The 144,179-nt window shown below is 37.3% G+C and overlaps 11 protein-coding genes across 20 annotated transcripts in view; 5 read left to right on the plus strand and 6 right to left on the minus strand.

The window, feature by feature from the left end:
* Positions 1-1,262: 1,262 nt before the first annotated feature.
* Positions 1,263-13,123, minus strand: LOC306988660 (uncharacterized protein). Of its 7 annotated transcripts, none has more exons than XM_079593759.1 (6): positions 13,005-13,123; positions 12,259-12,348; positions 7,173-7,520; positions 6,508-6,615; positions 4,345-4,479; positions 1,263-2,070 (listed from the first exon to the last, which is right to left on the minus strand). In XM_079593759.1, the coding sequence occupies exons 1-6, from the start codon at positions 13,018-13,020 to the stop codon at positions 1,910-1,912; spliced, it is 858 nt and encodes a 285-aa protein (XP_079449885.1). In that variant the 5' UTR covers positions 13,021-13,123; the 3' UTR covers positions 1,263-1,909. The 7 variants fall into 7 exon arrangements, with proteins under 7 accessions (XP_079449885.1, XP_079449890.1, XP_079449886.1 ...); XM_079593764.1 differs by having other exon boundaries at positions 1,264-2,070; positions 12,259-12,308; positions 13,005-13,076; XM_079593760.1 differs by lacking the exon at positions 7,173-7,520 and adding an exon at positions 11,419-11,766 and having other exon boundaries at positions 1,323-2,070.
* Positions 13,124-16,228: 3,105 nt separating this feature from the next.
* p3h2 (prolyl 3-hydroxylase 2) lies at positions 16,229-64,213 on the minus strand. Its single transcript, XM_079594019.1, has 15 exons — positions 63,601-64,213; positions 33,390-33,542; positions 32,303-32,492; positions 29,658-29,789; positions 28,873-29,000; positions 24,705-24,794; positions 23,885-23,925; positions 23,710-23,801; positions 23,198-23,325; positions 22,948-23,043; positions 22,415-22,565; positions 22,008-22,125; positions 21,439-21,514; positions 21,220-21,360; positions 16,229-17,399 (listed from the first exon to the last, which is right to left on the minus strand). The coding sequence occupies exons 1-15, from the start codon at positions 64,006-64,008 to the stop codon at positions 17,307-17,309; spliced, it is 2,037 nt and encodes a 678-aa protein (XP_079450145.1). The 5' UTR covers positions 64,009-64,213; the 3' UTR covers positions 16,229-17,306.
* A 3,218-nt stretch (positions 64,214-67,431) lies between these two features.
* LOC306988607 (claudin-1) lies at positions 67,432-69,977 on the minus strand. The gene is made up of 4 exons (XM_079593699.1): positions 69,238-69,977; positions 68,988-69,152; positions 67,944-68,022; positions 67,432-67,822 (listed from the first exon to the last, which is right to left on the minus strand). Exons 1-4 carry the CDS (start codon positions 69,446-69,448, stop codon positions 67,663-67,665), a joined length of 615 nt encoding a protein of 204 aa, XP_079449825.1. The 5' UTR covers positions 69,449-69,977; the 3' UTR covers positions 67,432-67,662.
* A 6,314-nt stretch (positions 69,978-76,291) lies between these two features.
* Positions 76,292-106,395, minus strand: ccdc50a (coiled-coil domain containing 50a). 3 transcript variants are annotated; one of them, XM_079593767.1, is made up of 12 exons: positions 106,272-106,395; positions 90,840-90,902; positions 87,808-87,937; positions 85,845-85,935; positions 85,487-85,586; positions 82,530-83,390; positions 82,115-82,239; positions 81,990-82,034; positions 81,791-81,895; positions 79,465-79,559; positions 79,271-79,380; positions 76,292-79,181 (listed from the first exon to the last, which is right to left on the minus strand). In XM_079593767.1, the coding sequence occupies exons 1-12, from the start codon at positions 106,297-106,299 to the stop codon at positions 79,162-79,164; spliced, it is 1,773 nt and encodes a 590-aa protein (XP_079449893.1). In that variant the 5' UTR covers positions 106,300-106,395; the 3' UTR covers positions 76,292-79,161. The 3 variants fall into 3 exon arrangements, with proteins under 3 accessions (XP_079449893.1, XP_079449892.1, XP_079449894.1); XM_079593766.1 differs by lacking the exon at positions 106,272-106,395 and adding an exon at positions 99,668-100,095; XM_079593768.1 differs by lacking the exons at positions 82,530-83,390; positions 106,272-106,395 and adding an exon at positions 99,668-99,961.
* uts2d (urotensin 2 domain containing) lies at positions 102,140-103,282 on the plus strand (the record flags this gene model as incomplete). Its single annotated transcript, XM_079593055.1, has 5 exons — positions 102,140-102,263; positions 102,362-102,466; positions 102,573-102,610; positions 103,062-103,143; positions 103,257-103,282. Exons 1-5 carry the CDS (start codon positions 102,167-102,169, stop codon positions 103,280-103,282), a joined length of 348 nt encoding a protein of 115 aa, XP_079449181.1. The 5' UTR covers positions 102,140-102,166.
* On the plus strand, positions 104,186-106,963 carry LOC306988661 (uncharacterized protein). The gene is made up of 2 exons (XM_079593765.1): positions 104,186-104,223; positions 104,556-106,963. Exon 2 carries the CDS (start codon positions 104,565-104,567, stop codon positions 106,479-106,481), a length of 1,917 nt encoding a protein of 638 aa, XP_079449891.1. The 5' UTR covers positions 104,186-104,223; positions 104,556-104,564; the 3' UTR covers positions 106,482-106,963.
* A 1,036-nt stretch (positions 106,964-107,999) lies between these two features.
* Positions 108,000-114,730, plus strand: LOC306988628 (regulator of G-protein signaling 21). The gene is made up of 5 exons (XM_079593721.1): positions 108,000-108,200; positions 108,304-108,390; positions 108,788-108,837; positions 112,492-112,658; positions 113,032-114,730. The coding sequence occupies exons 1-5, from the start codon at positions 108,124-108,126 to the stop codon at positions 113,209-113,211; spliced, it is 561 nt and encodes a 186-aa protein (XP_079449847.1). The 5' UTR covers positions 108,000-108,123; the 3' UTR covers positions 113,212-114,730.
* A 2,802-nt stretch (positions 114,731-117,532) lies between these two features.
* On the plus strand, positions 117,533-120,520 carry rgs13b (regulator of G protein signaling 13b). 2 transcript variants are annotated; one of them, XM_079592750.1, is made up of 5 exons: positions 117,533-117,756; positions 117,893-117,952; positions 118,063-118,127; positions 118,275-118,441; positions 119,617-120,520. In XM_079592750.1, the coding sequence occupies exons 1-5, from the start codon at positions 117,680-117,682 to the stop codon at positions 119,803-119,805; spliced, it is 558 nt and encodes a 185-aa protein (XP_079448876.1). In that variant the 5' UTR covers positions 117,533-117,679; the 3' UTR covers positions 119,806-120,520. The 2 variants fall into 2 exon arrangements, with proteins under 2 accessions (XP_079448876.1, XP_079448875.1); XM_079592749.1 differs by having other exon boundaries at positions 117,559-117,756; positions 118,066-118,127.
* Positions 120,521-128,617: 8,097 nt separating this feature from the next.
* rgs2 (regulator of G protein signaling 2) lies at positions 128,618-131,085 on the plus strand. The gene is made up of 5 exons (XM_079593290.1): positions 128,618-128,755; positions 128,844-128,930; positions 129,114-129,175; positions 130,059-130,225; positions 130,314-131,085. The coding sequence occupies exons 1-5, from the start codon at positions 128,670-128,672 to the stop codon at positions 130,491-130,493; spliced, it is 582 nt and encodes a 193-aa protein (XP_079449416.1). The 5' UTR covers positions 128,618-128,669; the 3' UTR covers positions 130,494-131,085.
* Positions 131,086-133,819: 2,734 nt separating this feature from the next.
* uchl5 (ubiquitin carboxyl-terminal hydrolase L5) lies at positions 133,820-142,299 on the minus strand. Its single transcript, XM_079593516.1, has 11 exons — positions 142,027-142,299; positions 139,698-139,761; positions 139,502-139,607; positions 139,288-139,413; positions 139,148-139,209; positions 138,931-139,061; positions 138,791-138,854; positions 138,613-138,715; positions 138,423-138,536; positions 137,094-137,192; positions 133,820-134,788 (listed from the first exon to the last, which is right to left on the minus strand). Exons 1-11 carry the CDS (start codon positions 142,100-142,102, stop codon positions 134,744-134,746), a joined length of 990 nt encoding a protein of 329 aa, XP_079449642.1. The 5' UTR covers positions 142,103-142,299; the 3' UTR covers positions 133,820-134,743.
* Positions 142,300-142,568: 269 nt separating this feature from the next.
* glrx2 (glutaredoxin 2) overlaps positions 142,569-144,179 on the minus strand; it is a 2,995-nt gene continuing 1,384 nt past the window's right edge. Inside the window, exons 3-4 of the mRNA XM_079593517.1 lie at positions 143,087-143,263; positions 142,569-142,940 (exon numbers count right to left, since the gene is read on the minus strand). Of these exons, the coding sequence (XP_079449643.1) occupies positions 142,773-142,940; positions 143,087-143,263 (345 nt within the window). The 3' untranslated portion in view covers positions 142,569-142,772. The remainder of the gene's footprint in view (positions 142,941-143,086; positions 143,264-144,179) is intronic.

Below are 144,179 nucleotides of genomic sequence, written 5' to 3' on the forward strand. Positions count from 1 at the left end.
TACAATTGAAAATAACTACATTTTCAGAATCATTACTCCAGCCTTCAAAAAAGAACAGTAATTGACCGTTCGCAAAGACCCGCCCCCTTTAGTTACTGTTGCTATGTCCGACAAGCCAGGCCGCTCTCACGCCACACCATGTTCTCACGCAGTGAAAAATACATTGCGGTGCAGAGGACACTGACAATGCGCTGACAGACAGGACAGACCAGGTTACTTTTGATATGAAACAAAGTCTCAACTTTCAAATGTAGTCATTTTTTAAAGAAATTTAAACAATAAATACCGTTTTGTGGCTCTTTAATGTGTCTGACAGATCGTTGTAGAGCCTCAGTTAAAGCTGCTCGTGAACCGATCTCTTCTAGTTAATTTATAGCATCAAATAAACATGAATGAACATAAGAGGGAATGTTGTTTAAACTGCGGAAATACGTCAGTACACCGTTTTTCAAGTTCAAATCCTCCAACTTTAATCTACTAACTCCCCTGACTGACTGCATGTCGAAAACAAAAATGGCGGATAGCGGAGTATGATTGGTCAGATCGCCTGTCAATCAAACTCCCTGCGAAGGGTCAATTACTTTATATGTTGTCTCTTTTGATCAATTTAATGCATCCTTGCTGAATAACAATTAATAATATTTAAATAATTTAATTGATTATTAAAATAATTTTTAAAAACTCTACAATTTGTCTGTCCACACCAGACGAGACAAGGCTTCGAAACACGACATTAATTACAACCAATCAGAAGATTGTTTGGGCGGAGCTCTCCCTGTTCACTTCAACCATCTCGCGCACGAATCGAAGTGGGTAAGTAGCCCACATACATAATCAAAAAATGAATCCATTTTATGTTTATAAAACATAGATAGACGGTAGACCACTACAGTGACTGATACAATTCTTTGTCATGAAATACACTAGTTCACAGTTTGAACGTTCTTATTTCATTTCATTTCATTTAATTTATTGCCAATATCTGAGGTAACTTTGTCGCCCTGGTTATGGCTAAACGTAGGATGACTGGTTTGGGATAGGCTATATTTTATTTCATGTCGACTCGTGGTGGCGTCTAACAGGTTATGTGACAACAACGGATGTTTAAAGAAAGTTCTCAGTTCCTTTAGTGGTATAAGAATGAATGATTCATGAGTATGAAACAGCTCGATTCCTCATATTCTTCCCTCTTTTGGCCCATGTCACAATAGGCTATGTGGTTTGTTATATCTAATCACGGTCGACCGATCCTTTTGTGAGCTCTGAAATCATGTGCCGTCCAAATAGCCAATAATGTGCATTATTAATTGAGAGTGGAAAAAAGTGAATGATTTTCTATTTTTCACATTTATTTGTAACCAGTCCACGGAATGTTTCGCTATGATACAACCGAAAGTCATTCAACAACAAATTAGTTTTCTCATGAATTCTTTAAAGTTTACAATGACATTTATGAGTCATAAACATAAAAGACAATCAGCATTATATTTACAACTTACCATCTATTGAGAAATGCTACATTGTGCTTACAGTAAGATATTTAAAACATTGAATGTGTTTTTTATGAAAGTCCATTTCTGCTATACATAGTAAGGGGATTTTTTTTTTTGCAAATCATTATTATGACGACATAAAAAGTCAAAATATGACATAGTAAGTCACATCTATCAGATGAAACGTAGCAATTATGACATACCAAGTCAAAATGATGAGATCAAAGTGTAAATTATGACACACTAATGCGAAATTAGGTCTTTAAATTATGACATTTCAACTTAACATAATTTCGATTATTTCTGTCTTTTTTGTGTCTTTTAATGCCATAATCAAGATTTACCATAGCATGATTTATTTTCTTCTTTTGTGGTGGAAATGGGCTTCCATAGTTTTCAGAGGACAATTCTTATACTTAAGGCCTGCGGTTTCTGTTGCTTGAAAGAGTGTCATACTTCCTCAGAGGTTTAATGGTTTCAGTTTTTTTGGATGCAGCCAAGTTGGAGATCTCCATCTGATTCCGATTTCGCCTCCAGCAGCCCGATTCCACTGGTTTGGTGTTCTCATATATGTTCTCTAGAAACAAATAACATTACTGTTGTATAGTTACATCAAATGGTTAACAGTGCAAAGCACAGGCCACGCTGAGGGTCTGGACGAAAGCAGTTTTGCTGTGCATGCTTCTGCTGCTCGAGTTAACCACAGACAATGAGACGCAGTTTAAGCATCATATACTGGAGCTAACTAACTCTCACAAGCCTTAACCACATGCCACCCACTCATTCAGTGCTCAGTTTGCATTCAGGGAAACGTCTGACCTTGAACAAAGACTCCTGAAGATGTGTTGTTGTTTCTTAGTAGGGTTCGGTTTCTTAAGGACCCCGATCAAACGGTGTGACGTTTAAAAGAGTTCTGGCATGGCACGATTTTAAGTATAACAAGTAATCTTGATTCGTGCCTCAGTTTATAGCAAAAAATGACTTGTAACCATTCATAATCATAAAGCTTAAGTAGTATATGCCCTGTAAAAAAAAATATTGTTCCATTACTAAATATGGGAAAAACTGTAATAGATCTAACCTTATATTTCATATCATTTTACAGTACAATACTGTTAAAGGTACCGTGTTGGAAGTAAAAAACCCCCAATCATCTTATAATTTACAGTAAAAAGCCGTAACCTGACATTCGCAGAATTCCCTTTGTGAAACTTCACATTTAATGGTTATTTGTTTTAATAATAATGTTTATTCTTCTTTATGGTACATCTTATGTTGTTAAATTAAAAATTCAGCTGAAAAGGGCTGTTGGATTTACTGGAATTACGGTTTTAAATTGTAAAATGTACAGGTTGTTCTGAAAATACGTTTATATTTTTACTGTATTTTTAAACAAGTATTCTGCACAACTACCAGGGGGGTTTTTTGTCATGAGAGTATAAAAGTAAAGTTATATAAAATGTTCTAACTTCGTTATCATAGTGATGTTTTGTCATATTGCATTATGATGCTTACATTCTGATCAATATACAACATATAATATATTAATGTGGGACGGACTGCACGATTATGAAAAGAAAATCATAATTGCCGATTAATCCCTTGGAATTGTAATTGCGATTATTAATTACGATTATCACAATTTACATTATATACGCATATTATATAATACATGTTAACACAAAAATTAACACACACACACAAATACTGTCCCCCTTTACTTAACATACACATAAATTGTAAGAATATGACTAATAGTAAAGACTAGGCCTAATAAATAAACATTAGGCCAATGCTAAAGCTATTAAATAGCAGTCCCAAACTAGTTTTTGTTAATACATTGTTGGTATGAGCCACCACAGTAATTTAAAAATATTAAAAATACACCAAAGTGAAAATAAAGTGGCATTTTGGGTTATGGAAACGACAGTTACCATGGTGAATAATACACAATACTAACAACTGCTGCTGGTGACTGCTGCATGCAAATCCTTCTAAGCTAACACACGACGTACCAGTATCGTGATTTATTGGTATTTTACTTTTTATTTTGTGACATACTAATTTACAACGTAACGATGTTGTATGCCCGTAGTCTCCCCCCCCCCCTCTTATGTTTAATTAAGATAATTAATGAGAAAACATAACAAATTATTTTGTAATCGCGGCTTTGAACGATTACGTAATCGTGGCATCCATAATCGCGATTAGAAATTAGTTTAATTGTGCAGCCCTATCATATCGTTAAACTTAAAGGTAGGGTAGGTAGGATTTATATAAAAACTTTTTACCAAATTTGATTAAACTTTCTATATATATCAATGCATAATTAAAATGTAAGTACTCTGATAAAAAGAGTATAAAAATCGAGTGACTCTAGACCGTTTAATCTTCATTAAACACAGCTCATTATTTCCATTCGGGACGAATCACAGGATTGGCTTGCGCGACTGTCACTCTCCGTCGCCATGACTACCGCCGTTATTACTGGCTCTGCCCACGTGCGCGCAGGCGCACCCGTTTTTAGGTGGGAGTGAATGGAATTAATGAGCTGTGTTTATTGAAGATTAAATACACTAGAGTCACTCGGTTTTTTATACTCTCTATTTCAGAGTACTTGCATTTTAATTATGCATTGGTATATAAAGACAGTTTAAACAAATTTGAATAAAAGTTTTTTTTAGACAATTCTGACCTACCCTACCTTTAAGCATCTTAACTTTACTGTAGGTTTGGTCGAAGTTCAGTTAACATTAGCCTATATCTTTTAAATAAATTTGTTTAAGATTAAACAATATCTGGCAAATCAAAGATTTTATTTAAATGCAACATTGAGTCATTTTAGATGTACCTGTAGTTTTGCGAGTGAAGATGTATATGACAACAATTGACACAACTAGTACTACGCATCCGACTGCCAGCGCTAGCCATATCCACCAATGAATATGTCCCGGGGAATCTGACGACAATGGCAGGGTTGGTGTAGCTGTAAAAGACAAAAAGAAACAAAAATAGCATATTATTAGGTTATTCTTTCAGATGTGTGTCTCTTCCTGTGGTTACAGTACACAGTAAAAAGTGATCAGTTGACTTAACTTATAAAAAGTGAGGAAACACGTTTCCTTAAAAATTCAGTTATGTGAACTTGACAATTCCACAGAACTTATTTTTTTCAATTGCACATGAAGTTTATTTACTTAATCATTTTAAGGCAACGGTTTTCCTCACTTTTTTTAATATAAGTCAATTGATCACTTTTTACTGTGTATTAATGCTAGATGGATTTTCATAAAGAATGCATTCATAATTCTGATCAAAAATTATTTTTTTTTCCTTCAAAAAATTCCCTCAACCACTTAACGCTTTACAAACTATTAGTTGCTTTGCAGGTATTTCTTCACCATGATTTCAATGACAAAACTCCAAAAATATTATATCATACAATGCAAGTGGGATCCAAAAGGCTGAAAGCACATTGAAAATCTTAGATTCAAAAAGTAATTTAAATATGGACATAAGGTTTAGCATTTTAAAGAAATTTAAAACAAAAAATATAAAGAAAATAGAATTAGAAAGAAATATTTCAGACTCAGTTGTATTAGATAAGAAACAACCAAAACTGAAGCAGACTTCTGGACCCCACCATACCTGTCAACATTTGGGTACTAAATGGTTGGTTAGAAATATAAAAATGATGTGATTACTCACAATAAAAACCTTATGTTTTTAATATATTTTATAATGTCATAATTTCACATTTAATCTCCAAATTAATGTAGAAACAACAAAGACAGTATATTTTAAAAATTTGTCTAAAAGGTAGGAAATATACAGAAATTTAATAAAGTTATCAAACAGTTTGCACTGCATGAATGTTACATTATACATAGATTAATCCTTATTAAAGTTACAAATGTTCTTTTGTCAAGAGCAGTGAGTGTTTTTCTCTGTTCCCTTTGTTCTTTGATTAACTTTACTGACAGAAAGCTTTATTTGGCTACTGTCCATTTAAGAGCAGCCGCCGCTGACAGAGACGCGGATCTCACACGCGCCTCATTCTCTCACAACTCTTCTTTATGTTCATTTAACTGTATTCATTTAGCGGTTCATGACTTTATTTAACCCGTTTAAGAGTGCTCAGTCTGCTCTTATGAGGATACTCTACAAAACGGAAATTTTTGCAGAATTGCGTGTTAGTTCGGTCAACTTCAAGCCGAAAGAGAACTCGATTCTGGCGCTCAATTTGTCTTTGCGCGAATGGTTTAAAAGCATTTGCAAGAATAAAAGCGCATCATATATTGTAACGCCAGCCAAAGGATGACAGAAAAAACGGATGCTGTGTTAATTACGTGAAATATTTACCACAGAGTTTTCTTCTCCCATTTATACCAGTGTTCGCTTTATTCAATTTCCAACGTCGCTCTGCGTACGTCAACAGCGCTACTGAGTTGTAGGTTGCCAGGTTGAGCTCACAAATGGGTTGAAATGTGAATGTGTTGATTGTGCGAGTAGAATGGGTTTCATACAAGATCTGGCAACTGGGCAACCTTGGAATAATATATTGATGTGATTATTCATATAACGACGTTTGGGAATCCAAATTACGGGAGTTTCACGGGAGAAAGGACAAAACGGGAGGGGGGCGGGAGATGGGTGTGAAATACGGGAGACTCCCGGGGAAAACGGGAGTGTTGACAGGTATGGACCCCACTGTCCAATGTCAATTGAATGCCTGTAATTACTTCTGTAGGAATAGTACACTTTATTTCCTACTTGCATTTGAGAACAAGTTTACTGATATTTGAGAAAAAAATAGACTTGACCACTTGCAATTGTAGTAAAAGTAGAAGTAGGAGTTAATATTCAATAAATCCATTACTTCGTGACTACTTGAGGAGTTCGCATAGTTGACCAAAATGTACTACATGTAAATAGTTTACGTTTCTCAATTTAAAATGCAAAGTGTTAAATGCGGAGTAAAAGTGTAAAAAGCAAAATATTAAAGATTCTTCACCACTCGAGCAAGTTGTGGTTATATCTTCTGTAGTGGAATTTTGCGTTTGATTGTTCGTCGTGGATATTGTCCGTCCGTCCGTTCGATTTTCCTGGCTTCTGTTGGCATCTATAGAGAAAAGACAACAACAGTGAAATTTGTTAAAACTGTGAATCTCTTGTTACATTCAGCATCAGCGTCAGAAGCAGAAGACATTGGGGACTGAGCCCCCCTAATATTAAGACTTGCCCCTGGTGGTTAAAATGTCTTGGCGAAAGCTTACGGCAAAGGAAAGTGATAGAATACGATTAACTATAGTCAAATTGGATATTTGGCGATCGGTATTGGTATACACTGTCTTTATTTCCCCACAAACAATTTGAGTGAAAAGTTAAGTGAAAAATGTACATGCATTTCTTTGGTTTGGTTTGTCCTCTTCTGCTTTAATGACAGCAGCACTCGAGCTGCATGAACTCATTATTTTTATGTAAAACCTGATCATCATGTTCTCCAGCGTGATTGACAATCATCCAAACAGCATCTTGTGCTTCAATGGACAATATCTGACCATGTTGTTCACATGATCTAGTTAAAACAATTACGTATTTCATAAGTGACCTGAAATAATGCAGAACCTAAAAAATATCTTAATTTTACATTATAACATGATGAAACATTCTACTTACCGACCAGAACTTCTATTCCATCACTGCATTTCTCTTCGAGAACAGGAATATCTCTCGTAACCTTGCAGAAGTACCATCCGCTGTCATTGGTTTTGATGGAACTAATGTTGAATGTTGACCAAGTGTCATTATTTCCTGTATTAATATGCCGCTTTTCACTTGTTCTGACTGTTGGAGAGTTACAGTCTAAATCAGGTGTCAGGCTATAGTACAATTTAACTTTGTATTTTCCACCGGGCTGAAAAGTGCAGTTGATTGAGATTGATTCTCCTTCACAGACTTTAATGTACTTTGGTTCCAAATGGACATTCAGTCGTTCCACTTGAAGAGTATTACTGATCAAAACTCCTGTTGTAGTTAGGGAAAGAAAAGAAAAACAATAACTTATTGTCTGCCGCTATAACAGTATGGTTTGAACATTGACCCTGTTAAAATATATATATATATATATTTTACATTGGTTCATACTTGTTGGCTGACCTTTAAATGCAAAATAATGGCTTTAATTACTCTATACAACTCAGATAAGCGACTTTGGGTCAATCAACCACGTTTTTTTTTTACACGTGCTGTAGTTTGCCCATATACTTACGCATTATTTTAAATTATTCAAATTAATCAACACAATTTTAGCAGAAGATACTTAAAAATACTTAGTAAAATACTTAGACCAGGGCTAATTGTATTTTTTACAACAGTGATTATTAAACGGGGTCATATAACGACTTTAATTTTTGAAAGTCAGTTTCTTAGTCAAATATGATCTTAAGTCTTGACTACAAAAAAAAAAAAGTAAAAAGCTATTTATTGTCCAGGAAATAAGATAAAGTTAAAACTTTTTTTTTTGTTCCATAGTGGGACATGTTGTCACAATGGGAATCTACTATTAAATTGCATGTTATAAGCTATATAACAGCTTTTCTGCCAAATTTAAACAATAAAAAGCACAAAATGATTCATGTAAAAGACATTAAACCATTGCCAAAAAATATTGTAAATAATAAACTGCATAAATGGCATAAAGCACGGGACATAAATTTGTTTTTTGAAGGACTCAATTTACAAAATTATGCAAATGTTATGGTTTTTGAACTAGACAAACAAACAAATCCACTGCTAGAGAAACACATTTGCGTTATCAGACTTTGACACAAAATCTTAGGGTTGCTGAGATTAAGCTTTTGTGGCAACTATCCGTGGTCATATTTTGGTTACGAAGTGTCAAAAACGATACTTCCAATAATATTTGACTAATTCTATGCTGTAGATCAAATCAAACTAGGCTTTTAAAATAGCAGAAATTCCACTTACCAGTGACTAAAAGAAGAACGCTTCCAGCGCATAGTCGATCCATGCCTAAGTTGGGCACAGAGTGGGCCTTGAATAATAAACCCCCCTCAGAGTAAATGCAAAAGTATTCTGTACAGGAAGAAAAAGACTAATGAAATAATCCAACTTCTGCAAAAACAGCTCGTGGAGTCTTTAAATGCGAACGCATAAAGCTTCCTCGTTCACTGGTGGTGGTTAAAGACTCTTGAAGTCTGGCAGAACTATGCAGAGGGGTTCCTGTGTGGTCATATGTATATGAATAGGCATCTATCGATAGCTAAAAAGCATTGTGATGTCTTCCTGTAGAAGCTCAAGTCTACTTGACATTATTCAAATCAACAATGTTTATTACAAATGGATTTTTGCAAATAATTATACTTCAAATGCATTATATACAATGCATATTCAACATACCATATCTGCAACTGGAAAAATAATGGGTTTCAAAAAGCATAGAAACGGTACACTTACCGCTCTTAAAGTGGGTGAAAAATGTGAGTTACTTTGATGTAACGCGTCAGAGTATAGAAGCATGAAAGCAGGTCAGCCGCATGAACATGAAATGAGAAACAGCACCACAAAAAGCACGACTGACATCAGGCGTCCCAGGAACACACCAGAGACACTTCTGTTCACACGCAGAAACAGCATCGCTCAAAAGATACAGTAATGGCCTCCACATTTTCTTGACCATCTTTGGATCTTTAAGTCGCAGTTTTGAGCATTTAACTGCTTTAGATTGAGATTTAGCATCTGCATGAGCTTTTCTCAAAACTAATTTAACTTTTCTGAGCCGTTTTTTTTTTCAATGACATTTAATCAACTGACATTTTTAGTGAATATTTAAAGTCTGTCCTTTTTGATTATTATTTTGGTGACAAGTATTTTTGCAAAATATTTAACTTGAAATTTGTTTGTCCTATATTTAGTTATAGCCTAATAAATGATACTAATTTATATTTTGTCTAATATTTCTGATTCGATACGTCGAATGCAAGCCATTTAGACATTTTTTTAAGTGCGACTCAAGTTGCCAAATACTTTTTGGGATCCTGTACATTTAATAGAGTTTTGTTTTGACATCTCATACATGAAGTAGCACACAACTTGCTGAGAACTGTGACGAAGTTTGAATGTGGTTTCAATATTAAACCTAAAAGACTAAACCACTGTTTAAAGTCAAACGGAAACAGAAAGATCAAAAAATGTTCATGTTTGTACTGCATTATCTATCACAAAGAATGCAAGGACAGACAAGTATATCTCCATCTTTAATAAAATAAAATTGCAAACATAATTACATACTGTAAAAGCAGACTAAAATTTTCCTTCAATAGATTAACATGGTCAAAAAACACTTTAATTTCTTCATATTATACATTGTAGCATCACCTCTTTTCTCACATGGTGTCTGAAATAGTTTGATAAAGGATTTAGTCTCCTTTCCGTGAGCCTGCTCTGCTCTGATTGGTCAGATGGCTCAGTTTGCTGTGATTGGTCGATGCTTACAGTGCGTGTTGGAAACTAGATGGCCATACATATCTCCTTTTATCATGCAATTGATCTTTCAAACTTTGCAGACCTTTTGCATTCACAAACAGTTATATTACACACTACATGAAAGGTAATATCCAGGGAAAAAAACATAATGGGGCACTTTACATAATTTGGTATTGACATGAACTCTCTGCTTTCTCATCCCACCTTGTCTTTTGTGTTTATATGCAGGCCATGATCCTACATGTGCTGTTTACCAGAACTTGTATTCCATCACTGCATTTTTCTTCGAGAACAGGAATATCTCTCGTAACCTTGCAGAAGTACCATCCGCTGTCATCGGTCTTGATGGAACTAATGTTGAATGTTGACCAATTGTCATTATTTCCTGTATTAATACGCCACTTTTCACTTGTTCTGACTGTTGGAGAGTTACTGTCTAAATCAGGTCTCAGGCTATAGTACAATTTCACTTTATACTGTCCGCCGGGCTGAAAAGTGCAGTTGATTGAGACTGATTCTCCTTCACAGACTTTAATGTACTTTGGTTCCAAATGGACATTCAGTCGTTCTTCTTGGAGATTACCAAATACATTTGTGGGTAAATCTGCTGTAGTGAGATTTTGCGTTTGATTGTCCGGTCGATTGTCCGTCTGATTCAGATATTCCTGGATGCTGTTGGTATCTGTAGAGAAAAGACAACAACAGTGAAATTTGTTAAAACTGTGAAACTGTAGGCTAAATCTTGTTACATTAATTTCAATGTAGGATTATGACCTCAGGCGGTTAAAATGTCTCGATGAGTGCTAATGGCTATAGGGAAAGTGATAGAATACTACAATTGTTGTCAAATTGGAAATTTGGTCATTATATTGATTCACATTGTCTTTTCCCCAAAAACATCTGATCTGATCAAAGTGCAACATCATAAATAGTTTAGTTTGTAAAATTGTCACATAAGTTTATATACATAGATCAAGCTCTAATCAATTAGGTGATGGAACATAGGCTACCACTGGTGAAAATGTGTCTATTTTGCAATTTTAGTCGTTTGTAGGCCTATTTTATTTGAATACTTATGCATTTTTAATGAAATATTATATTATCAGCAGAACAATTTGAATGAAAAATGTGCATTAATTTTTATAGTAAGTCTTTGGTTTGTCCTCTTCTGCTTTAATGACAGCAGCACTCGAGCTGCCTGAACTCATTACGTTTATGTAAAACCTGATCATCATGTTCTCCAGCGTGATTGACAATCATCCAAACAGCATCTTGTGCTTCAATGGACAATATCTGACCATGTTATTCACATGATCTATGTAAAAAAAGTTACGTATTTCATAAATGACCTGAAATAATGCAGAATCTAAAAAATATCTTAATTTTACATTATAACATGATGAAACATTCTACTTACCGACCAGAACTTGTATTCCATCACTGCATTTTTCTTCGAGAACAGGAATATCTCTCGTAACCTTGCAGAAGTACCATCCGCTGTCATTGGTCTTGATGGAACTAATGTTGAATGTTGACCAATTGTCATTATTTCCTGTATTAATACGCCACTTTTTACTTGTTCTGACTGTTGGAGAGTTACAGCCTAAATCAGGTGTCAGGCTATAGTACAATTTCACGTTGTATCTTCCACCGGGCTGAAAAGTGCAGTTGATCGAGACTGATTCTCCTTCACAGACTTTAATGTACTTTGGTTCCAAATGGACATTCAGTGGTTCCTCTTTAAGAGTATTACTGATCAAAACTCCTGTTGTAGTTAGGGAAAGAAAAGGATAACAATAACTTACAAACAAAAAGCAATATAGTACAAACAATAATAACAATAATGTACAAACAAGATGATTGGAATATTGTTGATCTTGAGCTTGTTGTGAACATGATGGTTTCTTGTTTTTAAAACGAGTTTGCACTAGTTGGATTATAACTGTGAATAAAAAATATATAATGACGACTTAAATGCACAACTCCTCCACTATATAAGCTAATACACTGGGGTAAGTCGTCACGGTGAGAACATGGCATCTTTTTTGTTATTTCTGTCATTTTATGCAAATAAATAGTCTTAATGTGTTTGAAATTTGGAAGAAATGTTGTCAGTTTGCACATGTAATGTAAGTGCCCGGTGGAGCACATTTGTCATATTGTGGTCATTTTACAAAATATTTCACTTTCTGCAATAGATTGTGTCAAACAATTTTCTCAACAAAAACGCTTTTAAAATAGCACAAATCTTACTTACCTATAACTAAATGAAGAAAGATTGTACTGCAAAACCGATCCATGTTTACACTGGGAACAAATGGGTTCACAATAATAATTCGGCCTGAAACTAAATTAAAGTCAAACAAGAAGATAAAGATGAAGTTAAACGATTAATTCAAATTTATCAAACTGCACCAAACTGAAGCACCAGAAGCTTTCTCATTTTCTCAGGGTGGTTAAAGCTGTTAACAGTCTGGCAAAGATAAGGGTTCCTGTGTGGTCATGCACATGGTTATTTTAATAGCTTCTCATGCCATCTTCCTGTAGAACAGGGGTTCTCAACTGGTCCCACCCTGGGACCCACATTTTCCCATGGTCATTAAGTCGCGACCCACTTTTTTAGAGTTCAACCAACAAAATTTATTTTTCAAAAATAACTGTTGAAAACACTCATATATCATCTTTTAAAAAACATAACCCTACATACATGCATATATTATCCCGTACAACTAACATTTCAGAGCATATTAAAGGAGAACTCCAGCGCAAAGTGAACCTTTGGTCTAATTACACATTGTTACCTAGTCAATCGTTATCTGAGATTTGTTTTCATGATTATCGAATGTAAATAGTTTTATCTCTAAAAACAGTTTAGCCTATAACGCTAGTATAGCGCTAGTATATTGGGCATAGAGTAATGACAAATAAATATCGCTTGTTAATACCACTAACAAGGCTCAAAATAGCCCCACACTAACACGGTAGAATAATGAGGGTCCCTACCTTCAAACCGAAGCATTGAGGACTTTGACAGTGTCCAGACAGTTTAATAAGAAGATCTTTTATACATACAGTCAACTTCGTGTATACAGGCTAAACTGTTTTTAGAGATAAAACTATTTACATTCGATAATCATGAAAACAAATATCAGATAACGGTTGACTAGGTAACAATGTGTAATTAGACCAAAGGTTCATTTTGCGCTGGAGTTCTCCTTTAATAAGTAACTGGACCCTGACAACCGCATGTACAAAAGTTAATAAAATCAATGTCAAAATCACTCAAAATAAACAAGGCCACAAAACAAGATATTTTCACTGCATTATGAGCAAATTAATAAGAAACTAATGAGGACCATGACAACTGCATGTACAAAAGTGAATAAAATCAATGTCAAAATCACTCAAAATAAAGTTTTCACCTAACCAGGTCATTTGTGGAAGTGCTTTACTCTTGATAAGAGTTTCAAAGTCTGGGGTGACAGTAGCCAGAGCTACTCTCAGATCATGCTCAGTGTCCAACATATTTTTGACTTGAGCTGGACCAAGGTAGAGAAGCCACTTTCACACAAATAGGTTGTGCTGAATGGTAAGATCGTTTTGACTGCTAAAGTGGCGAGGGATGGATACTGAGTCATCACACTGCACCAGAAGTGGGAAAGGCTTACCTCACCAAATCTCTTTTTCAGCGTCAGGTCACATGACAGGTCCACCAGCTGATGCTCTTCGTTGCTTGGCAACGTGATGTTTTCCACATTGATACTGAAGGGGTCGCGTATCCAGTCCCCAGTTGTTTGTTTCTCTGGGAAGTAGTCGTCAAACCGAGCTTGAAGTTTAGTGAGATGCGCCCTTAAAGTTTGTTTCAAGTTATTTTTGGCCGCACTGTCCAGCTGCTGTGCTTCATGGCAAGAGTTGGGAAACATGTCCAGTCTGTCTTTGGATAAATGATTTAGCCACAGTGAGATCTTTTTCTTGAACGCAGCAATTTTGTCTGACTGTTCAAATATATTGTGTCCTCTTCCCTTGCATCGATACATTTAATGTGTTGAGGTGCTCAAAAATATCAGCAAGATATGCAACTCGTGTGAGCCACATTTCGTTTGTCAAACAGTTCCGCATACGGGGAGTTAGTCTCTGAGAGGAATGTGGCGATTTCTGTTTTAAGTTCATAAAAGCGTGACAACACCTTGCCCCTCGACAGCCAGCGGACTTCTGAGTGATACAGCACCTGCATGTGCTCAGAGCCCAGGTCTTTACACAGATGTGAAAAGCAACGGCTACTTTTTGCACTCCGTTTTATGTGGTTCACCACTTTGATGACATTTGTTAAAGCTTCATCAAGTAAAGGTACCATATTCTTAGCTTCACCACACCGGAATGTTTCCCGGTCATAGAGGCAGCTCCATCAGTGGTGATTCCCACACAATATTCCCAACTGAGGCCCAGTGAGCTCAAATACAAGTCCAGGGTGTTAAAAATGTCCTCTGCTGGTAGGGAGGTCTCTGCTGCAGAGAAATTGTTCTTGCAAATCACCGTCCCACACATGCCTCACATAAACCAATAAAATGGCATGGTTAGCGATATCTGTCGATTCGTCCATCTGTAAGGCATAGTAAGGGCTTGCCTGGATGCGGGCTGTTGTCTGTTGTTTTATGTTACCAGACATGTCTTCAATCCGCCGAGCTATGGTATCATTAGAAAGTGGTATGGTTTTCAGTTTGTCCACCGCTGACTGATCCAGCACCTCTCTTACCATATCCATTGCAGCAGGTAAAATGAGCTCTTCGGCTACTGTGTGGGGTTTCTTGGCCTTTGCAATGCGGTGAGCTACTAGGTAAGATGCCCGAAGAGCTTGTTCTTGTTTGGAGCAAGACGCTGTCAGACACTTTTGTGATGCCCTCAGCTCCTGGAGACGTCTTTGAAAAAACTCCACCGGCTTGTCTTTCGATGCGGGATGTTTGGTTTCTAAATGGCGCTTCAGTTTGGACGGTTTCATGCTCTCATTGGCAAGCACTTCACTACAAAGCACACACTGGGGTTTCTGTCCCTTTTTATCCTCAATGTACGAAAATCCATTCTCTTGGTCGGCGTTGCGTCACAAATCATGTGACTTGCATAGCAACAAGCCGCCGCCATGTTTGAAGGGTAAAACAAACCGAAGCCTAAGCCCGAGGTAAATCAAAAAGGTATCTATTCACAGAAGTTTTGCTGTGGATTATGTCAGTTATGGATACTAACGGAGTACTTTGTATTAATGATGAATGATATCTGTGTATGCGAATGTATGTCGGTGCTGAGAAGTGAATGTAATAAAGCGCTTTGTGACTAACTTAACGTAGCTAACGTTAACTTACATGTCTGTAAAAGGCGCCGGGGTCGGGAACCTTGTTGACCAAAGAGCCATTTTTTCATTTTTGGATAATGCATTTTTCCAAAAGAGCCACAGTAAAAAAAAAAAAGAAAAACGGCCTATAGACAACTAAAAACAAACAAATATTCAGCAAACAATAAATAAGTTGCAATATGGAATTAATTGTGCAGGGCTTTCACTGTGAGGTTGAGTTACCAAGTGATGAGCATACATCCTCTTTTGTGTGCGTGTGTGTGTGAGAGAGAGAGAGAGTGAATGCACACAGTACTTACATCTGCTGTGTTTACGTGAATACTCGACTTGGCATTTTGAAATATTTCTGTGTTTATTTGGCCGTTTAGGCGCGCAACCGAAGACAAAGGCTACTATGCTTGCTTGTCCATGTTGCGGTCGGAGCGCGCGCACAGCGTCCTGTCAGTAGAGTTCAGTTCTCTTTCGCAACTTATCGTGCTTTTAATATTTATTTTCAATATAAAGCACATCCTGTTCTTTTCTTTCTCATTAATTCATGTTTTGTTATTAATAACTTTAAACAGAATTGTCAACTGAAATCATGCCATCTTCCTGTAGAAGAGGCCTACCAAAAATGTTATAATATTTATGAAATTGTTTATGCTAATAATTCTAGTTCAAATGCATTATAGAACATAACAGATCGGTAACTAGTAAAATATTGGGATTACAAAGCATTTTTAAAAACTGTATGTGAAAAGATGAAACATAAAGGCAAGCAAAAACCTTAATGTCAAACCGAACGTCAAACTAAAACAGATTTTTTTAAATCTACAGATCCTATGTGTATGTGTTTGTTTGTACTGCATAATGTGTATGAAATTCAGTGGACGCAAGTCAAGGAGATAAATAAGTATACTTCAGTCTTTAATTTAAAATACATATTGCAAACATCATTGTGCAATACATAAAAGCAGACTTAAATACTCATGTAATTAAATATCAGTGAGAAAAAGTGACCATCGTCCTTGTTCAAATTCGACAGGAGTTCAAATTCGGCAAGTGTGCAAAGCACATTTCAACTATCCACAGAGAGATGAGTGACACGAGTCAATGAATTTGAAAGGAAAGGACCATTAATATGCCACGTTTAAGTTCAAATTCCTTGAAACAGGAACAAATAGCATCTTTTATTAAAAAGGTTCCTAATATACAATGCTGACGCTTGCTATCATAGCCATCTATGATCTAAATCATAGCTTGAGTCAGTGCATTTGTAAACAGTATAAATAACATTGTGGTGACACAATGTGAAAAATCACAGTGCACTATTAAAAAACTGACAGCTACTGCATGTTAATATCACAGAAGAGTGTACAGTAAGTAAATAACTGTGCAAATCCTTATTTTTCATAGTCTGTTTCGTTAGGTAACTTGGATTATGTCTAGTTAAATGATCTTGAATATAAAATTAATCTAAAACAGCTATTAATGTACGTATGCTGTTGTACAGTGTCAATTCACTCTTTGGTGGGATGAATGATGCATTTCTTTCAATACAATTTAAGTCTAACTATAGTTTCATTTATATAAATGAAATGTTCCCTGTATCTTTTAAAGTCAACACAAAAAGGTATTCATAACCCATTTTACTTCTGTAATATAATGATGCATTTCAGAAAGACAGAAAGAAAAAAAACAAAGAAAAACATTGGATCATGAAAAGTGTTCAATACCAGAATGGAAATAACATGGAATAACCTGCAACGAGTTGTTTTTGATTTCATGTTAACTAGAAAGTTATTAAATATGCAAACGTGAACTGAGGTTTTATATCCACACATATAATAATAATATTAATAATAAAATTCTCAGAAACAGTCAGAAACAAAATATCACAGTAAAAAAATAAAATCATTCTGATCATTAAATAAATAGGTATTGACGTGAACCCTGTGCTTTCTCTTCCATTGGCTGATGGACTATAACTCGTCTTTTGGGTTTATATGCAGGCCGTGATCCCGAATGTGCTGATTATCCAGGGTTTGAACCACCTCATCTGCTTGAAGTCTCTCCTGCAATTTGATTTAAAACAGATCATATTTTAGCATATCATACATTTCTTTAGTATTTTAATGTTAGAAAGTGTTTTGTGTCATAATTTACTCTGAACGTATAGGGGTATCAAATAAATATTAAATAGAAGAGGACCAAAAACAGAGCCTTGTGGGACACCTCAAGTAAATTATGAGTAATTTGTACATAAAATGGACCATATATACAAATATTCCATTAACATGTGTCCACCAAAGTGTTTTTAGACAGCTGAAAATGCCAGGCGATCTCCTGAAAAGGCCTAGCTGGGGTAAGTAAGTAAGTAAGTAAGTAAAATTTATTTATAGAGCACTTTTCACAGATAAAATCACAAAGTGCTGTACAATAGAATAGATAAAACAGATAATATAAAATATACAAATGTAAAATTAAAGTGACACTAGTGAAAACCCATTAACCAAAAGCCTTCATAAACAAACATGTTTTCAGATCCTTTTTAAAAGAGACAACAGAGTCTGCCAGACGCATGGACAAGGGCAGGGCGTTCCACAGTCTGGGAGCAACAGACTGAAAAGACAGATCCCCTCGGGTCTTATAACGAGTCTTAGGGACTGTAAGCAGGTTCTGGTCAGAGGACCGGAGACTGCGGCCGCAGGAATACGGCTTCAAAAGGTCCAGGATGTACTGTGGGGCCTGACCATTTAAGGCTCTGAAAGTGAGCACTAAAATTTTTAAATCAATCCTGAAGTTTACAGGGAGCCAATGGAGAGCCGACAAGACTGGAGTGATATGAGACCTTCGAGGGGCACCTGTTAAAAGTCTAGCAGCAGAATTCTGAACAATTTGCAATTTGTTCAGAGCAGACTTATTCATATAGGTGTAAACAGAGTTGCAGTAGTCGAGTCTTGTTGATATAAAAGCGTGAATTATCATTTCCAGATCCTTTTTTGACAACATTTTACGGATTTTAGAGATGTTCCTAAGATGATAAAAACAATTTTGGACGAGCTGTTTTGAGTGTGTCTCCAAAGACATGGCCTGGTCAAACACTACCCCCAGGTTTCTGATGCTGGATTTGACAGAGGAGCCCAGAGAGCCAAGATGCTGTTGGATCAACGGGATCTTATGATCTGGCGCAAAAATCAGCGTTTCAGTCTTGTTCGAATTTATCTGCAAGTAGTTAGTGGCCAGCCAATCTTTAATGGAGGACACACACTCTAGGAACAAAGATAAACGATGGAACTCAGCATCATTAAAAGAACAGTACAACTGGACATCGTCAGCATAGAAGTGATATGATACATCCTTGAAACAACCGATAATTTGACCTAGTGGCAAAATGTACAGTAAAACCAAAATAGGACCCAAAACAGACCCTTGTGCTACTCCGCAGGACAAATTAGACACATCATACTGTACATTGTTTACAGCAACTTTAAAGGTTCTGTCATGAATATAGGAAGAGAACCACTGAAGGACAGATCCTGATAATCCCATCTCATTATGAAGCCGATTTATCAGTATACTGTGATCCACGGTGTCAAAAGCAGAAGTCAAATCAAGAAGTACAAGTACAGTGTAGCGGCCAGAGTCTGCTGCCATCATCACATCACTAGAGACTCTAGAGGGTGCGCTTTGGAGGCGCAGCGTTTTTTTCGATTTGAAATTATTTGTTTTTTATGATACAGAATATCCTCAGAAGTAACGTGTTAAGGCCCCGATATATTCACAGCATCGTTTTTTTTTGTCCTTCATTTAGGAGTAAAGCGAAGTACGGAATACGTGAGCAGCGATATACTGTTATCGAACATATGACAACGCCAACACTGCTGAGAGCGACGTTTAGATGAATATGTACTGTACATACAGTATGTGCTGAGCGCTTTACTCATTAACAAAATAAACACACAACAAAATAAAGAAAATAAAGCATAAGAATAGCATCTGATCATAGCAATGTGGATATATTTGCAAAAGCTCTACGGTGCCCTAGGAAAGTCACGTCACATTTATTTAGATCACTTTATACAATAGCTAGCTTCAAATCAAGCAGCTTTACCGTATTGAACATGAAAAACAGTGTCCGTGCAGTGCAGCTTTCCAGCATGTTCAAGTTTTTACTCACGGACGTCTGACCTCAACGTACTCATGAGGAGAACTTTACTGGAAAAGATTTAGACTTGAAAGAAGGCGGAGCTTCAGCGCACACCTACCTATTATGTAATCGCCATGGACCAATGGTAGTACAAAGGTGTTTAGCAGACAGAGCTTTGGCAAGCTGTTTCGAACTCCAAACAAACTTCATTTCGGCCTGATTTAGTTTGAAATAAAGTCACAGCAGTTCGTTCTTCAATTTAGCTTGAAGTACATCAGGGCCTTTACTAGCATCTGATTTTGTAGATATTTGGTTTTATCAACAATTAGTGAATATAAAAGTGCAATATTAACTTCTCCTCCATTGTTGTTCAATCATTGTACAAGTATGCTATGATTGGATGGCTTTATCCCTCCCCCACCACTGTGATTGGATGGCTAAGTAAAAAGTGACCAGCATTGCGTTTTACCCAAAATTGAAAAATGGTCTCTTGTTGTGACAAGCACCCATCCACATCGTCCAAGCTTTAATAATGCCTGGAATACAAGCCGCTTTCTCGAGCCCTTCCACTGCGGTCAACAACCCTAATAGTTTAACCTTAAACGTCGCTCTCAGCAGTGTTGGCGTTGTCATATGTTCGATAACAGTATATCGCTGCTATCAAGCTATATGGGCAAACAAACTCATGAAATATTATTGTTACATAGTGTTATCAAAATGCAGTGTCATCAGTTTGCCTAAAAGGACACAAAACATTCAGATTTACACATGGTCGGGAGCAGGTGCAAATTTATTTCGAACCAACTAACATTTTGAAAATGCAAACACTTTCATGAATCTGAAAACGTTACTTCAGAACGGCTTTACAAACAATTTGCACAAAAATTTGCTCCGCTCGTGAAGCCCTGATTTCTTCAAAACAGGAGTAACAGCAGCCGTTTTTAGTGAGGTTTCAGTATATATATATATACTGAAACCTCACTAAAAACATCTTCACTATATATATATAAAAACATATATATATAGTGACATGACATGTCATCAAAAAATAATTCTACACTGAAATCTGCCACACACATTGTTAATAATCAGGGACCTAGTTAATAAACCTGAACTGCTCTTTCTGAATGCTTGGTTTCTTCAGAAGTATATGCAGAACTTGTTACTTCCTCATCCCATCACCACTGATGTTCAGGCATGTTTTTTTTTTTGTTTTTTTTTGGTTTTAAACATCAGAAGTCTTCCGTTTTTATAAATGTTCTCAGTTCACAGTTTTCATAGTACAATGCCCAGTTTTATTTGAAAAAATCCATGAAAATTAAAATTTCTTGTAATATGACCCCTATAATAGTGTATCATAGTCATATGAGGTACAATTCAGTTATTTATTCATTTAAAGTGGTCAGGGTTCACTGACGTGTAAAGAAATACTCCAGGCCAAAAGGCTTAGAAGCGCATGTATATGAACACAATGGGCATCATGTTTCTGTATTGTGAGAACAGGAAGTGGTTTGGTGGTTTGACAAGTTTCACAGGTGGCTATAACACTTCTGTATCGGTGGGCAACTGTGGCTCGGCACTTGTGCCTGATACAATGGAAAATTCCACTTACACATAATTTCCAACTACATAAAGATTTAGTGAGCTAAACAACAATATGCAACCATGTTCATGCCGTAAGCATTATTAAAAACAAAATTTTACAGTAAATGTAATCTCTATCACAAACGAACAAGGTTTCTCACCAGCTCCCTGTAGAGTGGGTCTAAAGTGAACCATAGTGCCACGGCACATCTCTGCCCCCTAGTGACCGCCCGCACACCGTGTGGATTCTCACCGCCAGATGAGAACCCGACCATCCGCCCGCATCGGGGCTTCACTGACGCCTGCGACAGGAAACAGCTTTTAAACACTAAACTCTACACGAGGTGACAAATGAGCAAAATGCTGTTATTTTTCCTTACTGTGACCGTTTTGGCATCCATTTCTGTAAAGATGAATTCTCCGCCATCAAAATCACCGTTCAGATACAGCAGGGCACTGAAGGATGGAAAAAAACAGGGGAAAGATAATTTAGTTTTTAATTTAAACTAAAACGAATTATTTAGTTTTAGTAATTTTTAACACGGAAGTAAGCAATTTGCTGTGAATGTGCTCATTACCTGCTAAGTAACTAGAATAATAACAAAAAGTGAAGTAAACTGTAAAACTATTTGCATGATAAACCAGTGATGATGATTACGATCATAAATTAAAATAATAGAAGAAATACCAGTTTTCAATATTAAGCAGCATAACGGGCTGTTTTTGTACAGCTAAAATAACTGAAGCGAATGAAACCGGAAGCCAGACACATCCAGGTTACAGTTGGACGCACTTGTTTTTATGTTAAAAATAAGATGGAAACTTTCTTTATGTAAAACTTTTAAAAATTACTACAAATACAATCAATCGGGCTCACAGTCGGCTTGTAGTACAACTACGTGTCATTTCGAGGGGTTTACAGCAGTTTTAACACTTGATTTCTTCTTACCTGTAGTCTCGGTAGGTGTAAGCGGGCGGCTCTTTCCAGCACTCATTCGCTTCTGGGTCCAGAAGACAGTTGTCAGCGTGTATTGGATGACTGAGGTCATTTCTGTAGTCCTGTTGACCTATTAAATTACAAATAAATAAATAAAACAATTGTGTATATTGATAATTGTATATATATATATATATAGAGAGAGAGAGAGAGAAAGAGAGAGAGAGAGAGTATGTATATATATATACACTCTCTCTCTCTCTCTCTCTCTCTCTCTCTCTCTCTCTCTCTATATATATATATATATATATATATATATATATAAACATAATTCATGATGCAATGTGTAGCATACTCTTACACAAGTGATCAAACTGTGGTTTAATCTGAGGTAGAAACTGAGAGCTGAGGTGACGTACCAGATATGGCAGTCCTACACACCAGATGTGTGTATGAGAAATGCAGAGTGGAGTTTAGCATGAAGTATGACTCAATTATCCGCCTGGCCTTCTCGCTGACATCATAAAAGAGGCGAGCACTTTTTAAAAGAACACGTCCCTCATAGCCAAACTGCAAAGTTAAATAATGAATAATGAATTATTGTTACACTCTGGACTGTTTTAATTATTCACGCCTGTCCAATCAAAACATACACAAGATGATTAAAGGCGACATGAAATCAAAATAATTAATTCTTATTTAAAAAAAAAAATTATGGAATACTGCAGTATTTATTTTAAATGATTTATCAACCTGTCACTCACATGAGATCACCCAATAGAAAATCACAACCATCCAACCAATTCCTGATGAACAAAATCAAGTCCCGCCCTACATTTTTTCTTGTTTTTTAGAAGCCGTTTATATACATCACTAGCGATCTAGCTAAAATGTGGCACGCTATTTATAAACACAAATATCCCTCAATGTTAAAAACTAAGGAAGGTCTTACCTTCAATGTTTTCAGTACTGTTGCCCCTTCAAATTTCTCATTGGGTGTGTGAGGAGACATTTTCCCCTTGTAACCGTCGCCAGCTGCAGTGACGCTCTGCCAAATAAAATATTCATATAATACTTCCAACTACAATTACAGCATTTAATTGTAAAGTCATATGACATAAAATACTACTATAAAGAAGTACAGTAATATATGGCACATGCTTATTAGGTGAAACAAGCACCGATAGTGGAAATACACTCACGTGCGCCAGATGTTTGAGCTCGGAGCACTGGTCCTCATTGATGACATCATCAAGAAGCACCCTTTGACTTCCATTCAAGGTGTGGGAGTTTTGTACAAGTCTTACGTTCTCATACAGCAATGGACCTCCTATACACAGATAGACACAAGATTACTTTTAATAACCAATAAAAATGGTAAAACATCTTGAAATAGTAACGGAAAAGTGCTGAACCAGTATATTGTAACCAGTATGCTGGTCCAATTTGTGTGGATCATTGAAAACAATCAACTTTTTTTATAATTTTTTTTAATGCTTTGAGGTCTCTATGATATTGTCACTTAAAACTGTCGTTGTGTGAAAAGAGCTTCATGAAGCAAATGATATTCATATTTGGATGAACTACTTACTTAATTCAAGACTATTTTTGGTCCCCTTTTTGCATTTTTTCTAAGTTATGTTTACGGTGTGCAGCTTTATCTCGCCTGTAACAATATTTTAGGTCCAGATCATTTCAAATCTGTAAACATTACCTTCCCGCAGCTCTTGTAACAAAGCCATTGTGACGTTTCTCTTTGCTGATATCGGGACATAGTCCATCCAGCCATCGGTACCAGAAGGAATCCTAAAGACACATGTTCAAAGACATACGCTCTGAGCGGGATGATTCTCATTATGATTTATTAGATCAGTAAGAAGAACGCCTACCTGTTAGCATCTTCTCTACCGCCTGAACTGCTCCAGTAGCTCTGAAGAGAAACATCAAAAAGCGTCCATTAAACACCTTCTGAATATGAAGAGCTATGGCTTCATGATGACAGATGGGCTTGTTCGATGATCCCACCACAAGGGGGCGATGTAGGCTGGTTTTTAATCTCAAATCTTACAGGTGCACCTGTTCCCTCTCACAGCTGTTACAAGATTGAAACGTCCTTGTTCACTGTTATGGCCCATTCCCTATGCCTGCATGGTACATTTGAACTATTTTATGATATGTTTTCAAACGAGCATCCTCGTTCTTCGATTGGTTGGACAAACAGATAGTCCAAACAGATGATGAAACAAACAGCATTGTTTTGAAAAAAAGTGAAACGACAGTGTTATTCATTTAAAGTGCATTTTTATATTGGTCAAATCATGGTTTAAAGCTGTTGGCTAAAGCAAATAACACTCCCAATAGAAACATTTACTGACTGAAGAAAGGCTTTATTAACATTATAAGTGAGCCTCAAGGAACATATTAATATAATAAATAGGGCCTAAATAAATAAAATGTCATGACCCCTTTAAGATTTGATCCTAGCCATAAATATAATTTGAGAAAAACAAATACATTTGGCTGTAGTATTTTTTTTAAGGAGGTAATTTATTTTTCAGTGTACAAAGCCACAATCTTTAGCCTACACTTGTTTTTTTTTTTTTTTGAGAAATCAACCTACAAATGACTTGCTTATATGTGTCTGCATATAAAACTGGCATAGAAGAAACGAATTTAAGAAACCATTTCTGGCTCATTCTGTGAACTTACCCCTTCAATATAGTCCACTCCAATGTTATTGCTGCCCATGAGGAGCAGGTCTGACTCCTGTTTGTGTCGCCTTAGGTACTGTTCAGCTTCCTGTGGCATAAAAAGCATAGCGAGACTGATTGCATTTCCTACATGGGGGAGGTTGAAGATTACGGCCCTCAGGCATCTTGTTTGGGACCCGATAAAATAAAAAGTGAAGTCAATGGGGGATGTACGGCATTTCTCAGTCTGAAATCAAGCCCGTTCCACAACTGGAGCGATTTCTCTTGGCATTCTCCAGGACTTTTTATTAGCAGTCACTGGCACTCATTTAAAGCAGCTTGATATAACTGGAGCAAAGTCTGCTGCTTCTAAGTGTAGTTGAGACCACATGAAATGGCAGCCTTGGTGCCCTTTTGGGGGAAGAGTCACATTGGTAGCATTTGCGGCTTCGTGTTCTCCGAATGCAAACAGCTCGCAAATTGTTTCAGGGAGCTCTGCGGTGTTTCGGTGAAACTTTTCTACCCTGTACGAAAAGACCATGCTGTCAGCACAGTATCTCGGCGGTGGGTTAACAAGGTCCCAGAGGGACTAGAAATCGGGCAATCAGACATGGCAGCAAGCCAGTTAGATGGAAACACTCTGGAAAAGAATGTACTCGATTATTATGAGCTATGAACTAAAGGATCGTGCATTGAAAGACACATTCAAGTCAAGTCAAGTCAAGTCAAGAATATTTGTATAGCGCTTTTCACAATACAGATTGTATCAAAGCAGCTTCACAGTATTAAAATAAAATAATAATAAAACGTCCATGTTTGGTAATGCTAATCAATAGTAATATTGATTGATTCATTAAATTGAATATCCCCAACTGAGCAAGCCAAAGGCAACAGTGGCAAGGAAACAAAAAACTCCATCAGGTGACCTAATGGTGACCTAAAACTCCATCAGGTGACCTAATGGTGACCTAAAACTCCATCAGGTGACCTAATGGTGACCTAAAACTCCATCAGGTGACCTAATGGTGACCTAAAACTCCATCAGGTGACCTAATGGTGACCTAAAACTCCATCAGGTGACCTAATGGTGACCTAAAACTCCATCAGGTGACCTAATGGTGACCTAAAACTCCATCAGGTGACCTAATGGAGAAAAAAAAAAAAAAACCTTGGGAGAACCCAGGCTCAGTCGGGGGCCAGTTCTCCTCTGGCGGTTATGAACTAGAGGCCGGATTTAACTGTAAGATTAAAACATTTATATGAATGCCTGGTTAAAGAGATGCGTCTTTAATCTAGTTTTGAACTGGGAGAGCGAGTCTGAGCAACAAACAGTATCAGGAAGGCTATTCAAGCCCTTTGGCTCTTGACTTAAACTTGTGTGCCTTTTACAGTGCTAATAGCTTTCAGGCTTTCCGAGGAAAAACTATTTTGGATGGTTCAAGTGTGCGTGCAGCCACTACTGTACATCTCGACTACCAAACTCACTTAAGGGACATGATTGTTCCAATGTGTTTATGCGCATATGGCCTCCTACCTCTGCAGTCTGCCCTTGGTGAACGAGTTTGCTCAAGTGATTTCATAATAGATCTAGGAAGATGATCTGGATCTTCAAATGCTGCAAATGGCGATCCAAGAACTATCACTGTTATAAACCCAAAATTGCTCAATGGGGGCTGTTGCTAGTGTATATAGGGGTAGGTTACTTCATAGACAAGCTAAACTAAAAGGAACATTTTTTAAATAAAATGTATTATCTAAGGAGACCCATAGGTGACAATAAATGTAAAGTTATTAGTCAGTAAACAGTAGTATCGTAACAGCCCATGTCAAATGGCATCAATGACAAACAGGAGTGTCCAAGAAAAAGAAAAGAAAAAATTTACTTAAAAAAAAAAAAAAGTGTCATGTTCTTAGAACTGATATCTTTGTATTCATATGGTTTTGAAAAAATGTTAAAGCCATTTTCAAAAAAGTTTTAATTTAAAGTTGCGATGTAACGGAAGCATGAGGGGGTGATTTTTATTTTATGGCATCTTTAATGACTTTAAAAATGTCATGTGGTGTGACCATCAAGTAAAAAAACCTTATATTTTTGTACCCAACAAACAAAAGTTTTATTCAAATTCTGAATTGATTTCATATCGCCTAGAAAGCACGACTAAAAAGCTGCTCATCACCGCGATAGCACAATCTCCCGAAATTCCGTTATAAATGAAGCGGTCCACACTGCACAATGAATCTCGTTTACGTAATGTCTACACTCTGGATTTGCGAGCGTGCAGAACCCGGCACTGGACAAAAACTCTGGCTTTGAGCGGTGAGTAAATTCCACCGCAAACACATCTCATTGGCTCACATGTCACATGTCTGTGATTGGCTACATTGCTCAACTATGCAAAAAACATGTTGTAAATAGAAACCTTTGAAGCTCTAGATACGCACGGGGCGTTTGTCAAATCGCTAATGTGCTATTATTATGGAGCTCTGCCTATGATTATTTATTTTTGTAAATTGATCTTATTCTGTTCATGTTATTTTATTTATGAATGGATTCCATTGTTTTCATAAAACTGTTGGCTGACAATAAATCACATTTAACTGATCTTAATTGTCTTCATTGTAAGATTGAGAGTAGGCATTGGTCCACCATATTTCACCAAGGTCCACTCACTATAACGGAAATAATAGAATATATATATAAATTAAAAAACTTAAACTCTTATTTCAGCTAGTTATCAAGGTAGCGTTTATCATTTTTTATTTATTTTAACTTTTTATTAAGATAGTATTAACTTATATAATTATAACTAAAACTGAAATAAAAAGTAATAAAAACTATATACTGTAGGCATTTAAAAAAACTAAAATAAATGACAAAAAACAAAAGAAAAATACAAAAACTTTCTAATTAAAATAGAAAATAAAACTAATTAAAAATGTTAATAAAAAATTCTAATAGTATTATATTAACAATACTAAAATAACATCGGTGAATGTACCAACTTTAAAGGGGTCATGACATGGGTTTTTTTATTTTATTATTATGTTCCCTTAGGTGCATATATAGTATTACTATAGTTTTTTTTACAAAAAACTTTTAAAATGTAGTGATTTGTGACCTTTTCCCACCCTGTTTCTCATCCTCTGATTCAAACAGTCTGTTTTGGGGGTGTTTCCCCCTTTAAGAGTTCAGTGTTAACGCCCACTGTTATGATTGGCTAACGTCAGTGCCTATGCATCAATTATTAACGCCCCCAGCCAGAACCTGTGCGGATTCAGCGTATTTAAAAAGTAGTTTAAAGTTTTAAATACATTACTTACAGTTTGCGTCGTCGTTGTTGAGCCCAGAATAGTCGGCACAGACTTATCTTTGAGCAACAGTTTTCTGGCAAAGCCAGCATCATTTTGGGATTTGTTCTCAAAACAGTCATCCTTCAAATGTATAGAACAAACGCTTAAACTAACACTGCCGTGACTGAGACGTCCGCAAAAAATAAAGTGCATCCATTTTTCCCTGACGTCTGGATCTTTCGCAGCGTATTCAAAGATGTTGTTTGTCCACAGCCAGGAACAGCACATCTGCGGCATCGTAATTTCCCTGTACACAGACCCACTCGCTGTCCGTCGACTGAACACTTGTGAGGCGCGCGGGCGCGACAACGATACGGAATGAGCGTAGTTGTCTTGCGCTTTAAGCGTAGTTGTCTTGTGCTGGAGGCGGTCATATGCAAACGCTGGTACGTCACTTCGTACCGTGACGTCACTTCTTACCATGGATCCAGAACGAGCTGTATTTAGAGCTTGATTAAATAAATGATTCTTTATAATGGGGAGGAAGTCTTAAGCTATGAAACTTGCTGGACGTTTTAATGGTACAAAGACCTCTTATATACTAAAAGATCAAGGCAAATTTGGTTTCTCATGTCATGACCCCTTTAATCCTTTTTTTTTTTTTTTTTCTTACAACTATCATGAATTGTCCTTAAAATATCTTTTTTTAAGTAGTCACACCACATGACATTTTACAACCTGAAATAACCTTGCCATGACATAAAAAGGTCAAATGAACTGATATTTAAGAGCCTTATTGAGTTTGACAGTCAATGAGGGTCTGCAGGGGTCCCCTCTGTTACATCATTTCCTATGTTACGTTTTTTTTTTCTGCATGTTGCACCGCTGCGTCTCACCTTACGAGGCTGGCCATCATGTCCCAGCACCTCCCTGTAATACTCCACATTCTCAGTCATGAACTCTTCGCCTTCGTGGAATAACAGGTAAGTCAATGCGCACTCCAGCGCCTCTTCATTCCTCCCAGCTGAACACACAGAAAACAGAAACAGTTATTAAGTGTTAATGAAGCCACCAGGGCTCTGTTTCTTGGCTCATCTGGGAGATTATTCATCCAGTGATTCTATGGAGTCATCTTTTCCCACAGTCACGTTTATTTCCTTTTGCAGACCTACGCGCTCGGAAACATTCGCATTCCAGGCCAGTGACCACAATGGAACAAACTCTACAGGGCTGAGCGAGTGGAAACACGGCTTTGAGGCACGCAACAGAGACGCCATTTGTACACACACCTGCAAAACTTACCATTTTATGAACAATAAGTGTCTGTAAAAGTAGAATTTCTCATATCAGAGCTCTTTTCCTTAAGGTAGGAGTGAAAAGTTCAGCTTTGACGTTTCCAAGAAGAAATCAATCAAGACTGAAGTATTTATGAGACTCTCCTTCTCCTTTAGAGTGAGTAATTTCATGATTAACGAGGTTTTGTCAATTCGAAATTATTTTCAAGGTGCTTTTAGTTGATTATAATAACCATTGACATTTTTATGGACTATTTGTACAATTTGACTGATGGAAGTCAGTAGTGTTGTTGCCAATATCTTCTATCCTGAGTACAAGAGAGAATTGGGGGTTAGGTACATATTTGGAATCATTCAAGCCAGTTTTGACATATATGGGTGTTTACCTTGGAAATAAGCAAACTGCAGGTAGTCGTAATGCAATGGCAGGTAGTTTTCCATGGGCGAAAGGCGACCGGGCCGGGTGGCCAAATCTCGGACACACTCGTGCTCGCAATGAAGAACCTGTGTGTAATGATCTGGAAGACAAAGTACAACATGATTTAGGGTCTAAAGTTCAAATTGGGGGCCACTAGCCAGTTTATATTCTCCATCTTGAACCAGTTTCAACACATAAAGATGCTGAATTTGAACTATATACTATTTCTTATGGAAAAAAACAAACAGGGCATTGCGGCGGGATTTAATGGCTTAATAACACACTGTAATCGTGGTTGATGTAGTTGAGGATGTGATCTTCTCCCAGAGTGTATGGAGTGAGATCATTTAACTGGGATCATATCAAAGATGTCGAACCGGTTGAGTTGAGGTGCTGGTGTACTTCATGTCGAAAAGGTTGAAGATTAAATTAAAGAGCTGAGAAGACTTTAAACTCACTTTAAAGGGTGAGTTGGTCTTTCATGATAGGGTGGTAGACAGATTGGTCCCACATGAAAGTGGGAACAGTTTCACAAATTAAAAAGATGAGTAAGAGCATCTATCAAAAACAGGTTTAACAGGCATATTATGGGATGGAGAGGCTTTTTGTCTGTCTATTCATGTATGCACAAAGGCATGTAACTAGCGCTTGACTTCTTTTGTAAATTTAACAATGATAACCTAAAAAAAAAAACATGAAAATGATGAAGAAGCCCAGCACATCTCCTTTAAAATACCTTTCGTTAATACGGCAGATAATGAGTCCTTCGTTGTTGCAGAGAGTCACATCATTGCTTACCGAATGATGTTCAAAACGCAATCCCAAAACACAGTGTCCTCAGGCTAGCAAAAAACATACAAACACATGCTCTCAAATGGGCATCATCACATACCCAATAAATCAGCGACCGAAAAGAACATGTCAGTGACATCATTCTGAAGATTCCTTGCTGAACTCTGAGACATGCCATCATGCGCAAAACCCCCCTGAAGCTAACGTCAAAAACACTGACAAATCCTGTGAAGAACAAGTCCTCTCACGACTGGCCAATTCTTCAATCTTTCTTAAAATGTTTTCCACATTTAGGCCATAAATCCATGTCAATCATGCTACAGTTTTTTACATCCTTCCTTACTCAACAGAATGCCATCAGCAATAGAACTGTTATGGGCAGCTTAAAGTCGGCATGAAATCAAAATGTACCCTATTTACTTTGTTAGCGCATATTACTAGTCTTGTGGTGAGCAATTAATCCATGCAAGTTAATAAAAAAGTTAATAAAAACGAAAAAAATTGTTTGCCGTGGTTATCTTTAATCAAAGTCTGGAAAGTTACTTCCGGTCTGGAATGGCGTTCCTTTTCTGATGACGTCGGTTTGACGGCTTGGGTTGAAAACGCTTAACCACTCCCCTCAAACCGTTAGTCTGCTATGAGCAGAGATGGAGAAGAGGAGCGCTGAAGTAAAACCCTGCCCTCTATTCAATATTCCCTTTCACTTGGAAATACGTCACAACACTGGAGAAAAGTCTTTTGCAACTTCCGGTTCACGCGGACTTTAATGCATTGTTTTATGAGCCAAATAAAGGGGGGATTTTACGATATAAGTGTTGCTGAATTATGACTCCCCGTTTGACGTTTATGGACACTGTCATTCACATGATTTAAAGATGTCCATTAGTTATATTGGTGCCCTTCACACTAATATTGCAGCAATTTTACTGAAATTGAAGAGTTACAAGCTGAACTGAAAGAAGCTAGAATTGGGAGTTCTGTCAATAACTGGGCGTATAAACATGATAAAATAAAATATATGATCAATGAAATACACTACTATTCAAAAGCTTTGAGGCCAGTAAGATTTTTTTTATTGTTTTTGAACAAGTCTCTCTGCTCAACAAGGCACATGATCCTTCAGAAATCAGTCCAATATGATGATTTGATGCTCAAGAAACATTTCTGATTATTGTCAATGCTAAAAACAAACACTGATGAACTAAACAGTAATTTAAACTTATACACATTAATATATAAAATCACTTTGATATTAACGTTAAATCTCAGCTGGACTGCTGAATTTCAAAACAGTAGTCTGGTTTTGAGCAAGAATGCAATGCAGACAAAACATGGCTTGTGTTTTGCATGTTTATCAGACATGTTTTCCCAGTGCAACTTCAAGAGCTAAAGTTGAAATGAGCTGGTTCAGTATTGATACATTATTTTTTTTAAATCAAACACTGGATTCATTCAAGCTTTTCAAGTTGCAAGATTTATGTGCAAAACATTTTATAAGGCAACTGTATGTCACTCTTTAAAGCTGCTCATTGTTGTACTATCATGAACTGCCTGTCAGACACAACAATAACAGATTGTACTGCAGAAAAAAAAAGGTCAGGCACTTGCCTACTAAGAAATGACTTACACGGAGGTCAGAGAACGGGAAGATCTCCATTTCTGGAAACACAAATAGCTCTGAAGACGTGATATCCACAATGGAAAGTCCCAAAGAACCACTTGAAAGCGGAAAAATTCCCAGACCCTTCTCAAGACCGCAGATGATAGCTTTACCACATTAAGCGGAAGCAGAAAAGCTTTTGAGTATAAAAGCATCTGTACCTGAGATTAGCTCGTAGAGGTTGTATTTGTACAAGACATGATCCTGCTCCTCGAAGTGCAACGGCCCTTCACAGAGAGCCCGACACTCCACATCTGCACGGTAATACTCAGTCAGAGCCTCTTCAAAGAGTGTCACAGACTCTTCGTAGTTGCCTTTGTCGTACAGCTTCACCCCAGCAAAAAAGGTTCTCTGTAAATACAAAGATGCACTTCATGATACCGAGCTTGGTGTTTCAGGCCTTGTAGTGTGTTTTTGCAGGTTCAAGAAACATCAAGCAGTGGCGTAATTGGTAACCATAATTTTAGTAACAATCATTTTGGTTTCAGCTGAAACACATTTGGAAGGTTAATTTGACGTTTTAATCAATCTTCATTTTGATGAACCGAAATCTTTTAGTCTATGCTGTGCACAGTTGATGCGTGGGAAAAACTTCACTAAACTTTAATGTAGCATGCCTGCCATCCAATAATCGGTTATTGTTGTTTATTTTTATATGAAAAAGTATCTGGTTTTAAATTCTGTCAATTCAAACAATAAATGTCACCATTTAACGTGGTGTAGCAGATCGCTGCAGCTGCTTGCACGTGAACCAATCATCTCTTCCTCTTTACTACAAGTTATAGCATGCCATTAACATGAATGAACATCAGAAGGTATGTTGGAAGATACAAAACAACTTACTGAAATGTATCACTTCTCACGTAATTACTCAATCAGTGTTTTAACCGCGGCAAGACGTCAGTAAATCAGCTAGTAAACAATGTCACGTAACGTTACAATTACCTCAGAAAAGCCATTCAACGTCAATAACTCTAGAGAGGAGAATTTTTATAAATATATGCACTTTATTCTAAACATCTGTCAAAAATACAAGTTTTTATTACAGCCACCATTTAAATATTAATATTTCAACAACAGATTAATATATTAATAATAAATTAATACATTTTGTATAAACTCAGTTTTTATTTGAGCATTGACTATGAAATAACATTTAATTCTGTTTTCGTATTTTGGGTAAAAGAAAACTTTGGAAAAAAATAGATTTCGGTGCATCACTAGTAACTGGTCTCGACAGTCACTCACCTGATGTGGGCGGGATTCCCGGTCAATGAAGTGTTCCTCTTTTACACCCTTCTGGGCTTTGTACTGCTCCAGGTCCTCGCCCATCTCCACATGCTCAGGGTTGGCCTGGAAATACGTATGAGCAGCAGACGCAGCTTTGTCCAGGTGACCAAGCTGTGTCAAACAAAGAGAACAGAAACGTTTTTTAAAAAAAATACTCTGGAGGCCCTTTCTTGTCGCAATTTCGAAATGTACTATTCAAATATTGAGAAATAACATTGCCAATATGTCAAATAAAGTTGTATTTGCAAGTTTTTTCCAAAATGCAATTACATGTAAGAAATGACCATATCATGGTCTTCCAGTAATAAAAAAGACAACTATGTACCACAACTAGTACACGACAAATCATTATCAGAGTTAATAGAAACCCTGTTAAACAACATAGAACAACATGGTATATAACCAATTCGGTCAAGCATAAAAATGTATTCTTGTCTGAACTGGTCCTTACAGACGTCATGCTCATCTTGGCCTCTGAAAGGGATTACGAATTAAAATAATTAAACCGGGGACTTTTTGATCAATAATTCCAATGAATTATGCTATATTACTGGAAGAAAGAAAATGTCAAAACAAGTTCACAGAAGCCGTCAGCTGTTATATTTCGGCTTTTATGAACTGCAGACCTCAAATCTGTTTGGCAGATCTTGGACTGTCATCTGTTTCTTTAATCCTTCATAGGGTCGATATGTTGTATGAAAAAAATTAAAACTTAATGACTCTTAATGATTACAAAACAATGACAAAGTTGATGATTTCACAGAAGAAGAAAAAAACCACAGTATTGCATGGATCTTCTGGAGTGTACTACAACAAATCACAAAATCAGGGTTGCCAACTCTCACGCATCTGGCATGACACTCACGCTTTCAGCATCGCTCTCACGCAAGAAATGTCACGCCAAAATCCACTTTTCTCTCCTCTTAATCCGTTAATTTTCTGTTGATGACTAGACTAGACCACAGCGTATTAATGACAGGAGAGGAGTTTAAGGCCCACAGCTGTAACATCTGCCTACAACGTTCTCACTGCAGTTTTCTCTGATCGAGTATTCGCTGAAAACCTTGCACCTGATACGTCGGTTTATAGTAAACAAGGACTGACATTTTTAAAATCCAAAAAATTATCCACGCGCGCACTGAAATTTTACAGAGTCTCACTCCAGCCAAAGTCCCAAAGTTGGCAACCCTGCAAAATACACCAGAAGGCTATCAACCTCCAGACACTTTTAGGCTCAATCAGATCTTGGTTTCACTTTTTGCATATCAAAGCTTTGCATATCTTTCAACAAAACATTCTAAAACAAATTGCATGGACCACATTATATGGTGTTTTATTATTCTTTATAAAGCATTATTTGGTCACTATTTCCTATTGTTGTGTGTAAAAGAGCAGCTTAGACATTTCTCAAAATATATCCTTTTGTGTTCCACCGAAGAAAGTAAGCCAGACAAGTTTGCAACGAAATGAGACAGTGATGACATAATTTTCATTTGTGTGAACTTTAAGAGACCATGGTGTGATCACATTTACCATTTCGTTCATTGAATCAAATCTTTTCAATAGAAATACACACAATCTGGAATTGGTCATGCAATTGAAAAGTTTTTTTTGCAAACAAAATTTTGCCGTAAGTTCTATAATGTGACTGCAACTTTAGTACAATGTTATGTAGCTTCCGATGTCTCCAGATACAACCATAGATGGAGCAATGCACAGTGGAAAGGATGATCCTGAATCAACCGCCTCTTTTTTTTCTTCTCTTTTGAGACTCAGCCAAGGTTTGGTCTTTTATCTGCTACGGAATGAGGCAGGGAGGCTAAAAGCTTAGGAGGATATGCTTGGTTACCTCTGAAAGGCCAAAGAGCAAGCTGGCGTCGACTGCATTCCTGTGTCTTCTTTCTACCACCCCCTCGTCCACACGCACTCTCGTGTCCCCGTTGCGAATGGATTGCAAAGACCCTGATTGGATATAGGGGGTATTTGTGTTGCCCATCCAAATGCTGACCTGTCTGGTTTTCTTCCTAAGCAGGTCAGATTCCAGGAGCCGAAGCCAAAAAGCGACTTGGCCCCTCAGATCCGACTGTGATGTTCAGTCACCTGGCCAGTTTAGCCCACATGCGGTACAGTAGCCTATCAAAAAAATCCTCATGCTCTGACAAATCCTGTAATCGTCACTGAACAGTTACCAAAGAGTTCACTAGAGGTGACTGGAAAATGGCCCAGTTAGTCACAAAAGCTCAAACACAGCTGGGAATTAGCCTGGCTCTGCACATTGCATGCTCACATTCTCATCTCGCGCAGCTGCATCTCAATTTTATTTACCAAAAACTTGCATTTCCGAGACTTCAAAGGTTTAAACCTCCAAATTTAGTTGTATTCATATGCGTTTGAAGTTTCTATATAAAATCGTTGCCTCACAAATACTAGTCATGTTTCACTCTGCCAAAACCTGGTAGACAAAGGGAAGTAGAAGCACATGACTCTTTTACAACCAGCATATTTTAAGTGAATGAATGTTGAAGAAGCTAATTTTCTTTGCAGTAAAAAAACCTCCTATGCATGGTCTTAACAGCTTTAAACAAGAACTGTTCCTTAAGGCCTTGTGAACATTCGAAATACTTTTCTGTCCTGAATGTTTTCTTGCACATTTTACACATCTAAATGCAGCTTGGGTGTGTATTACAAAGTCATTCCGCTATGCTATAATATTATGTTGGCATAAACTAACATTATACAACAAATTATAACCTCACATAGCTTAACATAACACAAACATAACATAAGCTAACCTAACATAACATGCAGGCAACATATAAGATAAACTAACCTAACACTAACATTACAACCTATAATGTAAGGTGTCCTAACATAAGATAAGATAACCAAAAACTATATCATACAACCTAACAAGATAACATAACTTAACATTACAAATAACATAACATATAACAAACAAACATAACATGTAACCTAACATAACCTATAACATATAAGCTACCCAGACATAACATAACATATAACATAAGCTAACCTAACACACAGCCTAACATAACATATAAGCTATAACCTAACATAACAAAGAACTTAACATAACATTCAATCTAACATAACAAACTATAGCATATATGCTAACATAACATACAACTGGACATTACATGCAACATAACTACAACATAACATATCATGCAACCTAACATAACATAACTACAACATACCATAACATGTAACCTAATATAACATATAAGCTACCCTAACATAACATAACTACAACATACCATAACATGTAACCTAATATAACATATAAGCTACCCTAACATAACATAACTACAACATACCATAACATGTAACCTAATATAACATATAAGCTACCCTAACATAACATAAGCTTATCCTAACCTAACATATCATAACAAATATTCTAACATAGGCCTAGCTATAACATACTGTATAAGCTAACCTGCTTATACAAAGAACTTATCATAATGTATAATATAAAAGCTAAAATAACATAACATAGAGCCTAACATGACGTATAACATATAAGCTAACCTAGCATTACATAGAACCTGACATAACAACCTATAACATATAAGCTAACATAACATGTAAATTAACATTACAAGCAACCTAAAATAACCAAACCTATAACATATAAGCTAACATAACAATCTACAACATTATAAGTTACCGTAAAATAGCATACTACTTAACCTAACCTATCAAAAATGGGGTCGTGCTGTTCGTTTTTGAGACATGAAATAGTGTCACATGTTTGTCTTTTAGTGTGCGCTAGGCTTAATTAGCTCGACTGAAAGAGGACTGGAATAACATCTAAACAAAGACCTGAGTCACTGAGCCTGTCGCTATAGCGAGTCCTCTGAAAACATATTTTAGCTCACTTCTAAATGACTTCAACAGGTGGTTCTACAGCTGTTCACTGTACACTTACACACAAATCCATTGTGCTGGTTTTACCAGATATTCTCAGTAAAACTGATCACATATAAACCTTTAGTGTGTGTAAAATAAAAAAAATCCCTTCATTTTATATCAAAGGGATACACCCCCATAGATAAACATAGTGCGCAAGATGTTGAAAAAAGTAAAAACCAAACAACATGAACCAGTAGTTTGTTCCTAATTGCATAAACAGATTTCAGCTAACATTTGAGAGTTTTGGGTAAATATTTTCCAGAGAGCACCTGTGGCCCTCGAAACTGCTCTTTAATATACACCACCGAAGCTTTTTTCCCTGCATCTCCAGCCAGAGTTTACAAACCATTTACTCACTGGCTGTAAAAAAAGAAAGAAATAAAAACATCATGTTTGATGTGGGATACAGTCGAAGCCAAGTCGAAGCATGCATGCTTTTTTTTTCAGATGAGGAATGTCAACACCATGTTAATAGGACTGCATATGCTTTTATGTACTGAGAAAAAATCAAGCTGTTTGGTGGAGATCAACTACAAACATTCAGAGCTTTAAGGAATGTTTTAGGAGTTAACAAGAAAAGAGAGCATCCATTAATGTGCTAAGTGAACTACTCTAAAGTCTATTAAATTACTTTATTAATTTAGCAATTTGTTGTTGGAGCTATTAGTATTCATAATACACAATGCTAATTTAACATAACAAATGAATTTGTCATAGAATATGTACATTACACCTTTACTTAGGTCTAGTTATAGGTACAAAGATAAAATTTCATTTTACTATATATATTATCATAGGGATTTTATTCTTGGGTTCGAGACTTAAACCTGATTTGTTTACAACTAAATATTCAATAATAAAAAAACTCAATTCTCTCTGTCTAATAGAAAATGAAAATATATAGTTTATAAGCTAATATTTAACATGTTTAAGCAGAACATATTGTCTGAACAGTGATATTGGCTTCAAACTGAAAACTGCCATTGGCCTGTTTTCACTAAACACTGCAGTAGAGAAACCACAAAAATCTGTTCAAATGCACCAACATCTCTATATTACATCCAATGTGTTTACAAGAGGGGTTGATTTAGTTGTGTCTATTTTTCTGACTTCACATTAAACCGTAATTCAATCACAAACATGTTTTAGAGTTTATAAAACTTAATCTAGCAATAATAACAAGGAATAGTGGGAGTTTTTATTACAGAAGTAGTCAGTTTTAAAATTATATATTATTTTCAGAAATATAAACAGCAGAATTTCTTGTATTTTCAAATTCAAATGTTCCTTGTCCATTTTAATAAAAAAGCTGCTGTCTTAAATTTTTAAGTACAATCAACTTGGATGTTTACGTCATTTCAACTTAAACTACATTAGACAGACTTAAAAAAAATAGTTGAATCTTGTATAACTTATATAAAAAAAAATTTAATTACTAAAATTATTTTGATTCGTTTTATTGTGCAATGCACTTATTCCATTTTATTTGGAAAACATCCACGGCAGTGATGTCATTGTTAAATTTGCATAGTAAATATTGATTGTTATTCCTTTTTGAATTAATTTTCTAGTAAATGTGACGTTTTTTGTCTTTTCTTGCATCTACAGCCATCCATCTGCTTTAAAATAAGAGGGTACCTATAACTTTAAAGCCAAAATATATCATTTCTGTTCCACTAAAATGACCAAACATAACTGATTTTTTTCTCTCTAAATACTACACTCGTCTTCAAACTGAACTGAGCTATTGTGACACAAAACATCAGCCTGCAACAGTCACTAATAGATCACTTTTCTTCCACAAAGTCAACCATGAGGACAAATCCACTTTCTCCACCCAATTATTATGTATCCCCGTATTTCTTCACCGCAGCTAAAACCTCAAAGTCAAACGGCTGTAGGGCACGTACGACACGTGCTGCAGAAAACAGCCCAGACTTGTGGGAATCCTGTGGATGATGTCATACGTCTGGACCTGGGCGTGGCCTCCTCACACCTCCATTAGTGCTGACACACACTAGCCCTTTTCTCTGTGCCTCGGGCCACACCCACTCCACACACATCTTGGTTTCATAAGGTAATGTCTGAGGAATGTCTTCAAAGCAGGATGGAACAGACAGCCTCTTTCATTAGAGCGAACACAAGAAGACATGGCATAGCTGGAAAAAGCAAAGAGTAAAAATAGGCCTACAATAATCTTGCTACTGTATGCTACCGCTCAATGGAAGTCTGTGAACGTGGGATCTGGTATTTAGATGGTTTCTTTGGTCGTTTCTTGCTTAAATGAGGCGTTTGTCTGTAGTTGATTTGTTTGTACATAATTAGAGGGAAGTTAGTTGATTGGAAGTTAGATTAAAGGTCAGGACGGACTTGTAAGCCTTTTTCTTTGGTAAACAGTACTTCTGTTGTGTCTGAAAGAAACCCTTCAGACAATAACATACTCCAGATGTTTACATTTTTTGTAACACTTTACAATGAATTAATTTGTTATCATTAGTTTATGTATTTGGTTTCATGACCTAACAATGAACAATACTTTTACAGCATTTATTAATAGTTATTTCCTACATACAGTCATGTGAAAAAGAAAGTACACCCTCTTTGAATTCTATGGTTTTACGTATCAGGACAAAATAAAAATAATCTGGTCCATGGCAGGTCTTAATTAGGTAGAAACAACCTCAGATGAGCAACAACACATGACATATTACACCGTGTAATTATTCATTTAACAAAAAATAAGTCAAAATGAAGAAGTCATGTGTGATAAACTAAGTGCACCCTTACTGCTTCCATAGGAATTAAGAAGGTAAGTAACTGTCAGGTGCCGCTGTAACAACTCCCAAATATTAGCAAGATTACACAAACACAAATAAATACGGCTCCCCCTTCATGTGCAAATTTTGTGTATTGTATCCACCAATCATAACATATAGTCACAAACCCCTTCACACAACACTGATAGATGCAGGATGAACAAAGTCTCAGTGTCTATATGATCCGATAGATATCCCAAAAAGATATTCCAACGCTCACAGTGATGGGAACAATTGTATATCCAAAAATCATGAAACACTCCAAAAAGCACAGATAAATTCAGCCAGAGAGGCATTGCAGCAAACTTGGAGATAAACCTGTGCTGCGTCTCAATTCGCCTACTTATACTACGCCCTAAAATATGTACTCTTTTTGCGAAGAAAAAGTAGATACTTTTAAGTGTGTAGCAAAAAGTAGACAAGCTAAGGGACATACTATTACGTCATACAATTGCGTCTTTAACGGTTGCTCTCCGTTGCATCCTGTCACAGTAAACTGGCCTGTCAATCTTCTTGTCACAGTTAAAATCCTCCACATTTCATTTCATTTAATTCCCTACCGTATTGGAGAGAAATGCAGAAGCATGTTGATCTGCAGTCGTGGGTCTTTCATGCGGAGACTCTCCTCATATTAATGCATAATGATGCATTTAAAAGTTAATGGCCAAACAGATCTTTATAAAAGTCCACATTGTTATTGCAGATTAAATAGAACACAGAAAACATTAAATAGATATAGTTTTGGCAGGTTAAACTTTGATTAGTCACTCAAACCTTTATCTAAACCTCTCACCGTCGGTCGCGCATATCTGCCATGTTTTGTAGTTTTTTTTTACTTTTTACTGAATGAAAAATGGCAGACAAGAGTCTTCCTCTGCTATTCACTGGGCTTAGCTAAATAAGTCACCAATACATGTAACAGTAGCATGTTTTTTGGATGTTTCTTGGATTAAATGTTTATTGGATTACATTTTCACACAAAACATTTGTCTTGGTGTGAACAGGCCTTCGGACTTCCAACTGAGGAGGTTCATAAAACCTGGAGAAAACTAACCATTAGCATTTCCATTCATCTCATAGCAGTTTTTCGGCTGATTGAGGGGATTTGTATCCCATTTGTATCCAAGCTCACCTTTCCAAAACCCATCCCACCATTTCCTTTCACTTTTCTCACTTCTACGAATCCCATTAAAGGCTTAAAAAGCCCATACAATAGTAATAGTTCTATAAATCATGGTAGGCAGCTTTCCTAAAATTTCCTGTTGCATTAGGGGAGACAAGTTTTGTGTTATGGATGGAGATCAAATTCTCTTGAAACATCATCCAGCTTTCACTCGATTATAAAAATCTACCAAAAAATTGATAAATGCACAGTTAATAGTCCTCAACATCTTTTGTTCCAGCACTTAATTTTTCATGTCACTCAGTAGGATCTCTTGGCCCGAAGCGGAGGGGTGAGTCAGAACTCCCTCCACATCCTCCAAATTCCTGCAGAGCCCTAGGCCTGAGAGAGGGCAGCCCCCTCGGATCAGCGCGCACGGACTCACGCTGACCTCCTAATGACCAGACTCCCCACTGGAGAGAGCAGGGAACATTCGATCAAAAAACAACCCAATTCATCTCTAGTTCAAATACGAGCCTGATGCGAACTTGCACTCACCCTCCGTCAGGCGTTTTTTTTACGAGCTGAATCCGTTTCAACTTGTGAAGCTTTATTCAATATACATCACAAAGCATTTTTTTTTTCCTTTACGAATGAGTTCCTCTAGAGGTCAAAAAAGCCTTTTACGGCCCTTGTTCCAGTGAGGCATATCAGTGCACCATTTAAACGCATGGATTGGAAACAGAGCGAGATGGGGAAGCTGTACTAAAGAGTTCAATCTAAAGCAGGCCTGGACTTTATTCACACACAAAACAGAGCTTTATAAAGGAGGCTGGCCTGTGACTTCACAAAGCTGCCTTTCATTCTCCCACGAAAGCACCAGCACCCTCCATTTTCCTCCCTGGAGGTCTGCGCGCTGTATTTTGTCATGTTGCGGATCCTGTCATCTTTAGCTCTGTGCAAGAAAACTGAGCAAAGACTACTGTATTGGCCTTGTCAGGTGTGAATGCTCCTAATCAACCCTTATAGAGGCCCCAAAGAATTCTGGGAACCCTGAGGTTCTGGGTGCCAAGTGATGAATGATTTGTCCACGGTGTTGTTGACAAGTTTTTAATGCAAAGCAAACTCAAAGGAAACCCCAGGTATGGCTCAGGTTTCTCTAAGTATATGGGATATTTTTCTTCTGTTTTATCATTCAACGGGAGAAAACCGTATACAGTTTTGGCAGTTGTCATTATTATTCTTTTTGTTTGCTTTGAAGACTTTATCACAAAGCAACATAAACATCCCGTCAGACAGAAAAGCCTAACAAGTCTGATTGATGTTAGTACAGTTAAGCCCGGATTCAACTTCCCACGCAACAAATATTGTGAGTGCGATGAGCACTGGCAAGTTTCCAGTGTCAAACGATTTGCCAGTCCACACTGAACGTGAAACTGCTGTGCGACGTGGCAACTTAACAGCCAATTAGAAAATATTTGATGTTTAATTGAGTGCATTAGTGCCCGGCCACTTTCAGATTTTTCCCATTCAATCACAGGTGAATCACAACATTACAAATTTCACATTTTCAAACCAAACAAAATGTTCAAGACTGTGTACATTCATTACTTTAATAAGGGAAAGAAGTACAATCCCATGAAGCACTGTAAATTATTGTAAAAATAATTAGGTAGAGTCAGATTTTTAAGGCCAATTACCCAATGGAGAAAATAAATTAGGTTTTTTGGCATAATGAGATTTCGCAGTGGTGGTGAAATAGAAACAAACGATTGCCAAAATATGCTGTTTCTCAAAGCATTCTCCACTTGCACTTGGTTACGACAAGGTGATTTCTTTTCAATTAAAATAGGAACATCTTAAAAGTTAAATAAGGGACCCACGCTTGGCGCATTATGGATACATTTGGAGTTGGCCTGTGCTAATATCGCCATAAACCAACAAACAAATAGGTTTGGCAAACCTCATAACATTAAACTTTTTAAAAACCTCATATATTATCCTGTTAAAGATACATAATGTGGAATGTTGTAATAGTTTTGCCTTGTAGATGGCTTTGTTTCAGTTGTTTAATTAGTAATGATCTACTAAAGCAGCTCAACTTGATTTAACAAACATTAACAGGCCTTTAAGGGATAGTTCACCTTAAAAATGAAAATTCCGTCATCATTTACTCACCCTTATGTTTTTCCAAACCTGTATATATTTATTTCTTCTGTTGAACTAAAAAGAAGATATTTTGAAGAATGTCAGCAATCAAACAGTTGACGACAGCCATTGACTTCCATATTAGGAAAAAAATACTATGGAAGTCAATGGCTGCCGTCAACTGTTTGATTGCCGACATTCTTCAAACTATCTTCTTTTGTGTTCAACAGAACAAAGAAACTCATACAGGTTTGAAACAACTTGAGGGTGAGTAAATGATGACAGAATTTTCATTTTTAAGGTGAACTATCCCTTTAAAGGCCTGTTAATGTTTGTTAATTCAAGTTGAGCTAATTTAGTAGATCATTACTAAACAACTGAAACAAAGCCATCTACATGGCAAAACTACTACAACATTAACAGGCTAAAATATGAGGTTTTTAAAAAGTTTAGTGTTATGAGGTTTGGCAAACCTATTCTTTTGTTGGTTTATGACAATGTTAGCACAGGCCAACTCCAAATGCATCCATAGTGCGCCAAGCGTGGTTCCTCGTCTCAGATCACAGCATGAGGCAGGTTATTTAACCCAGGGAGACCAGCGGAGGAGGTGCAGGGGCCTGTTATCTTTAGAGGAGTGGAGAGTTTGAGTTTTGACAGTAGCCTGGCTACTAAAACAGCTGGCAGACCCCTGCGATGAATGAGCCAAGAGAAAGCCCCCTTCAGCCCCGGAGCCGCCAAAAGCGTCTCCTCCAGAGATTCATCCCGGCCCCCCGCTGAAGAAAACACCCGCTGTACTCCGACAAATGGGAATAAATCGCTTTCTAGGAGGCGTTCAGGGAGGTAACCCCTTTCTGTGATGGGATGACTGTTTTATTAAACAGGATGACTGTTATTAATTTGTTTTTAAAATTATTTTAGGGAGGGATTTATTGTTGGAAAGAACATCTGTTTCTTGAGTTCTAGTTACTGTACAAAGTTTCTAACCAAGAAGAAGATCAAACAAATCAATGAATCATTTAAAGTTGTGAACACACAATAAAATTTCAGTAAAAACAGACCTCAACAACTAGCTTTTCTTCTGAGTGGTTGTTAGCACATTGTTATGCAGTGACTTGTGTGTTCTGGGTGGTTGTTAGAGCATTACTGATCAATATTTACATCTTGAATGTCAAAGGTTCAACGTAGCCACATTTCTAGCCTGCTTTCCCAACCACTCGGCAAACACACTGATTTATGACTGATGGTGAGTGGTTAATTTGGTAACACTTTGGCTGAAGAGTCATTTCCAAACCAAATCCAATGCACATAAATTACAGCTACAACTAGGAGCCAAACACTGAATATTGCAAGAAAAATACCTGATGTAAAGTACAGGTAGTGTTGTTTGATTTCTTATAGTGGAGCACTACCAAAAAACAAGCTCTGCGTAATATAGTGCCTCAACAAAAAGGCTTACGACGAATTAAAGGAAGGGTGATCTCTGATTCCATGTAGGACGGAAGCATCGTGAAAGTGTATTTGAGAATTGACTAACGCGGAAGAGCAAAGGATAAGTGTAAAACGAGAAGTTTCAAAGAAAAATGCTAAACCACATGACCGTCAAACGTCAGGTCAGAGATCAGTCTTCCGGTGTAACTCGACTCTCTCGTGAACGCGCGAACGGCCGTTACCGGAAGCCAGAGATTACAGTTTTTAAAGTTTTAAACATGGTTATTTTTGTTACAAAAACTCATTGCTTTGCTTCAGAAGGCATTTATTAACCCACTGGAGTCGTATGACAACTATAAACAGAAAAAACCCACTACATTATATTGTTTCATAGATGTTTGAACGCATATAAAATGGAAACGTTTACCCACAGTGCATGTAAATACAATCAGTGAAAGCAGGAGCAAAAATCCACATGAACTGTCGTGTTGTCCAACTAAGGCAACGGGATCAGCTTTGAGGGAGATGGGAAAATGAGCAGAAATAACAAAAACACAACTGCTCTGATGACCTCTACCCTGCCAGAAATGAGTCGGATCAAAGGGCGCAAGTTAAGTTTGGCTTGTCATATTTTTATAAGAGGCGAAGGACATGATAATGGAGGGTGAAAGGAGGCAGTGGAAACATAACAGGTCATCTCTGATTACACTGTGTGTCAATAGGTCAGGGGTCCTAAACCCGCTGTGTGATGACTTCACTGCCGGCCGGTGCCACGAGTCTAGAGCAGTCAAGAATCCAAGGACGTTTGATCTGGGATGGTTGCAAAAGGTCACGCCTGGCAGGATCTGACACACTCCTCTTGTAAAAACAAGCAGAAAGATAATTGCACTGACCAACCAGACTGTAGAAACAAGGGATCCTATACGGCTTATCTCCAAATAATTAAATACAATTCAAGTAGACATTTAACAGATACTTTCATCCAAATAGCATTACAACTATTACTCTCACTGATGTTTAAGTACAACTAACCTTTAATTTTACAATTGCAGCCAGTATTTTCTGTAAACATCCTGTAGTTTTATTCTTTATAACTTACAATTCAGTACTTATCCAATGTTACAATCTAGTAGCAAAATAGCAATGTGCTAGGTTTGTTTGTGGATAGGTTAGATGTATTAACATCGAGTTGGAGTTTGTGTAAATACAAATTCAACTTGCAAAAAAATATAAATTAAGCAAATACATATTTTTTTGTGTTTAAATAAACTGGTTTTATACAACATATTGTGTGTCCCAAGTCATTATTTGTCATGCTAAATAAATATGCTAATGATAATGCTAATGTATGCACAGAGCTCTCATTCAAACATAATTGTCACTGTTCAGAATCTCAAAATGGACACATTTTCTTGTCATCCACCAAAACCGACCTACTAACTGACAAATCTCAACACTTCATGGACAGAAAGCTGAATCCAGAATCCAGAGAATGACGAAGCCACATAAGGGATATATTCTCCGCCAATGCTTGATGTACAAAATATGATTGCAGTTATTTTATTTGGCTTTGTTTCACAAGTTAACAAATATGAAGCTTTTATGAAGTATATTTTGTACTAATGTAACTTAGTACCACCCACATTTCACAAGACCATTCGTCGCTGTAGCAATACCACACTGATCGCATCCATATGTTAATAATCATTCAAGGAAATGCAATGATCTTGCGCATCCCATGAGATCTCCATTTCTTTGGTTTAAGGATGTAACTTAAACGTTCTTACACATAAAATGCCTGTTTCTTATTATAGCTATACAATGACTTTGCAAATCTGACTTTTGCAAAAGCAAACACTTAAGCAGAAGTAAAATTATACATGTTTATGTATAGTACATTTGGTTTTCATTCTGTTGTTTATTAAAAGTAGACATGTTCCTTCATTAAAAGCATCATCTGCTCTAGTGGTAGAAACTATACTATGTATGTTGAGGATATAAATATAACTGATTTTAACGAGTTAGCTGAAAGTCATAAGGACTCAATTAAAAGATAAATTTGACTTCATCTTGAAAGAGGGGATGTCTTTCCTCTCAAAGAAAACGTTGCTCAGAAAACTGACTCAGTCTTGGTTGCATGATGATGCAAAGCATGTGATTTTTAACAGATGCTTAAGTAGATTGAGGCTGATATTCATTTGATAATAAAAACAGACATTATTAATTGTAGATGTAGTTACATTTTTAAACATGTTAATATAATGTTCATGAAGTGACAGAGAAAAACGAAGTTTGAGCTCAAAATGATCTCAAATGCAGATCTGTGGTTCAGAAGGAGGATAAATAAAGATATATAGGCTAAAAAAAGCTTCTTGCCTTAAATGTTGCTTCTTGCTGTTGCTCTCCCCAGAGTCTTGTAAACCAAAAGCTCGAAAGAGTGAAAATGTAATCTCCTTGTTTACCCAGACTCTGAAACAAGACCTCACTGTTTCAGTTTAATTGGCAGATTTGTTTAGCAAAGACAAATCTTCTTGAGTATACATATGTATACATAAGGGCTACATAAGGATCAACTTCATTATCTCAGCACTATAGAATTGGATGCTTCCAAGAGGGGGGAAGGGTTTACATTTCTTACAGCAAGACTTTGCATGGACAAATAAACATCCCACGGCATTCCTTAGCTACACAGCTATAAAGTGGCATGGCATTTGTGAGTTGAGGGTTTACAATTACGCAGCTGTTAAATGTAAGGCAGAGTTCCCTTTGTTCATGTTGAAATAAACTGCAGCACAAATGCTGTAACACATCTGTTCCGTTCGGAAAACTTTAATTATATAGTGGATAAACACCATTCCAGTGTGCAAAGCCCTTGATTATTAAAACACAGACATCAAAAGTGGGTTTATTCCAAGTCAGTAAACTAACAGTCCTCAAACTGTAAATAACTCTGGTTAAAAAACGGGGCGCTGAGCAGGTTTGCAGAAAACAATCTTGAGGTGTTGGCTTACGCCCCTGATGGTTTTAAACTATTTATAAAAGGTGTTCAGAGCTGGAGATTTTCCACTTGACTTTGACTATAAAATGCTAAATAGTTCTAATAAAAGCCTAAACACATATCTGCCCAAGTGAAAACATTGACAAGTGATGCCAGAGACTATTTATATTTCAATTTAAGAGCTTGTGGTTTTACCAGTGGCAAACGCCGATGAAAGAGTTCTTTCAACAAGCCCTGAGGAAAGTCACGACTCAAATCTTTGCTTGGCATATTTTTTTTTCATTTTCTAATGCTGCAATCTCCTCATATACTGAAACAAAATGGTAAAATAAACCAAATTTGGATTTCCTGAAGGAAATGACAGCACTTAAAAGGCAGCACAAAAGTTTTTGCTAAAATTATCCAAAAACGGAGAAGAAAGTTCTGTTCTAAAACCTAATTGGCTGCCAAATTAGTATTTTAAGGTGCCAGGCACACTCACAACACAAAGCTTGTATAGGAACGAACATTATTCTTCCTTTTAAGAGATTTAGACTAGATTCTTAAGCAGCAACTAGCTCTATGGCAGGAGTCAAGATATATTAGTTTAATTTCAAAACGGGTTTCAAAGTGCAAGTTTTTGAAAACGGTACAGTTATCAGTTCGGTGTAAACTACAAAAACGCGAATTTGTGAAACAGGTGAGGTCATGCGCATGTGTATGACACCCCACAGAGTGAAGTTGCGGGAAAGCTTCTTTCCCTCCTGTCCTTCCTTAACATTTGTTCCTTCTCCCCCCACTTCCTTCCCTTTACACATTCATCTCTTCACTCAGAAAGATTATGTTTAGTATCATTTAAAATGTCTCAGTGTGACTGGTACAATGGTCTCATCTCCACAGAAGTAAACCAAATGGTAATAAGGGTTTAGAGATACTTTGCTCACTGGGTGTGCACTTTTTCCCAGTGTCCTTCATCAAAAATACCTCCTGTTCCTCGACAAGGTGTGAACTCCCTGTGTCTATAACTTTAGTCAATGCAAATTCCTATTGTAAGTTAATTTCCCACATTGGGGGATGTTTTGGTCTCAGTACTTAAAGAAATTCTTCAAGAGGCCCTCTGCGATTTTGTAGCCAGATCAGCCAGTAATGCTGAATCTCCAGACACTCAGCACTATGTATTTTTCTAATGTCAGGTACATCTTTTACTCTTTATCTCTGAGAATTTGATGTTATTGTATTGATTATCTTTGAATTGGATAAGTAATTGGCATAATACACTTACCTGACTAATATTAAATTGTTCCATTTGGATATATTCGGACTAACTCTGAAATTATTAACTCAAGTAGATTAAGTTAAATCCATAACACCACAATTCTACGATCAGGTTAGTAAACGGACTGAAATCCAGCTTAGGTGGAGCAGAGAAGCACACCGACTAAAATTTCAGAGATCCGACTAACACATCGGCATTAGTTATGTATACTTCTAACTGTAGAAGCTAATAGTGAGTTTTCCGTTTAGAACAACAGTGTTGTTAGATCAATCTAAATAGGGTAAGCCTCAACCTCTAATTATTGTATAGTATTATTCCAAGTGTACGTGGGAAACCACTACATGATTATACAAAGTTACCATTAAGTTGGTCAGCTTGGTTCTATGGTAATGGTCGTGGCCTCTGGTTAGATATAATCTTACCTTAATTAAGTGTGTTCAGATCTATGGGGGACTAAATAATATATTCTATCAAAGTGCAGTACGGCCATCTAGGATATTAATCAATCACCTCTGTCTAATGACCGAGACTGACGAGCTTATGATTATGAGATCGAATACCCGGACGGTGCGAGACTCGAAGTGTTATAGGAATCCGGATGAACGGGGGTAATTTCAATAAAGAGTAAAGAGAATAATCAAAAATTCACCTAAATGTAATGATTAACAAACATCAATTAAACCTTTTTAATTTTTGGAGTCAGATGACAAATAAATGACTTTGCCACGCTGAAAAGACAGCGCTGAAAAGAGCAGTAATCCTACACCCACGTATCGGAAACTGACGTTTGACCGATTGGGCAGGCCTTACAACGTTATCGCGGATCCATGTTAACAGGGATAGTTTTGACAACATTGTTGTGTGTAAACAAATGAAAAAGTTTTCAGTTTTTAGTACATCGCGCTGTCGTGTAAACGTACCCTTAGACCAGAATGGGTGGACATAAACAGCCTAAACCTTGTTTCCAAGTTATAGGGACCTGCATGCTCAGACCAGCAAACCTCCATAGGCTTGTTTATTTTCTTGGTTTTCAATAGGGACCATGACAGGTGAACCCCACAAAAAAAGATGTCAAGAAAATGCTAACAATACTATTGTTTGTTCTAGAAACATTTAAGAGTGTGTCAAGCAAACATCGCAAATGAACCGTGACCACAAGCATGTGTTTAAAATAGTCTGGGGAGAAGTCTTATCTCTCTCAAATGCCTCTAAAACACTGCACCCCAAAACAGGTCTCCCATTAACTGCGTTCGTCTGTAACGACTCTACCAGACCTGCGTTCAGTCTACATTTAAGTGAGTGTGACAGTGGACCCAACACAAATGGTTTCCAGCTTCACGCACTTTAACTGAAAACACAATGCACGCTCTCAGCCATTTCTCAGAGACTCGTGATCAAACATTGGTCATGCGCAAGTCTGTTGGCAAACAATGCATGAACTGAGAGAGCACATGCTTGTGGTTGCAGAAACAGACTAGCAAGCGTTTACATCATCCGCCACCCAAATCTGACAGCAAGGTACGATCCAGACGAAAATGTGCTGGCGGTTCAGTGCTATTTCCTTTCTGGTCTGATATATAGGAAATACTTCAGTACAGCCTGGGCTTTTCACACAGGTGCAGCGATAAGTAAGCATGTTCCATCCTCAAATGCAGCGTAATAAATAAATTTAAACCGTGGCTTCATTCCATGCTAACTTTGGGGTCTTGTCTCAGGGGCTGTAAAACACGTAGCCGCCGGAGCCAATAATCTGTAGGTAATAATATAAAGCAGAAAAACATGCAATGTAACATCATGATTCAATATAGACGTCTCGGATGGGAGTAATGTACAGCGTTTCTAAAAGGTTCAGAGACTCACTGGAGCGTTTCCATTAGTGGACCGTGTAGGAACTACATAAACGTGACTGTGGGCATGATTTAGCCTCAGCGTTCATCTAGAGTTATCCCTTTACAATGATAACCATCTTTAAACATGGACTCTATTAGAAGGTATTGAAATAGAAAATGTCTGTAATCCTAAAATAAGAAAAATAATAGACTGCATTTGCAGTCCACAGAATGGAAGTACTGTACCGTTTCTGCTCCACCAGGCAAGCAAACCCGGTGTGACGCATAGCCAAATGGCATGTTAAATTGGCATAATTAGTATGATATATAGTATGCTATTATGACCTCAGCATTGAAGTGCCTCCTATAAGACGAAAATATCGAACCACAGCCACAAGCTACATTGTGGCTGCAGCGGATGATTGGTAAAATTAGTTGAAATGGTTAAACTTGAATGATGGTGTGGTTGAAGGAGGGTTACATTACAGTTATTTTTGGACTGTTAGATCACCCTTATAAACCTTGATGTAGTATCTAAATAGTTGGTCTATGCGGCTAATATGGGGGAAGAAAATCCACGTCATCCATATCTTTCTGGTTGCAAACTTTCAAAGTGTCCTCATCAAGCTCAAAGGACCTGGCCTAGACCTGGTCAGTTCATACAAACCACTCAACTGTATTACAAAGTTATAGGGATTTTGTCCAGGGAAAGGTTGTCTCACCCCATGCCACACATGTCCCAAAAGATTTAGATGCCATCAAATCCCAGTTACGATTATAAGTAAGAAGGTCTTAAGGAAGTTAGACTTTTTTTGTACATGGCTCGGCACGGAGAGGAGAAATTGTGCATCTAACCTTTTATGCAACACTGGTGTAATTAGGAATGTTGAGGCAAGTTGGATCTTAAAATCTGCATTAAAAAGTGGCGCTCCAGGACTGAGTTTGGACACCCCGGTCTCGACACATCGTCCCTACCCACTATGCCCACCCACCCCGAGATCCGGTTTCCATTGGTTGAACTTCAAATGATGTTGGAAAACTCTGCGTCATTATCGCGACGTGATCAGATTCAGGAAGTCTATAGGACTTGGTTTTAGCCAATAAGCATGTCACATCACTCCGCGACCTATGCATTGTCTTATGCTGCATTTGGGCTTGTTTGAGACCACCTGCTCTAAATAAAGATATGCAATCTACTATGGTTTACTAATGTTTCGCGAAGTTACAAACGAAACTGTGGTGCAAAAGCATCATTTGTATACTGTGGAACAACAATTGATTATGGGAGTTTACGTAAATTGATATCCCTGGTGATATTCAGATTGCGGTTCCCATGTTCCATGCTGACAAAAGGGCAAAGTTAACGACCATCCCGAATAGCTGAATGGAGCTCTGGGAATATAGGAAAATGGTGACAGGTAGCTTTAGGAATGAGATAATTGGCCTGTGGTTTTGGATTTGAGTGGAAACTAGATAGGACGCAAAGTAAATCTTAAAAAACTTCCCACAAAAGCATTAGTGAGGTAATGGCTGATGTTCCCACTAGGGCAATTGCAGCAGGGCGTTCTTAATTACAGCTCAGCTGAATGCTTGACTTTAAATGCTTCAACTTTCACTGGCAGTCCAAACAGTAAGTCAAAGTAAGCTATGGTTACAGGGTGACATAATATCTAGCTTCTGTGTAAAACCCAGGGGCAGTGGTAATTGTTTTCAAAGCAAATGTCCATGTTCTGCCCTGACAGTTCTTGGGTGAGGCGAACCATTGAAAATCTTCTTCCCTGTAGCTCTAAAATTTAATTTGGGAATATTAACATTTTGCACATTAAGTATCATTTGTGCCAAATTTTTGTGCCCTAATCATCAAACCGATGCAAATGAAATCCGAGAGCTTTAATGGACATCTTTTTAGACATGTTTGTTACACAAGACTTGAATATAGTGCATGGATATAGTTGATTGCAAAATATATTTTCAAGATCCAACAAAGACTGAAACTTTAGCCTGTACACAATCTGCAGGGCTTTGCAGGAGGGTATTACGGCTTTCTCAAACATGTCAAATCTCATTGAGACTCCAGAAGTCTAAGGCCACGAGAGCCTCGGTGAACTCAAGGTAAAGAAGTCTTAGATTATGGTGTGTGTTCACAACTGACAGTACAATGATTGAAAACACACTCAGGACACGGAATAACGATTTCAAGCACTTCTTTTGTACTAACATGGTGTGAGAATAAGCACTTATCTTGATGTGTAACCCTCTGTGGCTCTGTTACCAATAGGGATATTCGGGGGAAAAGGTCTTCTTAAGAAAAAAAAATTAATAATTCCTGCAGCATCAATGAGATCACAAATAATTTTATAATATCTTTCCAGCGGCAACCTGGGATAAAGATAGATCATGTCAACTCTGAGGTTTCCCATGACAGATCATCCAGACTCTTTCAGTCAAGGTCAAAAATATGATAGAAACACCTTCTGTTTTTTTGCTGTATTGCAAAAAGCATTTGACAAAGTACTTAATTTGCGTGTTTGAGCTAACGGCACCTCACTATGAACAGGTTCCCATAGGCAGGACAAATCACATAAATCTATAACATCAAGCATACTATTTATATGAAAGAACAAATTAGAAAGAATGTTCAAAATGCTAAAATGTTATGTTGTAAATACACACTGAGCCGACCGAGAGACTTAACTATTAAGAGATTGAAGAAAGATGAGACTACTTAATCTTCATAAAGCAAAACGGTCTCAAACTGGTAATTTCAGACTCACGCTCCAGCTCTTTAATCGATACCACATGCCAAACAACTCAATCAGCGGACACACATGAGGCACATGTAACCCGTGAACCAGCAACAGGCTCTGAGGATCACTATCAGCCTGACATCTGCTCTAAATGCCCACAGAAAGGAACAAATTTCATCATTGCCGCCTATAAAAATTCCTTCTTCGTGAAGATATCACCAGAGCCACCACGCAGAGCTCCCAACCACTCATTAAGATCTGTATTTGTATCACCGTTGGCCTAGTAACTGTTTGTAAGGTTGTCTTTGGAAGGATCTGGACCAAATATTCATAGGTATCAAGCCAAATATTCAGGTTCTTAAACCTTTAAATGAGTGGAAAGCCTTTATGAAGAGCAAAAATTAAATGCTTATTAAATATGCTCTGGTTTTGAGTCAAAATAACCCCTATCCTCACGTTAGCCGCAGCTGTCTAAAACACGTCCCAATGCATTGCCTGTAATAATTACATTGAAAGCACAAAGACCAATATTATTTATTAGTATTATTATAAAATTATGGTTAAGTCCAAAGTATACTTAATTTTGTTTTTATACGCTAGAGTATGCGTACAGTCGAAAGAGTAGCCTTCGTAGTAGTATATATAAGTATACTCCATTTGATAGCTGAGAACAGCAGGCAAAATGAAAGATTATCTCATTATTCTTTATTAATGCTTAAAATGGAAACAAATGGGCTTTATGCACAGCTGCACTACTTCCTGAACTTTAGCCAGCTCCTTTGTTTCCTGTCTGCCATTATTGGACAAACTGATTAATCCAGGTGTGCCTGACCAACAACAATAATCAGGCACACCTGGATTAATCAGTTTGTCCAATAATTGCAGACAGGAAACAAAGAAGCTGGCTAAAGTTCAGGAAGTAGTGCAGCTGTGCATAAAGCCCATTGGTTAGGGAAGTGAGGGAATGATTCATATTTTTAAAAAAATATGTTCCAGGTTCAAAACAAGTTCGACAGCATCTGCAACTGCATCTGTACATTAATTTTGACTAGTCCCTCCTGTGTTTAAACAAGCAAAGATTGTGTTTACAGTAATGTACTTGGATAACGAATGTTCAGAGGTCCTTGGCTGTCAGTGTTTTTCTACTGCTATGACTGCAAAAATAAAACTTTTACTTTAAATAGAACAAAAGCTGCTGGTTTAACCAGCATCTCAATTCTTTGCCTTGACAAAAAAAAAGACTCTCTAGAGTTTCTCTGTGTGAAAGTTTAACATCGTAAACCATTCAAGAGTAGCCAAAGTAATAATTACCAATTTTGTGTAAAAAAAAAAAAAAAAAAAAAAAAAAAACCTTTTCATGAGTGTATTGCACACAATTCGGGTTTGAACTAGTGACTTAAAAAGCCAATAGGTGTAGGAAACTCCCTCTCTGCAATTTACTAAAGTGATTTGAGAATTGCGGTGAGGAGGTGTGATCTCAATGCTTGGAAATGATTGGTGGAAATTCTTGGAAATTTCTGTTGAAAAAAACCCTTCATGTCAGAGTTGAGGAAAACAGTGATTAAAGTGATGTTGAGCACGCCAACATCAGGTTGAGCACACCCATGACAAGAACATACAAGAAAATTAACAAGATTCAAATACCAAAGTTACTTTTTCCACATACATTAAGGCCTTGAAAAGGAAATAACAGAATCCAAGTCTGTAGGGCAGTAAATAAGATAATATGGAACAGGACCTGAGCTTACAGAGTTCATGAATCACACCTACTTCAGTTTCCACAGTTTAGATGTCGACGTCACAGCATCTATGAATGGGAGCCCTGTTTCTTCGACTACTGGACCAGCAATGTGGCTTCCAGCGATTATACACATGAGTCACATCCTGAGTTTGAGTCTCCACATCATCCCAACTATTAGCCGACATCATCATCTAAGCAGACATGCTGAGACTACACACTGTCTGTGTTTAAAGTTGGTCTACCACAAGTGAAGGACTGTGTACTTTCATTTGTTAAATGATACCCAAACCCCTGATGTTTTTCACATGATGTGCTTACACTACACAAAGACAACCCCCCAAAAAATAGATGGGGTTATATAAAGTAGAATTTGTCAATGATCGTATAACATAAATCTTGACCCTGTAAAGCCTGACTTATGAAAAATAGTAAAAATAATAATAATAAAGAAAAAATGTATCAGTTTATTGGATATCTAGCTAAATACATATATTTATGTATAAGTTTTCATGAGGATTTCCAGTAAAGGGTTTGATCATGTTGATAATTTAGAGGACTTTTGGCATATCAAATATGATCCAGTAGGCTTTATAGGGATAAAATATGCTGTGCTAGATTTTTTGGGTCAATAAACAGAAACACTACAATAAAAAAATAAAAAAAAACTTTTTAGTACTTTTTGTATTAATGTTGGTTTGAAAAACTTATACCATTTTGAAAAAAGATTCAATTTAATGGCTCTAAAAAATGTCATGTAGTGCCAATTAAAAAGTAAAAATTATTCTCAAAATATTTTCAATAGAAAAAGTATATATAGAATATTATTAATTAAAACATTTTTTATACATTTTTATTACTAAGCAGTAAGTTTTGCTTCCTTTTAACTCGCACTATTTTAGAGATGCAGAGATAACGAAACATCACTCAGTGGTGGGGTGGGATGACAAACTTTCCAGGAAAGTACTCCGAAATGTTCCAACACAGGAGAGGCTAGGGAGGTTTATTTATGTAGCGAACCTGAGATCCCCTCAGCTTTTAGCGCAGGGCAAAGTGATTAGAGCGCCAATAATTTCTCCAGTGTAACCATCCGCCAACAATGGAGTAGTGTACTTTACCCCCTCACCATACAATTGACCTTCAGTAGGGATCTGAGAGTTGAGACTGAAATCGGGCCTCCCCGTTGGGCTGTCTAAAGATCTCGAAGAACTGAGTTCATACCGAGCAATTGTCTTAAATTTAGGCAATTTAAATAAAGGGGAAGGTCTGTCGGTTATGTATGTAAACCAACAGAAGAACTTAAACTTCAAAACTGGTTCCTAGTGAATAACTACATGAGTAAATATTTACATAAAATATATTTTTAATGTCAATAAAACCGAGCAAGGAAAGATTGTCTCATCTGCCAATAAGACTTGAATGGGATTATGTTTGTGTCCACAAAACAAAAAGGCTGATTGGTTTTCCATATTCAAATGTGCTCTCTCCTGACATACATCCTTCTTTCCAACAGTCCTCTACATCCCCGTACAGCAGCACACTAGCATTCCGCTCAGGTACTTGTTGACGCCAATGTGAGCAATAACTTACTGTGGAGGCGTCCTATTACAAACAGATGCGGTGGATGTAGTGGAGTCTGTTCTAGGTCAGTGCAGGGTCGTGGAAATAAAAGCCAACCTGCTCGCCATTTATGAAAGAGGTTCTGTGGATGGTGAGATAAGTGAGAGGATCTTAAAGGGATAGTTCACCCAAAAATGTTAATTCTATCATCATTTACTCTTTCTTTCTTAAACTTTCGTTTATCTTCGGAACTCAAATGAAGATATTTTTCAAATCTGAGCGACTTCTATCCCTTTTTTGACAGACTACGCAACTACCACTTTGACACTTCAAAAAGTTCATAAAGAGATCGTAAAACTTATCCATATGAATTGAGCGGTTTAGTCCAATTACACTGAAGAGATATGATCGCTTTATATGATGAACAGATTGAATTTAGGCCTTTATTTACATATAAACATTCATCAACTCACACATCAGTTGTGATTAACGGAAGCTCAATCATGTTCGCTTGACGTGTGAGAACCAATGAGGTTCATTGTCATGTGTTATGCAGCTCGTTTGAGCTTTAGCAAGAACCAATGAGGTTAATTCTTGTGTTACACAGCATCTTTGAGCTTCAGCAAGAACCAATGAGGTTAATTCTTGTGTTACACAGCATCTTTGAGCTTCAGCAAGAACCAATGAGGTTCATTCTTATGTTATGCAGCACATTTGAGCTTCTCCAAGAAACAATAAGGGTTAATTCTCATGTTATTCAGCACATTTGAGCTTCTGCAAGACCCAATGAGGATTGGTTGAGCTTCTGTTTATGTTCGCTGATCATCATCATATAAAGTGATCGAGTCTCTTTAGAAAATTTTGACTAAACAGCTCAATTCATATGGATTAGTTTTGCAATCTCTTTATGATCTTTTTGAAGCATCAAAGTGATAGTTGCGTAGCTATCAATGGAGGGACAGAAATCTCTCAAACTTCATCAAAAAGATCTTCATTTGTGTTCTGTAGATAAACAAAAGTATTAAGGGTTTGGAACAACATGAGTGTGAGAAATTGATGACAGAATTGTCATTTTTGGCTGAACAAACCCTTTAAGAGAGTAGTAGAGGATTATACGTTGAGGTTTTCGTTCATCTGTGGAACACGAGATGTTTTTCTGCATGTTCGTGCATCTCCTTTTCGACAACATCAGTATTCAGGGGCTGTCAAGCTTCAAAAATGACAACAACAAAAAAAGTTCACATGACTCATGTGCTATATATGCCAAGTCTTCTAAAGCCAAGATATAGCAAACCAAAACTAATTTGCGCTTTTGCATATTTTTGGCATATTAAGAAAATGGAACATCAATTATATGTCATACGACTACAGACTACTTATATATTGCACAAGTAATACAGACTTTTATCTATAATAACACACTTTTATAGTACCTTTTCTGTCTGTTTCGAAGCCTTGTGAAAATACGCTTTAGCACATACTTTAAAAAAGAATACTAATTACAAAATTGATATACTTTAAAAATATTAACTTTAAATGTTGTAATATCAAATAAGACCGGTACAATTAACCAAGTACTTTACATGTGCCTTAGCATGTTAGTCAACACATCAAGATGAGTGTACTTCTTTAAAGCTATGAAAAGAAGTATGATAACAAAGATCAAAGATCAAAATTAATTATTTAAAATGTTCTTTAAAGTAAAACTTCTAAAACAATACGTAAGTGTGTTAAGAAATATAGTAAAAGTAAATTTAATAGGCATTTATTTAATCAATATTATCTTATCTGCAAGATTAGAAGTAGTACACTACAAGTGCACATTCAATAGAATTAAGCGCACTTCTGTTTCACAAGCCCCTGGTGTCAGTATGTTGTAAGGAAAAGAGCAGCGTGAACATTCTGCAAAACATCTTTTAATGTCCGGGTTAACTATTCATTTAATTCGCTCGATCTGCTAGACAATACACTTTAACTACACATAAAGGGGACTTCCCCATGTCTCAGCTGTCCAAAATAGAAACAATTTCCTCTTCAATGACACACGAGCGACCCACGCAGAGCTATTGTTTTGATGGATTTCCTGCAACTTCTCTATGCAGGCAGAGGTGGACTGTAAAAGATCAAGTTTACAGCAAAGGCTACAAACATTATGTTTACTCCAATGAATAAATTTACTTTTTTCATATCCAATGAATACATTTATTTACTGACAGATAATGAAAACCCTGTGGGAACATTTACTTAATTAACTATGATGATTTTTTATGAAAGTCTAAAACATAATAGATAAATATTTGTAATGATAAACACTGTTCCTCGTAAGACTCATATTGATGGAAAGGAAACCATAATTTCATTCAAAATAAGTGCAAGAGAAGCCAAGAGTGATAGAGGAACATTGTTCCAGACTGCAGACAGCCGTTTGTCAGAGCAAGCAGATGTTGCTTTGGCCGCCGCATCCCACTTTCCACACTTTCTCAGGCTTTGCCAAAATTCCCCCAAGAGTCCTTTCATTCATCGGCTTTGCCCAACAGCTCTGGGTCTTTCCTGTGACCCCGCGGGACTCCTAAAACCAGAGCAACATGGGATTCCTATCTTTATGGAGTCGCATTATATCCGACACAGTTTTATGTGGGACTAAATCAAAGGAGATCCACCGATAAGGGACTAAAAGTCAAATATGCAATGTAAATTAAGATTTAACAAGAACGGACAGTCGAAGACTTGCATATCTGCGACCTGTTGTTCATCTCCACTGGCGCAAAACTTTGGCCCTGTGATGTGGAAAATACAACCCCCCATGAGATACACATCTGGCTCGATGAAGCAGCTCGCCTTTGGAGAATTTGCATTCTCTTGGAAGCACACGCAATTCAGTGGTTATGTTTTCTTCTTGGTAATCCGAGGCAGGGCCATTTATTTTGCAACGAAATAAGGCAACATGCCCGCACATTCCTGCCGTGCTGTTATCCGCTTAAGAGTTGGTCATCCAGAAAATGTTTGGCAGAGGAAGTGCCATGCCGTCTGGCTGAGCATGTCGATGGGCACGAACCGAACCCCACTGAGTGGCAGGGGAAACCTGACACACTCACACACACATACACTCTTTCCAGGCAATGCAGGTGCACCATATGCTTAGTAGGCTACACAAGCACTTGCTTAGCTAGAATGAAGCGCTTGGGTAGCCACATCGCTTATCTGGAAAATATATACGGCGGGTTCAATTATGTTATATTGGATTGTGCTGGGTTGATTACAAAGAAAATGGTAGAAAGACAATGCTGCCAAAGTGCAATTCACAAGGCGTTTCCATGATGTTATCTGTCCTAACATTGGTGGGACCACAATAGATATGGGTTGGGCTTTGAGAGTTTCTGAAAAGATTGAAAGGCAATAACAGTAACATTGAGGTCACACATAGGACAGTAAACTTGTGGGTATCAAAATAGGACATACTTTTGGAGACACAAAAACTGATAATAAATAACAAAACAGAATGTCCCTTTAATTATACAGGTGAACTGGTCTACTGATGAAAGCGGGAAATGGCATTCAAGTTAGATTTAACCCAAGATAAAGATTTAAATAATAATAATAAACGGAGCAATTCAAATAGGATCTTCACACTATCGGTGTTCGGCCCTAATAATAATGTTGTCATTATTATGATTAATAAACGTTTTTATTGTGGACTAAGGATTATGTCAGTTAGATATAGCCCAAAACATTTCAATAATAAAATTAATTTAAAGAATTACCATTTAAAACACTGTAGCAATATGATGGCTTACATATTATTATTATAATCATTAAATGTTTTTGTTGCATTGTTAAATGATTATTAAGTAGATAATGTGTTGGTTTAACAGTTAGATACAGCTCAAATAATAATAATAATACATGAATAAAACTGTATTATTATTATAAATAATTTGAATTAATTATAAATAAATATAAATAATACAGGTTTTTATTGGAGTGCTAATATGATTATTTAGTAAGTAGGCCCCTACTGTGTTGAAATACAATGATTTTAAATCTGTTATTGCATTAAAGTTATTTGACTTTAAAAAATCATAAAATTTGGTAAAAAAAAAAAAAAAATTGAAGACAGATATCACTGAAAACAATCATAAGTTTGGCAAGTAAGTCAGATGATTCACTAACCACTGTTACTGATTAAGTGGAGGATTCGTCAGGCAGATTCAAATTGGTAATTCCTAATTAGTGAGTCATTTTGAACAATTCAACTGACTCATAAGAGTCATTTGCGCTTGAATCGAACTACAGGCCGAGTGCTATTTGTTTTTACGTGAGCCTGCAAGCACAACTCAGTATAAAGATGTGCTTATACTTGATTGTTTTGCCGCACTTTTCTTTTCTTTTTCTGACAGGACTCGCTGAGCTTTGATCCTTCTGATTGGACTTGTTGATTAAAAACTAACTAACCAATGACAGAGCAACAGGGGTAACTGGCACAAAACTCCTCCATTCATAACCCAAAAACAAGCTGGTGCCTTTCCTTTCAGAACAGCAAACACACTTTAAGAAAAATATTTGCCTAGATAAATACTGATTGACCCAGGAAAACAAACACACAAGCATGTCAATGAAGTAACAGTTGGCGTCTGTGGCCCCTGCTTCCAGGCCGAAAAGCCTCTTTATGCCAGGATTATGATGGAAAAGAGGGCTGTGTGGTTAAAATTTCAAAGAGCGATGGAATGTTTCACAAATATCACCCCATACACATAGACACCTCTTTATGACATTCAACGACCTGGAGTGCTGACAGGAATGTGTCTGATCTTTCTCTCTGGTCCTCGTAGAACTGTGCTGACTTCATCTACAGAGTGCTAGCGCTTTTCTTTTTATTAATCACTTTCTGTCCCTGGGCAGAGGCTGATTTGGCTTGAATAGCCCGCTGCTCGCAGAATGTCACGCTCTGTTCCCATCTGTCTGGACTGCCAGCTAAAGGGCTGTTCTAAATATCTCAATTTTTTTAGGATTTTAAGGGGGAGATTTTAAGGGTTACAACATACAAAATGTTTTTTAAATGTTTGTCTATGGGGTCTTCTGTGTATTCCTGTCTTTATGTCAACCTATTCTGCCTTATTTTTATATTTAAAGGGTTAGTTCACCCAACAATGAAACTTTTCCCATAATTTACTCACCCTCAAGCCAGGTGTATTATGACTTTCTTCTTTCAGCCAAACACAATTGCAGTTATGTTTAAAAATATCCTGGCTCTTCCAAGCTTTATAGTGGAAGTGAATGGTAGGCTACTGTACATCATGCGTCGGGTCAGAAGTCCCTCTTCGGCCGGAACTCAACTCGCGTACGGCCGTTACCGGAACCCATGATTAGTTTATAAAGTTATAAATATGGTTATTTTTCTTACAAAAATTAATCACTCCGCTTCAGGAGGCCTTTATTAACCCCCTGGAGCCATATGGATTACTTTTATGATGGATGGATGTGCTTTTTTGAGCTTAGAACAAGGTACCATTCACTCCCATTGTCAAGCTTGGTAGAGCCAGGATGTTTTTTTAATATAACTCCAATTGTGTTTGGCTGAAATAAACTCAAATAATGCATCTATATTGGTTTGAGGATGAGTATATTATGGGATCATTTAAATGTTGGGGTAAACTAACCCTTTAATAAATTAAATGATCAAAGCTCTGGATTTATAATATGGTCATGTTTGAAAGACTTAAAGGTGTCAAATACCTCATAACATTTACTGCAGTTGTATTGACTTTTTTTTATTTTAATTTTTTTAGAAAAAACACATCTTACATTTTCTGATATACCACATGGAAGAAATTTGGAAATATAAATACCACAATTACAGCAATATATCAGTAAAATAGCAACTTCATGGATTTTTAAGAAGCTTCCAGAATGTTTCTGTTTTTTGTTTTTTTTTTGTATAAAATTTGTAGGCTACATATGAAATTACCTATTTATAACTGTAGCTACTTGTGGTATTTTGCAGAAAATGGCATGGCTGTAAGCGTGTTTGGCCTCAGTTGCAGTTCTGTAGCACTAAATTTACATAATGCACCACTTGTAGACACTTAAATCGGGTAAGACTAATATGCATATGAATTATTTGAAGTTAACAGACTTATATAGACAAGTTTTCTAGACTAGAGTGTTCCCCCTTCCCATCCCATCCCTGTAGGTGGCTCTCGGGATTGCGTAACAAACATGTCGTACTACAAATTACATTTTCATATTTGTATTTACGATCTTTCACCAATAGAAAACTAAGGCTGTGTATTAAAACTTTGTGAGCTGCCTACATAGACAACTGGTTAGAATAGACAACAGCGCTAAAAAAGGTTGATTCGAACCTTTCAAAAATATATATTTTCAATGTTCTAACTGAAATTTAATTGAAGAAAATTCTTGATTTAACGTTCGTGCAACGTTAGAATGATGCCCAACATGTAGGCTATCATTCAAACACACGTAAGATGCACAACAATGTTCCCTTCGAGCGTTCGAATGATGCTCAAAAGCGTTTCATTCGAACGTTCCTGATGTACGCACCTCACTGTTAAACAAGCCGTGGTCTGTCGCATCTATAAAACTTGTACCCACCTTTCTGTACGCAAGCTGCAGGTAGTTATAGGGAATTCTTCTACTGAAATCCTGAAAGACATCCTCACTAACTTTATGCATGGACTGAGCTCCAAGTTTTCCCTCAAAGCATTCGTTTAAACAGTGCGCCCTGTGAAGAATCGCTTGGAAAAACTGATCAGTCAGAAGGCTGTCAAAGCGATGCTGGTCTCTGCATTTCAGTCTGCATCTGATTTTGGTCTGGCGTACTTCAGAGAAACTGCTCAGCGCGCTCTCCATGTACCGCACCACACTGCCATAGTCTCCTTTATGAAAAGCCTCCAATCCGTTGTTGTAAAGAAGGTCAAACGGTTCCAGGGTGGCCGATGACAGTAAAAGTGTCTGGAGGATACAAGTCAAAAAGCCGTAGATTTTGGGGTTCACATCCATCTTCTCCGTAATATGGTGCGCAGAAAATGCGCTCCGAATGATGGATATACAATCCCGATAAGCCTGTGTGGGACAAGGAACAGTTACGGCAGAACTACCGTTCTAAGCTTCAAAGAAGTTTCGTTGTCACTCATAATGAATGACCAATTACTCGAGACATTTCAGCAATGACCCCCGTCCCTCCTATCCATTCTGAGCTGACTCCTCCCTCCCCTACAGCCCACACATGACGGAATTTACAATTGTTGACAACCCCCGCTGACTGACTTTTATTTCATTGAACAGCGACATATAATTAGAGCTTCTGAATTCTAGAACATTAAACAGTTTTTTAAAAGTAAAAGAGTCGTGTCTCTATTACACACTGATAATTCACAGACAGAACCATCCAGTGAGATCCTCACAAAGCCCTCAAAGCGAAGACCTCCTGTCGCCGTTTCAACGTCTCCCTCTAGAGTACATAAATCGTACTGCAGCTCTCCTGAAAATCTGATATTTCAATAGTCGTTTATAATCCATCTTATTCTATTATTCAGTTAAAAGTTGGATAATTTTTTTAAACGTTTAAACGTTGGCCTGTGTGTAAGGGATACACAATCATGCTCCACTTAGCAACAATGTAAACAGTTCTATTTTAAGTGTGAGCAAAGTTATTCTATAACTCATCACTCCAGCCCCATTTGGCTTTACAGTGGTAGTTTTTTCTGTCAAGCAAAAACAAACCAAGGAAGATCGGCCTCCCATTTCAAGAGCTTTGATTCTCTCGCTCCCTCCAGCGATGAAAAGATTTATGCTTCCCTACTATACGGTATGTGAAAAACAGTACGCCAAAAGAGTATATCTGAATACTCGAATAACAGTAGGTGAAATTCCTGGATGACCTACTACTTCCGCCTGGATTCTGAAGGCCATTTTTGTAATGGATGTCAATGGGGGAGAGGCTTCACTACATTTGACATGTTTCCTCTTAAACGTTCATTTTGGATTGATCTATTTTCCACCAAATAAGTGAAATCACGAACAATTGCGCTACAGGTATTAGTTTATGGCACTTCTCATTCATTTTTATGGTATCCGCAAACAGCGACTGACTGTCGCACAACTCTGAACGAAATTCGATGACGTCAACAAGGCTGTAATGTGATTGGTTATCCAAGCCGCGAAGTAAACTCAAATTCAAATATAGTACATACTCAGTACGTGATTTCAGATGTTAGTGTACATTATTATAGTGTACATTTCAGTGTTAGTGTACATTATTGATAGATGATAAATCAATGAAGACTTCGCACTCTCCGAATTCATGAAAACCGCCCCGTGTTCATATAATGCCTGAACATGCAAAGCGCCTCAAAAGCCTTCTGATTGGCTAAAAAAAGAATCCCCGCCATTTTGAAGTGCGTTCAACTTTGTCAAGTGGGCGAGGGACGTTTATTTGGACAGACCCTCGACTACTTGACCGCTTGATTTTGACAGAAGGAGCAAGTCAACTCAATGGCTGCATCTGAAATCGCATACTTTCCTACTGGTGAAAAGCAGTATGTGACAAAAGGAGTATGTCCGAATTCGCAGTAGGCCTACTCATAAAAGAGAAGGCAAAAAAGACCAGGATGAGTGTAGAAAGTCCCTCTAGAGGACTGAAATCATACTGCAGCTCTCCTGAAAATCCAATATTTCAATATTGTTGACAGATGAGATATCGTGAAGACATCGCAGCCTCCAATTGAATGAAAACCGGCCCATGTTCATATCACACCTAAACACGCAAAGTGCCTCCAAAGCCTTCTATTTTTTCCTTGTGAATTTGTTTTACGCACCATTCTATAGGTCTGTATGTAAGCTTGGGCTGTTGGGAAAAAATACTGTAAGCTTATATAGTTTATAGTTATAGTTTATTGTATTGTTATCATTTTGAGTGAACGAGATGGGCATTTCGACTTAAACGCATGCAGCCCTGGTATGTTGCTATGGACAATGGTTAAATATACAGTTCTCTGAAATGAATTGTAATTAGAATTAAGTAAATATGTGACCCCTTAATACCCCAATTAGAATCAGTTTCAGACAGACATGTAATAAGTATGAACATAACACGACTATTGAAACTTCCTTTTTATTGTATCTGTTTCGTAACTCACAAATGTGAATTGGTCTGGATTTTGATAATGTAAAAGTGCTAAAAACACTTAGCATTCCGCAGTTATAAGGAGGGATAAAAAAACGAGTGCATGTGGTGATAGCAAACCATTATTGTGTAATTCTGAAATAATTACTTTATATAAATACCCATTAATAACGTTTAAACATATTTAACTATAAAACAAAACGACAAACAATCATCAACTGCTGAAGCTTTCTAAATTGCATATTACAGTTTATATACGCCTAGAATCTTCCTCTTTAAAAAAAAAATCTTAAAATAGTAAAAGTTACTGTTACTGGGATATGACATCACTTCCTCTGTGGTCAACACTGAACTGTTAGTTAAAGGGTTAGTTCACCCAAAAATGAAAATAATGTCATTAATGACTCACCCTCATGTCGTTCTAAGCCCGTAAGACCTCCGTTCATCTTCGGAACACAGTTTAAGATATTTTAGATTTAGTCCGAGAGCTTTCTGTCCCTCCATTGAAACTGTATATACAGTATACTGGCCATGTCCATAAAGGTAATAAAAAGATCATCAAAGTAGTCCATGTGACATCAGTGGGTTAGTTAGAAGTTTTTGAAGCATCGAAAATACTTTTTGGTCCAAAAATAACACAAAATAAGACTTTATTCCGCATTGTATTCTCTCCCGGGTCTGTTGTCAATCCTTCACAGTTATGCTGATGGCGTAAGACGCTGATGACGTGTTATCTGGTGCGTCCGAGCTTCATTTATAGACTGAGGGAAACGCACGCTGTAAAAGTGTCTCATCCGCGACATGCACATTTACGCACCATTAAAAAAATGATATCCACGCAAACAATGTAGAATAGCTTGAATATAGCGTGCGTCTCCCTCAGACTGTAAACGAAGCTCGGGCGCACCAGATAACACGTCATCAGCGTCTTCCGTCAGCAGCGTCACTGCGGAGTCCTGAACGCAGATTCACAACAGACCCGGGAGAGAATACAATGCGGAATAAAGTCTTATTTTGTGTTATTTTTGGACCAAAAAGTATTTTCGATGCTTCAAAAACTTCTAACTAACCCACTGATGTCACATGGACTACTTTGATGATGTTTTTATTACCTTTATGGACATGGACAGTATACTGTATATACAGTTTCAATGGAGGGACAGAATGCTCTCGGACTAAATCTAAAATATCTTAAACTGTGTTCCGAAGATGAACGGAGGTCTTACGGGCTTAGAACGACATGAGGGTGAGTCATTAATGACATTATTTTCATTTTTGGGTGAACTAACCCTTTAAGCAATCACAGCCTTCTTGTTTTAGAGCTAACTGACTCAGAGGTCAAAGTTGAATGTGGAGACCCATCCCAAACATCTAAAAATACAGTAAAGCTATTAAAAAAATTATATTATCATGACATAAACCAAAAACGAAATGCAATGTATTTATACTTATCTATTAACACAATGTGTGCGCATACTGTACACAACAGTTCAGATTAAGTTCAGGTATTCAGATGGTTCTCGGGATTATTACACATAGTCTTTTCCAGGAATCTTGGAGACTGGACGCTTGCTGAGATTTGTGTTGGATCGTAGGTGCGTTAGACTGCAGGCGCATAAGAGCACGCCTCCGAATAAACAAAGCAAAGATGCAGCAAATGCACCAATCAGAGACCAGCCGATCACATACCTACAAAGACCCAGCACAGATGGTTAGTATTCATAATCAATACTTTAGACTCACAAAAAGACATGACAACATGAAGCTCCGATTGAAAACTAGGAACAATACGAAACAAAACAACTCCTACCTAGCCTTCTTGTCCTCCTGAAAGAAATCATCAACAATTCCATACATAATCCAGCTGGTTATGCCCAAAGCAAACAGACCTAAAGATAAGAAAATAATGCACATATTCATAAGGCTTAAGTTGAACTGTTAGGGACATCAGAGGCAATTGTAAAACGTTTCTTATTTCTCACAGAGATATAAATGTAGTATTTTTACTGTAAAATATAGATATAGTAAATATTTTAACAATTTAAAATAACGGTTTTCTATTTATGTTCAAATGTATTTATTCCTGTGATGCAAAGCTGAGCTTTCAGCATCATTACTCCAGTCGTCAGTCACATGATCCTTCACAATTCATTTAGTGCTCAAGAAACATTTATTTTCATTATCAATGTTGAAAACAGCTGCACTGTTTAATGTTTTTATGCAAATCATGACACTTTTTTCAGGATTTTTTGATCAATAGAAAGTATTTGAAATAAAGTATATTTTGTAACATTATAAATGTCTTTACTGTCACTTTTGATACATTTTCTGCATGGATCCTTCTTTAATTTCTTATTTTAAAAAAACTTTAAAAGTTAGTGTATTATGTAAAATTCATAGTTTTTTTTCCAGCAAGGTTGCATTTATTTGACCAAAAGTGACAGTAAAGACTTTTGCATTAGTACAAAAGATCTATATTTAAAATAAATGCTGTTCTTTTGAACGTTCTATTCTTAAAAGAATCTTAGTAAGAAAAAAGTATGTTAACAGTTTCCAAAAAAGTTTTAAGTAACAACCTAGAAATGCAACTTACTTATTACTATACTAGTTTCAATTTAAAGGAATTTCTTGATACTAAAAACAAAATTGGAAAAATATATTTAAAAATCCCTTTTATAGAAAAATAGCAGTGCTGTCAAATCGATTAATCGCGTTTAATCGCATAACATACAATTTTGTAAATGAATGGCTTAAAAACAGCCTGACTGGATATATGCGATTATTCACATACATAAATATATATTAGATTTCACTCCAGTTTCTTTATGATTTTTCAAGTCTGGGTTGAACTCACCACTGCACACAGAAAGGATTCCCCCTGCGAAGGCAGCTCTGTCCTTCGACTGCTTGTTCTTGTCTAGACATCTCGTGCACCCGAGGCCGAAAATGGCTACTATCGCGCCGAGGCTTGAAAAGACCATGCTGGTGATCATCATTACTCGGGCCAGCCGAATTTCAACTGCAACGCACAGCAACAATCAGAGCATATCTGTTTAAGAAGTCAAACAGCAGATGGATCTATAAGTCATTGGACAGATACTCACAAGCTTGATGAAGAAGAGTATTGAAACCTATGCATTGCACGAAAGACGAACTGGATATTGTGCACTTCATCCAAAGTCCTTCGTATTCATCCAAAAAGACAGTTTCGTCATTGTCGTGTCCAATGGTTTTCCATTCATTCGTAAATGTGGCCAAAATTAGGCCACATAGTCCAGTAATGGACATAATATAACCGAAGAGCTGAAGAGCCATTGATGAATTGAAAGACAACTGTACAAGTATTTATTTGAAGACAGTCAGTATACTCTGTGTCCACTGTCCTGCTACTGAAGCTCATTGCAAACTGAGTAATCTGGGCTGCTATTTATTATCGGGAGAATGGGTGTGAATCAATTGTCATGACATTCATGGACAGGACATTGGGTAAGATTTCTTTGAAAGTAGCAGTTTTATTCCGGAGAAAAATCTAGCTTGAACTCATCTAGTCATAGGTGTAGTGCATGGTTGAAGTTTTGGGTTGGAAAACTGGAGTTTGTTGGTTCAATCACCTATAAGTAGTCATTCTGGATAAAAGCATCCTTTAAAATAAACAGTTGCAGTTGTTTTTTTAGGTATTACCATCAAGGAGGAAGGAGATTGTGGCAAGCAAGCAGGACGAGAGAGGACCATGGCCTGGGACATTTATGTTGTATTTTTATGCGGCAGTCAACCGTGAGGGGCTGCCGCTTTACGTTCGTTTTGTGTTTATTTATTTTATGAGATTAAAGTTTCATTGAATGTTTCCCGCCTCCTCCTTCTCTGAACGTTAAACCTTGCTACAGAGATGGATAACGTTTCATTTGAAATGAGGTAAAAACTGTATAAATCAGCACATTCCATCTGATGATAAATGCCTCATGATCGTGATAAATCTTACAATTTGTTTCAAAGACACACCTGCTTATTCACAGATAAGTCCAAAAGATATATTTAGTGCTTCCACTCACAATCATGTGTTGTTTTCGGGTTGTGATTGTAACTGGAAACAAGTAGTTGAGTGGGAGGATGGTCACTAATATGTCGGGAAGACAAGTCATTCAAAAATAGTAACAGTGACTAATACTATTGCTGAAAAAAACGTTATTACTGTTTATTTGATTTCTTAAGCTGTTTCGTGATTCATGCATTCTCAGTGCTTCTGTCATTAATGTCAACAACTTTTAGCGGTTGTTTTTTAGATTCACATTTTCTTTCTTTTTGTTATGCGTGTTAAAGTGTTAAGGTCACTTTAAAATAGCCTGGGAAACGTTTTACAATACCTTTATCATATTATTTTTTTAAACACCTTTTTTAAATGTCCCTTTAAGTATTTTATTGTTGTAAAAAAATATATATATAGCCTATATATGTTTATGTTCAAACACAAAATTTGTGAAGTAAATACTTAAACAGAGAGAAAGAAAAAGTCCCAGCGACACCAGAGCAATGTATGCTTGGCTCTTGCACAAAAATGTATTCCAGGCCTCAAGCTGATGATGACTGAACAAAACACCTAGGGTACAACAGGGCTAAAGGCACACCCTAAGAAAAATGTGCTTTTCACTCCTCCCATAGTGTATGATTGCAGATTTAAAAAAAAAAAGATATGAATGTATGCGGTGACAAGGTGGGACTTTTACCCCACACACAGGTTAAACCAGCATGGGGCAAGAACAGCAAATTATTGATTCAAATAATAAATATGATATTTTATTAGGCTATATGATTAATATACTTTTTTTTTAACATGATGGTTTCATTATAAATATGGTGATTATCTCTAAGGTGGACACCAAACTTAAAGGGGTCATGCACTGCATTGTTTTATAATGTTTCCTAGGGTGCACTTATAATGTTAGTATGATTTTTACATAAAAATGGTCATAATTTAGAAATAATAGGCATTTTTCCAACCCTGGATTTAGCCCTCTGATTTGAATGCTGTTTTAAGGGGCGTGTCTGCTGTACGACTTCAGAGTAAACGGCCACTTCTGTGATTGGCTAACATCTTTGCATACTAAATAGCTAGTATTACATGTTTAACTCTCTCAAAAACTTTTAGCATTAGCACGCTTTTACTATTAAAGTTCTCAAGGTTAACTAATCATGAAAAGTGTTGATCATAGCATTATATGTAGATCTGTCTAACACTGTCCAGACACAAACTATCTTTTACACTAAAGTATGTTGGTTGTTTTTACATTAGAATAATAATGTTTCATATAATCTAGATATGGAATAAATAGCATTCAATACAAAATGAATATGTCTCATATTGAAATCAAGTTATGTGATAAAAGATTTGCTTTGTTGTACATTAGAACCACACCAGGCATTTAGTCATATTACAAAATAATTTATTGAGGCCAAACATAAAATAAGTTATTGAGGCCAAGCAAACATATCAAATAAGATATTGAGGCCAAGCAAACATAAAATAACATTAGAAACTGAAAACTGGGACTGCCCCCGTTTATCACGTCACTTCACCACGTGACAGCAGCAAACAGGCTTCTGATTGGTTAACGCGCCGCGAATTGACGCCAAAGTAAAACATTTTCAACACGGGCGTCAGACGCGAATTCACCTCAAACGTGTGAATGCATAAAAAGCACCAAATAAAATCACTCGCGAGTAATGCGCGTTTCACGCGAATGAGGCGGATTGAACGTCTTTGCGTCCACCGCGCCGTGCTAAACGCCTCATTCGTGCCACAGGACTTTCAGAAGCGAGTAAACGCATCTTTACATTGACTTAACATGGAAATCACTCGCTATATTCGTGTTTGGTGTGAACGTCGCAACGAGGTTGGAACAACATTGGGGTGAGTAATTACTGACATCATTTTTCATTTTTGGGTGAACTAACCCTTTAAATGGTAACTAAACCCTAAAACATTTTTTTTAGTTAATGATCTGTAAGACAGGAATGCTGTTCATTGATTCAAGTAATTTTTTTGACATTTGGGTATAAAGTGTTTTAATTCCACAATATATGGTGTAAAAAAGTCTGAGTGCTGCCCTCTTCAGGTTGAACGGTGGCAACTGCAGTTGAATTTTCCTATTGGAAGTTGTGGGGCCCTGTGACATAAGAGGGTACCAGCTCACCATGCCTTGCCTACAGAGACAAGTGTCTCAGGTCAGCGTCACCGCTCCCACCAGCGCATCACGCGCTGTGCGTAGGGCACCAAGTCCTGAGGGGGCACCAACAAAATAGCCTTTTAAAATCTAAAATTAGTTAAAATCTCCCGGAATCTAGGGCGAGCGAGTGAGCACGCCTGCGAGACAGAGACTGTGCTTCAAACAAACCGCGTAGCGCGTGCACGGCAGAGAGGGAGAGAGAGCAAGAGACCGCGAGCGTGAGCATCATGAAGCGCATGTTAGACAAGACACCCCCCCTCCACTGGGCTCTGCCCATAGACTGTAAAAAAATATGGACGTCACGTCACCCGTAGGTTTCTGAAGAGCATTTTTGAAGCCTAAAGTGGGCGGAGCCGGCCGTAGCCATATTGGCCTCGCGTCAACGCTCGTCCACACCAGATAACAGAATATGGGCAAAGAGGCGGAGCTGAGGAGCCTGGCTATCTGAAACCACGCCCACTTAGTTGCCGCTTGGGTCTGCCCACTATTCCAGCATTTTTCAAATATTGCCAGTGGGTGGAGTCAGGCTCTGACCAGGGGTTCAGTTACCCTTTACGAAAAGTGCTGAGCTTACTTTTTGTGCCGTCTAGTGGTTGAAAAGGGAATACAATTCTTTTATCTGCCTTTTACCCCCATTGAACCTTACCGTTTTGTTTCATCACAGGAGTCATGTATTGCTGTAATACTATATTATTTCATTTTGTTGAAAAGTAATAGCACACATGACATCTCCACAAGTCTCATTCATGTCTGAGGCACAAATGGACAAGTTAGCGTCAAAGTTTAATAGGGTTTTTTTCTTCAAAAAGAATATACTGCCAACTTGTGGTCCTTCCGTAATAAATGAATAAATTGATTGTATCAACTCATTATACCAACCTATCAAGCATGTTTCTTACGGACTTATTTTTGAAAGTTACTTAAGATGTTAAGTGTAACCGGCTATACCCAAACATCGGTTACAAGTTCATGTCAAAACTCCCAGCATGTGCCCTAGGACTGCCGCTCTGAAACCTGTCAGATGTCATTCCAAAGAAGACAGCCTGAGGCCCAACGACACAGTACTATGGGAATGTCTGTGGCTTTCTCTCTTTTTATATCATACACTCAACACTATTCAAATGTGGAGCGTATACAAGGGCTTTTATTATTAAAGGGAGTTCTCAGGAATACATACTTCATCACATAGGCCTACTTGTCGACTTTACTATAAGCTTTGCGGAACAAGAGCGCCACAAATGTTATACTTTTCTGGAAAATAAAAATTCGGTCATAAAGTAGGCCTCATCCTCATGTAAAAGACTTTCTTTCATCTTCAGAAATAAATGAAGATATTTTTAATGAAATCTTAGAGATTTCTGACCTTCCATTGAAAGTCTAATCACACAAAACTCTGACACAGCAAAACATTCATAAAGTGAGGAGGTTGGAACATATGGAGCAACGAAAGGGACATGAGGAGGAAAAATGAGAAGAAAAATATATGTCAATACTTTTGAGTTTCCTCGCAAAGTTGTTCCGTTCCCCCAAAGAAACTTTGCGTTCGCTTGCGAAGAATACAAAACGTTTTGCGAGCAAACACAAAAGTTTTTTCGTCTGCAAAAATCAAAACTAACAACATGGTGGACTTATTTTCAAGTAGGCTAGTCTGAAATGTATTTGTTTTATTCAGCAGAATAAGTTTTTACACGCATATCCAACCTGTTTGAGTTTAATAAGCACTGACTCGACACACCCTCATGTGACCACCTGTACCGGTTTTTCCTGAAGATGTGCCGCAGGCTTATCGGCCTGAGAAGAGTAAATGACGAGAATTAGGAAAGCCAATAGAGCTACATTCACACCTGCGAGCAGACACACCTAAAAGCTTCCACATTTCACTCACCGAGGAGAAAGTGTTGAGGTGAACACTTGAAAACTGTCTGGAGGTTGTCACTGCTGAGTATTGGGTGTGTAAATATCGATGTTTCAGCACGAGACTCGCGTTTGGACCGCCGTTGCTGCGTTTCTCTCAGGTAAGTTAAGCAACTGTCATTCTGAGGGGCACGGTTTACGTAACTGACAGCCAGTTTAATTGACATAGTTGAATCAATGTGATATTAAATACGATACAAAAAAAACTTAGTTTAATACACAGAGCCTAGGTGTTCACGCATGGCGCGTTCTTGTTGTTTTTAAACACATACGCGCGCGTCTCAGACTGGCGGTTGGGTAGTTGCGTCGCGTCTCAGTGCGTTGCGTTTTAAGAATAGCGCGCCAAGTTCAAAGAAAACGGTTTGTTCTCAATCTAAGTGGGTTTCTTTTATATGAAAAAAATACATGGATTGTGGCTTTCACTTTAATGGTCTCGACGGAAGGAAAAACAAGTTTTAGTGACACAGTTTTTTTTCACTGCTAAATCAGATAAGAAAAGAAAAAGATCAACTTTCACAAAAAATAATAATAGCCTACAACAAACTGTAAGGGAGGCAAAAAAACTTACCTCGCGATTCATGGCTCTGTAATAGGAATTTATCTTATGTTCAAATGACAAATTTGATTCTAAATGCATTTAATATCGAAAATGTAGGCCATGGGCCTATGTTCTAGGCCTATAAATGTGTGTAAATTAGTCACAGCATATTTATCAATCATTTTAATTTGATCAGTTCAGTTATCTTTGTTGTATTTCACTGAATTTGTCATAAATCACGTTTAAAAGTACAAATATTCCATATAACCCCCCAGATAGAGGTCATAAAAACGGCATAGGCCTATTATTATATTTTATAGAATTTTTTTAACCACGTTGGTTTAAAAATAAATAAAAAATTGAAACCCAGTGGTTGGTTTAAATTATATATATATATATATATATATATATATATATATATATATATATATATATATATATATATATATATTATTTATTTTTTTCAAAACCCAACAGTTGGGTTTGTCCATGTTTTACCCAAACACGGGTCGAAACAACCCAGATTTTTTTATAGCGTTGCCAAGCCCCGCTATATTGGACATGTGGATGAAATGCATAAATGTCTAAAAGTCATAAATGTGTTTTCTTCTTTTTTTCAGATGTTGCATAACACCAGATTACTTGGAGTTTTTGACCTGCAGTGCACATTGCTAGGAATCATGGCTGAGATGGAGACCAGGATTTCAGTCATTGTTTCTAGTAGTGGGCGCTGCAGATATTCAGCTTTTGCCATAAATATCTGGAGTCATATCTACAATCCTAATGAGAACCAGGTCTAATATAATACACGCATGGCACATAAATGGATGTGTACAAGAAACACCTTGTGTTGCCGCTGGATGGCAGTAGACCGCAAGGAAAGTGACAACGGACAACTAGGATTTGCATTTTCAACATGCATGTACTGTAACTGTGAACATCTTTGGCATGTTGGTGAACCTGCCCTGGAGAGGCACTTAGACTTCCTCATTCATTTGCAATTGAGGCCTTAATGAAGAAAATAACCACACCAGAGTTTGATCATGCATTTGATTATTTATAGCGATTTGTTTTAAAGCTTTTCGTAATTTTCCTGTTAGGGTTAGTTGTTTGTTAAGGGTCAGTGACAAATAAAAATGATGAATGTTTATGATTGTTTCAAACTTATTTTTCCACCAAGTTTTAATTTAATGAAAGTGTTGTATCCACAAAGTAACATTTCCTTACAATGAATTACATAAATAAATGTTAAAAAAATATTCACAAACTGTAGGCCTGTCAAGGCCCCTCTATATCATTTCCTGTATTATTATTTTTGCCACATGACAACAAAATGGCTTCTTGGCTATTGATTATATTGTATTTTCTTAATATATATATATTTTTAAACAATTGTAGAAGACCTTCTGTCAGGTTATATCCAGGAGATTGCTGTTTATTTAAATCCGATATGGTGAATTTCAAATATTTCATGGACACAAACATACCCTTTAAAAGTAATTTATTTGGTATTTACAGTTGGCCAGTGGAAGCTATGAGAATGTGCAAGATACAAACACTTTCGCCGGTCACAAAACGTTTCCAGCAACAGCTGATTGTAAAAGAAACTGGCATGAAAGTCGTCTCCATACATTGATTGAAAACTTCTAAAGCCTGTCACTCAGTCACACACATACACGGACATTTACAGTGGCATATCAGGTGCGAAAAGTTTCAGTTTGCAAAACTTTTGTAAACCAGAAGTTTTTTTTTTCTCCAAGAACAAACCGATCACATGACCATCGGATATTGTCAGTTTTACAGCAATACTTTTTTTTTTTTAAATCCCTGAATGTTAAACATTTGGCACAGACCAATCCAGCCAATTATTATGATAATTGTAACATACAATTTTCTTTTCAAATACTACAGCGCACCATGATATGCGCTAGATTGACACAGCACTGAAAGAGAGATATATATGCACATTCATCACTAAAACACACACATAAAGTGATTCAAAACTGATTCAGTAATACAATTTACAGAAAATGTTCTTAATCACCTTGTAAGCCTATAGCATGGCAACAGAAGATATTTCCCCTAAAAGTTTGGCCATGCCTTTCATTGGAATGCACCAACACAAATGAACATTGTCGTTTTCAAGAGCGCAATATGAGAGCGTTCAGCACTAGCGATCGAACACTGGTCTTATATAGGCACTAATGCGATACAAAAGTAGCTGCTGTCTTAAGTTGTCTCTGTACAGGATGCTACATGTAACCCGCACAAACATATTCCCATTCCCAAAAGCGAAGCGGAGTGTAATCCCTTTTGAACAAAGTTTTGACAGGAATATGGAATGTAAGCAATAATTGATCAGTAAGGGGAAAAATGCCCTGATAAAGTGATGTGCATTCAGCAGTTTCCATGAATAGGGTACAAAATGGGTATTTTTCTCTGAAATAAAATGCACACATCCCATGTTCTTAACAGAGAACTATTAGATTTGCTAGATAAATAATTTTAATATTGTTTTGTATATCACACAACAGCAACATAATAGTGTTAAACCTATTTGAATAACAAAAAAAAAATGCAACATTTGGTCTCAGACTAGCCAGCTCTGAATGATAGATCAATTTAGGCTAAATTTGCAAGTTATTGAGTTTTTTTTTTTTTTTTGATAGAAATAAACAATTGCACAAAAAAATATTATAATATATTTAGGCTAGTCATAAACTGTGATGATGTTTGTTTAAACTGTTAAACTCAAACAAAACAAAAAGTAAAGAAAAACAAAGAAAAACTTTCCTGGAGGTTCATTTTTTCATTGATCACTTTCTGAACAAAACAAAAAACCAAACCAAACTTTTTTGAAGGTTCATCTTTTCATTGATTATTTGTTGGAAAAAAAACAAACAAAAAAGCAAAACAAAACTTCTGAAGGAGGTTAATCGTTTCATTGATTCTTTGCTAAAAAAAAGATAAAACAATTTTTCTGAAGGTTCATCTTTTCATTGATAATTTGTTGGAAAACAAAAAACAAAACAAAAAGCAAAGCAAAGGAAAACAAAACTTCTGAAGATTCATCTTTTCATTGATCAAAACAAACATTTTTCTTTCAAGAGTTTCAAGCCCTATTGTGTACGCTATTTGTGGAAAGTGCCAGATAAACGCTGCTTTGATCTGTTCGCTGGTCAGTTTTAAAGTCCCTGCTTAAAGTAAGTTTGCCACCAAATGCAAAGCACTGTAAAGTTGAACACTGAGATAGCATGAATTGCATATGATGATGCAAGCAAGAAAACTGTTTACATCTGTGCCAATAGCAATGCTACTACATGCCGTAAAACTTGTATTTTGGACTTTTATTGAATTATAAATAAAAATACATATATATATATATATACCGGTATATAAAAAAAATTGAGAAGTAGAGATGTGTTTTTGGCCATTTTGTTTTGTTTCCGGACGACAAGATTCATATAGACCCCACAGAGTTCACATTCAGCCAGCATGCATTTGAACACTGGAGCATATTAGCAGGTCCTGAAGACCTATGAAGTAGATGAGATGATCGCTACGGACTGCAGGAAATATCAGAATAACAAAAGGCACCCAAAAGGGCTGAGCGTCTCGAACCCGAGCAGAACGTGAGCCCACAGTGAGCATGACGAGTCTCTCACAAATGATATGGAGGGCAAATGAAGAAGCATTGACGACCTCACCTTGATATTTGATCGGTTTGAAGACTGAACCTGCTTATCAAGATGTGTTCGAGCAGGGCTCGAATTTTGCATTAAAAAGTTCTCCAGAAATTGTATCACTTCGGTTTATGCCAGTCTCTTGGGATAGATCAGTTGAAAGGGTAAAACAATATAATACGGATTAAAAAATAAACTATATCATCTCAAAATAAATCAATAAATATAGAGCACAATTCAAGCACGTTTTCCATTAAATTAAAAAAACAAAAAATTCTCTTTATCCTGCAATGCAACAAGACCAGGCTTGAATATAGATGCTGAGAGGGATGAAAAGAAAAAAGGGATATTTAAAAGAACTGTGCAGTAGATCCCTTCCTGTCCAGTCATCCACAATAAGACAAGGACATGAGAAGCGAACAGGAACCGTCCCTGTCGCCCAGTAGTTGATAACTCCAGGGTAAAAGACTCATTCACAACACGAAGAGACGACAACGGCTCATCTGATGCGATGAGCCGAGAAACTTGGAGGAAAAATCGAATTAAAGTGTCAGTAGCTTCCGCCGAAAGCCTCATGAACTCAAAGTAGTTTCTGAATTACTTCCTTCTCTATTGATTCACAAAGTAAAGGGCCGAACGGACTCGCGATTGGGCAGCAGTGGAGGCTTATGGTCACTGTCTGTAGTAGGCACCTAAAAGAGAAGGAGATAAAAAAGCACATTAAAAAAGAAAATCTATCGGATTTGAAGCGATACCTCAGGTGCATTGATGCAGTGTGAACCTTTGTACGCCGCCTCTGGTCTTGCTGGTGGAGGGCGAGGGGTGTACGGGCTCTCCACATAAGCATAGCTCGGGTTTATGTTCTCATAGTGCTGTGTAGGAGGAGGCGGCCTGGAACAAAGAACCGAGAGGAACATGAGACTCCTGTAGGACTCCTGATAGCGTATGGGTGTTAATGAGTCAGAGGTGTAGTACCTGACAGGTTTGTGGTTCCGCGCTCTCTGGTACTCGTCCTCTCTGCTACGCACCTCTTCTCGCATGCGTGGCCGTACTACTTCTTCTTGCCCTGGCTAATATGACAGAGCAGAAGAGAGCATGTCAGTGGTGTGGACAGGGTCCACGTCACCAGGCCCACATGGAATATTGTGATTTTCAGCAGCATCAGTATTTACTATAATGCCCTTTTAACCCTAAAAATTATTTTGACTTAATTTTTCCTCGGCTAAACCCCATTCCACAGCCATTCCGGTTACACACACAATTTAAAGGATAATTCCGGTATTTAACACCTTGAGTCTATATTGTAGTTTGTTTTGGATGAACAAGAGTGGTGGACAACATTTTTTTGACAATGGTTCCTCTCTCGAGTTTTTGACTATAAAAGAATTGGCCATGGACCCATTTAACATTGGAGTCAATGGTCATGTCCGAAAATGTCATTAAAACAGCCAATAATGTTCGTTTACAAAATTGTTAAACTCACAGAGTGGTTAGTGGTGTTCGTTGATGATTATAAACAATATATCGTCGCAATATATGATTCCAATCCGTTTATTTTGCTATAGTGGAACTATTTTTTCACAACCGTGTAACTTCCGCTCAATATTTGAATCTGAAGCGTTAGCACACTCCCGACCACTTGATGGCGAAAACCGATGTTTATGTCTCGCGGGACACTCACGGTCACAGTCAAGTTCAACTTCATATTCAACTTCATATAGAAGGTTTTGTTTGTTTATTTCGCTTACTCTCCCGGAGCACAGTTGCTCTGCTCGCTAGCCTTATGAGAAACGGAAGCGAGCAAAAAGACTACATCGACCAAATGTAAACAGCCCCCTTTCCGTTTCCGGTAGCGCATTTATATTAACGAGCACTCAGTCCTTCAACAGAAGTCAATGGGATTTTACAAAATGACGAATAAAACACGACAGAAACTGTATTTCGCAACACTTTTTGTTTCTGGAACATCAACTAACATCACTAATCACTCGGTGAGTTGCACAGTTTTGAAAACTAATGTTAAAGGTTGTTTTAATGACATTTTCGGACATGCCCATTGACTCCAATGTTAAATGGGTCCATGGCTAATTCTTTTATAGTCAAAAACTCGAGAGAGGAACCAGTCAAAAAAATGTTGTCCACCACTCTTGTTCATCCAAAACAAACTACAATATAGACTCAAGGTGTTAAATACCAGAATTATCCTTTAAGAGCAGTTTTTTTCTTCTTGTAATTAGGAGTATAGCAAGTACATGCTTTAGCTACACAAATGAAATACTCAAAGCCGGGACTCAACATTAAGCTTTTTCATGTGCTTTTTCTTCTCTTGTCCGAGTAAAAAAGTTCCTTGTACGAATAAAATAAATAAATAAATAATGTGTTGTAAATATAATTTATTCTGAAGCAATATTCCCATCAGTGTTCAATCAGCATTGACATATTTAAATCTGCATATTTTCATATGTGCACCTTTAAAAGGGCTTCCCCTCCCCCTAATCTTATTAAATTAAATCTTTCATTTTAAATTCCTAAATTTGATCACTAATAAGACACTATAGGGATGTTACCCTAGGTAGGGCTGATCAAATTAAATCATTTACATTGAAAAAGTATAATGATATGAGATTGTTTTAAATATTTTTGAATATACAAATAAAAAAATTGAAAAGAATGATACTTTTAAACATAACACTAAACCGCCAGTAGGTGGCGGCAGGTGGCCGTCTTAATGAGCGAGTTTTTGAGTCATTCATTCAAACGATTTGTTCAAACGTTGTTCAAATTTATTCAAGAATGAGGCAAAGGCTGTGTCTCAATTCACCTACTTATACTACGGCCTAAAAGTATGTACTCTTTTTGTAAAGAAAAAGTACATACTTTTGAGTGGGTAGCAGAAGAGTAAGCTTTGGGATATACTATCGTCATAAAATAGGTTGCACTCTGTTGCTTAGTTACACGGACCCTGTCACGTAAACAGACCTGTCAATCATCTGGTCAAAGATAAAATCCTCCACATTTATTTTCCTTTCATTTCCTACTGTCCCAGAGAGAAATGCAGAAGCACTTTGATCTAGAGTCGCAGGTCTTTCATGCAGAGACTCTCCTCATATTCATGAAAATCTTTTTTAAAAATGTGTCTAAAGCTTCAATAGACCATATAATTTAAAAAAAGGCATTTTAATGTTTAAACCGGATGTCATAGACCGGGAAGATTATAAAATGAGCGGTTCATTCATAAATCCGTAAGATTACCTTTATGCTGTGAAAAAAAAAACAGAAGACAGAACACAATGATGCTTACCTTGTATTCTACCTCGGGTCGTCTTCTATCTATCACTTGCTTCTTCTCCTCTTTCGATCTCTTATACTCCCTTTTCTCTTCCTCCAAAAGCAGTCGGGCTAATTCCTTAAAATACATTGCAAAAAGCACACCATAATTAGGTTTGAAGGTAACAACAACCTCAAATTTGTGTGTGTGTGTGTGGGGGGGGATGCTGTACCTCATCTTTAGCAACTTGAGCGGCTCGTTTGTCAATTTGACTAGCCTGTAAAAAAGATATGCAGTTACTTTTCTGGATTTCAAATCACCAATAATTAAAAGCACAGAGAAAGATTCACTCAATACCTTAATTTCTTCTTCTTGTAGTCTGCGTGCCACCTCCATGTCTTTGAGCTCCTGGTCCTGTAGGTCTAAGTTGGCCAATCCATGTGTTGCTTCCTTCATGCCATACTCTCCTCTAACCTTTCGGCCTGCAGGGGGCAGTAGAGGATATCAGCCCAAAGAAAACACTACACAACTACACTTCAGCCTCATCATTTATTCACACAGCAGTCCAAGAAGCCATTTTTATTTTGGGATTGAAAAGGAATGATCAAAAATGCAAGTTTGTAGCCAACGTCAAGATTTAGTGCACAAGATTCCCACAAACACCAATGCATAGGAAGAAGGAAATCAGAGTATGCCTTGACAGCATCCCACCACCAGATGGCACAGCAAAGTCCAAGAAGGTTCAATCAAACATGTGGACCCAGGTCAATACCTCTCTCTCTGGAGGAAGGGCCAGGGGACGGGCCCTCGTTTGAAAGGCCTCTGGGAGTGGGCTCCTCAAACACCTCATTAGGGCCTGACGGGGGCCTCGGCCTGCTCTTGAGATCCTCACACTCCAAGCTGTCTGTCAATCTGTCGGGTAATTCTGACAATCCTCTAGTTGGGGTGAGACTGTACTCGTCCAGTTCTTGCTCTCTGCTTTTGTGCCGCTCTCTATTCCCATCTCTGCCTCGTTCTCTTTGTCTGTCTCTGCTAGCATGTCCGTAGCCATTCCTGTCCATCTCCCTGTCCACGTTTCTACCCCTGTCCATCTGCTTGACATCTCCGCTAAACAGTCGGTCTTGACTTCTTGTCCGGTTTCGATCTCTTGGCCTGTCCTTGGATCTCTGTCCATCCCTTTCTCGTTCTCGATCCCTGTTCCTCTCCTTGTCCCAAACCCTATCCTGGCCGGCAGAGTAATCCTTGGGAGGTTTCTCCTTCTGCCGCACCGCAGGCTCCAGGTTGTCCCATTGATCTGGCTTCTTTCTTCTACGAGGTTCTTTGTAATCGAGATCGAGAGGTTGGTTTCGCTCTTTCGAGTAATCTTCCGGGTATTTCGGTCGTCGCTCAGGTGAGTAGGACTCTGGGATCCTTTCCTTGCTTGGAATCTCTGGATGCCTAGTTCGGACGTGTTCAACCGGCTCATATTCTGGATAACGACTACGGGGATTTATTTTTCTGTCTGGCACGGGAGAGTTGTACGGGGAAAGAATTTGATTGTGGTTGTGATGCTTCTCTTTTCTGTAACCTGGAGAAGTGGAAATGGGATTCGGCTCTTTCAAGTCTGGTGAAATGTGCGGGAGACTCCTGACGGCTGCGTGAAAGTGAGTAAGGGCAAAGGTGGAAATAAAACTTAACCTGGTTAGTACACAAGGGTTAGTTCACTCTGGATAATGCAGGATGTAAAATGTTAAATAAAGCTATTGCTGACAAGTAGTACAAAGCCCTTCAAATGAAGAGGTTACAGCCAGGGTCCAAAATTAACTATGCCACACAGGCCATAGTCAAGTGACTGGAGAAAGCTAAAAATTAATTTTGCTAAACATTTTATTTATATATATATATATCTAAAGTGCATTTGACACTAGCAGGGTGTTAATTTTGGAACCTGTTTATAGCAACTCCAGTTGAGCATGTTAATTCAATTCAATTAAATGTATTAATGGATAGCCCCTAGAATTTATTAGAAAAGTCTGTTAGGTTATTTTACAAAACAAAAAACAAATCAACAGGGTGTGTGTGTGTGTGTGTGTGTGCATACGGTAGGTGTTTATAATAAGGTCCATGTGCATTTTCGTTCAGATTAATGGCAACAGACCAGCACTATGACTTTTTAGACTGCAAATTTCTTGTTAACCCTCCTAAAACAATTTCTTTAATCACATATTGACAGGTCGAGGGTTCAGATAAACATGTCTGATATCCTCCTCACGCATTACTGCAGAAATGCAACACAGGCCTAATTGTTTGCATCCTGGTGTGAGAACAGAGCTTAGCTATGGTGTCACGGTTCGATAGGGAACGAGAGAGAGAGAGAGCTAAAGATACTCCTGCGCAAAGATGCTGAATCTTTTATGTTGTGCCCTGTAGGCGGGTGCTAATCTGTGCTTATCATAGCAGGGTTCTTATGAACAGAATATCAACAACACGAAGAAATGCATCGCGTGCTGAAGTTTCACCTCTAGGGTTAGGGAGTTTTGGTGAAACGCACTCTTCATTAAGCACCAATGAATGAAAGGTTTGAATGAGTGTTTAACGAGGCGAACAGACCCTACGGGTACGATACTGGCTGACCAGCAGGAGGCCCTAAACACATCCAAATGATTGGATGAGAGAATGATTACATAACACGTGAAAGCAAACAGTTTGAATGCAAACACTGGCACGCAAGGGCAGCCATGCAGGGCGGGTTGAGTTAACAGATGCAGTGTTGACATGAACAACTTGCATGTCCAGTTTTGTAGCATTAGTCACTACATGGTTGCCCATTACGAATGCAACACGGTCTGCTGGTGCCGTTTTAGATCCGAGGCAAGAAAACCTTCCCACAGATCCCTTATGTTTACTAAACAAAATAAGTTGCACACTAACATGCGGTCAAGTTATTTGACATTTTGTTTAACTTCTCAACAATCAGATGCAAGTATCTGGAGTGCTTGGGGCTTGAAATGCATGAAATGTGCTCATTACTGTAATTGCTTCCTAAAGCATAAGTACCTCCGAACCAACTGTAACAGGAAGGCATGTCAAAATTTGCGCAGGAATGTCAAAACTTCAATGTCCTATTTTTGGACATAATTGGTCTTAACTACATACAAGAATTGGTCTTACATACAATTGGTCTTAACTACAAGATATACAAAACTATATCTTTTTTTCAAACTTTTTGTTGTTAGTATTTTTAGCATTTTACTATTTTGTTACATGCATAAATTATCCAACATATTAGAACCATTTTATATGAATGGTTTTAATTTATTTTTATTTCAGTTTATTTATTGTTCGTTCACGTTTTCATCTAATATCTAGATTTAATTATTTCAGCTTTATTTCAATAAACAAATGTTTTTAATAGTTTTAGCTAATAACAGCTTGTGAGTCTTGTCTGATTCATTGCGAGAAAGAGTTATGTTGCACTGGTTGTGTTGCATGTTTGCTTTTGTCTGCAACTAATAAAAACATGTTGTCTGTTTTTTGTTTATTGAATTTACTGGCTACCATGAAAAGGCACAGATTTCAAACTCCGTAATGAGGTCAAATATTTGATGCGGAGATGTAGATTGGGCGAAAACCCTACAACTGCAGATTTTCCAGCAGTCGAATGCGTTTACAGATCCAAACACATTTTCTGTTCTCCGAACCTCATCTTTGCCTGACTGCACACCTTCCACCAGGGGGCGCTCTACACACCTTTGTCTTCGTAGTACTCCTCTTCAAAGTTTTCTTCCATCTGCTTTTGCCGTTTTCTCTCCTCTTTCATCTCTCGCTCCTGCAGTTTCCGGGCTATGGCCTAGTTGAACACATAAACAAATTCAAAAGAATGAGTGGAGGTAAACGAGAATAGCAATGATGTAACAGACATGGGTGTGGTTACGTCTGCCTTACTGATGAATAACACACAGAGAATGCGAGTTCTGAAGTGTTGCAAACACAATCACGATGAAGTAACGTGACTGCTGTGGGCGTGGCTAAACCAATGCCGTACCGATGACCAACACAACCCGAGTGTGTGAAAGCTGTGAATGGCTGGAAAGCGGCCTGCTCTCACCTCATCTTTCTCTTCCTGCTGCCTCAGTTGTTCAGCCTGCCGGACTAGTTGTTCTTGAATCTCCTGAGCCATTTCATTGTCGATGCGTTCCCTGACAGGACAGAGGGAAAGAAAACACTTGAGTTTTCACACGGTGAGCTTCTCAAATCAGCCACCATGGCTTTCAATTCCTGTCTGAGAAGAAATTGTTCTTGGAAGACCAGTCTCCAGCATTGAGTGCCATTGCACAAAGAAAGATCATTATTCATCATTACAAAGAAACATGTTACTACTATCTAGAGCTGTCATCGTAATACATTTTTAATTTATAATTGGCCTTTTTTCGTGTGCGGAACTTTTTTGTGCTATTCACAATAAACTTGGAATCATACAATACAACCAGTATTTTTTTAGTATTATTTATAAACTATTATAATATTTATTAATGTTGAATTAGCTTTTAGTTTTCATTTTAAATTTTAATTGAGTAATTTTGTTTGTAATGTTTATTAGTTGTTGTTTTTTAAATACATCTAAATTATCATTTTTTGTTTAAGCAATTTTAGTACTTAAACTTGAATGAAAATATACTATCTGAAGTTGAAGTTTTTCATCTAATATTAATATATTAATAAAATGTCAGCTTTATTACAATTAGCGGAATTTCTTTATTAATAGTTTTAGTTAACAATAACAACACTGAATAACATATACATTTGCTTTAAAGTTTTGTAAATACTGGTGTCTAACTTTTAGAGTTTTTGGGAGATTAATTCCCAAGTAATCAGTAATGCGATTACCGTTCAGAGAGTAATTAGTAAAGCAATCCCATTACAACCTAGTTAATGTAATTAGTTTGACTCAGACACATTTAGGAGGAAACAACATTCACAACACTAACAATGTTTTTAAAAGAAGTATCTTATGTTAACCAAGGCTTCATTTATTGGATTAAAAATACAATAAAAACAGTAATATTTTGAAATATTATTACTATTTAAAAGAACATTTTTCTACTGGACTATATTGTAAAATGTAATTTATTCCTGTGATTCAAAGCTGTATTTTCAGCATCATTACTCCAGTCTTCAGTGTCACATGATTCTTCAGAAATCAGTCTAATATGCTGATTTGATGCTCAAGAAAGATTTCTGATTATTATAAATATTAATAGTTGTGCTGCTAAATGTTTTTATGGAAACCTTGATAGTTTTTTTCAGGATTTTTGATGAATAGAAAGTTCAAAAGAACAGCATTTTTTTGAAATAACAAATGTTTTTACTGTCACTGTTGATCAATTTGATGTCTCTGCTGAATAAAAGTATTAATTTCTTAAAAACTAAAATCTTTCGCAGGTAGTGTGTATTTGTACCAAACTGATGGACGACTAAAATTTGTAACAATATCTTCTACTGCAATGTCTGAGCTGTGGAATGAGTCTCCCCTCAGGCTCATCTCTCTCTCTCTCTCTCTCTCAAACTCTGATGATACCATCAGCTCAGAGGCCTTGAGATGTCGCCCAGCAGGAAGGAACACTTTATCCGCATGTGACATGAGCACAAGTCAAAACATTTCACTACGACAGCATACTACGAGACGACAAGGTCTTCGTGTGCAGACGCAAGCTCAAAGCGCAGCAGGAGACTAACTAAACTCCACATGTTATGTGTATAAAGTGAAGACACAACTTTAAACAACATTATCAAGGACTGATAGCACAAGTGCACAAGTTTATGCCCATGTCATCCACTCCTACTTATCTTACCAGACAGCAAAAACAATCTGACACCAGACATCTGCTGCCGAGAGTTTGGGAAGGTCTGAGAAAAGAACGACCTCTCCACATTCTTTCACAAACAGACACAGTACAGTCTGACCTTTAAGCTCTACATGATCCGCATCTTTCTGGTCTCATATAGCTTTATGTCTCACACAGGACCAAGAGGATTAAGTAAGCAAGTATAGTGTTTTAAAGTTCACTCACAGGCGGCGATGTTGTCTCTTGCTCTCGACTTTGGCCCGCAGGTCCTCTTCCTCCTGCAGACGCTTGGCCACCTGCAGGTCCTGCTGCACCAGACGGCTCTTGTGGACGTTAGAGGCCAGATGGCTCTCGACTGGAAGAGTAAAACAGGAGAAACCTTGGTTACACTTTATTTTTATAGTCCACTTTAGACATTCAACTAACTTTTCAACTACATGTCAACTAACTGTAAATAGAGTATTATTAGGCTGTAGTAGACTGTTAGGTTAGGGTTCAGGTTAGGAGAATAAGTTGACTTGTAGTTGCCAAATTAGTTATAGTCAGTAGAATGTCTAAAGACTGTCAAAATAAAGTGTTACCGAAACCTTTTAGATCATCTAGATGTAACAGACACTAGAGAAGACTCACTTCACACCATGTCTAATGCAAATTAATTACACAAAAGTTTAAGATTTTTTGTGAGATGTGAAGGCCAAGTATAGTAACCCATATGCGGAATTTGTCTTCTGCATTTATCCCATCCAAGTAAGAGCACACACATTAGGAGTTGTGAACACGAACACACACACACACACACGCACGCACGCACACACACCCACAAGCACGCATGTGCGTAATTTAATAATAATGTAATTACTATAATAACAGTGATTTAGTAATTTAATAAAATCATTATTATTATTACTGTTTTTATTATTTTAATTATTATCATCATTATGACTTAACAGCATATTAAGTCAAAATAATTCAGATTTATTATTATTCAATGAATTATATATTTTTATATCAATAATTAAAACAAAAGCATTTTCACTCAAGTCAAATAATAAATAAATGACTGTTTACTCAATATTCTTTCTGTGTTTAGTCATTATAATGATAATTCAAAAAAAGTATAGCAATAACAATAATGAATAATTATAATTAAACAATATTAAAATGTAATTGTAATTCAGTGGGGATGCGAAAAAATGTATAATAATAAAATAAATTTGTTTTTGTTTTTAAACAATCAACTAATTCAGTGAAAACAACTAATGCAAATAATAATAATAAAAACAAATATTAAATTACAGGTTGTTTTTTTCTAAAGTTGATCAAATACATGACTGTGTACTGAAAATTAAAAAGACGAAACTTTTAGTGACCATGTTACATGATATATAATAATGTGTCATTGCATATTATATATCTTAACTGAGAGCACATGCTCTGAAATGGCAATTTGAGGGGTAAAATCAAACCAGTTGCCGTTTCAAGGCCGAGTCAATGTGCTGCATCGACACGGCAGTAAATCCAAGACATTGACGCAATTCTAGCCGACACAATGCATCATCTTCCCAAAGTCTGAACACTTTTTATTGATCCTGTGACTGTGAGCACACGTTATATTTGAGAACGTGTACCAGAAAAAGAAAAAAACATAAATTGAAACATTTATGTGATAGATGTAGCTTCAAGTCAGTCAAGCCAGCGAACTTTTTTTCTCGAGGAGCCATTTGAACATTACATTACGAGTCCTTCTGGCTTTCATTCACTGATATTCTTTCAGCTGAGACGGTTTAGCACCATCTGACAGTGCGCCTAAACAAAGTTGATGTGTGACACACAAGCTGATGAAAGGTCAGGCCTGTTGATTTAACACTCCACTACAGTGTTGTTATTGCTAACAAATTATTACAACCGTTCATTCAAATGGTGACACTTTACAATAAGGTGAATTTAATAAACATTAGTTAATGTATTAACTAACATGAACTGACCATGAGCAATACATTTGTTACCATTTTTGTTAATCTTTGTTAACATTAGATAATAAAAATACAGCTGTTCATTGTTTGTTCAAGTTAGTTCACAGTGCATTAACTAATGTTGACAAGATTTTAAAGTATTAGTACATTTAGAAATGAACATTAACAAAGATTGACAAATGCTGTATAAGTCCAGTTAAATATTAGTTAATGTTAACTAATGTATTTAACTAATGAACCTTATTGTAAAGTGTTACCATTCAAATAATATAAATATTAGATTTAAAAAAACAAAAACAAAAACTTTAACTTAATTAGAAATCTTGCCTTGGCAACTAACTGAAATCATTTAAAATAAAGCTGAAATAAAATAAATAGCCTATTATATGAAAATATTAAACAAACAATTTTTTTTTTTGCTTTAATAACAACTGAAAAATAGATTGAAGTACTAAGATTACTAAAACTTAAAATGAAACCAGAACATATTAAAATAAAGTCTAATACAAAATGTGAAGAAATACTATATAAATAATACTAAAATAACTGCTCTACTGTAGAGGACATAAAGTCTCATGGTCAGTTTAAGGACCTCTCATGGGTTCATTTATTGTATTGACACAGCAGATCACAGTTTTGAGATAACACAGAAATATGAATTTGCCAGGAGACTTTTTTAAATGATTGAATTCCCCAAGAGAGAACTTGTGTCTCAAACACCGGCCCACATAAAGAGGGACTTTTCAGATCTTTCCACAACCATACAGTTGAAAGAATCTGCAAACAGCATTTTTTTGTTTGTTTTTTTTGCGGCTACAAACTTTTACGATTTTTTTGGCATGACACAGATACCTGTGGGGAAGATACCTTCCTGGAAGGGGAACTTCCTTTTGATTTGAGTGTCCTTGCAATGTTACAGCCTGGACTGTGAAGCACAGCTGGAGGATGTCGAATCAGCCATCCACATTTCGTCTAGGGCCTTCATTGTGTCCTCAAGAGCTCAGCTCATCGTTCTCACACACGAGTGCTAATAAAATACATGTGACGGATGTGCTCTGTGGTGAAGGTGTGAAACCTCACATTTCAGAAAAAGGGGAAGATCATTTTTGGACTTTTCGTTCCACTGTGGTTAATTTTGCACTATCTCTCAAAAGGACGTGAAAAACCCGTAAAGGCTTTAAATGACTCATTTAGTGTCAACAAACAGCTTCAGGATCACAGGTCATAAGATTCCATGCAATAACATCACTTATGTTAAAAAAGTACAGGTTATGAAGAACTTACTTTCCTGTTCCTGAAGGTTGTGGGCCAGACAGTGGTCTTCCAGCACGGCAAAGTCCCGGCACACTGCAGACGGACAGAAAGAGATAGAAATCGGATTATCTACGGTTAACAAAGAGTTACGTCACAGTTTCATGCAGGAACTCCACAATGCAAACCTCAAGATAACAGGTTTAGGTAAACATAGTCTGATACTCAGATTCTCGATAACCGATCATTCTGACCGATATCTGCTGATGGTTAGATTTTCTTAAAGGAAAGAAACTCTCCCAAACCTCTTATTGGTGCATTACTATGATATTAGAGGTTAGAATTAACAACAGAGGCCAAACTATTATATTTAACTGCTATTTATATAATAATCACACTCAAATAAAAAAGGAAAGGTTTAAATAAAACTAAGTTGCACATTTCGTGTGTATCTGTGTAAGCGTTTGTTAAAGACAACATGTTTTTGAAGGGTCGATCATTTTAGCCAATCACAGATATATCTGTTGAACCTGTAAACACAATGGCCAATCAGAGGCGTTTAAGAGTCCGTTCAACAGCGCTCAAAATACTAGGGGGGAATTCTGGTATCATCACATTTTTTAAATTTCAGTACCGAAGTCTGTACTTTTGACAATAGTTTATGCCCAAAGATGAAAGAGGCATGAGTAGCCTTCTATCTGTCCAGGAAGTTTGGAGAAGACAGGAAAGCTCTGACCCAGAGAGTAAAGGAGCACATCAGTGTTGATGCGCATCAAGGGCAGTGTGTTTAGTGCAGAGACAGAAAGAGAAATCTCAGGTTATCTTCAGGGATTTTACAGATCTGTTTTTTTTATATCTGGTGCTTGACTCCGTACCTTCAAATAAAACATTTTTCAATTATTCTTTAAAAAGGTTTAAAATATTTTAGTACTGTTTATTTTAGTAAAATATTTATTTTAAAGGGCACCTATTATGGAATTTTGAAATTTACCTTTCATGTAGTTTGTAACATAGATCTAAGTGAACAAAAACATCCTGCAAAGTTTGAAATATGAAAGTCCACCGTATATAAAGTTATTGTCTTTCAAAAGTATGAGTCGACTCTGAATCATTTTTATGAATCGTTAGAAGACCGAAGCTTTTTCTCTGACTAGATGACGTCAACTTGTCAAGTTATTTGAATACGATACGCCCACTTATTGCGCTCCAAGGCCAGGGAAAATATCATGGCGACCAGACGCTGTGTTCTGAAGTGCGACTCCCAAAAGTCTGCCCAAGGAGGAGCATTTGAAGACTAAGTGGCTACAATTCATATATACAACTATACCACAGAAGTATAGTCCGAGCCTTGTGCTTTGTTCGTGCCATTTTGAAGACGATTGCTTTACTAACTTAAAGCTGGCTGATATTGAAGGAAGGTTCAGTTCCAAGTGTATTTGCATCAGCTTCCTCCTCCGTATCACAACCTGTAAGTGTTATTAATAATTGTTGCTTTTATGTTTTATGTAGCATGCTTAATAATTATTTTGATTGTTGTGTAAGCACCGTTTAGCTTCTAGGTCTTCAATGGCAATTGTATTGAGATATGTGAAGTGTTTGTCGTTGTTTTCGGAGTTGTCTAAAGAATAGAGTAATACCTCGTAATAAAGTAAGTTCTGCGTTTTTTTTTTTCTTTTTTGTAAAAACGTTATGTTTATGCATCGGGCTAACGCAAACAAAGACTGATTGTGCTTTTACAATATGAACTCTGGGCTATGCTCGCTAACATAACATTAAATTCTTTATCTTATTTTTAATTTTTTACTACAAACTACAAAGCAGTGGACTATAATCATTATTATAACACAATTTAATGGATAAAAGCATCATTGTACTCCGTGTTAAACAATATATATACCAATCACAACTGACTGGGTCATCTGACCAATCAACGCAGATTAGCGTCGCGCAAAGGAGGGGTTTGGAAAAACGAGTCGTTGAACGAAGATCGGTGAGCAAATCAGGTAAAAAATAAATGCATATTATACGACAACAAAAGTGTTTTTTGTCATTGCATGCACGTAAAACTGTTGTTGGGGACTCCCTAAACAACATTAGGAACATTTTAAATGTCATAATAGGTGCCCTTTAAATGTTTAAAATAAACTAGAATTTTTAATAAAACAAGTTGATTAAGCTGAGAAATATCAAGTTGAGCTTATTGGCAATGTTGCTTAAAGGATACAAAAACGTACCCATTAAGCACAGCCAGACTTGTTGCATTTCATGATGTACATTTTAACTGAAATGCTGTGTAAAGAGATTAATATTTTATTTTAACATAACTTGTAATGAAACCAATATCTTGTGCACTAAAAATGTCTCAATGTAGATTTTGGTGAGCTTAATAGATACGTTTACCTATAGAATCATGTTTAGTGTAATATATTATTGTATTATTTGAGGGGTCTGTGTTGGTAAAAAACAACAACTGCAGGGCAACACACCATTATGACCTCAGTTATAAATATCTTGCGAAACTGAAAACACATCTTCCACATCAGCCCTTTAACATGCTCGTATCTGCCTTTTTATGGCTTATCCAGGTCCGATTCTGCACCTGGCAGCCTCACGGCTACTGAGACACGTTACATAACACAGGTGGAGCAGCGATGAAATCATGTACTTAATTTGTGACTGACAAAAAATGAAGAAAAAAACCTCCCTCAAGCCTCTGATACACACTCTGATAACCCGAATCAGATCAAAGCAACTTTTGCATTTCAGTCTGCAAGAAAAACTGCATCACTGTTTCAGGGAATTGAGCGTAATTAATATAAGCAAACACACGCAACCAGTTTCACACCATAATCAGACTGTGTGCTACAGTTGTGAGTGAATTAAGCGACAGCTTTAATATTGATGTGAAAAACTATTTGCACAATACTAATTTACCTAGCAATTTTCACATCAGTCTGTGTTTGTACGCTTAGCTTGGGCGAGACATGTAAAGAATAGAGGATAAGATTAAGCCATCGCTGGATATTTGTGATTAAAGACGTCGTCCATCTGCTGCCGATTAACAACCTCAGTGGCATCCTGGATTTAAAAAAAGCTGCGAAACTGAGACTATAGATGATATTCATAGCGCTAAATGAGGAACCAATACCAAAATGAACATTTCACAAACTATCCTTTTGTTACTCTACTGGTTGGTGAAGCACTATTATGGCATCTTAATGCCCTATAACGGCTGAGAAACATTTGGCAGAAGGAACCAAGAAAGTTCTAGTGACAACAAGCGTCTTGGTGCTGACGGTGCATCTACTATGGGCTTCATCTCCATATGCATGGAGACTATTTAAAGGTTTTTATCCTGTCATCATTAGTTAAAAGTACTGACTTCGGTACCAAGTCGGACCGGTCCACTGATAGACGCCTGCTTTCAAATGCGGCCCGTCTGTATCTGTGCAAGCGCTCGGTGAAGAGAGTCATTGATGTATATTTTACAACATGTTTTTGAAGCGTTGATCATTGTAGCCAATCACAGACATATCCGATGAGCGAAGTGAGTACAACGGGCAATCAGAGGCGTTTACGATTCCATTCAACAGCGCTCAAAGAGTCACATTTTTTTAATTTCAGTACCGAAGTGGGTTCTTTTTGACAACTCTAATCATCATTTAATCACCCTCATGTCGTTCCAAACCCGTAAGACCTGCGTTTATCTTTGAAACACAAATGAAGATATTTTAAATGAAATCTCAAGAGATTTCTGTCCCTCCATTGGGCAGTCCACACAAGTCAACTACCACTTTGACGCTTCAAAAAGTTCATAAAGAGGTCATACAACTAATCCATATGATTCAAGTGGTTTAGTCCAATTATACTGAAGAGACGTGATTGCTTAATATGATCTGATGATGAGGCTTTTTTCACATTTAAACATTCATCAACACATCAGCTGTGGTTAACGGAAGCTCAAGCAAGTTCGCTTGATGTGTGAGAACCAATGAGATTCATTCTCATGTTACACAGCACGTTTGAGCATCTGCAAGAACCAATGAGATTCATTCTCATGTTACACAGCACGTTTGAGCTTCCGCAAAAAAAAACAATGAGGTTCATTCTCGAAATTCTTCCAGACTTATTGCGCTTGATGCTTAAACAAAAAGGACTTAAAAGCACATGCAAGTGTTAAACGTTAACTATGATGTTAATCTTTGCAATTAATCCGCGAATCACATGCGTTCCGATCCGGGGAGCAGCTGACCTGTATGGATCACGGATCAACTAAGACCCCTATACTTGACATCACACATCCTGCGATGTGACTATAGTAATATCTCGTAGCCTTACAATAGCCTCGCTTCCACTGTCAAGCCACTGCGAGCCATGGCTTACGGGCCGTAGCACCGAGCCCAAAACACACTGCGTTTCCACTGTCGGCTCAGAAGCTCCACACAGCGCTTCACTAAAACACGACTCTCTGAAACAACATCACACAAAGCTATTTCACCAACAAATGGAAGTTTTATCAGAAAACTAATCAGAAAGAAATCACTGGAAACAGCGTGATCGCAAAACAAATATGATAAAAGCGACCGTTTGCTGGCATTTTTGTTGTTTACTTGAATATTTAAATCCTAAGAATCGATGTTTTAGCCTACCACAGGTTTATAATAAAAAGTGATACATTGATCATAATTAATTCATTTGTGTCAAAATTGCACATTAGTCAAGCAGAAATAAAGTGGTTTACCGTTAGGTCTATTTCAAAAATGAAAGAGGACAGACTTACTTCAGTCGCGTCCGTTTTGGTTTATTTAGTAGTTACTGGACATATTTACATCACATTAAGAAAGAATAATAATTTCTACAAATATGCCACCAAAAATACAACCTGATGAGTTTTGGCACTCTCTCCCAGTAGGCTATACAGTTATATTTTCAGTCAGAGAAACAGAAGAAGCTCCCGAAAAAAAAGTGGCTTTATTTTATGATAGTCCGGTATAAAGAGACGAGACGTAGGCTACTGACAGATAAAATAAAAACATGATTGTGATAGCCTTTATGATTTGTCTGATTTCTTCAAGCGTTCATATTTTCTATGTTTACAATGGTTAGCATAGTCTTTTGCATCCGTATAAATATTTCTACCTTATGCGGTGATCAGAATCCACATCGGATCACAATCAGAAGGCATTAAAACATGAGAGTGAGTTTTGATGTTATGATCGGCACACACGCGCAGGTCGTACTTGTCAATGACGGGCACTACAATCTGCAGAAATCTGCGGAGGTTTCTGCGTAAGTCTGCGGGTGCATACTAGAATAACTGGGAACATAATAAAGACACCTGGACTCGGTCGAGACCAAAAGCCATATTTGGCAAGACCAGTGGCTGAGACCAAGACAAATCCGAGTCCGAAAACCAGCGAGTCCGAGACCATAGATAAACGTTCTCGAGTCCGGACTCCTGCAGCCCTGAACAAAGGTCTTACAGGTTTGGAACGACACAAGGGTGAGTAATTAATGACAATTTGTTTAATTTAAAGAGTTTCAATGGCCAATTTGCTGAATCTGTGCCTTCACTGGAATCTTTATCAGGTTATACGTGGCTTACCGTTATGAGAAAACTGGAGCAGTTGATGCAGTTAAAAACTACTGGGTAAACCCAATATATATGGGCCAAGTTGATTAATCAGACAATTTTTAGACAATGAGGTAAACTGAGATAAAAAAAAAAAAGCTTTTGCTTTCAATATTTTCACTGACCAACTGAATGAATGTGTACTTACATTTTAAATAATAAATATATACACTAACTAGCCTACCGTTCAAAGGTTTGTGAAATGTGTTTCTTATGTTCATCAAGGCTGCATTTATTTGATCAAAAATACAGTAAAAACAGTAATATCGTAAAAATAACTGTTTTCAATTTGAATACATTTACAATTATTATAATTTATTCCTGGGATCAAAGCTGTATTTTCAGCATCAATACTCCAGTCTTCATTGACACATGATCCTTCAGAAATCAGTCTACTTTAATATGCTGATTTGATGCTCAAGAAAGATTTCTTATTAATAACAATTTAGAAAACCTGTTTTGCTTAATATTTTGTGAACACTGTGATACAAAGATTCTTTGATGTGTAGAAAGGTCAAAAGAAAATGATTTATTTTGAATAGAAATCTTGATATATTATAAATGTTTTTACCATCACTTTTGATCAATTTATCACATCCTTGCTGAATTAAAGTATCAATTTCTATCCACCCCAAAAAAATCTGTCTCTTATCAAAAAACCTACCTTCCACTTCAAAATAAACTGTGCTTTAATAGTTTAATAAATGTGAGCATGTGACACCTTACTAGAGCATAGCCTATAATACAGCCTAAAGCGACACAAACAATATAACATCAATTAAAATGTCTGATTAAGAATGATGATGCTCAAGGCACTATAAGCCCCACCCGAGCAGCGACTGGCAAACACGAAACAGCAACACAAGGAAAAGCTGAAAGCTATCAAAGCAAACATGAGACCAACCACTGAACGCATCCCACGAGATCTTAGCGAGGCAGCAAAACCAGCACAATTTTTAAGCCTGCAAGTTTTCCAGGCAAACATCCCCAACATTGCCTCCATGAGCAAAAAGCAGCTGCAACACAACAAAATGCTGAATCCACACGCACGGGACGACTGAAAACAGAAAGCCACAAGGACATTCTTCAAGGAAAAACAAACAGAAACCCATGAGTGAGAAATGTCTCGTTCGTCTTCAAAATATCAACGACTTTTGCATAAACATGCACACACTTTCATGCAGCTCGAGCAGTACTAAATACTATGACATTGTGAAACTAAATTTCACAGTTGAACAAGATAATCTGATACAATAAATCGAAACAAATGAGAAAACACATTTTCACTAGTCTTTCAATAGACTTTTGGGGTTCTAGGTGAAGCCTATAAATAGGCTCAATGATTCACAACACTGCCACATCTTGTGACCATGGATTTCATACATATGCAAATGGCCTAATGGCCACTTTCCACGAATACAGGACACTTTGGTGTCTAATGGCCTTTTTTTAGAGTAGGCTATTTTGTTCTACTATTCAGCGGTCTCTGACTGGAAATAATTGAAATTAGTAAACAACTAGAAACCAACATTTGGTCCTTAATTAACTAGATTAATTGATTTTTGAAATCCAGCTTCATACCAATAACTAATTCTGAATGAAAAGTGGTTTGTTTTAATAACATCAAATGTCGGAAAATGGTGAATTTGGCATGTCCCACCTGAAGGCAGTCACATTAGTGAAACATTTGTGGGAATAGGAGGTCCATTGTCTATTATCCACAACATAACAAGAATAAAGAACCGCTTACTCAGAGGTCACTTCCAGACTAAGCAGCTTTATACTGGCCAACATGACAATTTTGAGTTCAAAGTAGGTATGTGGCGCGCTGATACCACTTTTTCCAGAACGAGTCTGATACTGACCGATACAGAGTACCGATAGCCTACCTGTATTTCCATTGCATAATAATGAACCCACCATTCAACCAATTGCCAGGCCCAAATTGCCGCTGATCCGCACGGCCGTTCATAAGCAATTTAAAAGTGAGGTGGAAAAGGGGAAAACTATTTAATGAGTACGAGTACACAAGCGCAGTATTGGGCCTGATACCGATACTGGTATCGGTGCATCCCTAGTTAAAAGTTTAACAAACTAGACTGACTAGACAACAAACTAGACTAAACTTAAACTGTGACAATACAAAATCAACACAGGGAAATTATTTGTCTCATGCAAATTTCTAAATTGTACGTATTTCTATTGAATAAATGTGAACGCAACTTTAACCTCTTTGAATGCATTTAGGTTAAAATAATTTATTTCACATGAAATTAATAACTAGAAACCAACATTTGGTCCCAAATTGCTTACAAATACTAATATTTGGATTTCGGTTTCAGAGCAATAACTGAATCTGAATGAAAATGTGTCCGTTATAAATTGTGAATTTGGCCTGTCCCTTAACCTTCTCGGCCATATTTCCGTTGAAATCAATTATTTTATATGAAACAAATAAAATGAAAGTTTAGAAAAAAAACATTTTGTCCACAATTACTATAATTTGCTTATTTAACTTTTTAGACCAATAACTGACTCTGAACCTCAGATAATAAACTATCAAGCACAGGATTTGGGGGCAGAAATTAAAAGGTCTGCAAATACTGCCACATTAATCCTCCCTAAGCATCAAATGAGGTTAAAATTAGTGGGTTGAAATCCTGCAAAGCAAGCTTTTCCTTTAATAAGATGATCAGCCACCAACAGCTTGTGTTGCACCAGTCATCTTCAGTATGCAGAAGATTTCATGCTGAATCTAAACACATGTGCCAGAATTCACACTGCTAACCGCCAATACACACCAACTAATGCTAATGTTAGCCATTCTACGCCGTCTAAAATATGATATTTACGGCAAAACAGGCCAGAAATCAGTCGCTTTCTCTTTCTATATTACGTTAGATATTGTAATATTACAGCGTTTTTCACCGCTGACGACTCAGTACAGCTAACGTTAGTATTCAATGGCTCTGTTGACGGAAATATTTCCGTACATGTTATAAAAGATTACCAATTTACTGAGCTATTCATAATTCAACACAATGTAATCATATTTAACGTTTTGAATCATCTGACAGGACTCAACGACCATCAATGAATGAAGCTCGTGTCGTGCGTTTAAATGCGTTTCTCTCTGCGCGAGACAAGCGCGTGCCATTCGCCTGTTTATTTTAACGCAAACACACAATGTCTCGGCACGCGCACCATCATCTTCTTCATCTTCACTCACCCTCTTTTACGCCAGGCAGGTTGTTCTTATCAATACTAAAATCAGCCATGTCGTCGGCGCTTAATGTTTCTCTGGGTTTCTGAAGGTTATTGTTTGACAGACTGATGGCGGTTTCCGTCAGATGGATAAATAAATCCGATCAATGTCTTCGGTAATGTGTCGCTCTGATTGGTTTATGTCGCCAAGCGATGTTTCTTGTCCGTCCCTCCCTCTGTACCCCACAGCAGATGAGCTCACACGCGCACACACACGAAACTGAGGAAAAGCTGAGCGGTGTGTTGTGTTTGCTACGGATAGCAGGGCGGGACATGCCACGCAAGCACGCGCTCACATTCTGACACGCAGGGAAGCGCGGGCGCGCGCGTACGCGAGCAAACAAACCCAAACACACCCACTGAACCTGCGCAGTGCTTGAATTCGTTCAGTTCTCAAGTCAGATGAACTACATGAATTTATTGTTTAAAAAAAAAAAAACTTTAATATTGGTTTAATAACGGTAAATGTCATATTTCACATTTCAACTATAAAAATCTTAATCCATAGGGTTTAATATGGAGTTGGCCGTCATACTTCCCAGAAGGGTTTAGTAGTGTGATTATGGGAATTTTTGACCATTCTTCTAGAAGTGCATTTGTGAGGTCAGGCACTGATGTTGGACGAGAAGGCCTGGCTCGCAGTCTCCGCTCTAATTCATCCCAAAGGTGCTCAATCGGTTTGAGGTCAGGACTCTGTGCAGGCCAGTCAAGTTCCTCCACACCAAACTCATCCATGTCTTTATGGTCCTTGCTTTGTGCACTGTGCAGTCATGTTGGAACATGAAGGGGCCATCCCCAAACTGTTCCCACAAAGTTGGGAGCATGAAATTGTCCAAAATGTATTGGTATGCTGAAGCATTAAGAGTTCCTTACACTGGAACTAAGGGGCCAAGCCCAACCCCAACCCCTGAAAAACAACCCCACGCCATAATCCCCCCTCCACCCAACTTTTGGTTGGATGGCAAGTACCATTCTCCTGTCAACCCCCAAACCCAGACTCGTCCATCGGATTGCCAGACAGGGAAGCGTGATTCGTCACTCCAGAACCACTGCGCCGACGCAGTCCGGTGGCGTCTGCTTTACACCACTGCATCCAACACTTTGCATTGCACTTGGTGATGTAAGGCTTGGATGCAGCTGCTCGGCCATGGAAACCCATGAAGCTCTCTACGCACTGTTCTTGAGGTAATCTGAAGGCCACATGAAGTTTGGAGGTCTGTAGCTGAAGTTGGCGACTTCTGCGCACTGTGCGCCTCAGCATTCGCTGAGCTGACCCCGCTCCGTGATTTTACGTGGCCTACCACTTCGTGGCTGAGTTGCTGTTGTTCCCAATTGCTTCCACTTTGTTATAATACCACTAACAGTTATATTTAGTAGTGAGGAAATTTCACGAATGGACTTATTGCACAGGTGGCAACCTATCACAGTATGCTACTACACTTGAATTCACTGAGCTCCTGAGAGCGACCCATTCTTTAACAAATGTTTGTAGAAGCATCTGCATGCCTTTATTTTATACAACTGTGGCCACGGAAATAGTAATTGGAAAACCCGAATTAAATTATTTGGAGGAGTGTCCTAATAATTTTGGCAATATAGTGTTAACTGTATGTATATATATATATACACACACACACACACACACACATGTTTGTGCACCCACACACATACACATATCATATATAAATATAATAATAGATACACAGACACACATGTTATAAAAACAAACTTTTATGTTAGAATCGATTAATCGACAGCACTAATATATATCATGAAAAATTACTTAAAAATGGTCTTTTATGGTAAATATAGAGTAACTCATAGAGTATATTAACTGATGAAATATTATTTATGATTCATTTTTAAGAAATATAATTATTTTTAAATTACTGTTGTCATTGATGTTATGGAAATTGTTAAAAGGCTCAAATATTTAACACAATAGGTCTGTTAATTATGAATTGGATGTTTATGGATGTTTATGTTTGAAGTCTTAGTGCAATTCAAATTTCTATAACATAGGAAAAGCCACCAAATCTGAAGAAAGACGCGTTATATCATACATATTATACTGTATCCATCATTACACTGTTTTTCTTATTCTAGTCACTGACTCACACTTACTTTTAGTAAAATTAAAAGAAGAATGCCAAGAAGATTTGACCATCCACAGATGAATGATCCCCAGTAGTGCTGGTGATTTACTCTTGTCCTCACTCCGCCTCTGATTGATTGCTAGTCGTTGGCCCTGAGACCACATCCGAACATCAGTCCCAGCTGTCACGGACCCTCTTTAGATATAGCCCCTGACACACCGTACGCCCTTACACCTTTGATTTACAGCGATGACACATTCGCACGTCTTCACGCCTGATTAAAAGCATCCCATCTGATGAGCCTCCAGCAGTCGAGCGTCCGGTCAGGTATAGGAGCAAATACGCACCAGGAGCTTTTACTCAGTGCCATGGACAGAAAACCCTCAGGAAGTCTTCTTCCACGTCTTGCTTTTTTACTTCTGATTGGTGCTCTCAACGTTCACACAAGAAGCCTCGCAAGTCCAGGTGAGTACATTGTTATTGCTATTTTAAACTATGACAGATTTAAATGAAGTTATTGGTTGGCTGATTGTAAGCTAAACTGCATATGTCCAATTTCACAGATAACCAGGTTTTCCATTCAAAGGACGATTCTGACATCCAGAATCAGATTTTGGCATTTTTACTACGGAAAAACATCATGCCCGTCCAAGAAAACGATGTACTAGGTAAATTAACAGGATTATGTGAACATGTAGACAAATTGAAAATTAATTTTAAGTATCTTATAATATACAAACCGGCACTTACGTACATGTTCTTGATGAATAACAGGACTCGAGCTGGCCAGAAAAATCACGGAGCTGCAGGAGGTATGTTTCATTTTGCTCATGTGCAATTAATGGAAAAAAGTTTATTTTAAAGGGATAGTTCACCTAAAAATTTAAATTTTGTCATCATGTACTCACCCGTATGTTGTTCCAAACCTAAGCAATTTTTTTTAAACCCAGTAAATTATAAAAGAAGTTTCATTTGTGGGTGAACTATCTCTTTAATATACAAATGCATTGTTATATCACTATATTAAAAAAAATATTCTATTCAAATCTATGTAAGATCAAAAGTAATCTAAAAGTAGTATGATTATATTACCTAAAATGTGTAATGTAATAGATTATGTTACTAAATAACATTTTCAACATGTAATTTGTATTCATGAATGGACTACAATTTGTAAGTAATCTACAGAGCACGGCAAATTTATGAATAAAACTAATTATTATGAAAGCTAATTGTCAGAAATCCTCGTTTCAGCTCGCAGTCCTTCAAGAGGAGCTAAATCTAGAAAGAAAATTGGTGTCAAATGCATTTGAAAAAGAGAGATCTACCAGCAAAAGAGATGATGGTGAGTGTTAATTTTTTATGAACACAAAAAAATATATATTTTCAATGCAGTGGATAAAAGTGTCTGTCAAATGCATAAATGCAAATGCTTAATTTTTTTCTTTTATTTTAAAGCCTGTTTCTGGAAATACTGTGTTTGAGGATCTTAAAGTGAAGAACCAGAAGCAAGAAAATCTGCAAAATAATCTAAAGCCTTAAATGATGTATCAAATGAGTAGAAATTTTTTAGATATGGAATTATATATGTATTCATAATGTGTCATGATGACTCATGACTGCACTCTTAAAACAAAAATGTATTTTATTTAAATGCTATATCAATAAAAAATCAAGTGAAATTGATTGATGTCACTCTTCATCTTATTCTTTAGGGATCTCGAGTTCATTAAACGCATGAGTGAATATTTTTACTGGAATCATTTCAAAATAAATGTAGAACTGATTGTCTTCTGCTTTGAATGATATGAGCTCTTGCCTCCCTCTAGTGTTGAGACTTTGTTGAACATCCCAAATGTGACGCATATTTTCCCTTACCAACACATTATGAACATATGAAGAGAGAGGATTAGTGACATCAAAAAATGTCCACAAATAATTGAATTAGAAAACCTCTTTAAGGAAATTCTGAATTAAACTAACTTGAAAATTGCCAAACAAGAATTAGGTGAAACATTTTTTTTTTTTTTTGGATACTTTCTTTTTAACAACAACAAAAAAAAGGAAAAGAAAAAGGTACTGTTTTAATTTTCAATAGGGACACATATTGTCCCGAATTGCATTATTAAATATTTCTTAAAAAACAAAACAAAAAACAAACATATACATTGGAAGACAAAGTCCTCTACAAGTGCACATGATGAAACGCTGCACATTAATATGAGTTCTAAAACTATTTTACTGGCACTCAACTGGCAAATCTGATAAAAAAAAAAAAAAACTCATCAGGACGGATGCAGTCTTCCATGTGGGCTGCACTGCAGAGCAAGATATGTGTAGAAAGGGAAGAGCTATTTCCAAATTATGGTTATTAAAAGCATGAACGCATCCATTTCATCCAGACAGTCTTCAATACTTGCGAGAGGTAAGTTCAACATGGCTAATTCATTTGTTTTGGTAACAAAGAATAGTTCACCTAAAATAATATGTCCTGTCATTCCAAACTTGTAAGAATTTCTTTCTTCAGTTCCAAAGTTGTTTTGGACCCCATTGACTTCCATTATTTGGATAAGATTTAAATTTTTGGGTGAACTATACCTGGGGGGGGAATATCAAAATAACCTTTTTAATCACAAGTGAAGTATATGCTGCAATTTATTTTTCCGTAAAATAATTATTGGTCAATTGTTTAATGAAGACACGTGCTTTGCAAATATGTGATTCTTATACTAACATGTACCTATATTTGTTCCCTAGTTTGAGAGTATGTGGTTCACGTTTATTCTGCTTCTGCCTCAGCTCACCCTCGGCGCTCACTGTCCCAGTGGTTGCTTCTGTAATGATAAGGGTGACGCAAAATGCATTGGAGACATCAGCGACATCCCCCCTCTCGACCCGAAAACAACCTTTCGGCTCTTGCTAAAAGACACAAACATAAAGGTCCTCAAAGACAGAAGTTTTCAGTCGTTCTCTCTTCTGCTACGGGTAATGATCACGCATAGCGCTATTGACACAATTCAACCAGAAGCCTTTCATGGTGCTCCACAGTTTCGGTCTATCAAATTGTCATCAAACAAACTCTTGGTCTTCCCACCCAAGGTGTTTAGTGAGCAGAGCAACTTGGAGCAACTGCAGCTAGATGATAACCAAATAGTTTCCATTAGTTCAGAACACTTCGAGGGGTTGGTCAACCTAATAGAGCTGGATTTGAGCAAGAACCGCATCTCTCAGCTGGACGCTGACGTCTTCCAGAACTTGACGGAGCTGATTTACCTAAACATAGCTGGTAACCAACTGAGGAACCTCTCAAAGACACTTTTTCACAACCTGCGTCAACTCGAATCTCTGGTACTCTCGTCCAACCAGTTGGTGTCTCTGGAAAGTGGTTCCTTTGACCATCTAAGCAAGCTGTGTTTTTTATCGCTTCATAAGAACCAGATCCGAGAGATTCCTCCGCGTCTTTTCTGGAACTTGCAATCCCTGCTCAACCTTTCAATGTCGGGCAACCAACTCAAGTATATTCCAGCCGAGAGTTTCTACTACTTACCCAACCTGACCATGCTCACCCTCTTCAAGAACCCCTTGATCTCCTTACCTGACCAGCTGATGGGGAACATGCCGGGGCTCCAAGAATTATACCTTTACAATACTAGTCTAGTCACTGTCCCTTGGAACCTTTTTGCTAACATGACAAACCTACGGTTTCTCAATTTACACTTGAACGACAAGTTGAACTACCTACCAAAGGACCTCTTCTGTTGCCTGCCCAACCTGAATAAACTGTCCCTGAAACACAACAACCTTCGGGCGCTGGAGCCGGACCTCTTCTCGAATTTGACTAGTCTTCAAATTCTAATGCTTAATGATAACAAGCTTGAGTCTCTCCCGGCAACAATCTTTTGCAATACCTCAAGACTAGAAATACTGGACCTGAGCCGCAACCATCTAAAGTATCTCCCCGGAGATGTTTTCACACACACAGGGGCGCTGAATGCTCTCTCTCTTAGCGGCAACACATGGAAGTGTGATTGTAGCATTATGGGTATTGCAGAATGGATTCGCGACAACCCAAGGCTAATCAATGACTTGAACAAAGGAGTAGCATGCTATGAACCGTACCACTTACAAAGCCATTCGCTGCAAACATTGACCCATGCAGAGCTCAAATGTGGTGAGGTTGTTTCCCAGACGATGATTATGACTACAAGCATCCTTCCCACACAGGTTCCTGCAACATCAACCCCACAATCATCTATAGCTTCAAGCACAAAAGCAAGAACTACAGAGACTTCAACTGCATCTTCAATTACAAGCACTTTTGCAACAACAGACTCTCGCTTTTCTCCTACTTCTGATCATATTTACATAAAACCAGGCAACGTCTACAACAATGATCTGGCGTTCTACGAAAAAATAGTTTTGGATAACGGACCTGAAATTGTTCACAACAATCATTACGATGGTTGGGTGTACCTGTGGACTGTCCCGTCGACCGGTCCATTCAGCGGCTTCATGACGGCTTTGTACATTGTTCTCTTGGTCACAGGTGTAGTCCTGATTGTGGCCACCTGGTATGCTTTGTATCGGCTTCATGAGGTGCTGTGGATGTTACAGAAAGTCACTATGGGAGACAATCAGAGAATAATGGCTAGAAGAGTACGAAGCTTCAAAGTCAAACTCTAGAGGAAGCTTAAAGTTAAGTTGTGTTTTCACATTATTATTCATACTAATTCCTCTCTACACAAATTTATGAGGAATACAAAAGTCTATCAAGCTTGTATCTTGCATTTTTCAAAATTTATACAAGTTTCATTGCAATTTAATGTGAAAACTGAAAAGCTGAATGAATTTCTTGTTTCCAGGTTTCAATGAAAATTAATCTCATGGTTTTCAATATGGTCTCAGAATTATGTATGTGTACACCGATATATAATGAGACTTCATTTTATGACATACTAAAAGCCAAGCATGACCATACATCCGTAAGCATTTTTGTAAGCATTCATGTATGCAGCCATTTACAATGAATCAATTGTTTATTTTTAAGTTTTCCTTTCTGCAATCTTTACATTCCAATGCTTTACATTCACAAAACTGATGTGAACACACCGTAGGTGTTTGGAAAATGTTATCTGTAAGACCAAATAAAATCTTTCTGTGCCTTGAGAGTGTTTTCTTTGCCATGTATGCCACCTGGTGGTTAAACAACAGAGCAGAAGTTATAGGGCAAATTTATAGTCTAACATATAGCAGCCTAACAACAACAATTATATAACCGCCTTCCCTCAAACAAATAAATTAGTTATTTGAATTAGTTATAATTATTATGTTGAATTTTTTTAGATGAGGATAGATATCACACTGCAAATAATTTGCAAATATGCACACAATCAACTTTACACACTGTAAAAAAAAGGTGCGGCTTTATTTTTTAAGTACAATCAACTTGGATGTTTAAGTCATTTCAACTTAAATTTAATTAAACTGACTTAAAAAAATTAAAAGTTGAAAATTGCTTAACTTATTTCGATGAGTTAAAGCATTGTAAAAACATTTGTTGTCGTAACTTATTGATCTTATAATTTTTTACAGTGGCCTTTTTTATTATTTATTTGTTTGTTTGTTTAATGTTCTGGGGGAAAGCGTGACTTAAAGTGAAGTGTGTATTTTGTAGCTACTGAAACATAGTTTAGCTTACCCAGCAATCATGTTCCAAGCACTGTCATCACATTCTTACCACCCCCAAATGACAAATGATACGCCTCAATGAGCCCAACATTGATGTTTGATGTGATTATGAAACTCAAAGATAGTGTTTGTTGATTTGGTGTACACCAATGAATCGCAAACCCACGAAGATATGTATTACAACATTAGCAGGATGTGACCCGGTTCAGATGTTTGACTCTCCTACATTAACCACCAGATATTTTACACATGTGTCAACTTTTAGTCAGAAGTACCTTCGTTTGTCTAAAAAACAGACAACAGCTTCTCAACTGTTCCGCTGTGCGACCTTATCACGCTATTTTTATAGGGCTACATAATCTTTAAATGTCGTGCTGTCATAGAAACAAGAAACTTATCATAATGTGTTTCCAATTCAAGAGTAGACATGAAAACAGACCTAATATTGTGATATTTATGAGTCATGGATACCCGGCGGAAGATTCGTAGTGTTAATGGCATCCAGAGATTTGTGTGAACATGTCCAGGTATGAAAACATCCCACTCTATCTGCCTGGCGACCGTATATAGATGGGAAAAGTCTGTCAAAAACATGAAACACAGATCATTCTGAATAAATATTTACCGCCACCTCACAATGCCTAAACTGCTTTTCTCGAAGATTCGGATCTACGAGTTCAAGGATCTCATTCGGAATAAGAAACAACCAATGACGTAAATAATTTTACTTTTCTCTCCGCATAGCCTACATATAAACTTCTTAAATCAACTGATATGCTTGATGGATACAAAAGTGCTTATTTTTTTCATCCCATAGACTGGACGTCCTGTTGAGCAGAAAAAAGCAGAAAAACAATATCAGATGTGTTTTGGTTCAGAAAAAGACTGAAGTCTCTCATTATCAGTAAGTTTATTGTTATATGCCTGTGTGTATAGATCAATTAAATCTGAAATCATCAGTTTTTGGGTACTTGATGCATAAGTAGAAAATGTTTAGGTCAAACCTTATATGAATGTAAACTATAGGAGAAAGTGTTGTTGCCTTTATAGATCATTTGATCATTGGTGTGAACATTTTATTTCTTTATTTTGCAGAAATTTTAGTTCAAACAGTACAAATGTCTATGTAGTCTTCATAAAATAAGAACAATTTGGGTTAAAAAAAAAGTAGCTATAGCATGTCGCACCACAGGTCATTTAAATGAAAAAAAAAATTTGTCAAATATATTTAAAAGTGTTTTATATCACAATGGATGGCAGAAATATTTTATTTTAGGCACTAATTTCTTCCTCTTTTTAAGACAGGACCGTTTACATGAGCCAAAGCTAGCTGATCTGCTAGAAAATAGAGGTTAGTTCAACACACTCTTCAACACACAGTTCTTTATTGATGGTTCCATGAAGAATCTTTGCCTGAACTTTTGCATTACACTAAAGGTTCTTTATAGTGGGAAAAAGTTTTTTAGGGTGTTTTCGGTCTACTGTGGTTTGCTTCTCTTGGGTCTTTTGGTCCAGACCAAAAAGAAAAAAGTCCTGCGCATAGTGTTCACACAGTCATTTTAAGACTGAATCTAAAGATACAAAAACAACAACAACGGCTTTAAGTGACATCTTGTGACATCACTTCCTGTTTTTGTTTAGTTTAGATGTCTTAGGTCCACCTTTTCAGCTTTCTTGGTCTGCTTGTTTGGTGCACACCAAGGTTTGGACGGCAGCGTTCACACTTATTCAGATGAACCCCACTAAAGGTGTGTTCACACTTGGCAGGTTTGGTTTCTATTAAAATTAACTCTGGTGCGATTGCTCTGTTAGTGCAGTTCATTTGAATAAGTGTGAGCGCTGCCATCTGAACCCTGGTGCGCACCAAACAAGTGGACTGAGACTGCTGAAAAGATTGGTCTCAGTCCTCTTTCAAATTAACTCTGGAGTAGTTAGACTGAAATGTGAACACAATCCCGACCATAAACAAACCAAAAACAGGATGTGATGTCACAAGATGGGACCCTAAAAAGGTTCATGCTCAAGCACAGGGCCGTTCTCAGAGGCTGCAATGGCCCCGCGCTTGATCATTTAACCTGACACGACCTGACCATTGTGGTTATATTTTAAGCCCGAACCCGACCCAAACAGTAAATACCTTTTTTTGTTGCAATATGCTTATGATTGCTTGCAACAATAATTAAACAAATACATGTACAAACAACGTTTCACAGAGGCACAGCAGCTCCCTCATTAGTCAGCACACGAGAAAAAAAAGAGAAAAAGCAAGAACTTACTAATTACGTACTTTTGTAAAAGGATATATGATAAAATAAAAATGATTCATATATCATTTTACAAAACTGTTTTGTGCATGACAGTCTGAACATTAAGCGAACCAGGACTAAATGTATAATTTTCTTTTTTGATCTGGACCAAAAGAACCAAGAGAAACGAAATACAAAATACAGCACCCTAACAGAGCAATCACATCAAAGTTTGTTTTATTAACTGAACCTGCCAAGTGTGAACAAACCCTTATATTATTAAAATGTTCTTTACTCTAAGAATAAATGGTTCCCTTTCGAACGGTCACTTTGTATTGCATAGCTATACGCAGTGGGGAAGCTCATTTCCTCAGATTTCGTGTCTGGGGCCTACCCATGCTGAAGCTGCGCTCTCTGCTGGCGGCTGCTCTCTCTGCGAGAGCATGCCTGTGTCGGTGCTGCGGTCGTGGCTAGCTCTCGTGAAAGATGGCGACGCCGCACCCCCCCCACTCTTACATTTCCCGCGCTGCTTCTGTCGAGGAAGAAGAAGCGCCGCAACCAGCAACAGCCCGAGAGCATGGAGATTAGCCCGAGAGCTTTCTCTGGCCCTTTCTCACAGACGGACCAGCGTCCCCCCACCCACGTGGCGGGCCTGGTTTCGTTTGGTGCGTCAGTCGACGAACACGATGACAGCCTCTAATCCGGTCTCTACTCTAGCTCCGGTCTTTTCGGCCCGGCGGTCTGAGAGGTTCACCAAAGCCAAGAAGTCGTCTCAGGCCATGAAACACTTCCTGCCGAAGCGCTCCAGCTCCGCGTCCAGTAGGCCCAAAGCTGCGGCCTCGTCTCTGCCAAAGAAGCCAGCGAAGCAGGTCCCTCAGCCCCGCCCTGAGCTGATACCCAACGCCACTCGCGGCCAGCTAAGCGTTACCCACAGCCTCAGCGCCAGGGCTCCCGATCCACCAGTGCGTCGGGCCCTAGACCGCCAAAATCCTCCTAGTATCGGGGGTGAAAAGACAGGGTGCGTGTCTCGCTCTAGCTGGACCACCCTCAAAGAAAACCACCATTCTCGCAGCTCCCTGTTTAGCTCAGGCGGCTGGAGAATTTTATATTGCAGCAAACAGGCCCGCTGCACTGCGCGCACCCCATCACACAAACGCTGTTTTCACGGCGACCCAAATAAAGCACAAAAAGAGTATGTTTCAAGCACACAACACACGGGTTCCCGGTCCCCCTACACTAGGTGGCCCTCTCCCAGTTGTATCTATGACTTTGCCCGAGGCGCAAGCCTTCTCAGTCAAACAAATACTCAGTATGTGCACAAATCACAACATAAAGGTGTCCGGTCCCCCTGTGTTAGGCGGCCCATCCCTAAACAAGTGTCAAACCCTAGCCACAAAGGCCCTGGCCTGGCAAGCCATTCCCGGTGTGTCGAGTTGGGTTATAAACACTATAAAGTGAGGCTACTCGCTCCAGATTTTCTAGTCCCAAAGAAAGACGGCGGCATCAGACCCATACTAGATTTGAGACATTTGAACAAAGCTCTCATGAGACGGCCGTTCAAAATGTTAACTATAAAACAAATCCTTGCGCAGGTTCGCCCAGGGGATTGGTTTTTCACTGTGGATCTGAAAGACGCATACTTTCATATTCAGATAGCCCATCATCACAGCCCATTCTTGAGATTCGCCTTCGGGCTTATCAATACACAGTCCTGCCGTTCGGCCTGTCTTTAACAGCCTCCTTCAAAAGGAGCACGCACTCCCCTCAGAGAGTTTCAGAAACTTCTCGGTCTCATGGCAGCCGCATCGCCAGTACTCCAGATGGGACTGGCACGTGCCAGCCCGTGCTTGGCGGTCAGGCAGCATGCGCGTTGCGGTGAATCACAGCTGTTTGCGTACTCTGATTCCATGGCGGGATCAAAGCTGGTACCAAGAGGGTGTGACCATTGGAGTGGCCTCCAGATAGAAAGTGGTCTTCACAGATGCCTCCAACCAAGGTTGTGGTGCTTTGCACGAGGGCAAGCCCGCCTCCGTTCTCTGGTCGAGCACGGAGCGGAGCTTACACATCAACTGCCTGGAAATGGCAGCAGTTTGTTTGGCCCTGAAAGCATTTCTGTCGGAGCTCAAGGGACACCACGTCTTAGTCCGCACGGACAACCACGCAATACGAAGTGACCGTTCGAAAGGGAATTACTCGGTTACTAACGTAACCTTAGTTCCCTGAGATAGGGAACGAGAATTGCGTAGCCTGCTGCACTATAGTAACATTGCAAGTTTGTCGCTTCAGTCGATTTAAACCTGCTATAATGGAGAATTCGGGCTCATTTTATAGGCTCTGCCACGCCCTGATGGCGGGCTCGTATGCGCCAATCAGCTAACAGCGCGCAGACATACATCAGAGCCCGCCATCAGGGTGTGGCGAATTGGCCATTGGATGTGCAGTTGCTGCAGCACAGCCAATGAGTGAGCCAGTCTCTCACTGTCTGCAATGCGCTTTACATTTTAAGCTTCAATAAATCGGAGGAAATTAGTTTCCCCACTGCGTATAGCTACGCAATACTCGTTCCCTATCTCAGGGAACTGAGGTTACGTTAGTACCCGAGTAGTTCTTTAAAGCACTGTTGACTTAAAGGTTCTTAAGGGAACCCAAAATGGTTATTCTATGGCATCACTATGAAAAGCCCATTTTGGAACCTTTATTTTTAAGAGTTTATGTATATTGTAATTATTTTATTTTTTTTTACATTCTTCTCCGAACAGATTACCTGGCTGCGTTTCGTTCATTTCTCCAGTCTGAGTTTAGTGCGGAGAACATTGAATTTTGGCTTGCCTGCAGGGAATATAAGCGAATGACTTCATCTGGCAGACTCTCTAACAAGGCAGCAGATATTTACAAAGAGTTTCTCCATCCCATGGCTCAAAAAGAGGTCAGTATGTGCACTTATTAAAGCATTAAAAAGAGTAGAACCTTTCCAAACAGTTACAGTGCATTACGACTGAAATGCTGTTGCATCATAGTTAAGTTTATTAATAGGTGCAATTGTAGTTGAATATTTGGGATGGTAACTGAAAAGTTGTAGGTTCAAACCCGAGAGAGCAAGGCACCAGATTTCTTCTAAAATATAATATATCTTGCAAATTAATTGACACAAATTTTAAAATGCATTAATAATGGTTGAACAGAAAAACAAACCTGAATTTTAGCATCTGCTGTATTTGCTTAACAAACACCATTTCAATTAGTTGTAGAAAATATACTTCAATTTATCTTCCATAAATCTGAATGTTACATTTTCACAGGTCAACATCGACCATCACACTCGTGAGAAGATCAAGAGATCCTTGGTGAAGCCCGACCTCGCTTGTTTTGATGAAGCTGAGATGCATATATACAGACTGATGGAGAAAGACTCCTGCCCAAGGTTCCTCAAATCTGAGGCCTATCAGAACCTGAGGAACACGGCCAGGAAACCAATGTAGACTAACTGTACCGATGACAGCTAATTCACTGGAAAAAGGTTTCTTAATGAGCAGCCGCAGAGAAAGAGGACATATGCACGTGGTTTAGAGGAAATGACTGAAGAGAACAGAAAGTGTATGTGGTGTGCAGATGCTCAACTCATTGGTTTAGACTAGAGTGATAAGATGAATGAGAAAAAATAAAAATGTCCCCGTTACAGGAAATTATCTAGAATGAAGGTACATTTCCACAGTTATTTGAGAGATGGACTGTTCTGTTCTGTGAAATGGGTGCCTTTTCTATAAAAGTTAATCTTAAAAGTAGATTTATTTTAGGACTGTACCAGACAAATGTGTTGATAAATTGTATTGTGACATCTCAAGATTTTGTGTCATGTTGTCTCCTTTTCAAAATATTTTAAACAGCATTTTGCTAATTATTTTTTATTAATACAACTTGTATGACCTCATACTATTTGAGAGACCACACAGGACCAGTTCCAGGATAAACATTCACTTTACCTAATTCATATAAATAATGATAAAAAAGATTATACGAAAATATCTTGAGTAACAGGGTTGACTTTTACAGTTTAATTAAACATTACAAGCAAAGTATCCGAGGAAGGTCATGATATTACAAGACGCTTATTAGAAAGGCATTTTAATGTCATTATTTCCTCAAATATTAATATAAGGAACAAAGAAATACAAAAACTAATTAAAACTAAAACAGTGACAATATGACGAGGTTGATTTAAAACCTGAAGTTACTTAAATATAGTATGTATGTAAATATATATATACACACTGTATAATATTTTAGGTTATGATTCAGCCCTGTTACTGTCTTTCTACAGTATTTCTACTGTTTTAGTGATAATTATAATCATAACAGGCCAGAAACAACCTAAAGTCATATGGATTTTTCAATTTTAAGAAAAAATTATAAAGTGAATTGTAGATCAACTATTCAGTGCACACAATTGGTACCAAACAGTTTTCATATTACATGAGATATAATGTTTTGATTCAACCTACAATTAAACTTTTTGATATATTTTTTCCAGGCATTCAATAACTTCATCTGTCCAAAGTATGAGTGAACGTCACGCCATCGTTATGGTTAGAACACACAAGCATACAGTAAATAGCAGATTAGCTATATTTAGACAGTGTATGGACACTGACTAATTATGAGCAGAAAACCGAGGTTTTCCATAGTCTCTGAAGAATTGTGTTTTGGTCACATGTCCGACCCGAGCGAACTGATGCAGAGACGAGCCTTAAGTGAGAGACGCTGCCATAAAGTAAAATAATAATCCATGTCACCGCCTGACCCCACTGTGACAAAGACTTTTTATCCTAAAACTCAAGACTTAAAAAGGCAATTCTGAGCCACTAAGTATAACTATGTTTGACTAACCTCGATTTCCACCAAAACAGTGTATGTCAATGGCCGTGTGACGCATGATAGATCACACTCAGTGTATGTCCTTTCTTGGGGAAAGCAATTCTATAATAAAGACAGCACTGTTTTAAGAAATAACTGTCCTCGTCATATTGAAAAAAAAAATCCATGTTTATTGGATTAAGATGCTTTTTAATTTAAAAGTATTAATGAATGCACATCATTTGATTTTATGAAGGGGGTTTCTCATGGAAAATTTTAATTTGGACATTAAAATATGACAATATAAAGCAGAACCAGAAGAACTCTTTCAGAAGACTAATGGAGTTCTGTTATATTCATCAACTTACCTTACACATTGGCTTACAACAGAGTTGACATTTTAAGATCGTCTCCTACTGACAAACATGACAAAATGTAAAATAAAGTGATAAACAAGCAGGAGCTATTGCTTGCTTGTACTTAGAAAGTTCACTCCTTGAAAAAATAATGACATTTTTTTTATTAAACGTATGTATGAAATGTATAATAGTACTAAAAGAGGTGAAAATGACACTAACAGTTTTTTTTTTTGTTGAGAGGCTATACGTAATTGATTGTTCTGTACACTATTTGCTGCTGCTTATACTGTGTGTGTACAACTACGGTAATTATATTTCCCCTCATACATTCATTTCTCATCTCAACGCAACACAAATGTTGTCATTCAGAAATGACACTGATGTGAAATCATGTGGTAACACTGACAAAAGGAAATTATTTTACACAGGCGACAGTTAAATGAAAGCTCCCCTCTTGAAACTATCTAGCGGATGCACCGATTATTGACAAACCGTTTTACCAATATTTGTCTGTTAGTCGGTTTCAGCCTGAGCACCCTGACCAATCTCTCACTTAATCTGACCACCATCTGCTGCCAAAACAGTCGCCATGGTAACTAAAAGGAAATGAGTAATGTTCTCAGGCGCTGATATTGCTCGAGGCACAAAAAAATTGCTCAATGGAGAAACTGACAGTGTTACAGTATGTGTGGAGCAGTGAGATCGATTGCGCTGGTCAGGTGACTGAGGATGTCTACACACGCTGTCATTAACACATGGAGTCTAATGTGAACACTTCACTGCCTAGATCCATTTTGGAATAAACTTATGGAGAAAAAAACTTCGCAAAGTCACTGGATTAATGCACATAATAAAACAAAGAAATGGTCTATTGAAAGGGTTTATGATTTATTATGAGTGACCATGAAAAAGGAAATATTTTAAAAATCTAGTTTTTTAGAATGTACTTTTAGAAAGACATTTTACAACCTAATCTAATTTTGTCTTGTTAAAGAAAAAAATTATCAGAAAATTTTAGAGATATACTGACTTTACACAGTCATGACAAGAGTCTATCATAAATATGCTTTTTACTAGCATTTTGGTTGCACCATATGACTTTGATGTGTTGCAAATTAAAATATATATATATATATTAATAAGAAAAAAAATTGAAAAAAAAATTTGTTCATAAGACTTTTTTATTTTTACAAATATCATAAATTATTAATTTATAAATATCATTATGTTTTCTTATGTAGAGTTGCACTACATGATACATGCAACCTGAACTAATCTTGTCTTGATAAAAACACATTTTTGTCTGCTGGGGTTTATAATATCATATACATTTTTCCAGCAGGTTCCTGCATGTTGGAGACATAACTTTTTTTAAATGTTTTTTTTTGTAAAAATTGTATAGGGTCGCTACCGACCCAAGGTGTGTATCAGTGTAAGTATATTGTTCTGCACAACAATACTTGAATCTTTGATGAATAAGTGCAATTCAACTTTTATTCCTCAAGGTGTCAATGTCTGAGACACAATGATGTGTATGAAGTGACGGTTCACTCATAGTCACCGCAGGCAGAAAACAAAAGAACAGGAAGTATCATCAGCAAACCTTGAAATGGCTCAGCGATTTACTGCAGAGCAAGTACTGAACGCAATCAAATGTTAGGGTCACTGTCACTTGATGGTGGATCTGGTGAAGAATCTGTCAGCAATCAAAATATTGATTTTGAAGATGTTGAAAATGATAGTTTTGAGAATATGTTTTAGATCGCCAATATGAGCCAGATGCTGAACGCACTAGGAAACGAGCTCTGATGAGGACAGTGATGATGGTATAAAACTGAACCCTTCCAAGCTCCAAAATATGCTTTATTTTATTCTTCTGTAATTGTTACTCTTATATCAGGAGAGTTTTAATATCATCGCGACAGGTAGAGATCCATCCGTGTTAGGCTTAAGACCTGAATATGTAATAAAGATTGGCGAAACATTCATGAATGGAAGGGTTAATAAGTAGTGTTTAGTTGGTTCAGCAAAGAACTCTTTTCTTATCAAGAAATGTTTCTGGCCATATCCTTCCTTGGAGTTTCTAAAAGATCTAATATAGATTCTTTAAATCAGCATGTTTGTTTCTGGGTTCTTTAAAGCACCAGAACATAGATGGTTTTCCAAAGTACTAGAGAACCAAAGATCTTGCAGAACTTCAGCATCAGTTCTCCAGGCTGTAAAACTCTTGTCTTTTAGTGCAGGTGAAGCTAGTTACTCATTATCTATGTTTGGAGAAGGATTCCTCCTTATATGCTAATAAAAAGCTAAACAAAGACAGACGACGCAGACTGACCATCTCATTTGACTCTTATTTTCATTCGTGCGCCATTAAAATTTGGCCCTGTTCCGTCCGTAGATTACTGAAAAAGCCAAAACATGCAAAGTTGTAATTTGCTTATCTGCTTATTTCAGCAGGTACGTATATATTTACATGTCTAAAAATATGAAGAAACAGGCTATGCTTTTTTCGCACACGAGCAACTGACTGGGAGCAGGGGGGAGGGTTCGATGGGGCTTCCTCTTTGCTGTGGTTCGCCGAGTCCCTGTTGGTGAAACGAGCCCTTAGCAACCGTCGCAGGGCATAAAAAGCAGAGCCGGATACGCAGAAGGGAAACCTGTAGAGCACCAAGTGCAGCATGATCACGAGCAGGACCGTGCGGCTGTGGATTTCTGGGCAATAAGCCCTCGCTCTACAATGCCTGGCCTAATCCCACAGCCTCTCCCAACGGACGTCAACATGGACCAAGACGACTTCAGGAGAAACAAGACCTTGTAAGTGTGATCTTCAGGCATTTTTACTCAACTATCAGCACAAGGGAATCTATTATGAGTCCCAGGATGCTTTAGCGTAGGTTTTGGATGTGTGAAGCATAAAATGCCGACAACAAAGCTGACTTTCTCTCCATAGAGGAAAGAACCTCATGTGCCGACTAAAGTGTATGTTCACCAGTTCGTCTACTCCGGAGAGGTAAGGAAAAAGTGACACACATATAAGGACACCAGGTCCAAAATAGTTCAAACAAGAGTTATTGCTCCTAATCCAGTTAAGGTCAACTAATCAAACCCGTCTGATCTCAGCAGGCTAAGTTTAGAAGACACCCAACAATGGTCCCAGTCTCTGGAACGGCTTCTCGGTTCCAAATGTAAGTCTTTTTTTTTTTTTTTTTCAAAGCACTGATATCTATTTTTGGCATTGGTTTGCTGAGGCGAGAGTAAACTAAAACACTAGTAAATTAAAGAGGTGCTGGTTTCGTGTTTTGACGCGCACTCCCGCATTTGCTTCCCTCCAGATGGCATGGCCACATTCCGCACCTTTCTGAAATCAGAATTCAGCGATGAAAACATCGAATTCTGGTTGACCTGTGAGGACTACAAGAAGATAACTTCGTCACATAAGATGAGCTCGAAGGCGAGGAAAATCTTTGAGCAATTCGTCGAAGCAGAATCTCCGAAAGAGGTAGAGGAGGAACCATACAACACCCTGTCGCTATGCGCTTGTAAATCTCTATATAACCAATGAGGATGTCTACACTAGACGTGCTGTAGTGTCGTGATATGCTTTCAGTTGAATTATAGTTTTCCATGTGCTGCAGAGCTGCTCTACACCTTTACTTTCTCCATCTGTTTGAAAAAAAAGTATACGTTCTATATTTAAATAACACTAAATCATCTCTATCTTACCATAAATTCACAGTAGCAATATAATAATATTTAAAAAGAATAATTTTTCATTCGTATTTATTTGTATATACGGTGGCAATACAAATATATATATATATATATATATATATATATATATATATATATATATATATATATATATATATATATATGTATATACAATTATTAAAACATTCATTATAGTATTTATTGTAATAATAATTTACTTCATATAATTCTAATAAATAGTATAATAAATACAATTATTAGATTTATTATAAATTTTATAAATTATTCATTATGCTCATGTACTATTTATATAATAATTCTAATAAATAGTATAATAAAATAAAAAAAATATTTAGGATAATTATTAGAATATTATTATTACAAATATTATAAATGATCCATTATACTCATTTACTATTCATTTATTATAATTTTAATAATAATAATATTTTACTAAAATATTAAATTGACTAATTAACATATAATATAATAAATAAATAAAAAATATGTATGTGTTTATATATAATTTTTTTATTTATTATATTACTATAATTGTTGGAAAATATTAATATTATATTATATTATAAAAAATAAGTTAACTATTATAAGTTAATTTGTAGGCCTCCAGCAGAGGATCTCGATACCTGGAAAGGAGCCATAGCAGACGTAAACCAAATATAAAGAACAGCGCTTGAATGTGAAATTAATAAAGAAATGAACAATGTTATCTGATACTGGCCCCCACACACACTAATACTGTTTTACAATTATACTGTTTTATACTTATCGTGGTACATTGTTGTCTCTTTTGCGATGTATTACGCATATAGTTTGTAAATTTCTTGCAATTCCGACTTAATTTTGCATATTTCCAATGTAGTTTCTCATTATTTGGACAGTACATTTCATAATCGGTTGCTTCCAGTGTAGGGATAGCGTAAATGCCTCTCATTTGCATCACAGATAAACATCGACTATCACACACGGGAGGAAATCAAAAGAAATGTGAGGAGTCCGACGGCAGAGTGTTTCGACGAGGCTCAGAAGATCGTTTTCGGTCTGATGGAACGTGACTCTTACCCCAGATTTCTACGATCTGAGATGTACAAGACCCTCCTCGAGTCCCTTGCTGCGGATGATGCTCGAGGATGACTGTGTGGATATATCACACCAATGCTAAAACTGGAACGGTCTGGTTTGTGTGCAGGACCAGAACCCCCAAAAGCTCGCGCCCCCCGCCGTGTGGACCTTCTGAAACTAGCAGGAGACAAAAAGGAGCAATGGTTGGGAACATGCTGTTGATATCAAGGCAATGACAAGAAACACAAGTCCGACGTGTTACTGAAATGCCAGGAGTGCTTCTCAACTGAGGGTGCTTCCTGTGTAGATAAGGACGCAGCTCCTTCAAGCCCTTCCGGTGGTTTCCGAAGCTACAGTGTGGGGACAACACTATCGTCTTTTCCTGGCACTTCCAGAAGATCTTTATAAACTGCTTTGCCATGTCCTACAATGACTTTAGTAACAAAAAACTACCTCAGCCTATTGGTTGAGGTGGTTTGGACACTTTTGTGAGAGGATCTTGACATAGGACTATCCTATTTCAACATCAGTGCCTTATTGCCACACAGATGTATAACATTAAAGAAAGAAATGACCTAGTAGAGAGGTCAAGTTGAAAAAAAAAAGTAAAGTTGTAGCATGTGTGCCACACACAAAAACCGTAGGCATTACTTGTAATGTTATAACGTTTAATTTAAAAGAAGATATACTACTATTTATTAGCCGCAGCCACTGGTTGGATGTTGACTTTTGTTCTGTCCACTGTCATTTTTTTAGGACGATAAAATAAAGATTGGACACTGTTGAACTTTTCACTCCATTTTCTTTTTTTGTCTTTGGTTTGCTTCATAGTGATATCTTCATATTGTTCACCCAGTTTCTTTCGCTTTTCTTTTGCGAATTAATGAAAACTATTCTTCTTACTCAGTATTTTGTCTTGTTTCCAGTAAAATATCTTACGTTTTAGTTTAAAGACAAATACATTTGATATATATATATATATATATATATATAGTATATGGCTTGGTTAAATTCTAATGTAGAATGCGGACTATTATTTCTTGATAACAGACCGTTGCTAAGTATAACACAATGGCGTTGCCATGAAAAACAGAGCGTTGCCATGGACACGGTGTTCTTTAACGGAAGCAATACAATAGTTTTTTAATCAATAAACTCCTTTTTAAATCAATATTTTGTGTCAAATTATTGATTTATTTGGTAGGTAGCCATGTAATAAGCGGGATAATGTATAGCGAGGTGGTTGTTAGCGAATACAACCCCTTCAGGCTGATTCAAGACCCGATCAGCCTGTCGGAGTTGTATTTGCTATAACAACCGCCTCGCTATACATTATCCCTTACATATATTTCTCTAAATGCAATTAACACACATTAAAGGGTTAAATCTTCAGAGAAACTTCTACTATCCCTAAGTTATTGCTATCAAATCTAAAAACTATACAGAAACAATTAAATATCCAATATCGCCTGATACGGTTAATAAAAAATAACCAATATGATGTCAGTATATTGGGTGTGAAATGTCTTATTATTAGGGCTGGGTAAAAAAATATAGATTTCTTGATTTTAATTGATTCTCATTTTTACGAACCGATATCGATTCTTAAATCCCAAGAATCGATTAGGCTAGTCATCCTGTTTCCAGTTGATGAATGATTGGAACATTGTAGCGCGCATCCCCATCCAATAAATCGCAATAATCTTTGTGCTTTGTTACTATTGATATGAAACAAAGTCTCGGATTTCAAATTACGTCCATTTTCTTACGAAATTCAAAAACATAAATACCTCTTTTGGCGCTGTGGCGTGAGATCTTCTCTTCCGCCTTAATAATACCAGTTACAGCGCGGAATAAACATGAATGAGCATCTGAAAGTGTGTTAAAGAGAGAGTACAACTTGTCGAAATCCGTATCATGTCACATGGAATCGCTCAATCAGTGTTTCAACCGTGGAAAGACGTCAGTGAAACAGCTTGTAAACAATGTCATGTAAAATCACATTTACCTTAGAAAACCATATCCAGTGACCATAAACTCGTTAGTCAGCTAGAAATAATTACTCTAGAGAGGAGCATTTTGCTAAATATATGCACCATGTTACATTTTACATTTCGTTTAATTAAAACATCAGAGGAATGATTCTTTTCTAACACTTTGGCCGACAGATCCCATGACTATTTAGTGAAACAATTACCTTTGAAACAGGAACAGATGAGTTTCAGTTCCCACAGAACAGGGAATTAAGAAAGAAAGACTTCATAAGTGCCAGAGAAGTGTGCATTGCACCAGCTACTAAAAAATGTCATGAGATCTTGCAACTCGTACATTTCTGCTATTGCATGCCTAATGTTGCTAACATAGTTTGTGACGCAAGCCTTCCTCTGTGAGACCTGGGATTTAGTAGACACTTCACTCTAATTGCAGCGACTGTCCCGCTGGAGAAACTTAAATGTGTTGGTCAAGGGGCAAAGCAGAACTGTGACCGGAAAACTGTGTCTCCTTATAGGGACAGAAGTCTTTACCCATTCGTTTCATGGTTTCTCGCGCAGAACGCTAATGTCCAATTTAGTTTGTGATGAATTTTAAAAGCTTTAAATATAGAACTGTTCAGTCATGACGTCAATTTACAGTCAATCTGGAATGCTAATTCGCCATATACAAGAAGCAAGCAAAGCTCATCCATGCATCAATTGCTTCATTTCAGAAACTGCCATTAGCATTAGCAACACGCAAACACCAAACTGACGTCAAAAGCGCGTTGAGTCTTCTATGTTGTTTCCTTTATAGACTGTTCCCCATCAATCACAGGATTTAGGACACTTAGCATGCTACCTTAAAAGGCACTTCACTTTTGGAACAGTGCTAATAGCTAGCATAAAACTGCTGATCAAAGATGACCAAAAGTGTGTTGTGAGGGGAGAAAACAACTACAAACATGGTCAGAAGCCTTTCAGAGATTGTGTTTTAGTTAGCAAGTTTGACATGCTAGGACGTGGTTGATTTATTACTTTGATTTATTTATTAATTAATTCATGAATAGTGGCTTGTTAGCATGTTAGCATCTTGTGTTTACAAAGAACACAGTGGTTTTGTGTCTAATTTATGTTGTAGAACATTATATGAAAGTCTGTTCAAGTAATACTAAATCACAGACATGACAAAAAAAAAAAAAATCTTAATTCTGTTTTAGGACAAACTGAACAGCTGTACTTTTACTCCCTGAATTGTCCTTGCACACATAGGCCCACACACACAAACACACACTCACAAACACACACACACACACACACACACACACACACACACACACACACACACACACACTTCACCAAGCAAGCTGCCTCTTTTATATCAAAAAAATGCACCCTCACCAAAAGGAAGTGCTCTTGTTTTCATGTTAAGGTACTTTTGGAGTCCCCCATGAGTACAGCACATGTGTCATTGCTGGGAAATACCTTGTGCGTAAAACTTTTGGACTATTGTCTATTCGAACGGAAACTTGGCACCAATCTCACTGTGAACCACTTAAGAAGCTCACTGATATTTACAGTCTGAACACCATAACAGACGATAAGTCTCTTAAAAACACTGGGTCTGGCATCTGCAAAGCTGGACGATACAGATGGGCTCGTAAAAATAGACTTTATATGGAGCAGAGTTGCAGAGAGTCCATTTCGTAGGTCTTCCTAGCAGTGGCGTGCACAGGGGGGGGGGGGGGGGGGGGGGCTTGTTTACCCCTTTCTGATAATTGTAAATAATAATAATAATTATTATTATTATAAATATTCTAATAAATAACAAACCACTTACACACCATTGCCACTAATATTATATATAAAAAAAGTTGCGAGTCTTTAAACTACACAAGCAGCAGTAACGTTTAAGCTAATACGGAAAATGTACATTTATCCTACCATGTTACTCTAAAAGTTACAGCAACTATAATAAAAGTATGACTCGATTTCAGACGCATTCTGAGTCTGACAATGTCATTAGTTTTTATCCAAGCTGTTAGCTTGGGGAAATACATCTAGTTAAATGAAATCTTAAGTCCATGTCCAACTCTAAATTGTAAGGAATTTATATCTTTGATTTCATAGTAACGCTTCACAATAAGGTTCATTTGTTCATTATTCATGTATGAACTAACATGAACTAACTATGAGCAACACATTTGTTACTGTATTTGTTCATCTTAGTTGATAATACAACTGTTAATTGTTTATTCATGTTATGTCACAGTCAGTGCATTAACTAATGATAACAAATACAACTTTTGATTTCAATGTTTTAGTAAATGCTGAAATTAATATGAACTAAGATTAATAAATGCTGTAGAAGTGCAGTTCGTTATTAGTTAATGTTAAATAATTGAACTAATGAAACCTTATTGTAAAGTGTTACTGATTCATGATAGCTAACACTTTCATACATATAATACATACATTGAATTTACAACATCAACAAAACTAAAAATGAATTTTCCATAATTACCTTCTTGATTCTCAGTTTTGTTTGGTAAAGTAAATAATATTTAGTAATATTATCATAATTTCCCTATTTTCATTTGATGTGTTATGCATTCTAATTATATCAACCATAAAACCACAACAGACAGATGGGTACTGCTTTAAATACAGGTGATTTATTTAATACATAATTGCATTTAAATTCTGTAAAAAATACATTTGATTGTTATTTTTTAGTGCCCTTTTTGGTCCCTCCGCCCCTGCCCCTGAGGAGGTCTGTGCACGCCACTGCTTCCTAGTGTGTCTTTATCTTCTGATCGGCTGAGGTTCACTAAAAAGCCTGCATGAGCGACAGATATTAATCTGAACCATTTGTAATGACATAACAAACAGGAAGTGGTCAAAAGTGCTCATTGTGTTGCAAAAGGCAAATTATTCATGCATAAAGCCATGGAGGATGTTTCATGTGTAAAGATTAGGGGTGTCACAATATATCGCAATACAAAACTGCAACAATATGTATCGTGAATAGAGACTATATATTGTGTATAGTTCACCCAAAATAAAAATTCAAGTTTACAGAGTTTGAGTACTACATTAAACTACTATATATAATGGTGAATATAATCTAGCTATAATAATGCAATGGGGGAATATTTGTGGGTCCTGATAATGCCAAATGTCTTCATAAAAATAGTGGCCTACAATATTTTATATCTATCGAGATTCTTCTGAAATAATTCTGTATCTATTTTTAGCTTCAGAATGAGTCACTATTGTCCCATGCATTGGGTTACCCGACCCAAGTCCAAGTCTATTTATTTACACACAATGTAATATCAAATTTAGCTTTTTTAATCAACAGTACATTTTTTGTCAACCTTTTATCGTATGTCTTAGTATCGCAATAATATCGTATCGGGAGTTCAGTATCGTGATATTAATCGAATCGTGACATGAGGGCATCGTTACACCCCTAGTAAAGATACACCAAAATATAATCGAAGGTGGGCTATTTTGAATTAGGCCGGTAAACTTTGACATAGCAACCACACAGAACACCTTACAAACCTCTAGGTGACCACACACAAAACCTGTTAGCATACTTGTACTCAAAGTGCATGTAAACATCAACTTGATCATGTGAATTTTAATAGTCCCATATGCAAATCAAGCTGTTTTCCATATCCTCTTTAGCACTGCACTGACAACAAGGCTTTGACACTAATCACGTACACAAATCTATATTTGCATCTCATTGACTAAATGAATGGAAACATGCATAGTTCTGATGCAACACTTGTGACAGGAACAAGCCACTCTATTTGTGCTATTCAGGGATGTGTTCTCTTTCCAGCACCAAAGGCTGAAAACCAGTATTTCATGTTCAAAGGAAATAGGATCAGGTGAATTACATGGTGCATCATGACTAACACATGCATATTGCATATTCAAAATGTTCAACTGAGAACTTTCATTTGTGTTCTATTTTGGAACATTAAATGCATGAGACATTAACCCACATTTTGATAAATACTATTTATAGTGACAAATACTGTAGATACATTTGAACAAAGATACGATTGAAATAAACAGTGTTTTAAGATTTAGGTACAGCAACTGTAATCAAATGTAAAATAGCACTGCATTTTATAAATAAAATATACATTACAAATAAAGTTACAAAAGTTATTCAGTCAAGAACAAGTGAATTTTCCCTTTGTCTTTTGGTTGTTTGAATAGTGTTGTTATAGAGACGGCAGCAGGAATATTAGGCTTCTGTCACTTTAAGAGTTGCACTGATCCAAAATAGTTACACATACCCGCAGCACTGAAAACAGCGCTCGAGTCTTTCACGGTTGAATGGTTTAAAGTCATATCAAAATGGTCACAAAGGAAACAACAATTTTATTTTATAACAAGTTTTCGATTCCTGACCTCAAGTATTCGATTTTTAGAATTGGAATCGATTTTCAATTCCCAACCCTACTCACCAGCCACTGTGGCTAGTGGTTTTCCCAAGTTACTGCCATTTTCACTGGCAACAATTTTGACATCGATACCATGGGGAAAAACTGGCATATAGATATTTTCAATATTATCTCATAATTTGGCAGCAGGTGTGTTAGGCTGCTGTCACTTTAAGACCTGACGCACGGTTCCCTTATTCTGTTACACATGCGTTTTCTGTCTCAGGTATTTATATTCACTTAAAACATAACTGTGTTTACGTGAATACTCGCCAAGACTGGCATTATGACATTATTTTGTGTGTATTTGACTGTTAAAGTGCAATAATCAGCTAAAATAACTCACTGAGAACTAGTACTGAGAGGCTGTTTTAAAGCTACACTGTGTAATTTATTAAGTTGATTCTTAGCAAAAATATTTATAATACTTACGAGCGAGACGCTCGAATGGCGGAAGCCATGTTGCGCCTCCATCTTGAAAATACATTAGCCAAAGAGGGACACTCAGTTTTTACACTCAGTAGCACAGTGACGAATGCGAGGGGGAGATTACTCGCGACTGCCGGCAGATTTGAAATAATATGGCCACAGTAGGAGTTAAAATGCCCTCGGAATGGGAGGGGCTATAAAGTAATATTCAGTTGGTAGTCATATACAATTTCACCGATAGATGGGAGAAAATCCTACACAATGTATCTTTAAATGATGCACAATACGTGCAATACCACGCCCAAAATTCAAGCCCTGTAACAGCAACAATATTCGTATGGAGCAAATAAAACGAGTGAGTGAATGGAGGCGGGTTTGTGTGTAACTGGCTGTCGGAGAGATCATGAGAGAGAGAGAGAGAGAGAGAGAGAGAGAGAGAGAGCAGCTGATATCGTGTATCTATTCGGTGGAAAGTGAGTTTTGGAAGCGTTTCAGATATTTCAGTATGGAAAAATCAATTTTTATGACACTACATTGCACTTAGTTTATTATTTCAGATGCCTTTTTAAAAGACAATTGAAATATGTATATATTATAGAAAATTCAACCCGGCAAAGTGTCTAGTAGAAGTGACTGTGTTACACGCCACTGCTGAAATACACCCGCATGTGGTGGTGGGTGTTAATGTCAAGCCCCGGTCACGATTAATCGCATCTAACATAAAAGTTGGTAAATACACACACACAAAGATGATCAAGTTATCCAGGTTGTTTTGAGAATGCTTCAAAGAGCTTGTACTTGGAAGCAAGGAAACCTGTTCTGTACAAATCTCACAGATTTGCTCTCTGAGAATGAGAAATGCACTTGTGGCATGTGGTTTTTAAAACCTCACATTTCAGTTACATCAGGCATTTCCATCCAGTCATGCATTTTGTCATGCAAGTTACAGTTTCTGTGCTGCATTTCTCACAATTAAGTGCTACGTCTGAGATAATGGACGCTTAAGGCGCACGCTAATGCATTAAGCCCTACTCTCAAAAGAGAGAACACAAACACTCGTGCTCAAGGATGTCTAAAAACGGCTAGTCTGTCAGCTGCAAACATGCTGATCTAATTTAGCACTTTAGAGTCAAGGTTCCAACACGACTTATCTTGTCACAGATGTTTACTCTTCCACCACAGCACAATATGTTTATTGGCGAGGCCCTTGATTCTGAATGAAGGTTTTAAAGCCCTGTTTTCCCCCCTTAAAAAGCCTGACGAGAGTTAGTGCATATCTAAATATGATAGGTAACCCACTGCTCTTTTTCTACAGGGAATGCATGTTTCTGTATCATCTCAAATCTTTCAACGTATGCATCAAGCGGTTTAGCCTGATACCTGCAGTCAAAAAGTGAAGACGACGGCAAGGAATTTTTGTGGTTTGAATCACATCCAAAGTAATTAACACATAGTGACAAAGACATGCGCTATTTTTAGAAGAGTTTCTATAAATAAAACACTGCCTTCCACAAATAGAAGCACGTGGAATGTTGGTTGGGAACATTCCAGTTAGTTCAGTACTTTTTGTCTTAGACGGATATTGCATTTACATCCTCGAGATACAAGTGACTCAGGTTTCGTGCATCTCTAAACTTACACGTATCCATAATCCTTATTTTTACTACTTTGCATGTTTTATTATAATAAAAACGTCATCAGAAATATTTACAAACACAAATGGAAGTTATGGGAAATATGAGATCAAAAAGTTTTAAACAATCCTTATATTTTAGTTTCTATCTGTATACAGTAGTTTAGTGTACACACACACACACACACACACCGTTTAAATAAACATTACGTTTTGTTTGATGAAAGATTATTTGAGAAAGAACTCCAGTGTTCCTGCCAACAAGACTTCCACAAGTACATGGCCACTCAAATGCTAATGCAAGGCAACCAATCAGATGCTTCCCCTGCTGATGAAGCCCCGCCCACAGCACAGAGCCCTTGGGTATAAAAGCAGCACACTTCAAGACAACATGCTTCAGTTCAATTGATAGTAACGGATAGATTGGCAAAAATGAGAAATTCCGCACCAGATTCGAGCACGGATCACTTGATCTACTTCAGCAACCCTGATACGACTACAGAACAAAGCGAAATAAAGTGAGATGTGCATCTTATCAAGTTGCGTTTGGTTTTACGCCGAGCGATACGCATGTGGTTGCTAATGTTTGTTGATTTTGTTTAACAGAAAAACAAATTGGACTTCAAGAATGCTGTTCAAGACGTTTCCCACGAGAGAATCACGCCACACCACGCCATGGAGAAAATCATACGGGTGAGCAATACTGGTCATTTGCTTTTGTTAATTACTATGTACTAAATATGTAATAAATTGGGGATAATTGACTCAATAATACATTATTAAATAAAGATCATTTGATTTAACATTAAATCTTGTGCATTTTTTATTTGATTCAAATTAAAATTAATTTAAATGTCTGTCTTTATATCCGCACAGGCCAACTACTGAAGAAGTTACTCAATGGGCACAATCTCTGGACAACTTGTTGAGCAGCAAATGTAATTGATATTTTTAAATATTTACAAATTTTGTGCACACACACACACACACACACACACACACACACACACACACACACACACACACACACACACACACACACGAAACATTACTATTTTTAATGTATAGTAATAAAAGACATTTATGTGATCAAAAATAGAGAAATAAACTGTAATACTGTGAAATATTATTACAATTTAAAATAACTTTTTCTATTTTAATATATTATAAAACGTCATTTATTACTGTGAATTTTCAGCATCATTACTCCAGTCTTCAGTGTCACATGATCCTTCAGAAATCAGTCTAATATGCTGATTTATCATCAATGTTGGAAACAGTCGTGCTGCTTAATATTTTTATAACCTGTGATACTTTTTTCAGGATTCATTGATGAATAAAAAGTAAAAAAAACAAAGAACAGCAATTTAACACATCCTTCCTGAATAAAATTATTAATTTCTTTTAAAAAAGAATAAATTACTGAAACCAAACTTTTGACCGGCAGTGTATATTGTAAATGCTGTTCTTTTTTAACTTTTTATTCATCAAAGAGTCCTGACAAAAGTATCACAGGTTAAAAAAATATTAAGCAGCACAACTGTTTCCAACATTGATGATAAATCATCATATTAGACTAATTTCTGAAGGATCATGTGACACTGAAGACTGGAGTAATGACGCTGAAAGTTCAGCTTTGATCACAGAAATAAATTATATTTTAAAGTATATTGAAATAGAATCCATTATTTTAAATTGTAGTAATATTTAATATTAAAAATAGTAATGTTTTCAAACTATTGACTGGCATTTAGATATATAATTTGGAAATACACCACATTATTTAATGCAACTGATCTTATTACTGTTGTCATCTTTCAGATGGAACGATTGCTCTGCGCCTCTTCATGAAGTCTGAACACTGCGAGGAGAATGTCGAGTTCTGGCTGGCCTGCGAAGAGTTTCGAAAGATCAGCTCGAGATCAAAACTCCGATCAAGGGCAAAAACAATATACGAAGAATTCGTCAAGCCGGAGTCTCCGAAGGAGGTGAGGTTTCATCAACGCCAGCAGAGTTTATTCCTTTTCCTCAAGCGCTGCCGCACGTTCTCATTTCTTTCAATCCTTCCTTCTCTAGATCAACTTGGACTTCAACACCAAGGAGTCCCTCCGGCAGAGCCTTCTGATCCCAACACAGTGTAGTTTCAAAGCAGCCCAGAACAGAGTTCACTTCCTGATCGAGCACAACTCGTACCCGCGGTTCCTGGACTCTCAACTCTACCATCAACTATGCAGAATTGCTGCAGGAGAGCAATAATGTTGTCAGTTGTCGTATTTAAACTAATGGCTGGTCCGTTTAAGAATGCTACACGCATCTGCTTTTTCATGTTCTTATAGTGCTATTATGATTTCAGTGTATTTAAATATTGCATATTTTGCACAGATTTGTATATAGTTAAGGTGAATGTCAGGTGAAATATTAATACTGCAATGAAGCAGCATCTATGTTTTGAAGTTGTACTACTTTGTGGATTTTTTGCTTTTCAATGAAAAAGCTAAAAAAATACATTTGGATAAATTTTTTTTACTGTCATTTCATTACTTTTCTGGATTTTGCAGCAAATCAGATGCAAGCAAAAAGAAAAGAGTGTATATAAAGACATGTATAATATAAATGGTTATCGATTGATATCTGAGTTTTTTTAATTTATCGGTATATTACATATTTAATTGTACATGCTGCTCATCTCCCCTATTTTTTTGTTTTTTACATTTTGATTACCTTTGATGTAATCTAACACACGTGTAAAGTTGTTCTTTAAAAACACGAATAACAATAAAAATAAGAAATTTGGATTAAAATATGTTTGTTTGTCATTCAATTATAAAGTGATCAGTTGGCTTAACTTAAAAAAGGGAGGAACCCGTTGCCTTAAAATGATTAATTAAGTTATGTGGAATTTTTCAATTACGCATGAAGTTTATTACTTAATCATTTTAAGGCAACAGGTTCCTAACTTTTTATAGTTTCAGAATTTTTTGAGGGGACTGATATAAAAGACGCAAGCAAAAAGTTATTTGTGTTATTGGCTGATTTTAGTTTATTTATTTGTCGGTTAAACCGATATTGTACATAATTGTTCATACTCAATTCTCTTGTCTTTACATAGATTACCTTTACCATCTAACACTCAAAGTTAATACTTAAAAACACTAATAATGTAATGATGTTAAATATAATCTTTAACAAATCTCAAAATGAATATCCATTTTACTTTTTTGATGCTTCATTTTTTTTTTTTTTTTTTTTATTAAACAACATTGGCTATAACATCAATGCACTTTTCAGTATGTTTTTCTACACACTGTCCTTTCTCAATATATGTTAGTCGATGATAGCGATTGTACTTATAATATTAAAGTTGAAGTGTAATTTCACTTGCATTGCAAAACATTTTCATTGATGTTCCTGAGCTGCTATTGGTCGGACGAACAAACAGCCCCGCCCCAAACTCACACCATTATCTGCGGTGTCACCTTTAAAGCTTTTGTACTTGCAAAGATAAGAAGACCTCCTGAATGCTCTTTTATGTATATTATCTGATCAGTTCAATGTCCCATAACCAGTTTTACCAGTTTAGTCTCACTAGCCAAAACCAAACGGCAATATTCTCAGCAAACTGAGAAAACTCACCCACTGCACCCATGAATGACTGCACACTTCCACGTAAAGTTGAGATGCAGGGTGTGTAAGAGTTTATCAACTTCCCATTTAAGGCATGAGATGTACCTGCATTACAAAACTTGCTTCTCCTTAAAGACAAACATTTAATGCAAATATAGAGAGCAGAACATCCTGCACTTAACGTGTTTGTTTTGTTCCAGTGGCAAACCTGCACACGTTTGATATAGCTATTGCTAAATGTTTCTTTGGGTGTACGTGGGGACGTATTTACCTTCGTGTTCCTTCTGTTCCTGTAGATGACCTCACAGCGGTCGGACACTGAACAGACACCAAACACTCGGTCCGTTTGACCCGTCCAAGAACGTGTTCACAGTCTGCACAATTTACAACGCTGCTGGCTTTCCTCAACTCACTTCCCATGGTTTGTCTTCGTATCTACAGTGGCTTCAAGATGTATTGGGACACTTGCGCCACACTTGAAAGAACATATATGAATGTTAAAGCAAGCATAGCATGTTTTTTTTCCAAGCAAAATACTTTTTAAAGTGACACATGATGTCCTTAGTAAATGCGATGACTTGGACTAGTTCATACACACACTAAAAAACACATTGGGACCAGTCAGTTAAATGGAAAAAAAGCATTATAGAAGTAAAACTAGTTCGGAGAATTTTGCATAATTCTTTGAATATGCCACTCGGCTTGATATTTTTGTTGACCAATCCCCCCAATTTTTTTTAAATAGATTAATAATCAATTGTAAAAAATAAAGTGTGACTTTTTAGGGTTACTGTATGCATAATTATTTAAATACAAGTATTGTTTATTAAAATAATAATATTAAATGCAAAAGCTTTAAGTGTGACTTATTCTAAATACTTGCAATCTAAATGCAATGATTTATGTTAATTAAGTGTTCAAAAATACTTTTTGGGAGTTACTTCATACATAAACAAAAATCATGTAATTTAAAATAAATATTTTTTCAGTGTGACCAACATTCTTTTTGTAGCCACTGAATATATAAACACAAGGTCTGTTTATTATTAAAATTAGTCTATTATTAGTAATGTGACGTTTTGAGCTTACTGGATATACAAGCACAACTGCTGTAAAAAATAAAAAGGGCCGGAAAAAAGGGCATTTAATAACTAAAATTAGATATTTCGTAGCTATTAACAGTAATATTTTGTTCAGTGAACTGAGTGTCCAAAAAAACGCTTGAAATATATTAGGTTTTTTTGTGTGGCTGTTGCTACATGATTCCTGTTAGTCATGTAGATAACTCAAATGATTGGAATTTAGGAACTTTTGCACATGTACACAACTTGCACACTATAAAAACATTACACATTATGTTTGGCAAGAGTAAGATGTTTCACTAAGCGGATCGCACTTCACGCGCGTCACGACTATAAGAAAGCAACTGTGCATTATCAGCTGTTATCATCAGCTATGATGACGGCAATAATAATACACGATAGCGTGTTCTTGCGGGCGAGACTGTATCGTGACACGGTTATCACGGCTCTCTTAACATCACTACTGCCCTGGTTGTTTTAAAGAATGTTAAATAAACAGTTCGGCAAAAAATAGAAACGCAAATCTCACGGAGCTGCAAGCCAAGAACAGATGAAAAATACAAAACTATTGCCAAACTTGATTTAAGTGTCTGCTTTAACGCTGCACACTATTAAAGCACCATTTCAGCTTTTTCGAACAACACTTACTGAAGTTTCCATCACTTCATGAGGACTGTTGCACGGGTAAGAAAAAAAAAAAAAGTCCTGGACAGAAAGTGGCGCGAAATGCATACGCACGTCACGTCACCAACCGGAACTGCAGTGCAATATGATGATTGGACAAATATATTTGTCACCTCTGCTCAAATTCTGCTGTTAAATGTGGGCTGAAGGCTTCAACTGAAGCAAATACTATCAATTAACAACCTTGTAGCTTACAGTAAGGCTGACTTTAAAGGTTCATAAGTTATCGTTACATATCAATTTCCCTATGAAGAAATTAAATTGAGTTTTTACTTCTAGAACCTGAATGTTGCAATATTTTACATATTAACACAATAATAGTATTTAAATAATACTAAAATAACACTACGAAGCAAATTACATGGAAATTACCCATCACTCAGAGTGAATATTTCTCAGAGTAGTTTCATTTTTGAAAGTCAAAGTAAACAAAACAGTATTGTCAACAAAAAAAGCGATTAGCTAATGCGATATTTTTGAGGAATGGAAATAAAGATGCCGTTTCAACACTGGTTGCTACAGTTGTAACAAGTCTGACCGCATGTCTACCCATGCGAGTCATATCAACAAATTAATCATACCCGATGACAGGAAACATCAGGACAAAAAACAGCTCTATTTGCTAACATGAGAAACACGAAGCTGCCATGTAAAGCAAACGAATTATTCAAAAACATTGCCTAATAGACAGGAAGACATTTTCCATCATAATAGTGCAGATTTATGATACATTATATACCGGTAATCAAAAACCTCCCCCTATTGATTTGTTACTGACAGAAGAGACTTTTCACATGTATCATTTAAATTAAAATGTACCATCCTAAATATTAAACAGTAATAATAGATTAGTGCTTTATTGTACAGTATTTTACAGTAATTTAAGACTCATCATCTTTTACTGTGCGCTAACAAGAACAAAACATGAAACAACAATATTACTGAAATGAATTTATATGAAAATAAGACATTATTTAAACATCTCTTCACATGCATGCAGACATGAAGCACCACGCTCGACTTCACTTCCAGGCGCTCCTTTTATGGGATACAGAAGACAACAGCACATCGAGTGATTCCGTGGCGTAACATTAAACGGGGTCTAACAATGTGGGGCTACTTGGCTTCTTGTATTTTTTTGGCACTTTGTTTCTCCTTTGCCTGAGGAAAGAAAGAAAAATACATTTTCATATTCGTTCTAATAAACTGAATTTAATGTAGACTTCTTAGTATTTTGAATTTCAATATTAGATTGTCCTGCAGCCTTGCCAACAATGCGCTGGGTGAATAAATGCAAATGTACCATGGTACTATATGGGTGCTGTTACTGCAGGACTACATTAAGCTTTTTAATGTAGGTGTTGACTCTTTCATCTTAGCATAGTACTGTTCAAATAACATCACTAACCGCAAGGTTTCATGCAGTCAAATGACCAAGAGAGGGAAACACTGCGAGCTCAAAGGCAGAGTAGAAATAACGCATCAATCGTGCCCTCTAGTGGTATGATGAGATTCACCATCACACACACCGGCTCTTACTGTACTCCACACACACCGGCTCTGACTGCACTCCACACACACACACACACACCGGCTCTTACTGTACTCCACACACACACACACACCGGCTCTGACTGCACTCCACACACACACACACACACCGGCTCTTACTGTACTCCACACACACACACACACCGGCTCTGACTGCACTCCACACACACACACACACACCGGCTCTTACTGTACTCCACACACACACACACACCGGCTCTGACTGCACTCCACACACACACACACCGGCTCTTACTGTACTCCACACACACACACACAGGCTCTGACTGTACTCCACACACACACACACCAGCTCTGACTGCACTCCACACACACACACACACCGGCTCTGACTGCACTCCACACACACACACCGGCCCTGACTGCACTCCACACACACGCCGGCTCTGACTGCACTCCACACACACGCCGGCTCTGACTGCACTCCACACACACGCCGGCTCTGACTGCACTCCACACACACGCCGGCTCTGACTGCACTCCACACACACACACCGGCTCTGACTGCACTCCACACACACACACACCGGCTCTGACTGCACTCCACACACACACACCGGCTCTGACTGCACTCTACACACACACACACCGGCTCTGACTGCACTCCACACACACACACCGGCTCTGACTGCACTCCACACACACACACACACCGGCTCTGACTGCACTCCACACACAGGCCGGCTCTGACTGCACTCCACACACACGCCGGCTCTGACTGCACTACACACACCGGCTCTGACTGCACTCCACACACACACACAGGCTCTGACTGCACTCCTTACACACACACACACCGGCTCTGACTGCACTCCTTACACACACACACACCGGCTCTGACTGCACTCCTTACACACACACACACCGGCTCTGACTGCACTCCACACACACACACACCGGCTCTGACTGCACTCCACACACACACACACCGGCTCTGACTGCACTCCACACACACACACACACCGGCTCTGACTGCACTCCACACACACAGGCTCTGACTGCACTCCACACACACACACCGGCTCTGACTGCACTCCACACACACACACCGGCTCTGACTGCACTCCACACACACACACCGGCTCTGACTGCACTCCACACACACACACCGGCTCTGACTGCACTCCACACACACACACCGGCTCTGACTGCACTCCACACACACACACCGGCTCTGACTGCACTCCACACACACACACCGGCTCTGACTGCACTCCACACACACACACAGGCTCTGACTGCACTCCACACACACACCGGCTCTGACTGCACTCCACACACACACACAGGCTCTGACTGCACTCCACACACACACACCGGCTCTGACTGCACTCCACACACACACACCGGCTCTGACTGCACTCCACACACACACCGGCTCTGACTGCACTCCACACACACACACACCGGCTCTGACTGCACTCCACACACACTCACCGGCTCTGACTGCACTCCACACACACACCGGCTCTGACTGCACTCCACACACACACACCAGCTCTGACTGCACTCCACACACACACCGGCTCTGACTGCACTCCACACACACACACACACACACACACACACACACACACACACACACACACACACACACACACACACACACACACACCAGCTCTGACTGCACTCCACACACACACACACACACACACACACACACCAGCTCTGACTGCACTCCACACACACACACACACACACACACACACACACACACACACACACACACCAGCTCTGACTGCACTCCACACACACACACACACACACACACACACACACACCGGCTCTGACTGCACTCCACACACACACACACACACACACACACACCAGCTCTGACTGCACTCCACACACACACACACACACACACACACACACAGGCTCTGACTGTACTTACCTTTTCCACCAGTGGAATCAGCTGCTGATATTCGGCCAACGTCTTCAGTAACTCCATTATAAAGGGTAGGTAGTTGTGCTTCCTTCTTATGTTCTCAATCTTAAAAAATAAATACATAAAATAAATCTTTTTTTGTTTCAAAATTTTTATAATTTAAGCGGCAGTGTACCAATAATAATAGTAATAATAATTTTATAATAATAATTATGACATATCATAAATATGTTACTAGTTAATTAATAAAATTAACTTGTAACATAACCAATTATAAATAATAATAACAGAACAGTGATTATATATTTTATAACATGTTACCTATAAACTAAATTAATATTTGAAAGGGTGAATAATAATAATGATTATTATTATATTAGAATAAAGTATTGTATTTCATATTTTAAAACATGCATACCTTTTTAAAGGGCCCATGATAAAAAAACGACAATAATAATAATAAAAGAAGTGATATTTTGTAACATGTTACTTATTAACAAAATTAACTTTTAAAGGATACATTAGGAAAAACATAAATAATAATAATGTATTAACATCATTATATTATACAGTTTTGATATTTTATAACATAACTTGGTTAAAAAAAAAGAAAGAACCAATGAGGAAAATAATAATATAATTATTAAATCATTATTATTATAAGAAAGCAATGTGCATTTTCTACTTCATAACATAAATAACTTTGTTTTGTAGAGCCAGTGATTTGTATTTATTATTATTATTAATAATAATTATAAAAGAAGAAAAGTTATATTTTATAACATTTGACTTATTAAAACAAATTAACTGTAAAGCATAAATTAGGAAAAACAATAATAATGTATTACTATCATCATATTATACAGTAAATATATATTTTACTACATCATTTAAAGAAATTAAAAACCAATGAGAAAAACATAATAACAGTAATACTAATAATAATAATAATTATTATTAATTAAAAGTTTAAATTCCATATTTTATAACATATATTACTTAAAAAAACAAAATTAACATTTGAATGGATAAATTAGATGATAATAATAATAATAATTAATTATATTCATAGAAAGTGGATTTTATAACATAACTTAGTTTTTAAAGAGCCAATGAGGAAAACAACAGTAATAACAAAACAACAGTAATAACCATAGAAACAAATGAGGAACAATTATAATAAATACGATTATATTATAAAGTAAAGTGATATGAAGTTATTGTAGAGAATAAATGTGGAAAACATTAACAACAATAAAGAAAGGTCTATCATACAATAAGTTATAAATAAGTTTCTCTTTAAAAGCTCATTGAGGGGAAAACCCATGTACATACTTTGTATCTTTTAAGTTTTTGGCTCTCTTCTTCAATCAGGAGCTGAAACTTGGCGATCTCTGACTGGATGGAGCTCAGATGATTCCCGCTCTGGTCTGTGTCCATCGGCTCTTCCTGTGAACAGCAGGAACGTCTTTAAGCAAGCGTCCTCATTCTGTCATTCCAATATTTAACAGTCAGAAGGTCTTACTTCCGTGAGCTGAGCCTGTAGTTCAACGATCTTCTTTTCGTAAATCATCTTGCGGTCCGAAACGATGGCCATCAAGTTGAATCGAATCTCTCCCTCACTGTATCTAACAAAACAAACGATTTAAACGGCTTTGTAGAAACACCAACGACTCGAAATAAATCAGGAAGTAAATGCTTACTTCTGTATTCGCTTCTCAATGACGGGCCGTACAGCGTTGATCCAATCATCCTGGTCACACACACCTGAGAAAGTGACAAAATCGTTTAAGAACATGAACCAACCGCGCAAAACCAACAATTCACCGTCGACTCAGCCTACCGAGGTCTATGGGTCCTTCACGAAGTCCGTCCAACTCGTACAGTCGCCCGTTGACGGGAACGTAGCTCACAAAGTGAAAAGCATCCTCTTCTTTAGCCGACGACTTCGCGTCAAACTCAAACATCTGTTGTCTACGGGGAAACAAAGAAAATGGCAAAAACATTACACGTGCTATCTATCATATCGTAAAAGACAAAAAAAGTTCCAAATAACCAACCTAGCGAAGCCGTTGTGAACTTGTCGGATAACTTCAGAGTTACTGAGAGCAAGACCCTTCATCTTGACAAAGCAAAAAAAGAAAAGGTTCATAAGCAATAATAATGAAACGCATCCAGTAAAGTAAATGCGCCAACTTACTGCGGCATCAAAACTGAGTGAAAACTCTTTAAACTCCGTCAGCGTTTCCCCGAGGAGCATATCAGGATGCGTGCAGTTCAACAACACGCTGACGATCGCTTGGGTCGCGCAGGCATTATTGATGACCTGAAACGGCACGGTTCGCATTCAGAAATGTCCAAATATCCTTTTTTGCATTTGGTAACAGGATTCGATTAAGCGCGTAATTGCTCACCTGCTTGGCAAAGAAGATCTGATCCAGCCTCGAGTCTTGAACAATAGACCCCGCTGGCTCCTCACCGGGCTGCCACTTGAAGAGGAAAATCAGACCATGAACGGGCCTGAAATGATTCACGCGCATATTCAATTGCAGGTAAAACACTGGAAGAACACTGCGTAGAATAATAATAGATTCATGGATATTTGCTTACTTGAGATTTTCAAAGTTTTCTGGCTCCATGCTCCATATCTCCTCCACCTGTGCACCTTTGCATCCTAATGAAAACAGAGAAATCAGTGTCACATGACAATCGAAAGGCACAAATGCTGCAGAATCAAAAGTCCTGTTTATAGCTGGTATTAAATGCGTTTTGGTTGATCGGATCACAAGTGGACGAGGGAGACATTTCAGTTTAGACCTTGTGTTTTAATCTGTCTCTTTTGTCCACTTTCGAACACTTCTGTCCTGATTTCTTCGAGGGGAGGGTCTATGGGCGGGTAAATGTATGGGCTTCCGCTTTTGCAGATCTTTCAATCTAATGGACGAAATACAATTTACATATGAATGCGACCGGAGATAACAGAAAACATACGGCGAGCAGCAGCTTTCATTTCTGCTCTGACAGACACAAGACCGAACACGGTGTGTGTGTGTGTGTGTGTGTGTTAGAAATCAGGAATGGTGAGTTTTTCATTTTCAAACCAAACTTGGGTCTCCAGCCGGTAAAGTTGAAATCCCGTCTGGCTAGTGCACTTCCCATAATGTTTACGGATTAGGTCAATAGGCGGAGAGTAGACGGCCTTTTGTGGCTGTTTGAATGTGCACTTTATGGACTTCAAAACAGAATCAGCCATTCACTGCCATTATAAAAGCTTGGAAGAGCATGGACATTTTTTTTATAGAACTGATTATATTCGTCTGAAAGAAGAATGTCATATACACCTAGGATGACTTGAGGGTGAGTAGCCTAAATCATGGGCTAATTTTCATTTTTGTGTGAACTGTTGCTTTAAATGCGCACCGATGATGGTCCAAAACATTTGAACGTACTAATGATGATCAAAAATTATGTCTCGAATGCACCAATAATGCCCAAACATGCTAGAGGAACATTGAGCAGAATGCCAACAAAAACATTAGATTAGATACAATGAATTAAATGCTTAAATACCTTTGATGCACACTTTAAGATGAATTAAATCAATGTTTGGAATGTGCAAATGATGCTCAAATAGCATACACTGAAACAATTTTTCGAATGCAACCAATAATACCTAAAAGATTAAATAAATGTTGCCCAAAAATACAGAATCAAATGCTTGAATGCACCTATAATGTCGATAAAAAATGTAATAGTGTTCAGAATATGTAAATTATGCCCAGATACTGTATAGCCTAATTAAAATGTTCGTACACAACCAATAATGTTTAGAAAAATGTGCAAATGATGCCCAAATAAACTGAAACACATTGAACCATTTATACCCACACAAATATGAATCGAATGTTCAGAACGTGCAAATGTCAAAGGATGCCCAAAGAACAAAAAAATGCAGTGCTCATATGCAACTAATGCTGATAAAACATAAATTGAATGTAGGAACGTGCGAATAATGCCCAAATATAGTGAATTCAAGTTTTGTATTCAAGCAAGAGTACCAACAAAAATATGAATCAAATGCTAAGGACATGCAAATTATGCCCAAATATAAGCTACTGAATCAAATGTTTTCTCATTTGTAAGTCGCTTTGGATAAAAGCGTCTGCTAAATGAATAAATGTAAATGTTCGAACATGCCAACAAAAATAATGAATCGAATGTTCGGAACGTGCGAATAGTGGACAAATATTGAATTCAAGTTTGTATCCAAGCAAGCAATAATTTTATCTAATCTCAATAATTAATCGAATCCTCAGAATATAGAAGTGATGCCCAAATATACTGAATCAAATGTTCAAACAATATGATGCCCACAAAAAAAATGTGAATCGAATATTCGGAACGTGCGCTTCATGCCAAAAGATAATGAATTCAATGTTTGTATTCAAACAATAATACCGAAAAAAAGATTAATCGAATGCTCAGAAAATGCAAATGATGCTCAAATATACTGAATCAAATGTTCGAACACAATATGATGCCCACAAAAGATGAATCGAATGTTCGGAACGTGCCTATGATTGATGCCTCAATACACTGAATTCCAATGTTCGTACGCATCCAAAACCGCAAGTTGTAGAGGATGCTTAAAAATGCAGTCTGGGTAGGTTGCTCAATATTTTTGGAGACAATACCACTGACATTAGACTTGCAGAAATGTGAGACAGCTGTCATTCCTCATTCATTAACAAGTGTAGTGCAGCGCTGACTCATACACTGAGCCCATTCAAAGAATATGATTCTGTGGATTTAAACCAGGAACCACATGGCAATCTGGCAGTCACACCCTATGATTACCAATCATATTGGTGACCAAAATCACTGAACTGAAGCAAAACTAGCGACGCACCGCTAATGTAAGGAAATATTGAGTGCTCACCAAAGCCCTTTATCAGCTCTGTAAAAACTCCCGGGTCGCTTTCCATAAGACACCATTCCCCAGCGCTTCCCGCCATTTCTGAAAGTATTTCTTATTGCAAATAAAAAAAACTGTTCTCGTGTAGCAGTTAAACGAGGCTAACGAGACTCATTCACACATACAGTAGTTTTCCCGGCATTCCTTTCGACAAGCGTCATTCTTCTGCTTCATGCGGTGCCTTGAACACGTGAAGCCCGCTTCCGCCTCCGTGTGTCTAGGAGTGTCTTCGACTCCAAAAAGGTTCATTTCCAAGTGATTTTGAAAGGAAATTAACAAATAAACAAACATAGTGCATTTAAATGGTAATAAACTCCATATCGTGTCAAAATAGCACGCTAAAGTAATACATGTTACAGGGCTTTCAAACTTAATTGGGTTGACGTTTTGATATCCCTACAGAATTATAGTCATAATCAACAATCAGTTTACGATGTAAAATAAGGTTTTATTTCAACCTATTGGGTGTTTGTGCGCTTACATAAGAGAAAAGGAAAAAATATATATATAATAATAATACTTTATTTAAAATACATGTATACTGTACATAAATTAATTTAGGTATTGTAACTCAAGAGTACCAGAAATATTTAATAACAAAAAAGAAAAGAAAAATAACAATACTCAAAGTCAAATTAGGCAGTTACAGCAGCATATATTTTAAGACACAAATACTTAACCTGTATTTGGGCTGTATACATTTTAAAACATTATAACTGATTAGATTGATATTGACCGTTGCCAGAGCCCTCAGGGCTGGTACTCAAACAGCAAGGACGACATTGTTCAATAAGAGGCAGAAGTTTCCCTTGTTGGTGGAGCTGTTTTGTATCTGAGCCGCCTCCAATGCACTGCCCATTAATAAAGACTCTTGGCACCTGAAAGAGTTAAAAGGACTATCGTCAACAATACCATCTTGACAAAAACAATATATCTACCTATTATATATAATCACATTTAAAATTCCAACCAGCATCCAGGAATGGGAATGGTTCTGTAAATATAAACAAATGACAGGACTTACTGTTCTGGCACCTGTGATTTGTGCTAAGGTCTCCTGGAGACGTCGGCCGTCGTTGTGCTCATCCAATTCAACAACTTTATATGTAGCTCCAATCTCATTAAAGACATTCTTTGCCATCTTACAGTAGGGACATGTTGTTTTGGAGAATATTACAACACAGTTACTGGACACAACATCCTGTAAAGAAAATAAATGTATAATAAATAAAAGCATATATTTAAGAGGCATAGGATATATAATTAGGTCTGGAAGATATGTGGGGAAAAAAACTCCAGGTTTGCTTTGCTTGTTTGTAGGGCTGTAAAACTTGACCCAAAATGTTGTGATTATATATTATTATGACTATATAATAATAATATTTCAAAAGCACAGTAAAAATCGAGTATTTGAGAAAAATATAATAATAATTTTAAATTAACTAACCCTAATGACAGTGCTAATATTTATGGCTGTCTTAATTTCTTCATTTTTAAATGTTGAGCCATTCAGCTTTTATTTTGTCAGAAACCACAAGGATCCCTTAAAGGGTTAGTTCGCCCAAAAAATCTCGTTCCACTCTTCGGAACACAGATTAAGATCTTTTTAGTGAAATCTGAGAGTTATCTGTCCCTCCATTGACATACTCTGCACTTTCAAGCCCCAAAATCAGGTAGTACATGATTAAAGCTGCAGTCCGTCGTTTTTCCTCTTTGTCGCCATCTCTGTTCGAAATCTGCAATTGCAGTTATTCGCGGAATTATTAACTGTGCGTGGGTAGTAAATCGGCATGAAACAGCGCGGATGAACACAATGTATTGAGGAGAACCTGTCGCTGCCGCGTCGCTGTGGATACTGTACTGTCATCAGCAATCTCAGAGTATACTTTTTGAAAGTGTCAACATTAGAATTTTCATCGAAAAATGTCATCTGAACAAGTAAGTAACATTCACTTTTGTTCTGACCAAATTCGGGGGGTGGGGGGAAGCATTGCAGTAGGCTATAGCATGCTGATTAAATCTAACGATTGCTTATATCACGTCAAAACGTGAAAAATATATTTTTTCTGAAGTCCGAAGTCTTTGGGTTTTACAACTGGTGAATCTCCAGTTGTCAC

Source organism: Phoxinus phoxinus (assembly GCF_949152265.1).
Source record: "Phoxinus phoxinus genome assembly, chromosome: 20".
Taxonomy (NCBI): Eukaryota; Metazoa; Chordata; class Actinopteri; order Cypriniformes; family Leuciscidae; genus Phoxinus; species Phoxinus phoxinus.

Excerpts from the sequence above, each read along its gene's own strand:
- LOC306988660 (XM_079593758.1), bottom strand. Across the intron at positions 11,767-12,258 it reads CTTTCTTCATTTAGTTATAG|GAGTTTTGATCAGTAATACT; the intron begins GTAAGTAAGATT and ends TAACTACAACAG. Across the intron at positions 10,684-11,418 it reads TGGAATACAAGTTCTGGTCG|ATACCAACAGCATCCAGGAA; the intron begins GTAAGTAGAATG and ends TTTTCTCTACAG.
- rgs2 (XM_079593290.1), top strand. The coding sequence starts at position 128,670 with ATGAGAAATTCCGCACCAGATTCGAGCACGGATCACTTGATCTACTTC. Across the intron at positions 128,931-129,113 it reads CCATGGAGAAAATCATACGG|GCCAACTACTGAAGAAGTTA; the intron begins GTGAGCAATACT and ends ATATCCGCACAG. Across the intron at positions 130,226-130,313 it reads AGCCGGAGTCTCCGAAGGAG|ATCAACTTGGACTTCAACAC; the intron begins GTGAGGTTTCAT and ends TTCCTTCTCTAG.
- rgs13b (XM_079592750.1), top strand. The coding sequence starts at position 117,680 with ATGCCTGGCCTAATCCCACAGCCTCTCCCAACGGACGTCAACATGGAC. Across the intron at positions 117,757-117,892 it reads TTCAGGAGAAACAAGACCTT|AGGAAAGAACCTCATGTGCC; the intron begins GTAAGTGTGATC and ends TTCTCTCCATAG. Across the intron at positions 117,953-118,062 it reads AGTTCGTCTACTCCGGAGAG|CAGGCTAAGTTTAGAAGACA; the intron begins GTAAGGAAAAAG and ends GTCTGATCTCAG.
- p3h2 (XM_079594019.1), bottom strand. The coding sequence starts at position 64,008 with ATGGATGTGAACCCCAAAATCTACGGCTTTTTGACTTGTATCCTCCAG. Across the intron at positions 23,926-24,704 it reads GAGTGGACTATATTGAAGGG|AGCTACTGGAGCAGTTCAGG; the intron begins GTAAGTTCACAG and ends GTTTCTCTTCAG. Across the intron at positions 22,566-22,947 it reads CAGTACTGAAAACATTGAAG|TTTGGCTATGAGGGACGTGT; the intron begins GTAAGACCTTCC and ends TTAACTTTGCAG.
- LOC306988628 (XM_079593721.1), top strand. The coding sequence starts at position 108,124 with ATGCCTAAACTGCTTTTCTCGAAGATTCGGATCTACGAGTTCAAGGAT. Across the intron at positions 108,201-108,303 it reads AATAAGAAACAACCAATGAC|ACTGGACGTCCTGTTGAGCA; the intron begins GTAAATAATTTT and ends TTCATCCCATAG. Across the intron at positions 112,659-113,031 it reads ATCCCATGGCTCAAAAAGAG|GTCAACATCGACCATCACAC; the intron begins GTCAGTATGTGC and ends ACATTTTCACAG.
- LOC306988661 (XM_079593765.1), top strand. The coding sequence starts at position 104,565 with ATGTGGTTCACGTTTATTCTGCTTCTGCCTCAGCTCACCCTCGGCGCT.
- ccdc50a (XM_079593766.1), bottom strand. The coding sequence starts at position 99,716 with ATGGCTGATTTTAGTATTGATAAGAACAACCTGCCTGGCGTAAAAGAG. Across the intron at positions 79,381-79,464 it reads CGGAACCACAAACCTGTCAG|GCCGCCTCCTCCTACACAGC; the intron begins GTACTACACCTC and ends TCTTTGTTCCAG. Across the intron at positions 79,182-79,270 it reads ACCAGAGGCGGCGTACAAAG|GTGCCTACTACAGACAGTGA; the intron begins GTTCACACTGCA and ends CTTCTCTTTTAG.
- LOC306988607 (XM_079593699.1), bottom strand. The coding sequence starts at position 69,448 with ATGGCTCTTCAGCTCTTCGGTTATATTATGTCCATTACTGGACTATGT. Across the intron at positions 69,153-69,237 it reads TACTCTTCTTCATCAAGCTT|TTGAAATTCGGCTGGCCCGA; the intron begins GTGAGTATCTGT and ends TGTGCGTTGCAG. Across the intron at positions 67,823-67,943 it reads CAGGAGGACAAGAAGGCTAG|GTATGTGATCGGCTGGTCTC; the intron begins GTAGGAGTTGTT and ends GGGTCTTTGTAG.
- uchl5 (XM_079593516.1), bottom strand. The coding sequence starts at position 142,102 with ATGGCGGGAAGCGCTGGGGAATGGTGTCTTATGGAAAGCGACCCGGGA. Across the intron at positions 139,762-142,026 it reads AGAGCTGATAAAGGGCTTTG|GATGCAAAGGTGCACAGGTG; the intron begins GTGAGCACTCAA and ends TGTTTTCATTAG. Across the intron at positions 138,855-138,930 it reads TGAAGGACCCATAGACCTCG|GTGTGTGTGACCAGGATGAT; the intron begins GTAGGCTGAGTC and ends TCACTTTCTCAG.